General features: G+C 43.4%; 4 protein-coding genes, 2 long non-coding RNA genes, 1 other non-coding gene and 1 pseudogene across 8 annotated transcripts; 3 read left to right on the forward strand and 5 right to left on the reverse strand.

The window, feature by feature from the left end:
* Window positions 1–3,844: 3,844 nt before the first annotated feature.
* Window positions 3,845–8,971, reverse strand: DHH (desert hedgehog signaling molecule). The gene is made up of 3 exons (XM_012761273.2): window positions 8,406–8,971; window positions 5,426–5,687; window positions 3,845–5,159 (listed from the first exon to the last, which is right to left on the reverse strand). Exons 1-3 carry the CDS (start codon window positions 8,706–8,708, stop codon window positions 4,534–4,536), a joined length of 1,191 nt encoding a protein of 396 aa, XP_012616727.1. The 5' UTR covers window positions 8,709–8,971; the 3' UTR covers window positions 3,845–4,533.
* A 2,387-nt stretch (window positions 8,972–11,358) lies between these two features.
* LMBR1L (limb development membrane protein 1 like) lies at window positions 11,359–24,315 on the reverse strand. Its single transcript, XM_012761287.3, has 17 exons — window positions 23,933–24,315; window positions 21,289–21,373; window positions 20,250–20,283; window positions 19,070–19,209; window positions 18,783–18,886; window positions 17,861–17,987; window positions 17,264–17,332; window positions 17,059–17,123; window positions 16,677–16,749; window positions 16,498–16,581; window positions 16,325–16,401; window positions 15,720–15,797; window positions 15,497–15,570; window positions 14,823–14,913; window positions 14,655–14,721; window positions 12,123–12,284; window positions 11,359–11,920 (listed from the first exon to the last, which is right to left on the reverse strand). Exons 1-17 carry the CDS (start codon window positions 24,002–24,004, stop codon window positions 11,853–11,855), a joined length of 1,470 nt encoding a protein of 489 aa, XP_012616741.1. The 5' UTR covers window positions 24,005–24,315; the 3' UTR covers window positions 11,359–11,852.
* A 16-nt stretch (window positions 24,316–24,331) lies between these two features.
* LOC142873366 (uncharacterized) lies at window positions 24,332–33,190 on the forward strand. Its single transcript, XR_012921439.1, has 4 exons — window positions 24,332–24,659; window positions 29,928–30,024; window positions 32,329–32,552; window positions 33,129–33,190. It is a non-coding gene; the product is annotated as an uncharacterized LOC142873366 (long non-coding RNA).
* Window positions 33,191–37,654: 4,464 nt separating this feature from the next.
* On the reverse strand, window positions 37,655–41,320 carry LOC105869479 (tubulin alpha-1B chain). Of its 2 annotated transcripts, none has more exons than XM_012761302.3 (4): window positions 41,181–41,320; window positions 39,378–39,600; window positions 39,058–39,206; window positions 37,655–38,763 (listed from the first exon to the last, which is right to left on the reverse strand). In XM_012761302.3, the coding sequence occupies exons 1-4, from the start codon at window positions 41,181–41,183 to the stop codon at window positions 37,783–37,785; spliced, it is 1,356 nt and encodes a 451-aa protein (XP_012616756.3). In that variant the 5' UTR covers window positions 41,184–41,320; the 3' UTR covers window positions 37,655–37,782. The 2 variants fall into 2 exon arrangements, with proteins under 2 accessions (XP_012616756.3, XP_012616767.3); XM_012761313.3 differs by lacking the exon at window positions 41,181–41,320 and adding an exon at window positions 40,631–40,743.
* A 154-nt stretch (window positions 41,321–41,474) lies between these two features.
* Window positions 41,475–50,233, forward strand: LOC105869484 (uncharacterized). The gene is made up of 2 exons (XR_012921438.1): window positions 41,475–41,716; window positions 50,066–50,233. It is a non-coding gene; the product is annotated as an uncharacterized LOC105869484 (long non-coding RNA).
* Window positions 50,234–58,230: 7,997 nt separating this feature from the next.
* LOC105869488 (transmembrane protein 126A pseudogene) lies at window positions 58,231–60,916 on the forward strand (annotated as a pseudogene).
* A 9,760-nt stretch (window positions 60,917–70,676) lies between these two features.
* On the reverse strand, window positions 70,677–74,872 carry TUBA1A (tubulin alpha 1a). Its single transcript, XM_012761345.3, has 4 exons — window positions 74,728–74,872; window positions 72,479–72,701; window positions 72,161–72,309; window positions 70,677–71,866 (listed from the first exon to the last, which is right to left on the reverse strand). Exons 1-4 carry the CDS (start codon window positions 74,728–74,730, stop codon window positions 70,886–70,888), a joined length of 1,356 nt encoding a protein of 451 aa, XP_012616799.2. The 5' UTR covers window positions 74,731–74,872; the 3' UTR covers window positions 70,677–70,885.
* Window positions 74,873–99,877: 25,005 nt separating this feature from the next.
* Window positions 99,878–99,981, reverse strand: LOC142873556 (U6 spliceosomal RNA). The gene has a single exon (XR_012921568.1). It is a non-coding gene; the product is annotated as a U6 spliceosomal RNA (small nuclear RNA).
* Window positions 99,982–143,273: the final 43,292 nt, after the last annotated feature.

The following is a 143,273-nucleotide window of genomic DNA, read 5'->3' on the forward strand; positions in this document are numbered from 1 at the left end:
AAGCCCTGTCCAATTGTCAATTCCTTTTTTAAAATCCAAGTTTGATTATTCCTCTCGGTAGGATTATTCCTCTGTTTCAAATCCTACAATTGCTTTTCATCTTTAGGACAAAATTCAAAATCCCTAAAGCAGGTCACATCTTTCTCTGGCTACATTGAACTTGTTGATGCTCCTCAGATGCATCTTACTCTTGCTCCCCAAGCCCAGGCCTTCGCTTGTGCTTTTTCGTCTGTTTGGACAACTCATACCCATCTTCCAGGTCTCAGCACAAGTGTCCTTCTCATCTCTTTGACCATACTCCACAACCTTCTAATCCAGGCATGCTCAAACTACGGCCCATGGGCCACATGCGGGCCCCCTAGCACATTTATCTGGCCCTCCGGGTGTTTTTGCCGCAGCTGCCTGTCCTGCTTAGCACCGACTCATTCTGGGCCCACAGTGCACACTCTCCAACGGTCTGAGGGACAGTGAACTGGCCCCCTGTTTAAAAAGTTTGAGGACCCCTGTATCACTTTTGCTTGTCTTGCCAGATGAATTGTAAGGTGCCATGAAGGGAAGGAATTGTGTCCATGCCAGCCTTTATTGTCCTGTCTCCACCACACAGCACAATGCTTGATATACAGTAGGCACTCAGTAAACCTTACTGAATGGAAGATAACCCCCTGTCAAAGAGATAGTCATTTGTATAAATCAAACAAGTCACCTACAGAGACAACAGGGAGCAGGGTTGAATATGCTAATTGGCCACAAAATCCCTCATAGGGAAATAGACCTCAACTAACTTTCTTTCCCATGGCAGCTGTCTCAATCTCCCAGCCAGAGAAGAAAGCTTCCTCCAATGTAGCACAGACCACAAAAGCACAATCAAAAATAAACATGTCAAGTTTCTAGGTCAGAAATGCTCATTTTTCAAGAAGAGCTGATAATTTTCACTAAGGTCTTAGCATTCGCCTCTTCCTACTTCAAACATTTCTGGAAGTTTGTATCAGTCTGCTAGGGCTGCCATAACAAAATACCACAGATTGGGTGGTTTCAACAATAGAAATTAATTTTCTCACAGTTCCAGAGGCTAAAAGTCCAAGATCAAGGTTCCAGCTGATTTGGCTTCTGGTGAAAGTTCTCTTTCTGTCTTAGAGACAGCCCGTATGTTCTCATATAGCCTTTCCTCAGTGCATGTCCAGGGGTGGGGAGTAGAGCATGAGCACTCTGGTGTCTCTTCTTATAAGGGCACTAATCCTATAGGATCAGGGCCTTACCCTTAATGACCTCATTTAACCTAAATTACTTCCTTAGAGGTTCCATCTTCAAATACAGCCACCCTGGAGGTTAGGCTTCAATATATGAACGGGGGAGGAGGAACACAAACATTTGGTCTATAACAAAGCTCCATTTCCCCTCTCCTTCTCTAGTGCAAAAAGAGCTAAGTTTAACATGCACCCAGAAAGCTAAAGAAAAAAAAAAAAAAAAGCTAAGTATCTTCTTATGTTTTCTGCATTGGTGTACTAGCCTGCCATGGCTTCCTGCCAGAAACCTGTACCAATATATGTATTTCCTTAACCCGATGGCTAGACAGCTTCAGTTAGGAAGGCCAGCTGTCCAGTTAGAAGGAAGAAGAGCCAATGAAAATGGGAGAGAAATAACTGTCAGAAAGCTAGGAGGACTTTGTAGTGACTCAATGAAAGGACTGAGTAAAATCAAAAAACAGCTTAAGACCCCACATGATGCGGCCCCCATCCATCAAAACAGTCTTATTTCTCATGACTCTGGCTCCATTTCCTTACTTACCAGCTGTGATACCTTGGGCAAGTGACTTAAGCCTCTCGTTCCCTCAGTCTCCCCATCTATAATACCATCTCAGAGGGTTATTGTGAGGATTAAATGAATGCCTCCAACGTGCCAGAACTGGGCCTGGCATATATTAATATTAACTTCTCACTAACCATTAGCTATGTATTGTTACACTCCCCAGTCTCCTCCTCTAAATAGGCTGCACATCTTCATCCCAGATTCCAAGTTCTTGCTCATGATGTTCCTTCTGCCTGGAATGCCCTTTCCAGCCTCCTCTGCCTACACATGCTTCAACATCCTAGTCAGGCCCTCCTTCCTCCACAAGGCCTTCTCTGTACTAATATGGCATTTACTGCCAGTTCAACTCATCCCAATTGAGTAACAATGTTGCTTTGGCTGTTACCTATTTTATGCATTTATATCTACTTCTCCAGGAAAGAAGCTGTTTCTTAACCTTTTGTGTTTTTCAGTGCCTAATACAGAGCTACACTGTAGATGTTCAGTAAATACTGCTGGAAGAAAGGAAGGAATAAAAGAAAGACCAGATTCTGGGCAATAAAAAGGTCACCTGCTCACGCCTGTAATCCTAGCACTCTGGGAGGGCGAGGCGGGCGGATTGCTCGAGGTCAGGAGTTTGAAACCAGCCTGAGCGAGACCGTGTCTCTACTATAAATAGAAAAGAAATTGATTGGCCAACTAATATAGAGAGAAAAAATTAGCAGGGCATGGTGGCACATGCCTGTAGTCCCAGCTACTCGGGAGGCTGAGGCAGCAGGATTGCTTAAGCACAGGAGTTTGAGGTTGCTGTGAACTAGGCTGACGCCATAGCACTCACTCTAGCCTGGGCAACAAAGTGAGACTCTGTCTCAAAAAAAAAAAAAGGTCACCTGCCCAGCGCTGGCAGGTTAACACGGCCCACCACCTCTTCCCTGCCAGGAGAGGCTCGTTTGCGCAGGTCCAGTACACTCATCCATGTAGTATGATTCTGCGGTCCCCAAACCCCAGGCCACAGCCTGGTACCAGTCCGTGGCCTCTTAGGAAACGGGGCCCCGCATCACCTTCTGAGCTCCGCCCCGGCCCTCTCCTTCTGTGGAAAAATTGTCTTCCATGAAACTTAAGAACCCAGCCACACAGCAGGTGAGCCGCGGGCGAGCGAGCTGTATTTACAGCCGCTCCCCATAGCTCGCATCTCCGACCGAGTCCTCCCCCGGCCCCACATGAGTGGAAAAATTGTCTTCCATGAATTGTCTTCCCTGGTGCCAATCTGTTTGGGGATCGCTGGTAACCACTTTCCTTGCATCTAGGTGAGAACCGTAGGCGTACGCCTAAATTCTCGTGGAGGCCACCAGAGGGCGGCATGTAGCAGGGAGCTCACAGCTGCCGCCGGCAAAGGCGGGCTCCCCGCGGTGCTAGCTACTGCGACCGTCCGTCCCTCCCGCCCCCCATCGCCTTAGACACTCCCCTTCCCAAGCAACCCAACTTCCTCCGAGCTTCCATTTCTAACTCAGGGGCACCTGTCTGGATTCCAAGTATCTACTGTGTTGGAACCCAAAGGTTCCCGAAACACGCAGGCCAGGGAAGCCAAGCCGGTGATAATGGCAGAGGGAGGAGGAGGGGTGGGGGCAGGGGAAGCCAGTAGAATCAACAGGGCAATCAGGAGGGGAGCTCGGGTTGCAATACTTACAGGCTCCCTTGCTAGGGAGCCTATTTCCCCCACATACACCCAGGCTGAACCCTTCTCTGTGCGCAACCCTTCGGTAAGGAAGGGTTCAGCACCACTCCACTTCCTTTCCTTAGGCCACGAGTGTGTGGGAACTGTAAATTATTAGCCAGAATTCCTACGGGTCATCAGTAGGCCCAGTGACATTCCAGAAACAAATTTCTCCAGACGCTGGGACCAGGGTAGGATGTGGGCCCAGCTGGTCCATGGCCTGGAGGTTGGGGCCAGGACTGCTGGCTAACAATAGGGGACTGAGATGATTTAAGTACAGTAGCCATAGGGGGCTGAGCCCCCGTGGAGCCCTTACAAACAGAAGGGATGTGCACTGGCTTTCCCCTCCCAGACAACTCTGGACCTCCCAGTCTGTATGCAAGCTCAGGATGGAATGTTGGTCCTCTCTGGGTGGGAGATGGAACCACTCCCAACCCAAGGGCATGACTCCTCTGGTCTCTGTTGCTGATGGATTGGGATGTCCGTTTTGAAGGGAGGAAAAGGGTCCAGAAGACTCTTGTAAGGAAGGAGGGGGGAGCCAAAAGTAAGGTGTTGGCTCAGGTTGGTCCTCTTTCTCACCCTGTCTGGATAGAGGTGTTTTCCAATAAGCTCCTGGAAGCCTTCCCTTTATTAGCCCACCAGGAAAATGTCAGACATCAGATTGGCTGGCTGTGTCAGACAGTGTTAACGCCATGCCCCAGCCCCTCATCTTGGCAGGCTGGGCAAGCAGATCATTATATTACAATTTATAAATAGAAAATAAAATTATTGGGTGGGGTTGAGGCACTGGGGAAGAGGCTATATAGTCCTTGTCAAGGAGTGCCCACCATCATCCCCACCTACCTAGGACCGGGAACATCTCCTCTCAGTTCGAAGTTGCCCCTAAACCAGACAGTTCCCATAGAGCCCCATTTTTCTCCCTATCCCTCCCTCCCTCCCTCTCCCAATCAGTATCATCTGCTGCCCGCAACCCCAGATCTCAGCCAGCATGCCCGGTTTCGTTGGGCGCCTTAAGGTTTCTATGCCTGGGGCGCTCAGCCGAGCAGCTCCTCCGCCAAACGATAGAGGAGCCGAGAGTACCAATGCATGCCAGTCGGCTGGACAGCCCCGCCAGGGAGAAAAGCCCCCAGTGCATGCAGCAGGCGCAAAGGAGCAAAGGCGCGGTGTGCCCACTGGTGACTCTCTAGAACCGCGTAGCATGAGGCCAGAACATCGTTGACCAGCAGCGTCCCGTGCGCGGTGAGCGGCGCGAACACGCCTACGGCTTCCTCCCGCGCTACGCGGGCCACGCGCGCCGGCCGAAGTGCATCCCCGCCAGGCGCCAGCACCGAATCCCCAGCGCGTAGCCGGCGCGCGAACACCGGTGCAAAGTCGCCTGGCGCAGGCGCCGGCCCTCGAGCGGCAAACACCAGGTGCCAGGGAGTGAGCAACAGTTTGCGAGGGGGCCACTCGGTCTCTACAGCCACAAACGAGGCCCGGCGCTGCAAGTCCCGGTCCAGAAAGAGCAACACCGGCGTGGGCACCACCCGGCCTGCCGCATCCGCCGCCAGCACCCAGTCTCCGCGGTGCAGTTCCCGCAGCCCCTTCCGCTCGCCGCTCCGCAGGCGCACAGTGGCATTTCCCGGAAAGCAGCCGCCCGCCCGCACTGCCAGTGAGTTATCTGTAGGGAACAACCATAGGGAAGATTGAATCGAAATCAGCGGTTCCAGAATGTTGGTATAGATTCTCAAAGACGTGAGTCAAGCCCAGGCAGACCTCACCAGTTCTGGACAACGCAATTTCCCAACCTGGGTAGGAATGGAAGAGTGGTTTACAACAGTTAACACCCGCTTGGTCTCCCCTAGGGTGGCAACAGGGCTACTGCAGACTCGGTTTCCCGGAGGGAGCCCCTTTTGGGCAGACCTTACCACCCGCCCCCTACTGTACCAGCTTTGACCGACACGTGGACGTGGTTGCGGGACTCGTAGTAGACCCAGTCGAAGCCGGCTTCCACTGCTAGGCGCGCTAGCAACCCATACTTATTGCGGTCGCGGTCGGACGTGGTGATGTCTAAGGCACGGCCTTCGTAGTGGAGTGAGTCCTGAGCATGGTGGCCGTCCTCGTCCCAGCCCTCGGTCACCCGCAGGCGCACTCCGGGCCACATGTTCATCACTGCAATAGCCAGCGCGTTCACCCGCTCCTTACAACGCTGGCGGGGAATAAAGGAGTCAGTCTCCCCATCACGACTACCAACGCCATCAGGGCAAAAGGGACCTTCATAGGAGGGTTGATTCTTCTTTGTCAACCAAGCCCCACTCCTCTCCCTCCCAGCATTTGAGTGCCCTGGGGAAGTGAGAATCGGAATAGGTGTAGTCGCCAATCTGCACTGTCTTCCCACCGTGTCGTTGGAGAACTGTGGGGTCACCTCTGAGGCTGAGAGGGGCACCCATACCAAGCTAGCTCTTTCCCCATTTTTAATGACCGCCCCTCATTCCTAATGGTTCTGGGACCTCAACGTATCCTGGGAGAGGGCCAGAGTTGAGCCAGCGGTTGGAAGCATGGTTGTTGGGGGTGGGGGTCGCTTCTGGAGAGCAGCCCCAGTTCGAGCCCGGCCCCCGCCCCAGGCCCCGGCTGCCCTCCCTCCGCCTGATTCATCTTTTGTTTCGTTGCCTTCCCTGGCACTGGGCATCGCTTCCTTCCTTCCTTCCTCCTCCTCCTTTCGGCCCCTAGCATTAACCCCTTCGTGATCTGGGTACCCCCCACAGAGGTGCCCAAGAGGAGCTGTGCGAAATCAAGGCTACTGGAAAAAGGGTAGGGGTGGCGGGGGCTGCGCGAAGTACAATGGCTATTCTCCGGAATGACTTAACCGAGCGAGAATCCCGGGCCGAGGCCGGGGACGGGCCGGGAGAAGCGGACTCAGCAGCTCCAGCCACAAAGGCGCTTTTCAGCCGCCCCGGCTCAGGGAGAGGAAAGGGCAGAAAGCCGCGCCCCACATCCCTGCTCCCGCCCGCTAGGTCCCCTCCCCCAGCGCGGCCAGTCCTCCCAGTTCCAGCTAAGGCTCTCTCCATCTCTGTTCCAGATGCAGCCAGAAAGGCGTGGGAGTAGCACCTGAGGATAACGGGAGCTGACCATGCGCGGATCTGGGGGGCCCCCTGCAGGGTGGGAGTGGAGACAAGGAAAAGAAGCAGCGGCTGAAGCCTGCACCCGGGGGAGTGAGACCACAGTTATCTTGGCCGCTCCAGTCTGGGAGCTGGAGACCTTGGCTCGCACCATAGCACGAACACCGCGGGAGGAGGCACCAAGAGGACAGCTTCCTTTTCTTCTTCCCCCTCACACCTCTTACTCCGGACTTGATTTTCCCCTAACTGCCAGAGGGACACTTTCCCCTTGCCCTTCTTCTCTAGTCCTCTCAACCTCCGCAGGATTGGGGGGGGGGGAGGAGGCAGAACAGGAAAAGTGGTAGCTCCTTCCAACTTCTTGTCGTTTTGTCCCCTAAGGAGGCCCTGAGGCCCTGACCTGCGGGGGCAGCGGCCCAGTGCAGAGCCAACTCAATGGAGGCCTTTTGCAGCCAGGGTGTGGGAGATAAGCAGTGCTGAGGGGGTTCCCAGGCCTGTCAGAGCCCCTCCTGAGCCTGTCCCTTGTTCCGCCCCCTCTGCTGCAGGTGGCAGCCAGAGGGAAGAACCACTATGTTCCATGACCACGGAGGAAGGAAGGAATGTCCCCTTCCCAAACTCTGGTAGGAGTAAGGCTTCAGAGCAGGAGCAAAAAGAAATTCTTTCTCCCCTAGACAGGTTTTCCTTACAAAATAACCTGGAAAACTATGACGATTAATCAGAGGAAATCCGTACCCCTCCCTCTCTCCCCACCTCCCCACTCCATACACAATTAGGTGGTGTAATGGAAAGTATATTGGGCTTTGAATCAGGAGTCCTGAATTTTAGTCCCAGCCATGCCACTAATTAGTTGCGAGACTTTGATTAAATTGCTTTTCCTCCTGGGAAAAGCCCAGCTCTCAGATGTAAAATGGGGTGGAGTTGGGTGGAAGAATGTGACCTCCAAGTTTTCTTTCAATTTTAACATTCAAGATCACTGGACAGAGGTGGTCCTTCTCTTTCAAGGCATTGCTAACCTCACCTTAAATTGTTTCATTTCCAGACTACAGCAGATGCTCAATTGTGGTTGTTGAATTTATTGAATTCTTTAATACCAAGGAAAGCTCCTCAGCTGAGCTGAGTTTGGGGGACCTGGGAGTCCTCTGATTCTCAGGTGGGCCCATCTGTTCTCACTGAGGACTGCTTTTTACCCCAGGACTGTCCTTTAGACCCTAGAATAGCCCTGCCCTAGTTCTAGGACACCTTTCCTGTACCAAAGACAATTCCTGCCCAGCCCTTCCTTGGGTAGATGGTCTGGTGACCTGACCCATGGCCACCCCTTTCCCAGCCCCCTTCAGTCTCTTCTCTCTTTGGCCCACCACAGAGATTTTCCACAATCAGGTCAGGAGCCAGGCTAAAGGTAGACCCTTCTGTCTGCTGCCTAGCTAGTTCCTGGCCCCCAGCTCACCCCAGCCCTTCCTGCCTGGCTGGGTGGCTGACCCCCGGTCCACGCCTCAGCCATTTCCCGTCTCGCCTGCCGCCATCCTCCCCTCCTTTCCCCGCCCTGGCTGCCTCTCCCAGCTTCACTCTCGCTAGTCAGCCCCTCCTCCCCCTCTCCATCCCAGCTTCTCCCAGTTGGGATCCTTCCTAACCACTCTGTCCCACCAGCAGGTCCAACCCACCCCTTTTTTTGGAGGGAGGTGACAGGGCAGGGGCGGGGAGGTCTTTAAGACTAAGGTGTCTGTGGACGGAGCCCGTCTCGCTCTCCTGGGCTGCCGCAGGAAAACGGAGGAGTTGGCGGTGCCCTGGCGCAGGTGGAGAGAAGCCCTCCTTACCTCGGTCATCAGGCGGTCGGCGCCACTGTTCTCCTCATCCTTGAAGATGATGTCTGGGTTGTAGTTGGGCACAAGGTCCCGGAAGCGCTCGGAGCCCCTTGCTACCCTCCCCTCGGCCGGCCCACTGGCGCCCAGGGTCCGCTCGGGCACACTGGGGACAAATTGCTTGTAGAGCAGCGGCACGAGCTGCTTGCGCACATAGCGGCGCCGGCCAACCGGCCCTCGGCCTGGCCCGCAGCTCTGGGCCGGCAGCGCCAGAAGTGCCAAGCAGCACAGGGGCAGCAGACTGGCCGGCAGCGCCATGGGTACAACGGATTGGGGCCAAAAGGGACCGTTGTTCTCACTAACTCGCCTGTCAGTTGGGCATCTCCACAGGCACCAGAAAGGCGCAGCAGGCAGAGCTGCCCCCAGAGTGCCCTAGAGCTCTCGTGGCTCTGCGCACCTGGCTGCTGCTAGCTCTGCCTACATGTCCCCAGGGGGGTCTGGAACCTGCTACTGACGGACCATCATAGCAGGAAAGGGGGGTCGTGTGTGAGTGCCAGCCCAGCCCTTCTCTGCTGCCCTGCTCTGGTGCTGTCAGAACGCCCGAACTCCGCCTTAAGTGGCCCCTGGCCCCGCCCCCCGCCCATCTCCCAGGACCGTCCCGCCCCCTCCCACCCGGGCGGGGGATCTAGCAGGTCACCGCTGGTCCTTTTCGCGACTAAAGTATGTCCCATCCTGGAAACGAGGCAGGCAACTGCCTAGGAAACCCTTGTAGCTTTACAGTCCTTGGCTGCCTGGATAAGCATCCTTCTACCTCCAAGCCTAAACTTGGAACCAAACCACTCTCCTGTTTCTTGAATTGGGTCTTTGCTCTCCCAAAGTCTACCCTGGCAGGCCATGCCCTCTGCTGTCATCCAGAAAGTGTGGGTTCCAATTTCTGCCCAAGGCCAGCCAAGCCTTTTGAAAATACAACTAGAGCCTCCCCTTATCTGTGGTTCTCCCCAAACTTCCCCCACTCTCATCTCTCCTCACACTCAGTAGCAACCAGGACTGGGAGGTGTGGATAGCAGGGGTCCATTTTCCCTGGTAACTTTACAGCCCTCCACTAGGAACTTCCTCAGACCAAGGGACAAGATTGGTACTTATAGTGCGGATTAGGACGTCCAATTTTTGTCCCTTTTTTTCTTTGCCAGGCATCCAACAGCTGCTTCTTTTCAAATGAATAACTTGTCAATAGGAAGCTGCTAAAGGGCAGTGGGCACTTAGTCTGTAAAAGGTTAAGGGTCACCTCCCTTAGCGTTCATTTAGGCACATATCTATCCTCCCTTTCTGGACTCCCAAGGGCTCTACACTCAGCCACTCAGATCTCACCTCAGGCACTTCACCTACCAATTTGTCATTTAGAAATCACTTCTAAGGCCGGCGCAGTGGCTCACGCCTGTAATCCTAGCACTCTGGGAGGCCGAGGAAGGCGGATTGCTCGAGGTCAGGAGTTCAAAACCAGCCTGAGCAAGAGTGAGACCCCCCATCTCTACTATAAATAGAAATTAATTGGCCAACTAATATATATATAGAAAAAATCAGCTGGGCATGGTGGCGCATGCCTGTAGTCCCAGCTACTCGGGAGGCTGAGGCAGGAGGATTGCTTGAGCCCAGGAGTTTGAGGTTGCTATGAGCTAGGCAGAGGCCATGGCACTCACTCTAGCCTGGGCAACAAAGCGAGACTCTGTCTCAAAAAAAAAAAAAAGAAATCACTTCTAAGAAGCCTTCTCTGATGTCCCAATACCACCAACCTGTGTTCCCTTGAAAAGTAGTGATTAACTGCTGGTGATGGTACAATATTAGAATTATCTGGCACCCCTACTAGACAAAGCTTTTTTTTTTTTTTTTTTTTTTTATTTTCACCTGCCTTCAACCAGCTGAGACAAAGCAATTCTTAAGTACAATCTTGTTTATCATGTATTACCAAGGCTAAATGCCTAGTCAACAGTAGGGTGCTCTGCAAGTATTTGTGGATTCTACACATTTTTGTATTCCATACTTACGCTCCCCTCACCCTACTCTCACAGCAACTTTGTGTAAAATAGAAAAAAAGCATCCCTTCAAGACATCTGCCATTTATGACAAAATTGTCATAGTAACTATCCATATGATGACTCTGAGGCAAATGGTGCCTATAGAAGTTGTGCAATGCACAATCTGTACAACCCTAAGTATAAATTTTGCCCTATTCCAACATAGCAAGGGGGCTATTCAAGGAACTGATAGCTCCTGGAAAGATGATATAGGAATCAAAACCCTTGTCAGACAGCCACTTTTACTCTTTATCCAAGTCAGGAGGGACAAGGCTGAAGGCACGAGTGTACAGGGGAGGTTATCCTATTCCTATGCCCATGTCCTATGCACAATACTCAAGGTACAGAAACAAGGCCATAGGCTGGGCACAGTGGCTCACACCTGTAATCCCAGCACTTTGGGAAGCTGAGGTGGGAGGGTTGTTTGAGGTCATGCGGTCCAGACCAGTATGAGCAAGAATGAAACTTTGTCTTTACCAAAAACAGAAAAAATTAGCCCGGTGTGGTGGTGAGTGCCTGTAGGCCCAGCTATTCAGGAGGCTGAGGCAGAAGAATGGCTTGAGCCTAGGAGTTTAAGGTTGCAGTGAGCTATAATGACACCATTGCACTTTAGCTGGGGACAGAGCAAGACCCTGTCTCAAAAAAAAAAAAAAAAAAAGACAGAAAAAGAAACAAGGACAAGGCCATTGGTATAAGGAAGAGATCAGTGCACCAGCTGCTTTAAGTAAGCAAGGCTAAGGAAGGAGGAGTTTCCTACTGCTCAATTATATGGCCTAACACCAGATCCAAGTCCCTAAAGGATACTAAGAAAGCAGAGAAAGGGAAAGAAAAGGATGGTGGGAGCAAGGCTGTTCAAATAGACACAGAGACAGGCTTTTTAAAAAAACAAAGCAAACTCTGAGATCAACTTTATTGCTGATGCGTGTAGCCTCCTTTTCCCTATGCCCTTACTCTTTCCGGTGGTCCAAAGCCCCTCCAGGATAGCACAGTGCTTCGGCTCTGCTGGGCCAGAGGCAAGGGAGACAACCTGCCTCCTGGCCTGCCCTGGCCCAGTCCCTCCCCTCCCCTACCCTATTGCACATCAAATCATGTAAACATGGCTACGGGCATGGCCCGGAACAGCAGTGAGGCAGATTGATGTGTAAACGGATTTGGGACCAGGAGCTAGACCCACTCACCCAGCCCTGCCCCATGCTGAGTCTTGAAAAGCTGGGGGGCCTGGTCCCAAACTCTGGCTCAGATTATGCAACAGTGCAGATGGCTCAGCTCCCCTCTGCCATCCACCCTCTCAGACTCCTGGTCCTGAGGCCCAACTACTTTCAGGCTCCTCTCCAGGCCTAGGCAGCAGATGGCAGTGTCCAGTTTTCTCCCTCCCATCCCCAGCTGGAGGTCACTGGTGCTGGGTCTTCCTAGATGCCCGGGGGAAACCAGAGACAGGCAGCGGCAGTCTGTCCAACCCTACAGAAGAGGGGGAAGTGGACAGTCAAAAGCAGGGCATAGGTCCAGTCCCCCAGGCATACGACAGCCAAGCCACAGAATGGGTGGGTGAGGTATGTTACACATAAAGCAGGAAGCACACCCTCTCCGCTGCTGGAATGACCAGTGATCCAGAGCACCCCATCTTACAAGCATCCCACTAGCCTGCACCCTCACTTCTCACCAAAGGCTCGGATCAGCTCTGCCCGCACAGCTGCGGTGAAGGTCTTCACCAGACACAGCGTGGTGAGGCCTGCAAAGGCTGCGTTGTAGAGGAACACGATGTAGAAATTGCCCAGCCAGTTGAAGCGTCCAAAGTCACCCAGCAGGTCAAAGCGAGTGAGCCCTTAAGTACAAAGGTCAGGATGAGAGGTGGGCTCCCCAGCCCCTCTCCTGCTACCAGCCCAACTTTCTGCTGCCTCCTGGTGGCCACATCTCAACACTGCAACTGATAGGTAGCCTCTCCTATAGGTCAAATTCTCCTACCTCCTAAGCTCTGTCTCAAGGGCAATTTAGAGCTGTAGAAGGAAGTGTCAACAGCTAGGCTTGCTCCAACTTCCCTTCCAGAGTCTGGCATCTTCTCCTCCAATGGGAACCCCCTCTGACTCCCGGTGTCCCTATGAGCTCCCCAGGCCTGCTACTTGTTCCTGAGCCAGGAACCTACAAGCTGGTCACCAGGTTTCTTTCAGCAGACAGAGCAGTGTGGCAGCTAAGAGCTCAGATTCTGATCAGGGTGCTTTGGTTCGTATCCCAGCTCCACACCTAACTAGCTCTGTGATCTGGGGCAAGTTCCTTAAACTCTCTGTGCCTCAGTTTCCTCAATTATAAAACAGAGAAAAGAATGGGACTGTAAGAATTAAATGAGACAACACATATGGAGCATACTATATGTGCCAGGCACTATTCTAACATTTACTGGGCCCTTAATAATACTGTCATAAATCAAAACTCTGCCCACCCCCTAAATATTCCTACCTGCATCCAATCTAAAGGAACTAACTGGTGGACCCACAAGTCTACTTTCTTACTAAATTCCCATGGCATAAGTACAAATAATACAGTGGAAAGAATATAAACTTAAGAACTAAATAGAGGGTCGGGTGCGGTGGCTCACGCCTGTAATCCTAGCACTCTGGGAGGCCGAGGTGGGTGCAAGATCTGGAGTTCGAAACCAGCCTGAGCAATAGTGAGACCCCCGTCTCTACTATAAATAGAAAGAAATTAATTGGCCAACTAATATATATAGAAAAAAATTAGCCAGGCATGGTGGTGCATGCCTGTAGTCCCAACTACTCGGGAGGCTGAGGCAAGAGGATTGCTTGAGCCCAGGAGTTTGAGGTTGCTATGAGCTAGGATGACACCACAGCACTCTAGCCGGGGCAAGAGTGAGAGTCTGTCTCAAAAAAAAAAAATAAAATAAAAGAACTAGAGATTCTTTAAATATGAAAACATTTATAAAATACAGAGGATGAAGTGGTGGTAGGGTTGTTGCCTCTGTATCTCCCATACTGCCTTGGGGTGAATTAGTTTCATTTTTAAACTTTTTTGTCAGGTAATTCTAGATCATAGCATTAAAGGCAGGAGAAAGACTGGGTGTATTACCTGATACCCAGTGTGTGCAGAAAGCACTGGACTAGGGTTCAGGAGACAAGGGTTCTAGATTGACTTGGTCTTATCTAAAGCTAGCTATATAATTCTGGGTCTATCAATGAGCTTCTTTGTGTTTCTCTCCTTTTTATTTTTTTAGAGACAGGGTCTCACTCTGTTGCGTAGGATAGAGTACAGTGGCATGATCATGTCTCACTGCATGCAGCCTTTAAGTATTGGGCTGAAGTGATCCTCCTGACTCAGCCTCCTGAGTAGCTGGAACTAGCTTGTACACCACCATACACAGCTGATTTTTAAATTTTTTGTAGAGACGGGGTGTTGCTATGTTTCCCAGGCTGATCTCAAACTCCTAGCCTCAAGCAATCTTCCTGCTTCAGCCTCCCAAGTAGCTGGGATTACAGGTGTGTGCCACTGTGCTTGGTAGTTTCTCATCTTTCAAATGACAACATTTATTAGATGATCCACCCAGAAGGAAGATTTGGGGAAAAGTAGTCATCCTCCACCAAATAGTAGAAGTTTGTGGCAAAGGCACTGGGATGTAGCAAATGTAAAAAGTATAAGCTTTGGGCCGGGCGCTGTGGCTCACGCCTGTAATCCTAGCTCTTGGGAGGCCGAGGCGGGCGGATTGCTCAAGGTCAGGAGTTCAAAACCAGCCTGAGCAAGAGCAAGACCCCGTCTCTACTATAAATAGAAAGAAACTAATTGGCCAACTGATATATATATAAAAAAAAAAAAAATTAGCCGGGCATGGTGGCACATGCCTGTAGTCCCAGCTTCTCGGGAGGCTGAGGCAGGAGGATCGCTTGAGCCCAGGAGTTTGAGGTTGCTGTGAGCTAGGCTGACGCCACGGCACTCACTCTAGCCTGGACAACAAAGTGAGACTCTGTCTCAAAAAAAAAAAAAAAAAAAAAAAAAAAAAAAAAAAAAGTATAAGCTTTGAAACAACACTACTCCAGCACTCAGTGTAGGCACTTTATAGAGCCTCAGTTTCCCATCTGTATAATGGGGATAATATTAATACCTATTCAAATTTTCTTGTGGGAATTAGAGAGAGCATGTGGGTACTCACAAAAAGCCAATTCCCTTACCTCATCCTTTTGCTACTTACCCAGGGTTCGAGAGAACACGGGAAGTGCTGAGCTTAGGACCAGGAGACAGACACAGTTCCCAATTATCTAGATGGAAGTAGGGAAAGGAGAGGAAAAGGTAGCAGAGCTGCCAGCACTTAGTACCCATCCATGCACCCAGGAGGCTTCCCCTACTCCCTCCCAGCTACCTGTGTCATGGCTGTGTCGTGCCATCTGGGCCGCAGGCTCCGAAAGAGTGGAGAGCTATAGAAGCCCACAACTGAGGACACCATCAGGTAACTGCCACTGGGTTAGGGAAGAACTGGCCAACTCCCAAGATTAATACTTCACCTTAAAGGGAATAGACCTCTCTCCCAGCCCTCCTTTCAAAATCACCTTCTCGGCCGGGCACGGTGGCTCACGCCTGTAATCCTAGCTCTCTGGGAGGCCGAGGCGGGCGGATTGCTCGAGGTCAGGAGTTCGAAACCAGCCTGAGCAAGAGCGAGACCCCATCTCTACTATAAATAGAAAGAAATTAATTGGCCAACTAATATATACAAAAAATTAGCCGGGCATGGTGGCGAATGCCTGTAGTCCCAGCTACTTGGGAGGCTGAGGCAGGAGGATTGCTTGAGCCAGGAGTTTGAGGTTGCTGTGAGCTAGGCTGACGCCACGGCACTCACTCTAGCCTGGGCAACAAAGCGAGACTCTGTCTCAAAAAAAAAAAATCACCTTCTCCTTTTTGAACTTAAGTTCAAACTTGCCCCCTTTCCCATCACTCCCTTCCAGAGTCCCAGAGGAGACAAAGTCCAAGAGGAGCTCTGTCCAGAGTCCCAGGAGACAGGTTTGGAGAAGAGGCAATGGTGAGTTTCCAGAAGGATACAAGATGAGTACAACCTGAATGACGGCACCAAAGGAGCCCAGCTTGGAGAAGGAGACCTGGCCCAGGGAGGCACCCTGAGGAGTGGAGCAGTGTCACTGTGGAGCACTCCCCACCATCAGCACCACCCAGCACCCAGCCCACCCTCTGTCCTCAGCTTCTGCCCCTCCTCCCCAGCCTTGCCTAGGCCTTCCCCAAAGGATATGGTGAGAGGGCAGCCCAGTACCTGCATGCCTCGGGGCATGGCAGCCTCATCAATGAGTAGCTCCAGGATGTGGATGGCCACAATGAGCACAGACAGGCCCTGTGGGAGGCAAGGCCACAGACTCCCATCCCTCCCCTAGCCCACAGCTGCACCCAGTGCTGAATGTTAAGAGCAGAGACTCTGGTCCAACATTTTCAGTTTCCAAGCATAGTTCTGCTTCCAGTTAGTTGCGTCAGGCCTCCTCCGGGCCATTATTAGCAACAAAGTGCCTTTGAGGATATTATATGATACACCTCTTCCAGATGGAAGGATTGCAAATCCTCCAACTAACAAGACTGGAGAGGAATGGACTGGATTTCAATGCTTATTCTCATCACAGAGCAAACCTGCATAACTACTCAATGGTTCTGTGTGACTTTGGGCAAGTTACTTAACTTCTGTTTCATCATTTATAAAATTGGGATTGATGGTCTCAGCATAGGGCAGGACACAAAATAGGTACTCAGTGAGAGGCAACTACTATTATTAATGATAACCAGGTCCCCTGCATCTCCTTCCTCCTCCCCGGGAAGGCCTAAAGCACTCAAGGGCCCACTCCCCACCCCCACCGAGGGCGGTATACCCACCGTCAGCACCAGCAAGCACAGCATGGCCAGTGGGTAGCCTAGGTTCCGCTGCCAGGCTGAAGCCTTCCGTCGCTTCTCTGTGCAGGGATGGGAGGCTGTTAGTAAGCACTGAGAACAAGGGGCTACTCTCCTTGGAGAAATACAGCTATCCCAAGCCCTACTAGCCCACATACCCAGCAGGACCCTCTGTGTCTGCAGGGCCAGGACCTGTCTGTGCAGCAGCTCCATGTCCAAAGGCAGCCAGCAGGAGGTGGGATCTGAGGGCAGAGAAGACAGTGCTTGCTGCCCCCTAGTCCTGCAGTCTCTGCCCAGGTCAACCCCACCATCCCAGCTGGGGAGATGTGTAACTCACTACAGATCCTGCGGGTCAGAGCTGCCTCCTCAAAGGCTGAGCAGTACAGCTGCTCCTCCAGGTCTTCCAGCAGCTAGGGGGAGGGGAAAGGGAGAGACTAACTGTTAGAGGCTCCTTGATCATCCCAGGGCTCCATAGTCCCCCAACCCTCACTCGTCACTGTGGCCAGCAGCTTTGTCCAGTTCTTCCCAACTGCCTTGTGTTCTGCCTTATATGTCTGATGACCAGCTCCAGATGACAAGGGTACAGAATACAGGAGTCAACAAAGGCTGTAGCCCTCTGCAAGTTATGTACTATACAACTATAGGGTTGTTTCATTGTTTGGCTCCAGCTTTGCAGAAAGCTCACCCTGCAGGATCAAAGGGCAAGGAAAACTACATACCCGGGGCTTGACCAGCAGCTTCCCAGTGACCGAGAACATGCGGGCAAGACCTAGCGGAGTACACACTGTGGGAACAAGAGCCAGTCACCTGCCAGGCCCTTCTCTCCACTCTTCCCCTTACCCATCCCTCCATTCCCTCTCCCTCCAGCCTGGTTACTCTGGCCCAAGGACCCTGCCCATTCTCTCCCAGACCCTGCACACTCACCCAGGAGCAGCAAGACCCCGAGGAAGGAGATGCATGAGTAGAGGTAGGGGAGGTAGTACTCCCAGAAGTCTAAGGGTAAAAAAGAAGCATGTCAGTTCATCTCTCTCCTCTTGCTTACTGGGGGCTGACAGGCCTCAGAGTCTAGACAGGGCACAGTACATAAGCCTACAGAGGTTAAGCAAGTAGTGCAAATGAGAAAGCTGGCCAGCATTATGAGAAAAGTGAGTGGCAGGGACAATGGTAAACTAGAGATCCTAAGCCCTAACTAAAAGGCACAACTGCTATTTGGCCCCAGTTACCAGGGACTAGTATAGCCAGATTCTCTCCCTTGTCAATCAAAGCCAGATATCTGGATATTAGTGTGAAACCTCCCAATTCATTGAATCATATGTATTTTTTAACCATTGCATAGGCCCAATGGAACATTTCTACAGGTTGGATTTGGCCAGAAGTCTGTCAGTTTGAATCTTCAGTCTAAGGGAGAGGGTGCCAACCTTCTCTCTACTTCAGAGGGATACAGTTGTTCCAGGCAGGGGGACATGGGCCAACTGAAGTGTCACTCAGCCTGGAGGCAGGGAAAAAAGCTGGGCTTCTCACCATAGAGTGACTCCCTGCTGGCTTTGTTGTTGTCCACAATGGCTGACGCCACCCACACCATGCCCAGCACCAGCAGAGTAAGGAGCATCAGCATCACCACCGTCTCATAGACCCGGCCCAGGACACCCTACAGAGGGAGGCAATAGGTAAAGGGGAGAAGGGGGTCAACATCAGGACAGTGTGGGTGAGGAAAGACATCAGTGATAGTGGCTAGGCTGGGGGAACAAGAGATGTCTGGATTCAGGAGGTAGGAGAGGGTGTTTCCTTCTTATTCTGCCAAGTTGCTCTGTCCTCCCATTCCCCAATCTGTGGTCATCTCATACCCTTCATTTGCAACCCCTTCTCCAGATGCATTCCTCATCATTGTCTGCCCTGAGAGGCTGACCTCTGAGGTCTGTATCACCCAAGCTCTTTGCCCCCCAGCTTTCTATTCAGCTTGCCTAATGGGAAGGACCAGCAGGAGAGTGGGAGGTCGGAAGTTTCCTACCTGTGTTTCCTCCCACCTTTGGCACCATGGTGTTGGCAGTGGCTATGACACTAAGACAGCAGCTCCTCTGCTGGGCGGCCACACATCCCCAGCTTCAGCTATCAGTGGCTTCTAGTTGTTTCCTCCATTTGCCCCCACAGGCCATGGAGTGGTGATGACTTCCTACTGTCACTAGAGCCTCAAACTCCTTGTTCATTCCCTAACTCTGACTAAACCTGTGCAAATAGTCTCTTTATTAAAATCTCCTCAGTTTTGGATGGTAAGATGTAATAGTAGAATGAAAATAAGAATGAAATGAAAATAATATTATCAAAAATAATTTATAAGTAATAAAAATTTAAATAAAAAAATAATAAATAAATAAAATAAAATCTCCTCAGTGGAACCATTTGAGTGGAATACTGTTTCCTGCCTGGATATATATCCCCTACTCACCTTTCTGGAGCCAGCAAAGCCCTCAGACTCGGTGAAGAAGTACGCAAAGGGCATGAGGAAGATGAGGGATAGGTTGGAGAAGAGAAAAACGAGGTTCCAGAGGCCTGGAGCAAAAAAGGGAAAGCAGAGGTGGTCAGTAAAGGGGGGCAACCCACAGGGGACTAGCCATGTGGTTGGGGAGAGGGTGAGGGAGGGCGACAGATGACTGATTAGCCCAAGGCTGCCCAAGCCTGCCCCATTCTACGTGCTCCCCATCCCCACCCAAGCTGCAACCTGGAGCCACACACCGTGGATGAGGGAGCCGTTGAGCCACTGGATGTAATAGTTCCGAGGCAGTGACAGCAACACCTCATTGCTGATGATGGAGAAAGGCAGGAGCAGGACAGCACCCAGGGCGACCGCCAGGGTAAAGGTGCACAGCTCAAGCCTGGGCAGAGAAGGGGGAGAGTACCCCTGCTTAGTTCAGCACTCACTGCCCTGTGCCCAAGAAGCCCTTTGTCCCTGAGGGCACATGTGGCTTCTAGAAGCTGCTGTAGCAGTGACTGACCTAGGGAAGGAGCTGTGCAGCTGGGGCTCTACCCACTGCTGCCACACCCTAGGCCTTTACCTCCAGGGAGGCCTTGGCATGTAGGATGGGCACATCAGACATTCATGGTAACCTGGTCACCTGCCATGTCACTTCCCCAGGCTGATCCCAGGAATGTGATCTTCCTGAACATGCCTATAGGGTGTGCCAGGCATGATGCCAAAGCTATGGGAACTGATCTTCTCCGCTCAGGGATATGGATTCCTAAGTTTTCAGCCTGGATGAGAGCAGGGTCACCCCATATGGCTATCCCCTGCATGAAGGCAGGAGTACAAAGGAGGACAAGGGGGGACCGAAACCCAGCTTTATAACCAAGGCCTGTGCCCTGGACTGCAACGGCTGAAAAGAAGGGATACTTTTATCTAGTTGGTCCATCAAGGGTGGAGGGCTGCCTTCTAGTCTACTGACCCAGAGGGGTCATCTCTCTCTTTCTGTCTCTCTGGATGTGTCAGTGAATAACAGCACCTGGAATAGGGCCTTCCTCTCAGAACCAAGCATGCCACCCTCAGGAGTTTCCACCTTCCCCACACCTGGCTCTGTTTCCATCAGTCTACATCCCCACCTCACTCCCTCCCCACTGGCCCCTGGGAGGTGAAGCCAAGCTAAAGCCATTTCCGGTGACTCAGGCCCCAGCTGACAGTTCCTGGACACGAGGCTCCCAGAAGCTCCTCGCCTAACCAGGGAGACAGGAACAACAGCTTTTCTGAGCGTCCTCAGGGTGAGGTGAGGCCAGAAGAAGCCAGAAATGAGATGGAATGGGATGGAAGCAGAAACTTTCTTCACTGTATGAGACCCCCCTTCTCCTCCCAGCTCCAGAGGCCTCCCCTAGCTCCCACCTCCTAATGACTACTGATGTCAGGTGCTGAGGCAGCGACACTTACGCAATTTTGTTGACTGTGGCATCTTCATCATCCACTACAAGAGACAGAGGCACAGGGAAAGAGGCAGGACATCAGTGGGCAGCTCTGGAAGCCATCAGTTACACTGTGGCCCCCTGCCCCTTCCCCAGCCCCTGAGAGGAGGCGGAGCTGTGTAGGAGGCTCTGGGAGACCTCACGCTATGAACCGCACAAACTGTTCTCCAGCCAAGGTAGTAGCTTAAAGATCAGCAGTCCCAGATGGAGAGAATATAGGCCAGAAACTCCCCTACTTCTTCCCTTCCTCCCCACATCTCTCCCAGCACATGTTCCTCTTTGTAAGCTCAAAATACACACAACTGGTCTGTGAGGTTGGTTATACCAGTGGTTGGGTGCAGGGAAGGGATATTCACAGAGAAAGTCCCCAAGGAAATTACACTAGGATAGCTGCCTTGTTAGATGGGGGCTTTTGAAGCCATCCTGAGAGGAAGGAAGGTTAAAGCCAGGACAGGATGATTTGGGCAGTCTGGGGCTAGGAAACAGGGCAAGCGTGTCCCCCTTCAATCACACAGTGTCTGTGGGAAGGAAAGCTCCACTCTGAGCACACTTAGGCTCCCTATAAAAAGAAAGGCCACCATCATCAGGTCCTGGTACCCAGAGGTCTCTGGTCCTGGCTAAGGGAGCACTAGGAGAGGAGAAGACACAGAGCCTGTGCCTCTAATGACATTCGCCCTGCAGTTGCCCACTCCAGGTTCACAAAGGGCTTTCACATTAACTGTTTCATCTGGTCCACACAGTAGACTGGGTAGACATGATAACACCCATTTCATAGGATGAAACTGAGGATTGGGAAGGTTACATGACTAGCCTAGCAGACACTTCCATTTAGATTTTCCAATATACCACCCTGCCCCCACCTGTGAGGAGGGGAGGCTGAAGAGGCAAAGGCTCAGAACAGCCCAGCAAAGCCACCTCTCCTTCCCAGCAGGCACCTTAGATCCATTCCCCTGAGGCTGGCCCCATGGCAACAGGAACTCTGGCAGAAGTGAGGGAAGTCACAGTACCTGTGGTGAACTCAGCAGGCTTCTTGAAGCGGGTCAGGAAGATGTGGCAGAGGATGTAGAGTGCCGCAAACAGAAGGGTTGAGATCTGTGGCAGAATTTGAGCTGGGATGAGAAGCTCTAATCCCCAGCACATTCCACAGCCCCAAGGGCCTCTCTATTAATTCTGTTGGGTCACTGCCCCAAAACAAGGCTCCCTATTTCCAAGGGTTCCTTCTTCTTCCCCAGCAATTCCTTCTAGTCAGGCCCTTAGGAGCCTCTAAGGGCCAGAAAGGGGCTGCCCCCATGCACCTAGGGAAACAGTACCATACCTCGTCCTATAAGCACTTTACTGGGAGAAAATAGCTTCAGCCCAACCCTGGCTGGTAAATGGGCAGAAAAACTTCCTAGAGATGCACATGCACACACACCGAAAATAGTCCATGAACCAGAAGGAATTTACTCTGAGCACTTTATTGGAAAGGAAAGCAGGTTTAGGGGGAGGAAGAGGCCTGCATTTTCCTGGCACTCCACCCCTACCTCACCCCTACTGCTGCCTTGACCCAAGCTCTAGGAGAGAATAAGTAGGAATCATGTTTCTAAACCAAGTCAGATTTCTACTCTATGTTTATTCAGGGGCCATGAAAGATCAGGTCTGCTCTGGGCCAAACCAAAGCCTCATTTAATCCTCTGCCCCTAAGAGCGACCTTAGTTGGGGCCAACGACAAAGTTTCTAGAGCCAGCATCTGCTACTTTAAAAGCAGTCCATCCTTGGACTACCTCAAGTGACTTCCAACTCTAGAGGCAGGCCTCTCAGGGTCTATTCCATGTCCTTGAATAGCTGGACCACCAATTGATCGTTATGGCAGAATTCGGCCAGATTAATCTGCACATAGATCCCTACCCTACCAAAAGTAAGCTGCTATAGCAGAAGAGGGGCTATGGTCAGCTCTATACTCAAAACCAGAGAGTCTCAAGGAGAGATGTTACGGTGTCTGAGGTAGGCCATGACAGGATCAGTTTCATGGGTCTTCCAATACCCAAGAAGAGCTGACCGGACAGGTAATCTGCATACAGCTATATATATAAGGATGGAAGAAGCCACAGAGACCCAGGAGAGCCATGGGTCTCAGACAAAGTTATAGCTTTTGATATATGAAAGCAGAATAAAAGGAGCCACTGATATTGCAGCTGCAGGATTTTTACAGCCTAGTGTTCTGCCCTGGGCTTGAGTAATAGTTAGGAATGGGGGAGGGCTCAAAAGGTCAGGACAGAGTTCCACGCAGCTCCTAGCTGGTGGTTAGGTTGTTCCCTAGCCTCTAGATGGGAGCCAGGTGGGGGAGGCACCAGAAGCCTTCAGTCTGCCCTTGGCCAGCACTGATATCCTCAGCTAATGGGATTAAGGATGGGGGAGACATCCAGAGGCTGCATCTGTCCAAGGTCTTATCCCTCCCTGTTCTCTACTGTCTCAAGCTCTGGGTGTGCCTCCACATGCTCAACCCATGTGGGACTGTCCACCCAGGAACATGCAAAGGAGGCTTCCTGAAAGCAGAATTCTACTGGAGTTCCACACATAGCCTACTATACTTTCCAGTCTTTATCCATAAGGGCAGACCTCATTATGTCCTGACACACTTTACCCCTTCTCCAATCTGAGCCTGCTCAGGGCCAGCTAGAGCCCAACCTGAGAAAAATAAAGGACTACCCATCAGTGGGTTTCTCCACTCATTAACACTTCTAATTCTTCCAAACTGTTCCCTTTCTATTTAGTATTTGGGGATGACAGTTATCCTGGGTAGCCCTGGGGAAGGAAACAGGGGGATGGGAAGGAAAAAGAGGGATGGGAATTCCAAGCAGGCCTGATGAAGATATGACTCCACAGGGCGCCCCTACCCCAGAAGTGTCCAGTGAGGTGGGGCAGGTTCAGCCATTGCTCTATGTAGCAGAGAGGGAGTAAGTAACAACGGCCAGGTGCCCTCTGAAGCACTAGGGGGACTACTCACAGGGGATATCTCTGAATGGCTGGCAAGTCTTTCAGAGTTTCAAACAAACACCAAGGAGAAAGAAAGAGGGGGAAACCTTGGCTGTTCCTCGCCTTTACACATTAGAATCCACCCCAGCAAGAGTTCTTGTTGCCAAGGTGGAAGACGACCCACCAAGTCCTTCGGTTCCTCCCGCCTGCCATCCCTACACTTCCCAAGCCTTTCCTAGAATCTAGCTCAGTGTGACGACGTCTCCCCTCAACATCATATGGGTTTGCCCTCAACCCAGTTTGAGGGGGAAACCCGAATCAACCCGCCCGAAGCAAGCCCATCCTTCTCCAACTACCAGGCAGGTTCACCAGCCCCTCAGACGCACGAAGGCCCACGCGGAACAGCCGCGGGGTCGCGCACAGGAGGAGGGGCGGGGGAGGGGCGAGCAGGGCAGGAACGGAAACCGCCGGGCTTTGTTTATCGCTCCGGGACCCAGCTGATGCGATCTAGGGGTTCGCCAGCCGGGCACCCGCCCTTCTGTCCGGACGGAGGCCTTCGTCGCCCGCCCCTGGTCCAAGCAGGGTCTGACCGCGCTGAGCCCAGGCGGGCTCCCACCTGAACTTCCACCGCTCCCCGGACAGCCGGGCTTCTCCCCGCCGCGGTCCTACCGCTTCCTGCCCAGGTCCCCCACTCACAATGCACTCGCGGACCCTCTCGTGGAATAGCTGCTCTCGCACGGATAGCACTTCGTAGTCAGCTGCTTCCATACTCTGTTCAGCATGACTGGAGAGGGGGTGTCTCCGGGCCCGGGGAGGACGAGCGGGGATGAAGCCGCCGCCGCCAAACACCCGGACCCAGCCAAGGAGCCTTTCCTCGCAGCCTCCGACGGAAACTCAGAGTAATCCGGAGCTCGGATTCAGTCGTCGGCAAGCCCCGCCCTTAAAGGGGCAGGCACCAGCCCGCCTAGTTTTAAGGGACTTTGGCCCCCCCTTTGCTCCCTCCCCTTTAAGGTCAGGCCACGGTCACGTTTCAACGCAAACAGCAAGCCACCCGACTAGCTACGAGGAAGCGGCGGTCTGGTTCCACCTTTTTAAGCTACCGAGTGACGACACAAGGGATGGGCGGGTTACTTCCAGGGAGCGGAACTCATTGGTTCCTAGGGAGCTGCCGCTCATCGCTGAGGGAACGCTGATAGGCTCGCCCCACGGAAGGAGGCGTGATCTTTTGGGCCTGCGGATGCTCATTCTAAAAGTAAGCAACTGTCTCATCCCCTGCTGTTGAGAAGTGGCGGTTCCTGGACTTTCATAGCGGCTGAGACTTTAGTTTGACCTTGGTTAAATGAACCACTTGAATCAAGCCAGCCAGGCAGGATGTGAGCGCACCACAGCGGTCCTGAAAGGTACCGCTGTCCAGTAACCCAAGGTCCGTAGCAGCATTTTCTGTGTGTTTGTGTTGGGGTGCTCCCCACCCTCTCTGCCTCCTCGCCGCCAGGAGTTTTCACTCAGTCATTTTTGTGGAAGGCCTCGTGTGTGCTAGAACAAATACTATAGAAAACTGGATAGAGAACTACAGAAATGTTTCGACACTTTGTGAAGAAATGCTCACAGGGGATCATTGGTGAATCGGGCTGAGTCTAACATTAGCTAACCACCTACTATGTGCCATTCACTTTATAGTCTTTTTTTTTTTTTTGAGACAGAGTCTCGGTCTGTCTCCTAGGTTAGCGTCATTATAGTTCACTGCAATCTCAAACTCCTGGGCTCAAGTATCTGGGACTGCAGGCACATATCACCACCCCCAGCTAATTTTTTTTTTTTTTTTTTCTGTAGATACAAGGTCTCGCTCTTGCCCAGACTGGTCTGGAACTCCTGGCCTCAAGTGATCCTTCTGCCTTAGCCTTCCAAAGTGCTAGGATTACTGGTGTGAGCTACTACTGTGCCCGACCAGGCTGGAGTGCAATGGCTATGCACAGGCTCCATCATAGCGCGCTACAGCCTCTAACTCCTGGGCTCAAGGGATCCACCTGCCTTAGCCTTCTGAGTTGCTGGGACTACAGGTGTACACCCCCCCCCCAAGCTTTGTGATTAGAATTTTAGAGATTATAAAATAATGAAAGGTGATCACATACCCAAGTTCACACAATGAAGGGATGTAAATTACCTTCTTGTGACCTGGCTACCTGTACTGTTTAGGATGTTCTACCTTCATGGAATTGAACCCGTTCTCTTAGTTGGAGGGAGCAATACACACACACACACACACACACACACACAGAGTATATACTTGTCTTTGGTGATAGCAAAATAATGAGAGGACCTAAAGAGCTGATTTTCCTCTTAGCAACCAAGTTTGGAGTGAAAACTCCAATGGGGAGAGTGAATAGAGACAAAGAGGAGAAGATAGCTGGCGTGGTCCTTGGTGTGCTGCAAGGAAAGAAAGGAAAGCCACAGGGAGATGGCTTGAGTCTACAGAGTGTGTTTTAGGAACAAACCTGAATGGATCAGGCCCTGCCCTGGAGGAGGTTGCAGCTTGTCAGAAAGGAGGGCCCTGGTGCTAAACCTTTCTTCTCAGGTATTTATCTCAAATATGAGAAGCAATGTGCTTTAGTGGTATTAATAAAACACAAATCCCTACTCAAAGCCCCTCAAAGGCAATCCAATTGCATTTAAAATTCACCTCACTTAAGCCTACAGGGCCCTCAGAAGTTGCAAAATGTTAGCCCTTGGGCTCTGTTAGACAGGCTGTTTGGTTTGGCTCACAGTGTTTTTAACAAATTTGAACCAACATTTAAAAATGAGAAGGCTGGTCCAAGTTCAGTGGTGTTTACAAATAATTGATCACAACCAGTTACAGATTCCTTTGTTCCTTTTCCACTCCCGCTACATCCGTTCACTGGCCTTAAAAAAAACACAAATAAATACAAATTTAAAAAAATAAATAAATAAAAAGAAAAATCAGGATATGAAACTTTAAAAAAATTCAGATTCCTGTCTCTTAAACAGAAGGTCTGGCAGAACTGGACAATAGGGACCTATGCCTCTATTGATAGGGCAGGATGTACTCCAGTCTTCCACACCCTTCATTGCTCAGTTTTACACCTCACCAGTTTTTCTGTTTACATCGTCAGCCCAGCTGTACATTTGAGTTTGTGACCCATGACCTACCCCCTCTTTACTGCAACTTGGCATCACCCTCACCCTGGCTAGTCAGTCCCTAGTAGGCACTGCCAGGTTCTTTCCTACCTCTGGACTCTGGACTTGCTGTTTCCTCTGCCCAGAAGAGCTCTCCCCTTTCCCTCTTCCTTCCAAATTTGCTTTTGGGTGGCTCCAGTCTGCTTCAGAGTTGACTTTAAATGTTACCTGTTCAGAGGAGTCTTCCCCCATTACCTTATCTAAAGCCGCTTATTTTTGTCATATTATGTATCAAAGTTGCCATAATTGTTTTTAATTTGTTTACATTTGTTCATCAGCCTTCCCCCATAGAGACTCCTCAAGACAAAGAATCAGCCAGGCATGGTGGCGCATGCCTGTAGTCCCAGCTACTTGGGAGGCTGAGACAGAAGGATCGCTTGAGCCCAGGAGTCTGAGGTTGCTGTGAGCTAGGCTGACGCCACGGCACTCACTCTAGCCTAGGCAACAAAGTGAGACTCTGTCTCAAAAAAAAAAAAAAAAAAAAAAAGACAAAGAATCATGTCTTTCTTAAACAGGGTTATTTCCTTAGAAATAATACCTAATACTCGTAGGCACCTAAACATTTGTAAATGTAGTAAGAAAATATGGCAGGCATTGCTAATAATCAGAAGAGCTAGGTTCTAACAGCCTGTCTGTCATCTTGGGCTATACTTCACCCTCATCTCATCATCTCATCTCATCTTTAGATTGCTTCCAAAAATCTATGAATCTAATCTTCACAGTACTTTATAGTTTACAAAAAGTGCTGTAACATCACCTGAGTCACAGACTATTATACTTACAACAACTAGTTAGCATGGATTCTGTTTTGAGACTTATCATATAGAATGCATAGATATATACCACTAAAATGAGTTTTAGAAGCAAAGTATCAGTAAATGCATTAGTTCAGAACTGTATATAAGACAAGCTAAAGCTCAGAACACAGAGAAGGAATCTAGAAGACTTCCTAAGAAAGTAGTTTTGAGCCTAGCAGCAATCTGATTTAGTTGCTCTCAGTCCTTGAGCCCTTGTTTACAAATCCATTGGAAGCATAATAACTTTCTTTCTTTTTCTTTTTTTTTTTTTTTTTTGAGACAGAGTCTCACTTTGTTGCCCAGGCTAGAGTGAGTGCCATGATTTCAGCCTAGCTCAGAGCAACCTCAATCTCCTGGCCTCAAGCAATCCTGCTGTCTCAGCCTCCCGAGTAGCTGGGACTACAGGCACGCACCACCATGCCTGGCTAATTTTTTCTATATATATTAGTTGGCCAATTAATTTCTTTTTATTTATAGTAGAGACGGGTCTCGCTCTTGCTCAGGCTGGTTTTGAACTCCTAACCTTGAGCAATCCGCCCGCCCCAGCCTCCCAGAGTGCTAGGATTACAGGCGTGAGCCACCGCGCCCAACCCCATAATAACTTTCTTTTTAGTGCCTATGATTAGAATTGGTGAAGTGTTCTCTGTTTACTGAATTACCATTCAGAACTCTACACAATATTTCTTTAAAATTTACCAAACCCCTTTTTTTACTAATCCATTAGATTGAAGCTATCATCAAATCTTCCTTTGTCCAAATGCTTTTTTTGTTTGTTTTTTTCCCCAATACCCGTGTTACCACTGGTTATGTCCAAATCCTCTCTACTTCTAAGACTCAACCAAAATAACATCCTTTCTCTAATCCTTTCTTTCTTTTGGGGGGGAGGGTTTGTTGTGAGAACATCTTACTCTGTTGCCCAGGCTAGAGTGCAATCATGTCATCACAGCTCACTGCAACCTCAAACTCCTGGGCTTAAGCAATCCTCCTGCCTCAACTTCCTGAGTAGCTGAGACTACTGGCGTGCACCACCACACCTGGCTAATTTTTAATGTTTTTAGTAGAGATTAGATCTCAGTCTTGCTCAGGCTGGTCTCAAACTCCTGAGCTCAAGCAATCCTTCCACCTTGGCCTCCCAGAGTGCTAGGATTACAGGTGTGAACCACCACATCTAGCTTCTCCAATCCTTTCTTAAAAGATTTTCCACAGGCTGGGTGCGGTGGCTTACACCTGTCATCCTAGCACTCTGGGAGGCTGAGGTGGGCGGATCACTCGATGTCAGGAGTTTGAAACCAGCCTGAGGAAGACCCTGTCTCTACTAAAAATAGAAATAAATTAATTGACCAACTAAAAATATATATATAAAAAATTAGCTGGGCCTGGTGGTGCATGCCTGTAGTCCCAGCTACTTGGGAGGCTGAAGCAGCAGGATTGCTTGAGCCCAGGAGTTTGAGGTTGCTGTGAGCTAGGCTGATGCCACGGCACTAACTCTAACCTGGGCAACAAAGTGAGACTCTGTCTAAAAAAAAAAGCTTTTCCACCTCCTCTAAATTTTTAAAGCAACATCTAGCTGTTCAGTGGGCAATTAACAATTGGCCGTGTATGCACTGTCTCATAATAGTCGTTATCTTGAGCTGTTATTTAAATCTTTTGTATTGTTTAATTTTACCTTCATTTATGTCTTTTCTCCTTTCCTCTCCTCTTCCAGAGTTAGAAACAGGTAATTGGCTTCTAATTTACCTCCCTCATTCTATCCCCAATTCTTAAACCAGCATAGTTCTCATAACAAACACTTAAACTATGTTTGTGGATTTGATCTGCCCAGGAGATTAGTTATGGATTTTTGGTAGGGAAAGGGCCACCTTGACTATGTAGATTAAATTTCAGGGTCTTCAAACAACAAAAGTGAGGGAACTCATCCAGATTGAGCCTCCACTAAGTGTTAAACATTAACAGATACTTTGCACAGATTAGTTTATTCATTGCCACAAGGTTACTACAAAATAGACTTTGTTTTTTCTTTTTATTCAAATGAGGAATCAGTTCAAAGAGATTAAATAACTTGTGCAAGGGCCTACAATGGTAGTGGTGGAGCTGGGATTTGAACCTGACCTGTCTGACTCCAAAGCCTCTTGTTTTCCCAGTATTCTGCTGTTACCAATTAGTGAATTACATCCCTCCATTCCCATATTCCCTTCATTACTACACATCTTAGATGCTCAGTGTAGTAAAAAGCTAAAACTTGAACTTCAGAACTCTTGAGACCATGGCACCCTCCCCCTCTGTATCTTAAAGGGATCACTGTTATGCTTCTTTCTGTGGGGCTACCTTTGAGCTTATGAATGATGAAGACTTATTACTAAACAGCATCTTGAGTGTACCAGACAGAATACCCAGAAATACCTATTCCCAGAGGTGACTGGGACAGGACAGGTGCAGAGGAATTAGGATGTCAGGTCACCCTTTTCTTTAAATGAAGATTTCAGAACTCTACCTTCAGATTATGGGTTCTTTTTATTTTCTCTTTGCTTACCTGTATGCCTTGATTTTCCTATAGAAAACACAGTAAGTATAAAAAACTTCCTGCTCACTCTAATACTACTTTCTGAGTGGTTTTGCTCCTAGGAATTCCCAGGTCTTTGGGAAAAGCTCATGTAGTTCTGAGGTGAAAATACTATAGGCTTTAACCTTTTTCTTCTCTCTAGTGGAAATAGGACCAGTTCCTCGAAATGAGCCAGCAATTTTGGAATTGCCCTCCTGTCTAGGCTGGCAGGAAAGCCAGAAAACCATGGATTCCCTTAGGTAGGCCTCCCTGGATATGAGAATTTTTTGTTGTTGGGGTAGGGAGGAGAAAAGTTTAAGAAACATGCTTTGAGAGATTCTATTTCTTTGTCCCTACCTATCTCTGACCTCTGCAGAAATATTTGAGAAAATAGTCACAATGAAAGATTGGTTTGAGAAAACAGGAAAAATTGTGAAATCTAGGACTCTGGGAATGGAGAGGGATCTTAGAAGTCATCAGGTCTACCTGTTTGTACTTTATGACATGAATGGCATAGTGGTCCATTGTTGGTCCTAGCTAAGTTTTAGAAAGTGAGCTGCCATGTTCTTTCCCATCTTTTCTTGTACTCTCTGGGGTTTTGAGTGAGTCCACTGCCATTTCTAGACATTATACCTTCCATGGATTTCTCTTTTCTTTTTTTTTTTTTTCTTTTTTTTTTTGTTTTTTATTTAAATTTTATGGATTTCTCTTTTCTATGCTAAACATCCTCAGTTCTCTAAATTTCTCTGTCTAGTACCCCTTACCACTTCACTCACCCCTTGGAGAAAACTCTTGTCTATGTCCCTCTTGAAACAAGATACCCAGAACTCGATAACAGATTGTACAGTAGGATGACCAGTGAAGAGGATAGTGGGAATACTTACCTGCTTACTTTGGAGCATTGTTGTATAGAAGGAGTGTCTAAGGTGACATTAGCCTGTTCTGGCTGCTGGGTCATATCTTGGCTTATGGCACCCAATGATTCAGTCATTGTGAGCCAGCAGAAGTTCCTACATGCCAGTATTATAAGACACTAGAGCTGGGCCAGAGAGAAGCTGAGGGATCTTCTTTTTGAAGAATCTTTAGAACAGAGAAGAAATCTTCCTATCTACCTCCATTTGATGTCACTATCCACCCTCTACTCTCTAGAGGCTCCTTAGAGCTTTGGGCCTAGGCTAAGTCTGAAAAGAGGGAGGAAGTGGGGGAGGTAGTCATCTCTAGCTTTCAGAGTTAAAAGTTTGAGTCTCTGCTTTTGCCTGAAATTAATTCTTAGAATACTTATTGAATACCAACCATGCACTAAGCATTGAGCTAGGTAATTTGTGATACAATGATAAACACAATAGAGAAGGACTTGTAAAATCTGGTGGAGGAGAAATATATTAATTAAATAATCATACAAATGTTTTTTTCTGCTTCCGGGAAAAGCTGCCAAGGTGGGGCTGGAATGGCCCCGCTCAGTCAGAGAGTCTGCGTGTGGGGGTGGGGCTGTCTGAGACCCGCAGTCTGGAGCGGGCCTTGCTTCTTTCCACCCTTCCCAACTCCAAGGCCACTCCTGGGTGTCTGCCAGCAGGCCAGACCTCACACCACCCGGCCTCCCCTGGCTGTGATGCTGGCTGGGAGGTTCCCTGTGCAGGAACATCACCTGGGCTGGGCGCTCAGCTTCCTTTTGGGAGGAGGGTTGCCCTCTAGGACGCTGATCTGCCTCTGAAGGCACACACACCTCAGTAGGCTGTTCGTATATATCCCTTCTGTGTCTCGGGCAATGTGAGACCTGGGTGCATGGAATCTGGTCTGCAGGTCTGACCTCTCGGTCCCAGAGTTCAAACTATATCCCCACCAGGGAGAGGAGTGCCGGTCCCAATTTACCCAAGGGGAGCCCAGTCTGGGTCTGTGTCTCTCAGCCTCAGGGTCTGCCCTGTTCTCCTGGGATCACCCGGCCAGCAGCTCCTGGGAGGGCTGGCGGGTGGGGAGCTCACCATCTGAGTTCCCCTCAGTCAGCTGTAGGGCCCCAAAAGGGAAGGTCCCAATAAAAAAAACAAAAACAAAAACTAATAATCATACAAATATATAATTACAAAATATAATAAATGCTATGAGAGAAAAGTAGAAGGTTTTGTGTAAATATGTAGTAGGGCCTCTGACCTAGTCTCCACCAAGTCCTTGAAGAGATAACATTTGGCTTTCCTTCATTGAAGGAAAGAGTATAAGTTAACTAGACAAAGGTTTAGGGGGCACTTATGGGTATAGAAGGTATTGTAGACAGAAGAGTATGTTTGAGGGCCCCAGGCAGGAATGAGGTCATGAGTTTGATTCCATCACAGTTGGATACAGTAACATACAGCAGGCCTCACAGTTGGACACAGTAACATATAACAGGCCAATTGGAGATGAGTTGTTTGGTTGATCAGTTGGGAGGGGGTGGGGTAGGGCATATATTTTGGTTTATGGACCAAATAGTGGAGAGGAGGAAGCTGGTCTTAGCGATACAATGACATCGCTATCTATGTGATGATGCCCATAATAGCAGATGCTTGTTGCATTTGTATCAACATTGACTTTAGATTGATGTGGCACTATGCTCTTCTGTTACTACGTGTTGACTGCAAGGCCATGTTTTTATACCCATCCCATCTGGGAGGAAGCATCCTTGAAGCAGGGGCTGGGGTCAAGAAACTCCTTGGGTGTGGTGTTTCCTGTGACCTCCTGATTAACAGCACAAGGCCCAGCAATCTCCAGTAAGGGACAGAACACAAAGTGACAAGTGTGTGAATGATACGGATGCCAGGTCAGTCACTTCCTGCTTGTTGTTCATCTTTTAGCTTCAGCTCCAAGGTGACAAGGTTAAAGTTCACAAATCTGAGCTCAAGCTCTGGGACAGAGAACTCCTTGTCAGTGGTGCCATCTGCAGGGCATTAAGGAATTTGCCAGGAGCTTGATGGGACTGGGAGGGGAAAATGGCATGTCCGCATCAAAAGCTCTTCCCTTTTCCCTCACTCAAGCCTCATAGTCTGAGCATGTCCCTAAATCATGCTGAAAGACTCATGTCCCACCTACATTCTTGTAAGACTCCTGTTCCTACAAGGCGGGATGCAGGGCTACAGTATCATTTCCCTTCTTCCCTACCAACTAAATTTGTCTTCTGTAAAATGAGGTGCTGGATTCCATACTGTCCCTCATCTTCCAAGCATGGACACACATCTCTAAGCTTACTGGCCCTTCTCAACTTCATTGCCTTATTTGCTACCCCCTCTGAGAAAAGCAGCATGGACATCTGTAGTGCAAAAGGAAAAATAAGCCCAGAGGTTAAGGGGGCCTAACTAGTGACAGAACAAGAGGCTAAATGTCTCTCTTTATTCCCTAGGCCTCTCCCCTGAGATTCAGCTTCTCAGGAGGTGCTTAAAGAAGTCTAGGCCTGGAAAGAGAGTGAGTAAATCAGTTTTACAAAACCTTAGAGTTTAAAGTTTACATTGAGTAGAACAATAAAGAATCTGGCTTAAGATAGAAATACACAGTGGCTCATGCCTATAATCCCAGCGACTCTAGGGGCTGAGGTGGGAGGATCCCTTGAGACTAGGAGTTCAAGACTAGCCTGGGCAATATAGTGAGACCCTGTCTCTAAAATAAAAAATAAAAAAATTAGCCAGGCATACTGATGTGTGCCTATAGTGTGCTTGTAGTCCCAGCTATTCGGGAGGCTGAGGCAAAAGGATTGCTTGAGGCCAGGAGTTAGAGGATAAAATGAGCTATGATTGTACCACTGCACTCTAACCTGGGTGACAGAGACCCTGTCTCTAAAAAAATAAAAAAGAGGGAAATAATTATTATTTATTTTTGGTTCCCTAGGAGCATTCTGTGGGCCATAGCATTACCAGGCACTGTGGTTGTTGCTGGGGCAGAGATATTTAATACAACTCCAGTGTCCCCGGAAAGGAGCGCTTGATGGCATATTCTGGCTGCCTCAGCATTTCCTTATAGCCACCTCTCCCCCATGACCCACACTTGGTATCTGTCTCATGTCACCCAAGGCCTTGACTTACAACTATCAGTGGTCATCTTGACATGTAAGACAATTGGGAATGGAGGGAAATGCTGAACATGAGCAACAAGTTGAGTCAATAACCAATTAGGGTAGAAAGAGTATATAGTTCAGGAGAGGTGCAGATGGAGAGGTTTGTTCTAAAGGATAGCTTAAAAAGCAACCAAGCTGGGCACCGTGGCACCACATGTAGTCCCAGCTACTTGGGAGGCTGAGGCAGGAGGGTCCCTGCCCAGGCGTTCAAGGCTGTAGTACACTATTAAGAAGCCTGTGACTAGCCATTGCCCTCCAACCTGGGCAACACAGCAAGACCCTGTCTCCAAAAAATAAAAAGGCAGCCCAAAATATTGAAATTTGGGCTTTGGCTATAGAAAATGGAAAACCTTTTCTCTCTAAACTATAGATTTTCCTCCCTTTTTAAAATGAAATATTTCAAGCATACAGAAAAAAAGAATAATGTAAGTGTGGTATTGCTCTTCTTTATATAAACATTAAACTTTAGGGTTTTATATATAACTCCCAATGATTCTCACCTCCTGTCATTGTGCAGTTTCCTCTCACATTAAGTCTGACTGACATAAAGAATAGGATATTATAGAAATAATATGACTTTTGAGGCTAAATCATAAGATATTAAGGCTTCCAGCTTGCTTTCTCTTGGATCACTCACTATGGGGGAAGCCTGCTGGCATGTCTGAGGACAGTCACACAGCCCTATGGAGAGGTTCATGTGGTGAAGAACTAAGGTCACCTATCAACAACTAGCACTAACTTGCCAGGCATATGAGTAAGCCATCTTGGAAGTGAGTCCTCAAGCTCCAGCAAAGCATTCAGATGACTACAGCCTCAGTCAACATTTGACAGCAACCTTATGAGAAGAACTATCTAGCTAAGCTACTCTTGCATTTCTTACTCACAGAAACTGCATGAAGTAAAACTACATTTATTTACTTTTATTTTTATTTTTTGAGATGGCATCTCGCTTTGTCACTTGGGCTAGAGTGCCGTGGCATCAGCCTGGCTCACAGCAACCTCAAAGTCCTGGGCTCAAGCGATTCTCTTGCCTCAACCTCCTGAGTAGCTGGGATTACAGGCCCATGCTACTACGCCCAGCTAATTTTTATATTTTTAGTAGACAGGGGTCTCACTCTTGCTCAGGCTGGGCTGGAACTCTAAAGCTCAAGCCATCCTCTCACCTCAGCCTCCCAGAGTACTAGGATTACAGTCATAAGCCAGCCCCACATTTATTGTTTTAATCCACAAAGTTTGGGTTTAAAACAATAATTTGTTATGCAGCAATAAATAACTTAGTCGGGCATGGCTCACACCTGTAATCCCAGCTACTCAGGAGGCTGAGGCAGGAGGATCACATGAGCCCAGGAATTTGAGGCTGTAGTGAGCTATAATGATGCCACTGCACTCCAGCCTGGGTGAGAGTGAGACCCCATCTCTAAAAAAAAGTAAAAAATTAAAAAAAAGATAACTTAATAAAATAGCAAACACCAATGCACCTACCACCCAAGCTTGTCATCTTTTAAAAATTTTCTATTAAATTTTTTTAATCTTCTCTGTATCATTCCAAATTTAGTATATGTGCTGCTGAAGCGAGCACAAACTTGTCATATTAACATTTTCTCTATTTACTACAGATTTTGTCTTAAAAATACTAACCCCCTTGCCCCCGCCAAAATAAAAATAAAATAAAATAAACAAACCAAAACATTATATACAGCTGAGAACCCTGGCTTCTTCTGAGTTCTGCTCCTGCCCTGTGCCTCAGAACTCTGAAAAGGCACCATGGCACTCTCTGGACTGACAGTGTGCATCCCTGATTTTAGACCGCCTAGAAAGCAAGCTCTCCTCCTATCAGTTTGTTGCTGCTTCTCAGGCTGTGGTCTAGCTCTTTCCTGCTTGCATTGCAGAAATAAAGAGAACAAGATGTTTCTTTCAGAGGGTCTACAGTCCTCCCTCAAGATGGTCTTCCTTAGTGAATTCAGCACTAATGCAAAACCTTTAATCCCCATTTGGTCACTAAATCAGGTACAGTACCATAAGTGGTTTAACTCTGGTGTCCTTCCCCTGGGACCTGCAGGCCACCCACCAGAAATTTTCATCTGAAATGTTTCTCTCAGGAGCTGAGGACAACTTCAAGTCCTTAGGTATCCTTGGGGGATTGGTTCCAGGACCCCTTGAGGATATCAAAATCTGTGGATGCTCAAATCCCTTATATAAAGTGATATAGTATCTGCATATAACCTATGCACATTCTCCCATATACTTTCTTATTTTTTTTGAGACAGTCTCACTCTGTTGCCCTAGCTAGGGTGCTGTGGCGTCAGCCTAGCTCACAGCAACCTCAAACTCCTGGGTCAAGCAATCCTTCTGTCTCAGCCCCCTGAGTAGCAAGTAGCTGGGACTACAAGCATGCACCACCACGCCCACCTAATTATATATATATATATAATTTATTTATTTAATTTTTTTTTAGTTGTCCAGCTAATTTCTATTTTTTTTAGTAGAGACAGGGTCTTGCTCTTGCTCAGGCTGGTTTCAAACTCCTGACTTCAAGTGATCCTCCCGCCTTGGCCTCCCAGCTAGGATTATAGGCGTGAGCCACCAGGCCCAGCCCTCCCATACACTTTAAATCATCTCCAGATTGCTTATAATACCTAACACAACATAAATGCCATATAAAGTTATTATACTGAACTGTTTAGGGAATAACGCCAGGGAGTCTGTACATGTTCAGTACACATGCAGCCATCCATTTTCCCCCCAGTATTTTCAGTCCACTCTTGGTTTAATCCATGGATGTCTGAACCTAGAGGACATGCATAAGAAAAAAAAAATCCATGCATGTAGAACCCACAGATAGGGAGAGCTGACTTTATTTTGTAAATTTATAGGCTTTATGGGCTAAGAAAAAAATTTGGGAAAATCGGTTTTCGTTTCTCTTAAACCAAGACATTATCAATGTCCTTGGCAACCTTAATAATTGTCCCTGTGCTTTCTGAATTTGAAATCTATTTTCTCCTAGGTTAAATCTTCCATTTGCACCATCTTTGCCTATCTTCTTTACATGCCAAGTGCTACAAATTGTCAACTCCATTCTAACCTTTACAAATGTTCCTACCTCATCCTCACATAATACAGTCCTTTGCCAATGCACATGGCTTATTTTTCAATGTTTGTTTTTTCCCCCTAGCAGAATGACTTGTTGACTACCATGAATTCTGGTCCTGTAACTTTTTCCTATCATCATACGGCTGGAAAACACAGCTTTTACCTCATCACCCATTAACACTCTTCTAGCCAGCTATTTCCCAATTCAAGGATAATTCTGGGATTTTATAAAAAGAAATTTAAAATTACATGGACAGGTTAGCAGGTCACTTTAAAAAGCAGTGATTTTCAGGATACTCAAAACTACTTATTTTTCTTTTTTCTTTGTAGCAAAAAGAGTCTCCATTTTTCTCCCTATGTTGCTCAGGCTGGTCTCAAACCCCTGGCCTAAAGTGATCCTCCCACCTCTGTCTCCCTAAGTGCTACTATTCACTTCTTATACCTAACCCATTAGCAACTACCCAGTCATATTCCCAAGTGCTAAATAAACTCTGGATTAACAGAATAACTTCCATCATCCTCCTCAGCCCCCATGAAAAAATTTAGGTGACAAAAGATGAGTGTGATAATATAGTATCATCAACATATGTTGCAAGGACTCTGTACTACAGGTATAGATGAACTGCAAAAATCAAGGCAGATTTAGAAAAAAAACACAGGAGAAAAAACTTTTTCTTAATGCCTTTACTTTAAAACATGATGGAAAAAATCTTACAGGTACACATGGAAAAGTTAAGACATGATCACCACTGAGTGAAAACAATCTAACCAGAAAGCTTTAATGTCTGTCAGCTAATGTTGAAGCTGAAATTCTGGGAGTATGACATGCTGCAGGGGGGTTAAAAGGAATGGATAATTAGTATTCCTCTCCTTCTTCCTCACCTTCCCCTTCAACAGAATCCACACCAACCTCCTCATAATCCTTCTCAAGGGCAGCCATGTCCTCACGGGCCTCAGAAAACTCTCCTTCCTCCATCCCCTCACCCACGTACCAGTGAACAAAGGCACGCTTGGCATACATCAGGTCAAACTTGTGGTCCAGGCGAGCCCAGGCCTCAGCAATGGCTGTGGTGTTGCTCAGCATGCACACAGCTCTCTGTACCTTGGCCAGGTCACCACCAGGTACCACAGTGGGAGGCTGGTAATTGATGCCAACCTTGAAGCCAGTGGGACACCAATCCACAAACTGGATGCTGCGCTTGGTCTTGATGGTGGCAATGGCAGCATTGACATCTTTGGGAACCACATCACCACGGTACAACAGGCAGCAAGCCATGTATTTACCGTGGCGGGGGTCACATTTCACCATCTGGTTGGCTGGCTCAAAGCAAGCGTTGGTGATCTCTGCCACAGAAAGCTGCTCATGGTAGGCTTTCTCAGCAGAGATCACAGGGGCATATGTGGCCAGAGGGAAGTGGATGCGGGGATAGGGCACCAGGTTGGTCTGGAATTCTGTCAGATCGACATTCAGGGCTCCATCAAATCTGAGGGAAGCGGTGATGGAGGACACAATCTGGCTAATAAGGCGGTTCAGGTTAGTGTAGGTTGGGCGCTCAATATCAAGGTTTCTACGACAGATGTCATAGATGGCCTCATTGTCTACCATGAAGGCACAATCAGAGTGCTCCAGGGTGGTGTGGGTGGTGAGGATGGAGTTGTAGGGCTCAACTACAGCTGTGGAAACCTGGGGGGCTGGGTAAATGGAGAATTCCAGCTTGGACTTCTTGCCGTAATCGACAGAGAGGCGCTCCATCAGCAGAGAGGTGAACCCAGAACCCGTTCCGCCACCAAAGCTGTGGAAAACCAAGAAGCCCTGAAGACCTGTGCACTGGTCGGCCTGTAGAGGAAGAAGAAAATAGAAAAGGTAGTATTTTAATGCCAGGACACATTTTCTTAGTTATGAAGCATGTCAGCCTGATGTTAAGCATGATGAACTAGCAAAATAGACACATCAGCAAGTTGTCCCATAACCCAGGACTGTCTGGTTTAAAAGTCTAATTAATACAGTAAGCAGCCTATTCTGCATTTTGGCAGGCACCAAACAATGAATGGTGTCGTTCCGCCACACCATCGTACTTGCACTGGAAACCTCTCACCCCATTTAAAAAACCTATTTTTACATGGTGTTTACCAGCTTGCGAATTCGGTCCAAGACGAGGTCAATGATCTCCTTGCCGATGGTGTAGTGCCCACGGGCATAGTTATTGGCAGCATCTTCCTTGCCTGTGATGAGCTGCTCAGGGTGGAAGAGCTGGCGGTAGGTACCAGTGCGAACTTCGTCTGGAAAAGGGAAACAAACCAGCTACCCATCACTGAGTTACCTGCACTGGCCTGCTCAGCCCTGGCAGGGGATGGTGGAGACACTGTGTGTGTATAATCAATGGAGCCCCCAGGACAGACTTCTTATTGCAGCACACTAGGATCTCACTTGAGTTACTGAGGTCAACTCACCAATGACTGTGGGTTCCAGGTCTACAAACACTGCCCTAGGCACATGCTTGCCAGCGCCCGTCTCACTGAAGAAGGTGTTGAAGGAGTCATCTCCTCCCCCAATGGTCTTGTCACTTGGCATCTGGCCATCGGGCTGGATGCCGTGTTCCAGGCAGTAGAGCTCCCAGCAGGCATTGCCAATCTGGACACCAGCCTGGCCAACGTGGATGGAGATGCACTCACGCTGTGGGAAGGGAGAAAAACAACACAAAACATCACAATTTAAAATAATCTATTGGTGACTGCCAAGTGGAATAAAATATCCATGTAATCATTATCCTACAAATTTCCTTATTAAAAAAAATTTCTTTTTGAGACAAGAGTCTCACTCTGACAACTAGGATAGAGTGCAGTGGCATCATCATAGTTCACTGCAACTTCAAATTTCTGGGTTCAAGTGATCCTCCTGTATGCCACCACATCCAGCTGCTTTTTCTATATTTTTTATAGAAATGGGGTCTCTAACCCCTGGCCTCAAGCAACCCTCCCACTTTGTGCTCCCAAAGTGCTGGCATTATATGGGTGAGCCACCGTAGGCAGCCACAAATTTCCTCTTTCAAAACGACATCCTCCCACTGCTAAATCAAGGCCTCTTTAGTCTAGACCAAGAAAAAAGCTTAGTCACAACTTCCTCCACTGGAGGATCACGATATGGAGGCGGCCATTCTTCCTGCACTCAGACCCCAAAAATCCCACCTGAGACTAGGTGGCCACATTTCCGGGCATCCCTTAGCACAGGAAACACGTGGCCAGAAAAAATGCAGAAGAAATGTCGGGCACAGGGACAAGGGCGGGGCTCTGCGGCACAGGATGAATGAGCAATTCGGGGTGCGCTCATCCGCGCCCCCCTGCGGCCGGTGGGGACGTGCAGCTGCAGAGGCACGCAATGGCCACGTCTGCGGAGGCCACGCCTTGGCCACCATCCTCCCTTGCCCACAAGCATTGGGCACAGCCTAACACTTCCACATCTGTCCTCCCCGCAGTAGGGGATTATCGGCGGCCCAGATCCAGGCCAAGATCCGATTTCCATTCCCTCAAAGTCCCTCCCCGCCACCACCTGCTCCCTTACGAATTCCTAAGGCAGCAGGGAGGAACAGATGGCCTCTACGGGCTGTTGGGAGCGAATTGTTCTAATACACTGGTGTAGTGCGGCACACCGTCCAGGAGACCTTCCTCACATTTCTTACAGCTTTCATTAAAAAAATAAAACTCACGGTAACAGGAGACACACCCTACAGCAAGTCCTGCCACGACCGGGCGCGCCTGCGCAGACTGCAGTGGCACTTTCCCGCCGCTCTTCGGCGGGAAGGTAACGGTTGCGCGTGCGCTTTCGTCTCCCGCTCCTTCCCACCTCCGCTTTCCGCGCAGAGGAAGTGAGGGCGGGGAGAGTCCGCGCGCGCCCGCCAAAGGCGGGGGAAGGATGGGGGAAGGGCACACGCAGGAAAGGATCGCGGGGCCTTAAGGCGCCGCTTCCACGAAGGAGTTAGGTGCTAAAAGAGCTCCCAATGTGGCGGAGGGGAGCCGGCGCCCCGCCATCCCTCCCAGCATCCGAGAAGAAACCCCGGCGTCCCCCCTCTTGCTGGGCCCTCGCCATTCTCCACAAACCGAGGTCTCATCTATTCCCGCCCTCGCCTCTGGTCTCGCTTTCTGCCCTACAAATGGACGGCATCGATTGCAGCCCTCTCTAGAAGCTCTCCGCGCTTCTCCGGCTCGCTTTTCCCGGTTTCTCCGAACGAGGCCGGACGCCGCGCTCGGCCCACTCACCATGGTGGCTACGGGTTAAGAGGCGAAGGCGACAGGAGCAGACACCGGGTCCCGGTTACCGTCCCCGACAAGCTAAGAGTCGAGGTAAGTAACGCACTGAGGCGGGGGCGGCGCCGGAGCCTCTTAAGTAGCGGCTGGGGAGGGGCCGGCGGGCACAGGCGGTGCGGCGGCCGCGGCCACTCCCCCGGCCCGGCGCGCCCACTCGGCGCCCGGCCTGGCCGCCGCAGAGGCGGGCTCGGCGCCCGGAGCCCCCTCCCCTCGCGCGGCCTGCCGGGCGGGGTCCTCCGCGCCTGCGGGCCGCGCGCGCCAGTGCTGCAGTCTGCGGCGCATGGCTGCAAGGGCCTGGCTGGGGGCGGGCGCCGAGTCAGAAAGAAACCAACATGGGACTGGCATAGGAATGGGAGAGGAGGCTTGCCTTAATTTGGAGGAACCCCTAAGACTTGCGAAATCCATACAATTTTACAGAAGCACTATTAAATGCAGAATTCTTATCCGGATAGCTCAGCTGATTATTTTCATGTTGCCACAGTTAATCAGTGAGTCTTGCCTCTTTATTTTCTTAGTCCTTTAAAGGCAGTGCATTCTCCACTTAGATGATAATGTGGAGGATGCGGGCTTTAGAAAACGGAATAGATTTATTTGGTTTACTGTAAAGACTTGTTCTCGAAACTAAAGTACCAAATGGTGGAAGAAAATAATATTTCATTCATTCGAAGAGTAGTATCTAAGCATTGAGCATTGAAACTGTTAAAAGGGCAGAATAGGCCCCATTTTTAGACCTAAGCCATCAATTTTATGGAACAGCCCTAGGGGCTGTTAAAAAAGGAGATTTAAAAACACATTTCAAACGTGGTAGCTGAATTGAAGAAGTTAGGAAAAACTTGGGTAGGGAGGAAATAAATTCACACTGATGGCTATGGGGAAGTAAGGATTTCTTTTACTATTTAGAGTTTTGTAAATAAGACTGCTTGGCATTATGTCAAGATAGATCAATTGGTTAGTGATACCTAATGCTTGGAGGCCCAGATTATAGTGACTAGACTAGTTCGTCATCCCCCCTCCTCAGAAAATCTATTTCAAGACCATAAACTACATTGCTATCCTTGGAAATACATAAAGTGGTTATAGTTAAAATGTGGTTTTAAAATGGTCCTAGCAGAAACCTATTGCTGTTATTAAACTTGAAAATATCTTCCCAGTGATAGTGTATAAGTAACCAAAAAGTAAACATAAGACAGTAAAAATTCATAGTTCATATTCAGTTATTACCTTATTCAGATTAAAAAGCCTTCATCCTTCATTTCAGACAATTAACAAATTCACCGTATCTGTGTTTTTTGTAAGGATTATATATATATATATATCCACCTATGTGGACCTGGCCTGCAAACTGAGAGGTTCTTATTTATTTCTGATAAATATTTTTTGTAGTCCTATTAAAAGGCATTTCATTCAAAATCCAAATTTGCACACATTTTCCAAACTGGGTTAGAAAGGGGCAGGAATATACTTGAATATTTTTCTCATTTATTCTTTTTCTCCCCTTATTCTTAAAAAGAGACTAGAAATAACTAACTTGCTTTAACTAGAAGAATGAGTGTTAGGGAACCACCCTGCAGAACTCCATTTTGCTGTGGGCTCTAGATGAAAGCCATTTGAAACCAGGCACCTCCCTTCCAGCTCTCTGCAGAATATGAGAGCTCTCACTGAGGGATTTGCTCCTGTGGACCTATATGTCTCCCCAGATACCTTCCTAAAACCATTAGCTTTGCTAGCCCTGTTGTCTGTGTATTCCCCTGTTGTGAAGGAGGAAGTATTTTGAGTGTCCCTAATAATACCTCAGGCTTCATAGAGTAATAGGACTAAAAGAGACCTTTAAGTCTAATCTAGTCTGGTATCTTTATGCCTTTATTTCGCCTCTTCTTTAGTACCTGAAAGACTTTTTTCCTTTTGCCCATATTGAACCTACATGGATCCATTTGTTTATATTACATATGTGTGTATATACTTTGTCTATATTTAACAGCTAAACAGTGGTTATTTATGTCTGGAACATAAACACAGTGTTATTTACTGTCTTAACATTTTAATTAATTGTATAGGTCTTTTGTTAGACTCTTTCAGGCCTGTAACTATTTGCTTTGAGTTGTTGGTGTAGAGGAAAAACCCTATGTTGCAGTTTGAGCCACTCTCATCTTTGCTACATAGTATCACGGCCATTTGCTACTATTCTAAGCAATCAGTAACTGTTTTTGATAGTTTCTATATTATGGGTGAGATACAGAAATTCACAAAATATTTTGTTCATTTTATCAGCTGTACAAGGAAAGAAAAAAATAACAAATGGCAACAAATTACCAAGCATCAACTATTTTAAATATTTGGCCTTTGTTCTTGTTTATTTTATTGTTACAAATTTATATATGCTATTTTGTGTTCTGATTTTTCCATAGATAGATGTTAGCAGAAAAAAATTGGCTTAGATGTCACATAGGATTAGATTCAATTCTAACTTTGTCAATTAGTAGTAGCATGACTTTAGGCACCTAATTACATTTCTTGAGCTTCATTTATGAATGAGAATCATCTTTTTCTCATACGTTCAATTCCATTAGGAAACTTTGTTGGTTTATCTCTAAAATATGCCCACCACTTTTTATCCCATTACCGTATTACTTCACAGCTCTTACAGAATCTGAAATTATCTTATTTGTACATTTATTTACTTGTTTACAGTTTTTCCTTTTATGTAAATTCCATGTCTGTTTTTGTGGAAGTCAATCTTGGTTGTCCTTCCAAAAACCACCTTCTTCCATTCTTCTCTCCAAGAGAACCTTGTCACCCCCACACTCCAGTTTTTAAAGTAACAAATCAATGCAACCTTGTTTCCCTTTGCCAGATATTGGCTTTCTCAGTCTCTTTCACAATTGGACCTAGTTCTGACCAATGGGGACATAAAGGAAAGTCAGCTGGGGAATTTCTGGGAATGGTTTTCCTCTCAGATGAAAAAAGATTGCTCCCTTGAGGAAAGCTCTTCTGTTTTACTCCTCTCCCTTGCTTTCTGCTTTTGGAAATGTCCTTTGAAGATATGATACCTGAAGCCAATTTAAGATCTTGAGGGTCTAGTGCAAAGAGAATCATAGGAATGCCAACTCAGTGGTCTGATATTGTGAAGCTGCTGACCCAGTCTTAAAACACCTATCTCGGCCAGCATGGTGTCTCATGCCTGTAATCCTAGCTCTCTGGGAGGATGGCTCAAAGTCAGGAGTTCAAGACCAGCCTGAGCAAGAGTGAGACCCTCTCTCTACTAAAAAAATAGGAATAAATTAGCTTGACAATTAAAAATATATAGAAAAAATTAGCCGGGCATGGTGGTGCATGCCTGTAGTCCCAGCTACTTGGGAGGCTAAGGCAGGAAGATTACTTGAGCCCAGGAGTTTGAGGTTGCTGTGAGCTAGGCTAATGCCACAGCACTCTAGCCCAGGCAACAGAGTGAGACTTTCTCAAAAAATAAAATAAATAAAAAATAAATAAATAAAACCAAGAGAGGAGAAAGTGGTTTTCTCAGAGAAGGTTCTTATGATACAAGATCAAAGTTAAACCACTAAATACAGTTATAGGAGATTCTTGACTTTCATAATGCAGGGAGGCAGGGAAACTCTGGGTTTATTTTATTCTGTCTTAACAAACCTTACAGACTTACTTGATACTTTAAACTACATTCATGTAGGCCAGGCGCGGTAGCACGTGCCTGTAATCCTGGGAGGCCGAGGTGGGCGGATTGCTCGAGGTCAGGAGTTCGAAACCAGCCTGAGCAAGAGTGAGACCCCATCTCTACTATAAAAATAGAAAGAAATTAATTGGCCAACAAATATATATAGAAAAAATTAGCTGGACATGGTGGCTCATGTCTATCCTCCCAGCTACTTGGGAGGCTGAGGCAGAAGGATTGCTTGAGCCCAGGAATTTGAGGTTGCTGTGAGCTAGGCTGACACCATGGCACTCTAGCCCAGGCAATGCAGTGAGGCTGTCTCAAAAAAAAAAAAAAAAACCAAAAAAAAACAAAAAAACACCACCTATCTCAAGATTTATCATTAAGGAAACAGTATATGTCCTTATAATTTAAGCCAATGTAAGCAGGCTTTATCCCCAGTGCCTAAAACAATGCCTGGCACATAGATGCTTAATATGTAATTTGTTGTTGAATATTGAACTTGGAGATTGATTGGACATGCATGTGAGGTAAAGTAAGGAATGGAGGTTGGTTTGCAGGTATGTGGTTTAAATAACTGGGTGAATGGTGGTGTTTTTCACTGGGATCAGAATACTGAAGGAACAAGTGAGTGGGAAATGGAGAAGAGACATGAGAGAATGTAATAGTTTACCTTTTGACACATTTTGAGGTTTAAGTGTCTGTGGTATATACCTGGAGATGTCTGTTACACAGACATATATGCAGATAGAGAGAAAGGAGAGAGATACAGACTTTGGAATCTTAAGTATAAAGAATGGATGAGATCACTTAGGGTGAATATATAGAGCTAGGAGAGGGGTGGCCTTAGTAGAAAACCCTAAAGTAGAGATCCTGGCCTTAGTAGGGAATCCAAAGAATGATCATACTTAAAGTAGAGAAAAGAACCTTATAAAAGGAATCTGAGCCGGGCGTGGTGGCTCACGCCTGTAATCCTAGCACTTTGGGAGGCCGAGGCGGGCGGATTGCTCAAGGTCAGGAGTTCGAAACCAGCCTGAGCGAGACCCCGTCTCTACCAAAAATAGAAATAAATTAATTGACCAACTAAAAATATATATACAAAAAATTAGCCGGGCATGGTGGCACATGCCTGTAGTCCCAGCTACTCGGGAGGCTGAGGCAGTAGGATCGCTGAGCCCCGGAGATTGAGGTTGCTGTGAGCCAGGCTGACGCCATGGCACTCACTCTAGCTTGGGCAACAAAGTGAGACTCTGTCTCAAAAAAAAAAAAAAAAAGGAATCTGAGAAAGAATGATCAAAGAGGGAGAACTGGGAGGTCTCACTATCTAAGTAGAGTTTCAAGAAGGAGCACAGTGTCAGATGCTACAGAGAGGTTAAGTAGGGTAAAGACTGTAAAGTGTCCATTGTATATATTAATAGAAAACAATATGGCTTCTATTTTTATTTATTTATTGGTCAAATATTTATTGAGAACTACCATGCCAGGTACTCTTTTTAAGTGTTGGGTAGATATAACAGTGAATAAAAACTCCCTCATGGAGCTTATAATCTAGTGAAGGAGAAAGAAAATGAACATATAGCAGAGAGATATGAAATATAATCTCAGGTACTAATAGATGCTATGAAGCAAAATTAAGTTTGGAATAGAGATGAGAGTTACAGAGTAGTGCCATTTTAGATAGCATGATCTGGGAAGGCCTCTTTGAGGAGGTAATTATTTGAACAAAGACCTGAATTAAATGATAGAGTGGGGGCCCAGGCATGGTGGCTCATGCCTGTAATCTTAGCACTTTAGGAGGCCAAGGTGTGAGGATTCCTTGAGTTTGAGACTGTGCAATATAGCAAGACCCTGTCTCTACAAAAAAATTTAAAAATTCACTCCTGTAATCCTAGCACTCTGGGAGGCTGAGGCAGGAGGACCACTTGAGGCCAGGAGTTCAACACCAACCTGAGCAACAGTGAGACCCCATCTCTATCAAAAATAGAAAAAATTAGCTGGGAGTGGTAGTGCATACCTATAGTCCTGGCTACTTGGGAGGCTGAGGTAGAAGGATTTCTTGAGCCCAGGAGTTTAAGGTTGAGGTTGTAGGGAGCTATAATGATGCCACTGTGCTCTGTCCCCTGGGGGGACAGAGCAAGACTCTATCTCAAAAAACAACAACAAAAAAATTATCTTGACATGGTGGCACCCTAAACCTAAATCTAACCCTAACCCTTGTTAGTAGTCCTAGCTAGGACTAGTAGTTCTAGCTACTAGGGAGTCTAGGGTGTTGGGATGGATTGAGCCCACAATTATTATTATTATTATTTTTTGAGACAGGTCTCCCTTTGTTGCCCTGGCTAGAGTGAGTGCCATGGCGTCAGCCTAGCTCACAGCAACCTTAAACTCCTGGGCTCAAGAGATCCTACTGCCTCAGCCTCCTGAGTAGCTGGGACTACAGGCATGCGCCACAATGCTCGGCTGATTTTTTCTATATATATTAGTTGGCCAATTAATTTCTTTCTATTTATAGTAGAGACGGGGTCTCGCTCTTGCTCAGGCTGGTTTTGAACTCTTGACCTTGAGCAATCCGCCTGCCTCGGCCTCCCAGAGTGCTAGGATTACAGGCGTGAGCCAACGCACCTGGCCTGAGCCCACAATTACAAGGTTGCAGTGAGCTATGATTGTGTCATGTCAGTGTACTCCAGCCTTTGCAATAGAGCAAGACCCTGACTCTTAAAAAAAAAAAAAAAAATTAGGGAAGGATCCAGTAGTGTAAAATGCAAAGGAACAGCTATTGGTGTTGGAAGAAAATAATGATGAGTGTGGCATTCTGGAAACCAAATGAAGAAAATGTTTCAAGCAGGAGCAGGTGATAACTATGCCTTTTGGTTGGGTAAGATGAAGTCTGTAACCCGATATTAGATTTGGCAGTGTGGAGGTCACTGGTGACCTGGGCAAGAATGGCTTCAGTGGAGCAGTAGGGATGACTGAAGGCCTGATTGAGGTAGGTTCAAGAGAGAATGTAAGACAAGGGAAGTGGATAAAGTAGAATTTAAATCTTCCTTTGAGGAATTTTGCTTTAAAGGATCAGAGAAAAGGGTAATAATTGGGATAACTGGATAGGGATGTTCAATAAAAGGAAGGTTTTTGGTTTCATCTTCTTTTTTCCTTGTATCATCCATTTATTACATTCATTTCATTTATACATAAGTATACAGAAGCATATATATACTATATATAAGCATATATAAATACATTGTTGCCATTATTATTGGAAAAAATAATGATTCTTATATTAGATCAATTAGGATTAAGAAAAATAATTTTTAAAAATTTTACCTTCACTTACTCCTCCTATGATGTTTTTCTTTTTTTTTTTTTTCAAACTTTTTAAAAATCTCAAAATGTAACAGGGCTACAAATATTTTTGTTACATGAGTACCTAATATAATGCTTAAGTTGGAGTTTTTAGTATGCCCATCACTGGAACAGTGTTCATTGTACCCCTAGCAGGTAAGTTTTTACCCCTCACCCCCTCCCACCCTCCCCTCTTCTATTTTTGTTTTGTTTTGTTTTGTTTTAAGATGGGAAATCTTGTAGCATGTTTGTTTGCTAATCAGAACAAACAAAAGGGAGAAATTGATGTTGTAGGAAAAAGAGGAGATAGTCCAGGGGGCAAAGTTTTAGAGTAGTGAAATGGGAAGGGATCCAGTGCGGGTTAGCCTTGCAAAGGACCACAATGTTTATTCACTAACACACAAGAGGAAGCCAGAGTATGAGTATGGATTCAAGGTGGCAGTTAGATTTGGTGGTAGAATGTGGAATTTCTCTTCTCTCTCTTTTTTTCTTTTTTTTTTGAGACAGAGTCTCCCTTTGTTGCCCAGGCTAGAGTGAGTGCCATGGCTTCAGCCTAGCTCACAGCAACCTCAAACTCCTGGGCTCAAGCAATCCTACTACCTCAGCCTCCCAAGTAGCTGGGACTACCGGCATGCACCACCATGCCCGGCTCATTTTTTCTATATATATTAGTTGGCCAATTAATTTCTTTCTATTTATAGGCCGGGCAAGGTGGCTCACGCCTGTAATCCTAGCTCTCTGGGAGGCCGAGGCGGGCAGATTGCTCAAGGTCAGGAGTTCGAAACCAGCCTGAGCAAGAGCGAGACCCCCGTCTCTACTATAAATAGAAAGAAATTAATTGGCCAACTAATATATATATATAAAAAAAAATTAGCTGGGCATGGTGGCGCATGCCTCCCGAGTCCCAGCTACTCGGGAGGCTGAGGCAGTAGGATCTCTTGAGCCCAGGAGTTTGAGGTTGCTGTGAGCTAGGCTGATGCCATGGCACTCACTCTAGCCCAGCCAACAAAGCGAGACTCTGTCTCAAAAAAAAAAAAAAAAAAAATTTCTATTTATAGTAGAGATGGGGTCTTGTTCTTGCTCAGGCTGGTTTGGAACTCCCGACCTTGAGCTATCCACTCGCCTCAGCCTCCCAGAGTGCTAGCATTACAGGTGTGAGCCACCATGCCCAGCTGGAATTTTTCTTCTCATTGCTTCTTTTTTCTTTCCCACTCCAGTGAAATGGAGAATAGATCATTTCTCCTCATTCTCCCTCTCTTCTTCTTTTTTTTTTTTTTTTTTGGTTGCACTTATATTCTGAGTTTAATATTAAAATATGATGTTTTAAGAACTTTATTTGCAGTATCACATAGAAGGCTGATCAGGGTCAGTAAGAACACATCAGACCAATTATAATAAACAGCAAACAATGAGAACACTAGGAGCAAAGGCATTTTGTTTACAAAGACTACTTTTATGAGAGGAGAGCAATAATGGTATCTGAGAAAGAAACCAATATTTATTGAGCACTTTCTGTGCACTGGTCACTATTTTCTTTTCTTTTTTGCCAATGGGAAATCTGTGGCTTTGAGAAGTAACTTGCTCACAGTTAATATAACCAAAGAAGTACCCAGATCTGACTGTTTCCAAAATCTCCCTCTCTTCCTTAACAACAGAACCCTGATTTGTTGGGAGTAGGGTGCCCGCCTTCTGTTCCCATTATACCAGAGGTGTCTATGTGACTAGGTTCTGCTGAGTTGTTAGTAGAAGTTTGCTGGGGCTTCTGAGAAAGTTTCTAAAACAGGATTGCCTGAGTTGGCATATGTCTTTAGCCCTTTCTTTTTTTCTTGCCTAGAATGTGAAAGCACCATCTCATGACAATAAAGCAACCTTAAGACATATGCTAAGGATGAAGGAAGATAGAATCTAGGTCCCTGATGACATTGTGGAGCTGCTGCACAAGCCATGGATTGTGGACCTCTGGACTTCTCATTATGGAAAAATAAAGCAATTTGTTAAGCCACACTGGTCTTTATTCTTTTTTTTTTCTTCTCCTTCTTCTTCTTTTTTTTCTCTTTTTTCTTCTCCTTCTTTTTTTCTCCTTCTTCCCTCCCTCCCTCCCTCCCTCCCTCCCTCCCTCCCTCCCTCCCTCCCTCCCTCCTTCCTTCCTTCCTTCCTTCCTTCCTTCCTTCCTTCCTTCCTTCCTTCCTTCCTTCCTTCCTTCCTTCCTTCCATCTCCCCTTTTTCATTTGCAGGTGATTATAATTTATAATTAACGTGGTGGTGGGACCTTGTGGATTATTCCTTCTGATTTTTTTTCTTTCCTTTTTCAGTGAAACAGGGAGGGAGTCATTCACTAAATGTAAGGACTGGAGAAGGAATATGGGAAGTTTTTGAAGAGAAAATGTGAAATCATCCTCCCCTCCCTTCCCCTCCCCTCCCTTTCTCTCTCTTCTTTACTCTCTTCCAGACAGAGTCTCACTCTGTTGTACAGGCTAGAGTGCCATGGCTTCAGCCTAGCTCACAGCAACCTCAAACTCCTGGGCTCAAGCTCTCTTCCTGCCTCAGCTTCCCTAATAACTGGGACTAGCCACCATGCCTGGCTAATTTTTTCTACATATTTTTAGTTGGCCAATTAATTTCTTTCTATTTTTAGTAGAGACGAAGTCTCGCTCTTGCTCAGGCTGGTTTCAAACTCCTGGCCTCCCAGAGTGCTAAGATTACAGGCGTGTGAGCCACTGTGCCCGGCAGAAGACATACTTTTTGAATAGGTAAAAATTGCCATGGATCCAGTGTTGAAGAGATAAAAATATATACAGCCATACTTCACTTTATTGCACTTTATAGATACTGGTTTTTTTTTCACAAATTGAAATATTGTGGCAACCCTGTAGCAAGCAAGTCTCTTGGCACCATTTTTCCAACAGCATTTGCTCACTTTGTGTCTCTGTGTCACGTTTTGGTAATGCTTGCATTATTTCAAAGTGTTTCACTATTAGGCCAGGCATGGTGGCTCATGCCTGTCTGTAATCCTAGCACTCTGGGAGGCTGAGGAGGGCGGATTGCTTGAGGTCAGGAGTTTGAAACCAGCCTGAGCAAGAGCGAGACCCCATCTCTACTATAAATAGAAAGACATTAATTGGCTAACTAATATATGTAGAAAAAATTAGCCGGGCATGGTGGCACATGCCTGTAGTCCCAGCTACTCGAGAGGCTGAGGCAGAAGGATTGCTTGAACCCAGGAGTTTGAGGTTGCTGTGAGCTAGGCTGACGCCATGGCACTCACTCTAGCCTGGGCAACAAAGCGAGACTCTGTCTCAAAAAAAAAAAAAAAGAAAGAAAGAAAAACACTTTACTCTTATGGACTATTTTTCAACTTTTCATAATACTTTTTACATTACTAATTTTCAAGTTGTTATACTCTTTTATTGAAAAAAACCACAGAAAACAATAAAAATAACGAATTTTTCATTAAATTAGAAAGGATCATTTTGATTTCTAAGTTTTTATTTTATTTTCATAATAAAACACTGTAGGCCCAGGGAAAAAAATTTTTATTTCTAGCATGGCAATTAATGTGTTAAACTAAACTCATGGCTTTAGGACTTTTGAAATACTCAAGTTGTGCGAGTTAAGGTTGCAAATCCCTATAAGAGCCCATTGTTTTTTGTTTTTGTTTGTTTTTGAGAAAAAAGTCTTGCTGTGTTGCCTGGGCTAGAGTGCCATGTCATCAGCCTAGCTCACAGCAACCTCAAACTCCTGGGCTCCAGAGATCTTCCTGCCTCAGCCTCCTGAGTAGCTGGGACTACAGGCACATGCCACCACACCTAGATAATTTTGCTTATTTCTTTTAATTTTTATTTTTGTAGAGATGAAGTCTTGCTGGTCTCAAACTCCTGGGCTTCAAAAGATCTTCCCATCTTGGTCTCTCAAAGTGCTGGGATTATAGGTGTGAGCCACTGAGCCTAGCCACAACTTCTAACAATAAGGGGAATTGCTTTACAGAAGCCTCCCCCAATTTTAAAGGATGGATAACAAATTACTTTTTAGATTTTTAGAGTTTAGATTTACTTTTCAGATTTTTCTTTCCAAATGTCCTTGGGCCACTTTTACTGCCTGGCTATAATAATAAGCATTTTAGTCCCACAGAAAATATTATAAAGTGATTTCATCTTGTGAAAGGGAATTGCTTGTCATTTTAACACAGTCCAGTTTCAAGAACTAATTCTCATATACTGTCAAAAAACACTCATCTCTACATGATAGAGAAAACAAATAAGGAATTATTTTAAAACAACCAGTAAAAATATCAATCAAATTATCTAACATAGTTGTACATATATACTAACCATAGTAACTTAGAAAGAATAGCAGTTATGTTGAATCAGTATAAAAAATGCTGATTATGGCCAGGTGTGGTGGCTCACGCCTGTAATCCTAGCACTCTGGGAGGCAGAGGCGGGTGGATTGCTCGAGGTCAGGAGTTCAAAACCAGCCTGAGTAAGAGCGAGACCCCATCTCTACTAAAAATAGAAAGAAATTAATTGACCAACTAAAAATATATATACAGAAAATTAGCCGGGCATGGTGGCGCATGCCTGTAGTCCCAGCTACTCGGGAGGCTGAGGCAGTAGGATTGCTTGAACCCAGGAGTTTGAGGTTGCTGTGAGCTAGGCTGATGCCACGGCACTCACTCTAGCCTGGGCAACAAAGTGAGACTCTGTCTCAAAAAAAAAAAAAAAATGCTGATTTTACCTCTGCTGTTTTTATTTTATTTTATTAGCTTTTGAGACAGGGTCTTACTCTGTTGCCAGGCTAGAGTGCAGTGGCATCGCCATAGCTCACTGCAACCTCAAACTACTAGGCTCCAGCGCTCAGCTGCCTCAGCCTCCTGAGTAGGTACTAAAGGCACATGCCACCCAGCGTGGCTAAGTTTTTTTATTTTTTGTAGAGACAGGGTCTTGCTATGTTACTCATGTTGGTCTCAAACTCCTGGCCTCAAGTGATTCTCCTACCTCAGCCTCCCAAAGTGCTAGGATTGTAGGTATGAGCCACTGCACCCAACTACCTCTCTTGTTTTTGTTTTTTGTTTTGTTTTTTTGAGACAGAGTCTCACTTTGTTGCCCAAGCTAGAGTGAGTGCCGTGGCATCAGCCTAGCTCACAGCAACCTCAAACTCCTGGGCTCAAGCAATCCTCCTGTCTCAGCCTCCCAAGTAGCTGGGACTACAGGCATGCGCCAACATGCCCGGCTAATTTTTTCTATATCTATTAGTTGGCCAATTAATTTCTTTCTATTTATAGTAGAGACCGGGTCTCGTTCTTGCTCAGGCTGGTTTCGAACTCCTGACCTCAAGCAATCTCCCCGCCTCGGCCTCCCAGAGTGCTAGGATTACAGGCATGAGCCACTGCGCCAAGCCCCTCTCCTGTTTTTGAAGGGAGGACGAACTGTTAAAAATGGTTGAGAAGCTCATATTTTGAAGTACTTATTCAAGTTAAATTGCCATTAATAAAATACTTTAAACAATTTTATAGATGAAGGAAGAGAATCAATGTTTACCTCTGTGTAGTTTTTTGGGGGGGGAAATTATCTAAGAAAGGTCTTTCTTTAAAATTAATCAAATCTAAACCTCCTTGACTGTACTATATTCAGTACTCCTAAGCAGTATAAATTAGGAGATGTAAAAATATGTACAGCTGAAACTATATGGCTGTGTTATTAAAAAGTTGACATAATTTCAACCAATCAACATATGATTCTGTAGGGAAGCAAGCAGATATTCTGCTTGTACATACATCCAACAATAGGAAGAAAATTATCCTGCATTTAAATTTCCCATCTGGCAGAAGTTCAGATTTAGAACATTGAATAAAGATATTTTAAAACTTAACTCTCTCCGTTGTAAATAAATTATAAACATACCTTATCCATTTAACATATTCTACAGAAGATATCTTAATGCTATCTTCTATTGCAGCTGTAAAATAAGATGTTCTAGTTACTAATAAGCCCCAGGGGAAAAAATCCTTGCATCCCATCACAGATGTAAAAAGTAATTCCAGTGGAACAAGCATACTGGATCCCTGATGAATATAGAGAATATGTTGTGCAGTGAAATAGTGTTTCTTTAGGGAAATTAAGATCAAGCATAAATAAGAAACCTAGTCTACCATGATGAAATAGAGATTCGATAGTCCTGAAAAGACAAAATATGGGAATAGGGAAGAGAATTTAAGTTAAGGACCCTTTGAGAATTAAAAAGTCTTTGGCTGGGCCTGGTGGCTCACGCCTGTAATCCTAGCACTCTGGGAGGCTGAGGTGGGTGGATGGATTGAGCTCAGGAGTTCGAGACCAGCCTGAGCAAGAATGAGACCCTGTCTCTACTAAAAAAAATAGAAAGAGATTAGCTGGAGAGCCAGGCATAGTGGCACATGCCTATAGTCCCAGCTACTCGCGAGGCTGAGGCAGGAGGATTGCTTTAGCCCAGGAGTTTGAGGTTGCTGTGGGCTAGGCTGACGCCATGGCATACTTGCCCGGGCAACAGAGTGAGACTCTGTCTCAAAAAAAAAAAAAAAAAAAAAATTAAAAAGTCTTCTAGTTCTATTATGACAAATAAATATCTCTTCAAAATCTTGAGAAAGAATGGAGAGTCTTGATTTGTAATTACTACATTTTCTCAAACATTAGATAATATTTCAGTTAAAGTAATGGAATAACTACAAAACACTGTTGAAAGAAATTTTAAACAACCTAAATAATGGAAAGACATTTCACGTTTAAGGATTGGAAGACTTAATATTGCTAAGATGGCAATACTTCCCAAATTGATATATAGATGCAATGTAATTCCTATCAAAATTCTAAGCTGGCTTCATTGCTAAAATTAACAAGCTGATCCTAAAATTCATATGAAAATTCAAGGAACCTAGAATGGCTAAAACAATCTTAAAAAAGAAAGAGGATTCACCATGCTTCCTGATTTCAAAACTTTCTGTTATACAAAGCTGCAGTAATCAAGACTGTGTGGTATTGGCATAAGAATAGATATAATAGATCAATGGAATAGAATTGGGAGTCCGGAAGTAAACTTTCACATTTACCGTCAATTAATTTTTTACAAAGTGCCAAGACAAAACAATGATAAAAGAATAGTCTTTTCAATAAATAGTGTTGGGACAACTGGATATCCATGATAAAAGAATGAAGTTGGATTCTGTGATGGTAAATTTTAGGTGTCAACTTGACTGGGATAAGGGATACCCAGATAGCTAGTAAAGCATGATTTCTGGGTATGTCTGTGAGGGCATTTCCAGAAGAGACTGGCATTTGAATTAGTGGACTCAGTAAGGAAGACCTCACTCAGTGTGGGTGGGCACCATCTAATCACCTGAGTGCCCAGATTGAACAAAAACACAGAAAAATGGTGAACTCTGTCTTTCCTGAAGCTGAGATGGCCTTCTTCTCCTGCCCTTGGACATTAGAATTTCAAGTTCTCTAGCCTTTGGACTCTAGGATTTGCACCAGCAGGTTCTCAGGCATTTGGCCTTGGACTGAGAATTACACCATCAGCATCCCTGGTTTTCAGGCCTTCAGACTTGGACTGTGCCACACTATGACACAGTGGACTGTGCTTTCTCTCTTTTTCCAGTTGCAGATAGCCTATGAAGGGACTGGTCAGCCTCCATAATTGTGTAAACCTATTCCCCTAATAAATGCCCTTGCATATTTCTTTCTTTCTCTGGTTCTTTTCCTTTTTCTTCCTTCCTGCCTTCCTTTCTATCAATCAAGCATATTGATTCTCTCTCGCTGGAGAATCCTAATATGGATCTTTTCTTCACACATACACAAAAATTAACTCAAAATGGATCATAGACCTAATGTAATACCTAAAACTATAAACTTTTAGAAGATATTAAATTAAAATCTTAATGAGCTTGAGTTAGGCAAAGCTGCTTTAGATATGACACAAAAAGCATAAGCAACAGAAGAAAAAACAGATTTTTGTGTGGCAGTTTTAAGTTATTAGTTTTTAAAATCAGTACTTTTTAATGGAAACAACTTGACCAAAAATCTGTCACAGAATTTTGAGACCCATTAAAACAAAGTTTAATGAGAAACAAAAAACCATTCGACTTCATCAAAATTTAAAACTTCTGTGCTTCAGCTGGGCGTGGTGGCTTACTCCCCTAATCCCACCACTTTGGGAAGCCGGGGTAGGAGGATTGCTTAAGGATGAGGCACAAGAATTATTTGAGGCCAGGAGTTCAAGATGAGTCTACACAACATAGCGAGACCTATTTCTTGAGGGGAAAAGAGAAGCGAATGTCAGGTTTACCTCTTTACACTTCTTTTTTGTCTGATTTTTAGCTCCTCAGGCTCTTGCTGCCTTGGTAGCTCTCTGATACCATTAATCAAAATGATTTTTTTCGTTTTTTTTTTTTTCAGATTTTTTCTTTTAAATCTTGTTCATATTTTCTAGTTGCTATTTGCTTCAGAGTTGATCTGCAACATGATACTCCATAATTACTGAGAGCAGAACTCTCTACAGAATAACTCTAAAATAAGACAACAATTTGAGCCTGTAATCCTAGCTCTTGGGAGGCCGAGGCGGGCGGATTGCTCAAGGCCAGGAGTTCAAAACCAGCCTGAGCAAGAGCGAGACCCCGTCTCTACTATAAATAGAAATAAATTAATTGGCCAACTGATATATATATAAAAAATTAGCCGGGCATGGTGGCGCATGCCTGTAGTCCCAGCTACCCGGGAGGCTGAGGCAGAAGGATCACTCGAGCCCAGGAGTCTGAGGTTGCTGTGAGCTAGGCTGATGCCACGGCACTCACTCTAGCCTGGGCAACAAAGTGAGACTCTGTCTCAAAAAAAAAAAAAAAAAAAAGACAACAATTTGAAAAAGCAGAGGTAATTAGAGCCAGCCTTAGGTGATTTGTGTAAATATTGTGTCAATGTCAGCCAAGGCAATTTTCTATCTACCTTTGAGATGCCTTGAGTTTCAGAGCCATCAAGTAACTTTTTTATTTAAAATTTCTTCTCTTGGCTAGGCACGGTGGCTCATGCCTATAATCCTAGAACTTTGGGAGGCCGAGGATGGAGGATCCCTTGATGCCAGGAGTTTGAGAGTAGCCTGAACAACATAGCCAGACCCTGTGTCTACAAAAAAAGAAAGAAAAATTAACTGGGCATGGTGGTGCACACCTGTGGTCTAGCTACTTGGGAGGCTGAGTCAGAAGAATCACTTGAGCCCAGGAGTTTGAGGGTGCAGTGAGCTATGATGATGTTACTGCACTTTAGCCTGGACAACAGAACAAGACACTCTCTTTAAAAATAAATAATAATAATAATAATTTATTCTTTAGGTGGTCTTATTTCTACTACATCCACCATATTCTTTATCCTCTTCTCCACCACCCCTTCATAATTCTGAGAGTCTTCTAATTTGTTTTAGTAAATCCAGGCAAGATGCATGTGAATTATCCCATTAAGTTGTATCTGCATGTGATAAAATGATGGCTTATTCCCTCTCTTTAGCTCTAGAGGCTAAGGCAGTCATCAATAGGACCAAGGGAAAACGTACTTTAGATTGATTTCACAATACTAAATCTCAGGTTAATCTTTTTTTTTTTTTTTTTTTTTTAGACAGTGTCTCGCTTTGTTGCCCAGGCTAGACTGAGTGCCGTGGCGTCAGCCTAGCTCACAGCAACCTCAAACTCCTGGGCTCAAACAATCCTTCTGCCTCAGCCTCCCAAGTAGCTGGGACTACAGGCATGTGCCACCTTGCCCGGCTAATTTTTTCTATATATATTAGTTGGCCAATTAATTTCTTTCTATTTTTATAGTAGAGACGGGGTCTCGCTCTTGCTCAGGCTGGTTTTGAACTCCTGACCTTGAGCAATCCGCCCGCCTCGGCCTCCCAGAGAGCTAGGATTACAGGCGTGAGCCACCGCGCCCGGCCTCAGGTTAATCTTTTTATTTTTTATAGTTTTAATAGCTTTATAATATATCTTTGTAATAGATACATTTTCATGTGACTGCTAAGCCTACAACATTTTCCTATTCCCTAGAAATGCCCGTGTGCATTAATAATATAATGTATTACATGATCTTGTTCCTTCTAGCTAAGCCTTACTGACCCACAGGCAGAGCCCTAACACAAACTTGACCAATCAGATCCTCACTCCCAAGAATATGACATTTGTACAATTAAATACAGGGTTAGAGTTTTGAGAGCTGGGTACATAGCTTCTAAAATGATCCCCATTGACCCTTGCCTTCTAGTATTCATGTCCTTATGTAATCCTCTCCCCTAACTGTAGGCTGGACCTTCACTTCTAATTACCTACAGCTAAAGTGGGCCTCAACCCCGCACCCACCCAGGCGGAGTCACATGTCAGCCAAAGTTGGCTGTGCACAGGTGAATTGAACGTAGGTTGCAGGTGAGCCCCTGTGTGGCTGAGGAAGACAGGGGGAGGTAGCAGCTGCTGGCAGAAGGAAAGCATAAAGCTCAAGATGGAAAATCCTAAACCAGAGGATACTATCAAAGAAAACTCAACATTTTTCAATATTATAACACTAAAATTAACCAGCTTCCAGAATCAGAAAGGAATTTACTTGAACATGTATCAACATATATTGGACTTAATGCTACTCTCTGTGGCCTAATAGCAAAACAGTTTTTTCAATGTGTCTTCAATGTGACATAGGCTCCTATTGCTGCGGGCTTACCAATGGCAATGATCCCATTTTGACAGCACATGTAGCTTACAAAAGTTTTGTAAGTTTACCTTTGAATACAAGTGATTTGAATTGTGAAACCTGTACCATAACATGAGGTACTGGTTGGTCTTGTTTTTGGTGGTCTGTACCCTGTCTTCTTGGCTATACCTGTGAATGGTGGCCTAACAGCCAGGTATGAATCAACTCTGCTACCAGAGAAAGGAACCAATTTACTGGATTAGAATTTCTAAGCCTGTCTTTAGAAAGATATCATTTCCCATTTTGCTCCAAACTGTTTGCAGCATACCTTGGATCTAGACAATATAAACTACTTATAAAGGCCCTTCAGTTACTTGAACCTGGCCTAGAAATTCCCTGATTTTAAGTAAATATGTACACAAAAGTAAAATGGTAAAAATAAAAATTAAATATTAAATATTAAATAAAACTACAGCAAGAGTGATGAGATGTTACTTCTGAGATTTGGTTACAAAAGACTGTGACTTCCATCTTAGGGGCTCTGTCTTGCTCTCTTGCTTGTCTGCCCTGAGGGAAACCAGTTGCCATGTTGTGTGCTGCCCTTTGGAGAGGGCTGTGTGGCAGGGAACTGTGGGAGGTTTTCAGCCAATAGGCAATAAGATCTTGAGTATCTTGGCTTTCAATATCCTGGACACCTAAAGGAGCACTGAGCTATCGCTTCCCTAAATAATCCCTAATGGGAGTCAATCAGTCTGCCTAACAGGTCTCTGCCTAGGTCCCTGATGTATTCCCTTTGAACTTTTCCTTGGATACTTGGCCTGATCTTGTCAAGCTTCTTTCTCCAGGGTTAGCTCTTCTTTGCCATATTATCTGGGCCCTTCTTATTCATTACTCCTGATACTGGCTTGGAACTGGTGGTCCACAGTACTGTCATTCTTTTTCCACCTGTATTCCCTACCTCACTCCATTCACCAGATGGAAACCTGCCCTATATCTCAGTCATTTTTAAATCTAGACTCTACCAGTTAGGTTCTAACTCATTCTCAAATCATACTAACTTCCCACCATGGCTGCACTGTTTATGATGATAATTTAATCCATACAGCTTGACCACATTTTTTGGTGTAGAACTTTGGATCTGCTTTTGTTAGCTTCTCTGTATATAATTTTTCTCCCCCTTAAATAGTTGGTTTTTGGTAGTGAGCTGGAAAGAGTGGTGGAATTAGCATACATAGACAACACCATGTACCATTATAATGCAGTCTCTGTATATATAGTAATTTTTGTGTGTATATTTTCACATGTTCATGTGTATATTTTTTTGTGAAGAGTTTTGGTCTAGTCCTCAAATACTACCTAAACTTGCTTCAGAGCAGAGGAGAGATGGTCCAATAAATTATCTCATTCTTATTCCCATTAGATTGCTAAAGTATATGATCTTGCATTTAATTGACAAATTCAATAGCTCAATAGCTACACTCTGCTTACAAAGGGCAAAAGAATATAATCTTAAAATATACTGCTGATAGTATCTATCAAAAACACACTGAAAAATAAAATTTATGAAGGATTTCTTAAAGAATTTTCAGTATTTCATTTCTCTAGATTAGTGGTTATAATTGTCTTGGAGAATGTGGTGAAAACAGTATACAGTATTCTCTCCAGATGAGTATGTATGTTTCAGTTATCTGTTGCTGTGTAACCAACCATCCCAAAACTTATTGACTTAAAACAACAATTTATTATTTTTTGGGATTCCATGTGGTATCATCCAGCTTCACTCATGCAGCTGCAATCAGCTTGAAGCTCATCTGGAGCTGGAATGTCTCGGATGCTCTCACTCACATGTCTGGGGCCTTTGCGCTGGCTGTTGGGTAGGTTGCTTTGGTTCTTTCCCATATGATCTCTTTTACCACATGATCTCTTATCCATCATTAATATAACTCAAGCTATTTTTACATAGTGACTTACTTTTTTTTTTGAGACAGAGTCTCGCTTTGTTGCCCAGGCTAGAGTGAGTGCCGTGACATCAACCTAGCTCACAGCAACCTCAATCTTCTGGGCTCAAGCAATCCTGCTGCCTCAGCCTCCCGAGTAGCTGGGACTACAGGCATGCGCCACCATGCCCGGCTAATTTTTTCTATATATATTAGTTGACCAATTAATTTCTTTCTATTTATAGTAGAGATGGGGGTCTCATCTTGCTCAGGCTGGTTTTGAACTCCTGACCTCGAGCAATCCACCCGCCTCGGTCTCCCAGAGTGCTGGGATTACAGGCGTGAGCCACTGCGTCTGGCCGGTGACTTACTTTTAAAAGAATGAAAACATTGTACCCAATAGGTAGGAAAAAAGAAAAAAAAATTTTAAAAAAGAAAAAAAATATATATATTTTTGAGACAGACTCTCACTCTGTTGCCTGGGCTAGAGTGTTGTGACATGAGCCTAGCTCACAGCAACCTCAAACTCCTGGGCTCAAGCAATTCTATTGCCTCAGCCTCCTGAGTAATTGGGATTACAGGCATGTGCCACCATGCCCAGCTAAGTTTTTCTATATATTTTTAATTGGAAAATTAATTTCTTTCTATTTATAGTAGAGACAGAGTCTTGCTCTTGCTCAGGCTGGTTTCGAACTCCTGACCTGGAGCAATCCTCCTGCCTCGGCCTCCCAGGGTGCTAGGATTATAGGTGTGAGCCACCGTGCCTGGCCCAAAAATATTTTTAATAATATATATATATATATATATATATATATATATATATATATATATATGAAGTAAGAAGAATGAAAACAGTCCAGGTTCAGTGGCTCATGCCTGTAATCCCAGCACTTTGAGAGGCCAAGGCTAGAGGTTTGTTTGAGCCCAGGAGTTTAAGACCAGCCTGAGCAATATGGCAAGACCCTGTCACCACAAAAAATACAAAACTTAGCTGGGTGTGGTAGCACATGCCTGTAATCGCAGGTACTCTGGAGGCTGAGGCAGGAGGATGATTTGAGCCCAGGAGTTTGAGGCTGCTATGAATCCTGCCACTGCACTCTAGCCTGGGTGACAGAGTAAGACCCTGTCTCTAGAAAAAAAGAATAAAAACAAAGCTGTCAGGCTTCTTAAGTCCTTGGCCTGGATCTGGCATAGCTTTACTTCTACACATTCTATTTCTCAAAGGCCAACCAGTACTCCATCTTTCTTTCAGAGAAGTAGCATCCCTACAGGAATGGGAGAAATGGTTAGCGGCTGTCTTTGGAGAAAATACATCATGAGTCTATTTATACAGAATTTTGCATACCACTTTAGGGAGTTCACTGACCTATGAGAATTGTCAATGAAGTATTCTATGCTTTCCTGAGCCCTGGGTTAAGAACGCCTGCTTTAAAATATAAACCAAGTGTGGTTTATGTCAAGAATGCAAGGTTTGTTTCGTATTTAAAAGACAATGAATCCAATTCACCATATTAATAGAATATAGGAGAAAACCCATATGATCATCTTAATAGATGCATACAGAAAAAGAATGACAAAATTCAACATCCATTTGCCAAAAACCAACAAAGCTGTCATCAAACCAGGAAACGAGGGAACTTCCTCAATCTAATAGAATGTCTATGAAAAACCAACAGCTAACATGATATACTTAATGGTAAAGGATATCTGCTCTCACCACCTCTAGTCATCAAGAATAAACCTCTGCTTTGGATACTCTAAATTCTATCTCTGAATTAAATCAGATAATCAAAGACCTACTTTCCTGGACTGTACTATATAGGCTTCTATATCATGAATCATGTTTTTCCCCTTGGAATGTATTCTAGTATATTCCAGTCTATATTGAAGAGTAATATAAGATGCCACAATGTGAAGCCACAGCCTATACTGAAGAATAATATACAACTCAGACCTATGCACTGTTGGTGGGAGTTGAAACTTCACATCATCAAATAGAATATGGCAGCATATTAGAAGAATAACCACCATGACCAAGTTTTTTATACTAGACATGCAATGATGATTCAACATTAGGAAATCTTTTTTTTTTTTTTTTTTTTTTTTTTTTTGAGACAGAGTCTCACTTTGTTGCCCAGGCTAGAGTGAGTGCCGTGGCATCAGCCTGGCTCACAGCAACCTCAATCTCCTGGGCTCAGCGATCCTACTGCCTCAGCCTCCCGAGTAGCTGGGACTACAGGCATGCGCCACCATGCCCGGCTAATGTTTTGTATATATATATATATTTTAGTTGGTCAATTAATTTCTTTCTATTTTTGGTAGAGACGGGGTCTCGCTCAGGCTGGTTTCGAACTCCTGACCTTGAGCGATCCGCCCGCCTCAGCCTCCCAAAGTGCTAGGATTACAGGCGTGAGCCACCGCGCCCGGCTGGAAATCTTTTAAAATAATTCATCATAATACATCAAAGGGGAAGATCATATGTTAATCTGCAAATATTGCTGAAAAGACATTTAATAGAATTCAACATACATTCTGATAAAAATTTTGTATTTTGTACATAAAAATTCAGCATATAATATGCTGAAATAAAAAAAATGTAAAGTTAATGTATCCTTAACAGGTGAAATTAAATACAAAGAAAAGAAGATTGTGTTAGGTAGGTGTGAACTTTTGATGGCCACAAACTATTGTAATAATATCTAAGATTTACTCACCCCTCAAGGATCAATTTTTGCTCCCTTGGGGCAATCTTGCCCCCACTGGGAATGCAGAGTACTATGGTCTGAATTGTCCCCTCAAATTCATGTGGAAACTTAATGTCCAATGCAATTGTATTGAGAGGGGTGGCCTTTTGGAGGTGATGAGGCATGGAGGACTCCTCCCTCACGAATGGGATTAAGGCCCTTATGAAGAAGTTTCATACCAGATTCAGCCCTTCACCTTCTTCATGTGAGGACAAAGCAAGAAGAACCTCACCAGACACTGAATCTACTGGTGTCTTGATCTTGACTTCCCAGACTCCAAAACTGTGAGAAATAAATCTTTTCTTTATAAATTAAAAATAAAAATATAAATATATATTACATTTATATAAAATATATTTATATCATATTGTATATAAAATATATTTATTTTTATATTTTATATTTTATTTTAATATTTATATTAAAATATAAATATGAAAATATATAGAATAATATAGATATTCTTATACTGAAAAATATACTTTCCATATATTGAGAAAATGTTTATAAAACATATATCTCGGCCGGGTGTGGTGGCTCACGCCTGTAATCCTAGCACTTTGGGAAGCCCAGATGGGCGGATTGCTCAAGGTCAGGAGTTCGAAACCAGCCTGAGCGAGACCCCGTCTCTACCAAAAATAGAAATAAATTAATTGACCAACTAAAAATATATATACAAAAAATTAGCCGGCATGGTGGCGCATGCCTGTAGTCCCAGCTACTTCGGGAGGCTGAGGCAGTAGGATTGCTGAGCCCCGGAGATTGAGGTTGCTGTGAGCCAGGCTGACGCCACGGCACTCCCTCTAGCCTGGGCAACAAAGCGAGACTCTGTCTCAAAAAAAAAACAAAAACATATATCTCAAGGCCAAAAGCCACATTCCAATTAAAAATAGGAAAAAGGTTAAGATAAACACAAAGCTACTATTATTATTATATTGTTTTTTGATATAAAGGAAATAATACATATAGGACAATTATAAAACTTGTGGTCTCAGCATAAAATTTTTTTGCTGCCTTTTTCTACATTTTAATGTTCCCAAGATTCTTATAATCTTATAAATTAAATAATGGGATAAGTGTGTTTTAACATTAACAATCCAATTAAAAAATAAAGAACTTGAATAGACTTTTCTCCAAAGAAGCTATACAAATGGGCAATAAGCACATGAAAAGCTGCTCAACTTTGGCCGGGCGCTGTGGCTCACACCTGTAATCCTAGCTCTTGGGAGGCCGAGGCGGGCGGATTGCTCAAGGTCAGGAGTTCAAAACCAGCCTGAGCAAGAGCGAGACCCCGTCTCTACTATAAATAGAAAGAAATTAATTGGCCAACTGATATATATATAAAAAATTAGCCGGGCATGGTGGCGCATGCCTGTAGTCCCAGCTACTCGGGAGGCTGAGGCAGGAGGATCGCTTGAGCCCAGGAGTTTGAGGTTGCTGTGAGCTAGGCTGACGCCACGGCACTCACTCTAGCCTGGACAACAAAGTGAGACTCTGTCTCAAAAAAAAAAAAAAAAAAAAAAAGCTGCTCAACTTCATTAATCATTAATCATTAGGGAAATACAAATCAAAAACTACAATGAGCTATCACCTCATACCCATTAGAATGTCTTCTATCAAAAGAACAGAAAATAACAAGTGTTGGCAAGTATGTGGTGAAATTGGAAAGTTTTATAAACTATTGATACAAAATGACACAGCCTTTATGGAAAACAGTATTGTCATTACTCAAAAAATTAAAAATAGAACTACCATATGATCCAGCAATTCCACTTCTGTGTATATACACAAAAGAATTGAAAGCAGAGTCTGGAAGAGACATTTGTACATCCATGTTCATAGCAGCATTATTTACAATAGCCAAAAGGTGGAAGCAACTCATATGTCCATGGGTAAATGGGTAAATAAAATGTGGTATAAAACATATAGTGGAATATTATGCAACCTTAAAAAGGCAGTAAATTCTGACATGCTACAACATGGATGAACTTCGAGGACATTATGTTAAGTGAAATAAGCCAATCACAAAAAAGATAAATATTATATGATTCTACTTACATGAGGTCTGAATAGTCAAATTCATAGAATCAGAAAGTAGAATGTTAGTTGCCTGCGGTTATGAGGGAGGAATGGGAATTGTTTACTGGGTGTAGAGTTTTAGTTTTGCAAGATGAAAAGAGTTCTGGAGATTGGTTGCAAAACGATGTGAACATACTTAACACTACTGAACCGTCCACTTATAAAGTAATTAAGATGGTAAATTTTGATATATATTTTACCACAATTAGAAATAAAACAAAATAAGGCCGGTTGGCCGGGCATGGTGGCTCACGCCTGTAATCCTAGCACTCTGGGAGGCCGAGGCGGGCGGATTGCTCGAGGTCAGGAGTTCAAAACCAGCCTGAGCAAAAGTGAGACCCCGTCTCTACTATAAATAGAAAGAAATTAATTGGCCAACTAATATATATATATAGAAAAAATTAGCCGGGCGTGGTGGCGCATGCCTGTAGTCCCAGCTACTCGGGAGGCTGAGGCAGTAGGATCGCTTGAGCCCAGGAGTTTGAGGTTGCTGTGAGCTAGGCTGACGCCACGGCACTCACTCTAGCCTGGGCAATAAAGCGAGACTCTGTCTCAAAAAAAATAAAAAGAAATAAAACAAAATAAATATATAAATAAAAATAAACAAAACTAAGTGTTTTAACATTATGTAAATTCTAATCATAAAAATGCCTCTTGGCTGGGTGCAGTGTAATCCTCACACCTGTAATCCTAGCACTCTTGGAGGCCAAGGCAGGAGGATCACTTGAGGTCAGGAGTTTAAGCTTGCTGTGAGCTAGACTGACACCACAGCACTCTAGCTCAGGCAATAGAGGGAGACTCTGTCTCAAAAAAATAAAACATAAAAACGCTGCATCATCTTCAAACTGCTTCTGTTTATGTTCTATTTAGTATTGATATATATATATATCTCATATACATAGTGTCCATATGATGTCCATTTTTTGATTTATGTTTCATTTTGGATAATTTCTAATGTTAGGTCTTCAATTTATTAATCTTTTTTTCTTATATATCTAATCTACTATTAGTCCCATCCAGTGTATTTTTTTATCTCAGGCATGTTTTTCATCTCTAGAATTCTGATTTGGATCTTTCCTCCCTCATTGCTACTTAAAATTCATCTACCTTGTTGAACATCTGTAATATAGTTGTATTAATAATCACTTTTAAAGTTCTTATATATTAGTAACACTAGTTAATTATTTATATAGAATAAATCATTCTAATACATAATAGTTTCAAAATAACAATATCACTATTATTAGCAATATGATTATACTGAAAACAGTGTACATTTTAAGGGAGCTTCTTTTATCTTTAAAATATCTCACTATGGATGTATAATCAAGCTATGTTAAGTTTCAAGTAATTTTTCATTTGAAATAATTCCCCTCTCTATAGTTAAGAACCAACCTGAAACATGGTTAGATTCATTTGCTTCATTTTAGTTTTGATTTTTAGGGATTTTTTTTCTGTCTTAATTTAATTCTTTGTTATAATTATGTAATATGATTACATGTTTCTGTAGTCAAATGATACAACACATATATCCAAAGAAGTCTAGTTAGACCATGTTTTCTCTTCCTATAGGCAACCAATTTTTAAATTGTTGATTTATTCTTTCATTGTTTGTTTTTCCCCCTAAAATTGTGGTAAAATATATATAACATAAAATTTACCATTTTAACAAATTTTTTTTTATTTCAGCATATTATGGGGGTACAGCTTTTAAGGTTTCAATAAATGCCCATTTCCCCCCCTCCCCCCACAAGTCTGAGTCTCCAGCATGACCATCCCCCAGATGGTGCACATCTCACTCATTATATATGTATATACCCGCCCCCCTCCCCCCTGCCCAATACCCTATTACTGCAGTACTTATGTGACCACTTAGGTGCTGTTCAGTTAATACCAATTTGCTGGTGAGTATATGTGGTGCTTGTTTTTCCATTCTTGGGAAACTTCACTTAATAGTACGGGTTCCAGCTCTAACCAGGAAAATATAAGATGTGCTATATCACCATTATTTCTTAGAGCTGAATAGTACTCCATGGTATACATATACCACATTTTATTAATCCATTCTTGGATTGATGGGCACTTGGGCTGTTTCCACAGCCTTGCAATTATGAATTGTGCTGCTATAAACATTCGAGTGCAGGTGTCTTTTTTGTAGAGTGTCATTGGATCATTTGGGTAGATGCCCAGCAATGGGATTGCTGGATCAAATGGTAGATTCACTTGTATCGCTTTAAGGTATCTCCATATTGCTTTCTAACAAATTTTTTTAATAGACAGGGTCTCACTATGTTACCCAGGCTGTAATGGAGTGGCTATTCACAGGTGTGATCATAGCACACTACAGCCTCAAATTCCTGGCCTTAAGCAGGCCTCCTTTCTGCCTGCTGGAGGCAGGCTGACCTTTCTGCCTCAGCCTCTTGAGTAGCTGGGATTAAAGGTGTACACCATCATGCCTGGCACCACTTAATAATTTTTAAGTGTACAATTCGGTAGCATTAAGTACATTTGCACTGTTGAACAACCATCACTATTATCTATCTGCAGAATGTTTTCATCATCCCAAACTGAAACTTTGTAACCATTAGACAATAACTCCCCATTATCTCCTTCCCCCTAGGCCCTGGTAATCACTATTTTTTTTCTCTATTAATTTTAGTCCATGTACCTCCTATAAGTGGACTAATACAATATTTATCCTTTTGTGTCTGGCTTATTTCACTTAGTATAATGTTTTCCTGGTTCATCTGTGCTGTAGCATTTGTCAGAATTTAATTCTTTTTTAAGGCTGAATAATATTCTGTTGTACACATACACCACATTTTGTTTATCCATTCATCCATTAGTAGGGTAGGCTTCTACTTTTTTATTTTTTTTGAGTCAGAGTCTTGCTTTTTTCCCCAGGTTAGAGTGAGTGCCTTGGCGTCAGCCTAGATCACAGCAACCTCAAACTCCTGGGCTCAAGCAATCCTCCTGCCTCAGCCTCCTGAGTGGCTGGGACTACAGGCATGCGCCACCATGCCCAGCTAATTTTTTCTATATATATTAGTTGGCCAATTAATTTGTTTCTATTTATAGTAGAGACGGGGTCTCGTTCCTGCTCAGGCTGGTTTCAAACTCCTGACGTCAAGCAATCCACCCGCCTCGGCCTCCCAGAGTGCTAGGATTATAGGCATGAGCCAGCGCGCCCTGCCAGCTTCTACGTTTTGACTGTTGTGAATAATGTTGCTATGAACATGGATATACAAATATCTATATGAGTCTGTTTTCAATTCTTTTGGGTACATACCTGCAAGTGGAATTGCTGGATCATATGGTAATTCTGTGTTTCATTCTTTGAGGAACTGCCACACTGTTTTTCTTTTCTTTCTTTTTTTTTTTTTAAAAAGGGTCTTGCTCTGTTGCCCAGGCTAGAGTGCAGTGGTGTCATCATAGCTCACTATAGCCTCAAACTCCTGGATTCAAGCCATCCTCCTGCCTCAGCCTCCTGAGTAGCTGGGACAATCAGCGTGTGCCACCACACCCAGCTTATTTATTTATTTATTTAGTTTGTAGGAATCTCTATGTTGCCCAGACTGGTCTACAATTCCTGGCCTCAAGCAATCCTCCCACTTCAACCTCCCAAAGTGCTGGGATTACAGGTGTGAACCACCATATCCAGCCCTGATCTTTACTTTTTGTGTTGGCTTCTAGTTAAAACTGCTGAGCAGCATTGGATTGGCTTTGAAGTTAGTTGATCTTGACTGATTTATTATATTACATTATTTCCATTAAACACAGATTCCAGTAACTACAAGACTATTATACCCCATAGTTACCAATGTCAAGGGAAAAATAGATGAAATAGGTGATTAATATCAAAGAAACATCTCATTCCACTCAGTATTATCCCAGAACAAAAAAATGCAACAGTGGGAAGACAATTTGCTGTCGTTGTGAAGAAACACCCTTTGGTCAGTTGAACTGCCAGCAGAGTTCTATTGTTGGAGAAACCCTTGGTCCAAAACTTCTCCTCAGTGTTGGTAGGTTTCCTTTGAAGTTATTGGTCCGTATTAACTTGGAGAGTTAAGATTCAGATGTGTAATGAACAAATTAGAGTAAATAAATTTATCAGACTTTTCCAATGTCACATTCAGCTAAAAAAGAGTTTTGGAAAGAAGGTAAAGAACTAGATCTAGCATAGGTGACACCTGCTTGGAGAGAGCTTCTTTTGGGAACCCTGAACAGAGAGAGCATAATGGCACTAGCCACATGCCAAGGAGTTAAGGGTGCATGAAAAAGACCTTAGAAGACCTGGTGATGCATTTGGAATATTCACCATTTTATCTGTTAGTTATATGAGATTCAGCAGCCAACCAGAAGATGTTGGCTGTGCATTAGCAATTTTCAATCTAAAAAGTACTGACAGTTTAAATAACTTTATTATAATAAGGTCAAAAATTAAGAATAGTAGGTAGCCGGGCATGGTGGCTCACATCTGTAATCCTAGCACTCCGGGAGGCCGAGGCGGGAGGATTGCTCAAGTTCAGGAGTTTGAAACCAGCCTGAGCGAGACCCCATCTCTACTAACAATAGTAGTAGAGAGAAAGAAATTAATTGACCAACTAAAAATATATACACAAAAAATTAGCTGGGCATGGTGGCGCATGCCTGTAGTCCCAGCTACTCGGGAGGCTGAGGCAGAAGGATTGCTTGAGCCCAGGAGTGTGAGGTTGCTGTGATCTAGGCTGATGCCATGGGCACTCACTCTAGCCTGGGCAACAAAGCAAGACTCTGTCTCAAAAAAGGAAAAAGAATAGTAGGGGATGCTATGTAATGGTAACTTTAGATATACATTTTATACTTTATAAATAAAAGTTTTAAAATGATAATTTAAAACAAAATAAAAGTAAGTTACTTCATGTAGATGTATAACCATGTAGCTTTTGTTCTTTATTTTGAATGTACTGTATACATGAACATGTTCAGACACCCAAATAGAAAACACAGGACTGAACTCATTTAAGACAGGGAATACTTTATTCAAAACCCACAGAGAAATGACAGATTGGGTCTGTAACAAAGCATTCATGTTTTAAAGCATAGGTCAGTAATTATATATGAGAGCATACACTGCTACATACAAATTAACTGATCAGACCACAACTTTTCAATGTTTAAAACAGAATAAGCTTCCCTGTAAAAGCAGCACCTTTGTGACATTTTAACTTTAGTATTCCTCTCCTTCTTCCTCACCTTCCCCTTCAACAGAATCCACACCAACCTCCTCATAATCCTTCTCAAGGGCAGCCATGTCCTCACGGGCCTCAGAAAACTCTCCTTCCTCCATCCCCTCACCCACGTACCAGTGAACAAAGGCACGCTTGGCATACATCAGGTCAAACTTGTGGTCCAGGCGAGCCCAGGCCTCAGCAATGGCTGTGGTGTTGCTCAGCATGCACACAGCTCTCTGTACCTTGGCCAGGTCACCACCAGGTACCACAGTGGGAGGCTGGTAATTGATGCCAACCTTGAAGCCAGTGGGACACCAATCCACAAACTGGATGGTACGCTTGGTCTTGATGGTGGCAATGGCAGCATTGACATCTTTGGGAACCACATCACCACGGTACAACAGGCAGCAAGCCATGTATTTACCGTGGCGGGGGTCACATTTCACCATCTGGTTGGCTGGCTCAAAGCAAGCGTTGGTGATCTCTGCCACAGAAAGCTGCTCATGGTAGGCTTTCTCAGCAGAGATCACAGGGGCATATGTGGCCAGAGGGAAGTGGATGCGGGGATAGGGCACCAGGTTGGTCTGGAATTCTGTCAGATCGACATTCAGGGCTCCATCAAATCTGAGGGAAGCGGTGATGGAGGACACAATCTGACCTATCAACCTATTCAGGTTAGTGTAGGTTGGGCGTTCAATATCAAGGTTTCTACGACAGATGTCATAGATGGCCTCATTGTCTACCATGAAGGCACAATCAGAGTGCTCCAGGGTGGTGTGGGTGGTGAGGATGGAGTTGTAGGGCTCAACTACAGCTGTGGAAACCTGGGGGGCTGGGTAAATGGAGAATTCCAGCTTGGACTTCTTGCCGTAATCGACAGAGAGGCGCTCCATCAGCAGAGAGGTGAACCCAGAACCCGTTCCGCCACCAAAGCTGTGGAAAACCAAGAAGCCCTGAAGACCTGTGCACTGGTCGGCCTGTAGAGGAAGAAGAAAATAGAAAAGGTAGTATTTTAATGCCAGGACACATTTTCTTAGTTATGAAGCATGTCAGCCTGATGTTAAGCATGATGAACTAGCAAAATAGACACATCAGCAAGTTGTCCCATAACCCAGGACTGTCTGGTTTAAAAGTCTAATTAATACAGTAAGCAGCCTATTCTGCATTTTGGCAGGCACCAAACAATGAATGGTGTCGTTCCGCCACACCATCGTACTTGCACTGGTAACCTCTCACCCCATTTAAAAAACCTATTTTTACATGGTGTTTACCAGCTTGCGAATTCGGTCCAAGACGAGGTCAATGATCTCCTTGCCGATGGTGTAGTGCCCACGGGCATAGTTATTGGCAGCATCTTCCTTGCCTGTGATGAGCTGCTCAGGGTGGAAGAGCTGGCGGTAGGTACCAGTGCGAACTTCGTCTGGAAAAGGGAAACAAACCAGCTACCCATCACTGAGTTACCTGCACTGGCCTGCTCAGCCCTGGCAGGGGATGGTGGAGATGGTGTGTGTATAATCAATGGAGCCCCCAGGACAGACTTCTTATTACAGCACACTGGGATCTCATTTGGGTTACTGAGGTCAACTCACCAATGACTGTGGGTTCCAGGTCTACAAACACTGCCCTAGGCACATGCTTGCCAGCGCCCGTCTCACTGAAGAAGGTGTTGAAGGAGTCATCTCCTCCCCCAATGGTCTTGTCACTTGGCATCTGGCCATCGGGCTGGATGCCGTGTTCCAGGCAGTAGAGCTCCCAGCAGGCATTGCCAATCTGGACACCAGCCTGGCCAACGTGGATGGAGATGCACTCACGCTGTGGGAAGAGAAAGTGAAAAAAATTATAAAATTAAGCTCTATTAGCATTTTGAATTTTCAGTAAATTTCTAAAAATATTTCTAGTAATATACAGTATTCTTCACATTTATCTGAGGTCGTGTATCTAACATGATAGAAATGATTAAGGAAAAGCACCTGCTACAAATGCTGTATATGGGTGTGGTCTGAATAATAATGTCACCTCAATGCTGTTTAGCACATGGTGCATACCTATTGTTCTCACAATCTCAAATAGAAGATTTTCCATATTTAAAAAGTATTCAAAGCAGATTTTTTGAAACGAAGTAAATTAAATTTGATCATTAATTAATATAAATTAATTTTACTGCTTCATTCTCCTTTAAATAAAGATGAAGGTTTTTTTCTGACTAGGACTTGGTATTACAATGTAGACATCTGTACTGCAGCTGAGGATAGAAGCCACACCCTTTTGCAGTCTCTCTGCAGAATCCTTCAATACTAGGGGGTTTAGAAGCTAGACAAGATCTGCCTCCTGCATTGCTGCATTGCTGTTGCTGTGCCTGGTTCTAGCCTGTACTGTCTGCTACATTATTTAACAGAGCAAGCTCTATTTCCAGCAACTGCCTACATGATCTCATTGTGCTGTTTTGCCGGTTTTCCTCCTCTGACCCAGCCTGGGACCATGTGCCTGAATTGAAATGAATTAATGAAGATGCACTAGAACAAAAGACAACGGGATGCAGAGTATAATTCTTCTTTGTCTGTAGCAATTTCACTGCTTTTTTTTAAGAAAACATTTTTCCAGAATCTCCTCCACTGTAAAAAACTGAAAATTATTAGTATCTTAAAAGAAAAGTTCCTGTTAGAAACAAATATCACATGAGAAGCTACCAAACAAACAATAAAAGCCAAGTTTAAAGGATACTGAAATATTTATTTAAAACAACAAAATAGTATTTTCATTCTGAGATTGTCTACCCACCACATAATATTCATTCTCTGCATCCAATAGAGATTTTCTTCTCTAAGGTCTTTAGGACGACAACTTTCATTGTCTATGCACTGACCAATGGGAGGGGGGCGGGGAAGGGCGTTTCCCTGGGTCCTGACCATTTTGGGTACCCTAATGGCTCACAAAGTGGGCTTTCTCCCTTGCTAAACAGGCGGCCAAGACAGACACAGAAAGTCTCTCTCTCCCTCCAGTTGGTCAGGGCAGGCGTCCCCAGAGCAGATACAAAAGAGCTTATCAAGTAATTGTGATTTTGCTCAAGAAAAAAAAAAATCTTTTCTCTAAGTTATAACAGTGAATGAAAAACATCCTGAAAGCTACAGTTCCGCAATGACGAAAGGCTTTTATTAAAAGTCTTCTGACAAGGGGGGTTTAGGGAGGGCGAACCCCGCCCAGCGGCTCTAACGCCAGAGAAACCAGAAACAAACAACTCCGCCCCTGCGCCGCCCTGACACTGGCTGCCAAGGGCTCCAGCGGAAACTAACCATTTCTTCCCATTAATATATGGGTATCTTTCTTAAAATGCCAACGAAGCCGGGAGGGATTTTCTGAAACTAACCCAAGGCTCCGCTTTGTCCGTGTCTTCTCCGCCTCTGTCCCCCAGCTACGCCCCCCGCCCTCGGTCTTTCCGGACGCCGCCGCCTCTCCGGGTCCGGGGGCGCACGAAGGCGGTGCGCACAGACACGAGGGCCGGGCGTGCGACGCCGCCGTCGTCCGTCCCTGCCCCAGCCCCTTCCATCACGACGGACCGGCTGCCTGCGGTCCCCAAGGGTCTCGGGTGACGCGAGCTCCCTCGCACCGCCTTTGTTGTCCGCGTCGCCCGGCCGCGTCCCGGCCCGGCGCCTGCTCCCCGCACTGCGGCGGCGCCGAGGCGTGAGGGCGCAGGGCAGACAAAGCCAGACCTCGCAACAAAGCACCAGACTGCCCTTACCCGGCGAGGCTGCAAAAGAAAAGAGCTTAAGGTCTTCCCAGGAGACCTGGGGGACCGACTCCACCCAACGGCCACGGAGAGCCGGAGACGACAGAGTCTTACCATGGTTGCTGCGTCGCGGCCGCAGAGCAGATGGCGGAGACGAGGAGGGGAGGTTGTTGCTTCTTACAGCGCGACTCTTAGGCGGTCGATGTAAGAGAACCTGCGGCACATGGGCGGATGCGGCTCCCTATATACAACTCGGTCACCATGGGGATGGGCCGGGGCCTTTTCCTGTTGGTCCAGACCCCTCGATCTGCCCAGAGAAGCCATGACAGGAGAGTGGTGATTGGTGCAAGCGACATGGGATGAGGTAATCTCTCCTCCACCCCTTTTTCCCCAGCATCCATAGACTGTTTGCATCCTTCAGACAAAGAGGCTGTGCAGAAGCAGTCGGCAGGCCGAGCATCCATTATGGGGTGGGGTTGGGGAGGGGCGGAAAGGGAAGAAAGAGAACTGGGGTTGGGTGATTTTACATTGCTTAAACCTCAAACTGCAGATAAAACCACCTATGGAAGCTTTTTTTTCCCAACACTTAATCGCAGAATTTATGTTGAGATGAAATGTTTAATGGAAAATTACTCCCAGCCCCTCCTTCATAGTTGATTAAACTCGACTGCATTCGGTTAGGGTTCAACATTTCTAATTTTAAAAATAAAGTAGGAGAGAAGACAGGAATAATGCTCAAAATGGCTTGGGTAAATGTGATTTTTTTTTTAATTTTAAAAAAGATTTGGTAATAGAGTCATTCAAAATGGTTTCTCAGGTTCAAATAATTTACTTTCAAACTTTCTTTTGCACACACCCCAAATAGCTCAACAATAATGGAAGATGGGAAGAATAACCATACTAAATAAAGAAGCACACAAATAGTTCTAACATGGCAGTAATTAAAAGATAATGAATATACGGTACTTGAATAGTTTACTAGAGCTATTCCTTTATGAGAAGTCTATGTAATATATTTTGTGTGGTGCATTGTCCCTAGGAATGAATCATCTTTCCTGATACAGAATTGGGAAAATAGAAGGAGAAAGAATTGAGTTCAGAAGCTAGCACTACCTGCATGTGCAGTTATATTTCTGCATTGTTCTTTTTTCTGGAAAGTAACAAGCAAAAATAATAATGATGATGATAAGCAAGACGCAAATTAAAAAGGAGAGTTGTATAAAGAGAAGACCATTTTGTAATGTTGCCTCTGTCCACAGACAACTGTGCAATGTCACCTCAATAACTGCATTTCATTTTTATGTAGTTTGTATGTGAATTTGGTAAATATCCTCCTCTGGGGTTGGGCTTCTAGCTGTGGGAATTGTAGGCAGCCTCACACCGTTCCTATTCAACTAGAGACTCTGATGGTTGCTCAGTTGCCCCTTCGGACAAAAAGGCTTTGCTTTCACCCATAGGAAATGAATTGCAGTAACATTCTTTTGCTATTTAGAAAGGCTCCATTATCAGCAATGATGGGCTATGCAGAATAAGTCTCTGGACTTGGTATCACTTGATGTTTCTGATGAAATTTCACAGGTAAAGGAGGTTTGTTGGCTACCAAAGTTGAAAATTTGTATTTTGGTAGGTAATTTTTCCTTTTGGTTTTTAAGCGACAGATTTTCAAGGTCTGCAGCGCTATTTACAGTGCACTGCAGAGCCCATTCATTCCTGCTGGGCTGGCAGGCAGAGCAGGGTGTGGGAGGGAGGGACTTGAGAAGACAGCTGCTGCAGGTTGTGGTGTGACAAAGGCAGCCATGGATTTTTCTAGCCTGTTATCCACAGCTCTGCTTTACTTGTTCAAATTTGCTGCAGTAGTCCTCTCTAGAAAAAATAAAACCCAACACATAAACCATTTTATCTACTTATTGCATATTTTGTAGGAAAAATAATTCTCAACATCATCTTATCTCCATCCCTTTAACAAATAAAAATATATTTCAGTAAAGAGACGGGAGGATTAAGGATGAGTTAAATGCTTCTTTCTGAACCCAGAATTCCACTTAAAAATAAGAATTAAATGGCATGGAAGAGCATAAGGATTAATAAGTAGCCCATTCAAGATACTTTCACAATTTTAATAATAAAATAAATTCAGACTGCTGGACAATGTTAAAGTGTAAAATTCTTCTTTTTGGAAAGAGAGGCAGAATTTTGAATTTTATTTTCTTCACACATAAAAAGATTAATTAAGAAATATGTCTTTTCTCCAATAGTTTCAGTTCATTATGCAATTTACAGAGAATTAAATAAAAAAGAGAAGGGTTCATGCAATTGATTCTTTGTAATTCTTTCTCAGAGCCATTTTGTTCCTTATGTAAATGAGAATTTTTTCCTCCCCTTGGGCATAAGTAACAACAAGATCTAGGTCAGAAATAGACTACTAGAGCACTGATAATCTTAAATATATAAATAGGAGATCAAGGGAAATAGCCAATCTATTCTTCTTGCTTCTCATTATCTGATGTAATAGCATTCAAACTGTGGAAAGTAAAAAAAATATTTTTTTTCTTTTTGATAGATATGGGGTCTCACTCTTGCTTAAGCTGGTCTCAAACTCCGTAGCTCAAGCAATCCTCCTGCCTTGGCGTCTCAAAGTGCTGGGATTACAGGGGTGAGCCACCGCACCTAGCCAAAAAAAATTTTTTTTTTTTTTTTTATTCTATGTGCTAGTCCTTATAAAAAAAATTTTTTAATAGTTCACCTGTGAGCCGGGCACAATGGCTCACACCTGTAATTCTATCAATTTGGGAGGCTGAGGTGGGAGGTTTGCTTGAGGCCAGGAGTTTAAGACCAGCCTGAGCAAGAGCAAGACCCCATCTCTACATAAAACAGAAAATCCTGGGGGTGGTGGCACACACTTGTAGTCCCAGCTACTCAGGAGGCTGAGGCAGGAGGATCACTTGAGCCCAGGAGCTTGAGGTTGCAGTAAGCTATGATGACACCACTGCACTCTAGCTGGGGCAACAGAGGAAGATCCTATCTCAAAAAAAAAAAAAGTTAATTTCTTCTTTTTGAGACAAGGTCTTGATCTTTAACCCATGCTGGAGCTCAATGGCAATATTATAGCTCACTGCAGCCTCAAACTCCAAGGGCTCAAGCAATCCTCCTGCCTCAGTCTCACCAGTAGCTGGAACTACAGACATGTGCCACCACACCTGGCTAATTTAAAAAAATTTTTTTGTATAGATAGAGTATTGCTATTTTGCCCAGGCTGGTCTGGAACTCCTGGTCTCAAGCAATCCTCCCACCTATCCCTCCAGAATGCTGGGATTACACAGGTTTCGGCCATTGAGCCCAAGCTTCACTTCTCATTTTTATTGCCAATTTCTTTAACTTACATCCATATACATGCATAAATATTCTGTTAATGGTTTCATTTTTGTACATAATAATATTAGCATAAAACATTTTTTCATAATATTTGTGGAATTTTAATTATTTATTTGCATTTCTATGCATCTCCTCCATCAAAATGTGAGTCCTAGTTTCTGTCAAAGTACCTAACATATACTAGACATTACATACATGTTTGTTGAAGTAAATGAGCAGCTCTCTGTGCATATTTTCATTAACTGTTATCATGGTTAATAGTATAAAAGTATTTAATAAAGTATTTTACCATTTATATTCAACAAGCATTTACAGAGTATCTATAATGAGCCCCAGACCATCCTAGGTGGTGAGGAATTCAAAGGTAGTAGCATGGGCTTTTTTCTATAGACTCTTCCAATTTAATTAAAGAATTAAGACTTATACATTTATATAGGTTTGAGAATGACATGTTTGTGTGTGTATGGAAAGGGACCTTGTTGAATTCATTGCATGATCCCCTGTATTATAATTTATGTAGGAAACAACCATGGTCTAACACTTTTTTTCTACTTCTTTTATCTCCTATTTATCCCTAAATCCATTCCAATCTGGATTCTGCTCCTTTAAACTAAAGTCCCTCCATGTTTGTTGCTAGTCCACTGGACACTTTTTAGTTCTTGTTAATTTGTGATAGGTTTTGTCACAGTTGACAATTATCTCTTGCTTGAGATACTTTCTTCCTTTGGCCTCAAAAACTCTACATTTTCTGGGTTTCCCTCCTACATTTTTGTTTCTAGTCAGTCTCTGCTGGTTCCTCCTCCTTTCCCTAATATTCAAATGTTGGAATTCCTCAAAGTTCACTCCTATACCTTTTCCTGATATTTTATGTGATCTCATCCATTCTTAGTGGATAGTAAGTGCATTCATTCCCAAGACTTCAAATCTTTTTTATATGCTAATGAGTTAATGATAGCTCTTCTTAGCTTCTGATCATATAGTAAACTTCCAATATCTGGCTTGTTTTCTCACAGGTATCTCAAATTGAACTAGTGTTAATCATGCAAGGCTTCATTAGAAATGGTGGCTCTTCCAGGCATTGTGGCACATGTCTGTAGTCCTGGTTATTTGGGAAGCTGAAGCAGAAGGATTGCTTAAGCCCATGAGTTTGAGATTGCTGTAAGCAGGGCTGATCATGGCACTGTAGCCTGGGCCACAGAGCTAGACTTTGTCTCCAAAAAAAAGGTGGCTTTTAAACTTAAATGGGATGGGAGTGGAATGATTACATTATGGATAGAGAAAATAACATCAGCAAAGGCAGTATAGTGATGATCTGCTGCCTGTATAAGAGTAGACAAAGAAATTGGCTTAGAGCATGCAACAGAATTGTGAGTGTTGTGTTATATGGGAAGGATAGAGCTAGTTAACAAAATCTTTTGAACTTCAGTCTGAAGGATTTTGGGCTTGAGTCCATATACAGAGGGAAGCTTTTATCTTCTTATAGGAAAGAGTGACAGATTTATGAAAAGAACATCATTTTTGTAAAGTTAATCTGACAGGTGTGTGGAGTAGAGAAAGAGACTGGAGACAAAGAGACCAAGAAGGAGGTTATTGCAATAATCTAAGCAGAAGGTCTCAGCCCATCATAATTACAGTGAGAATGGATAGAAATGGATAATAGAAGAGACCATTCAAAGGAAGAATCCTGGTGGTGATTGGTTGGACATGGTAAAAAGGAAGGAGTCAAAATTAAACCTTGAAGTTTTTAGCCTTAAAGACTAAGGGAATGAAATGGTAGCAGTGCTATTTACAGAAATAGGGAATTTGAGAAGGGATACATGTCTAAGCAAGAAATACATTTGTGTGTGTGAGGGGGAAGGTGTTGAGGGCAGAAAAGTTCAATTGACGTGATCTAGCTGTTGAATGTTGAATGTTAGACCATTTAAGGCAATAGAGAGATTGAGGGCAGAAGTCTTTTTTTTTATATTTTTTTTGAGACAGAGTCTCATTTTGTTGCCCAGGCTAGAGTGCCATGGCATCAGCCTAGCTCACAGCAACCTCAAACTTCTGGGCTCAAGTGATCTTCCTGCCTCAGCCTCCCGAGTACCTGGGACTACAGGCATGCGCCACCATGCCCGGCTAATTTTTTCTATAGATTGTTAGTTGTCCAATTAATTTCTTTCTATTTTTAGTAGAGACAGGGTCTTGCTCTTGCTCTGGCTGGTTTTGAACTCATGACCGTGAGTGATCCTCCCGCTTTGGCCTGCCAGAGTGCTAGGATTACAGGTGTGAGCCACCGTGCCTGGTTGAGGGCAGAAGTCTTAGAGGCTACTGGGAATATGAGTTGGCACTGCTCAAAGAAAGGTCAAGACTAGAGGGGTGAAGATGTATATTTGGAGTCTAATGACAGCAACATGGTTATAATGCTGGTGGTATGATACGGGAATAGAATTGTCCAAGAATAACCTGGAATTTCAAGTAATGTCACAGAATGGGAAAAAGATAGATTTGGGGGATATTTATGAGGTCGAGTTACCAGATTTTGGGACAGATTTAAGAAATTCAAAACAGTAAAAGACTGCAAGAGAAGAAAGCGTCAGAAAATGAAACAAAGAAAGAGTGACCAAAGAAGGAGGAAGTAAGGGAGAACACATTGATGTTACAGAAAGAAAGGAAGGAGAGGATGTCAGGAAAGGGTGCTAAATATTATCAAATACTGCCAAGGAGTTGTTAAATAAGGACGGAAGAGTGCTCATTGGATTTACTGAGAAGGAAATCAGTATACAGCAAGGGCTTGGCATAAAAGACATAAAAAGTATTTCCTGCCCCAGAGGAGTTCCAAGTCCAAGGATGGAAACTGTTATTACAATATACTGTGATGAGTGCTGTGACGTAGAGGTCAGTGTAGGAGCTGCCGGACACAAAGATGATGAAGCTCATTGTCTGGTTTTTGAGGTGCCGACAGTTCACCGTGGTGTCCACTTCACGCCATATCACTGCCTCTGTATCCTTTGTGAAATGACCACGCCTGTCCATGTCACACTACCTTTTTGGTGCATGTATGAGTGTAAAAGGGTAAATTTAAGCAACTAGGTTTCCCTTAAATTCTCTAGCAAAACACACTTCAAACTCTAAATAAGGGAATGAACATGATTATGATGATACACTGAATTTACGTTTATCTTCATTTTAGGGTTCAGTGCCTATCGAACTATATTGAATGAATTGGCTTTTATTATGTGTGGCCATTAAAGATTATCCACTGAATTCACCTTGGTCAAATTCCAACACTAATAATTTAGGTAAGAATGTGACCCCATATCTAGACTTCAGAATTGTATTTAAAGCTTAACATTCTATTTCTCAAACTCTGGTTAACACAATGTAATATTACTAAATAATGTTTTTTTCTGGATAACTATAGTAAAAAATATCATTCTGGTCATTCTGATACCTGAGCTTTATCTATTCTGGGAAGGATTTTTATGTGTATAGCAGAGATAAATATTAGTGGATTTCTATTCCAGAAGTAAGACTTATAAGACAATAAATACTTGTTCTCTGTAATATTAAAAATGTTTCTCTTTTGGTAGGAAGAACCAGGTTAAAAATATATATTTGTATATACGGCATTGGAATACAATGCTTTGAAGTCACTCATTGATGTTCATTCATTTACTGAATCGCTTTTTTTAACAAAATATTTGTGTCTTGAGATACACATTCTAATTTGTAGTTTTGCTCTGGTAAATTGAAGTGGTGGTTTACCTAAGCCTACTGATGAAATGTGACATTTGAAAAAAGGGGACAAAACTTGAAGAAGCTCAAAGGCATCCTGAGAAGAGAAGAAAGAGAAGGAAATGGAGATGACTATAGATAATCTCAGTTTTCATGAAGCACAATTTATAATTTGGTTGCATTTTACACACACTCACAAGAATGCACATTGAACCACCTTTGTCCAGCACCCTTCCTTCTCCAAAGCAGATGGAAATAGGTGGCAGGCTAGGAAGGTTGCCATGGTGCACTGGCTACAGGGATTTAATAATAATCAAATAAAAGCTCCAGAGTCACCTCCCCCAACCTTCCAAATGTGGGTTTCTCTCTTTCCTCTCAAATCCTTATCTTAATTAATTACACATTGTAGATAAACCAGGGTGAGAGAGATGTACTAGTGATCAAAATACCATTTAGTGCCTCCAAACGTTTATAGATGCATTGATCTTTTTAGATATAAAATACTGAGGAATTACAATTGCTTCATTTTTATGTATAGCTAGCCACACAAAAAGTCAGAATTCATTTTTTAAATGTCTTATATAACACACCTTCATCTTTGAGACTTATAGTTCTTACTGATTTTATCTTCATATACTGCATTTCAAATGTAGTATATGTAAATGGAATTAGTTCTTCTTCTCCATTATTCTCCTTAGGATTTTTTTTATTTTTAATTACTTAAAATTTTTTTCTTTTTTTTTTTTATAATTTTCTTTCCCATGGCTTCATGTAGCGTCTCTTCAGTATTTTATATTCTCCATATTCTCAGTTATTCTATATTCTCAATATCAGTTCATTGTCACCATCTTTCTGATCTACCAAGCTAGATTAAAATATTAATAATAAGAAGGGCGGGTAGATACATACATAATGAGTGAGATGTGCACCATCTGGGGGATGATCATGCTGGAAACTCAGACTTGTGGTGGGAGGGGGGAAAGGGCATTTATTGAAACCTTAAAATCTGTATCCCCATAATATGCCGAAATAAAAATTTTTTTTTAAATATTAATAATAATAACCTCATATAACACTATGTTCCAGGCACTATTCTAAGTACTTTATGTTAATTCATTTAAGCTAAATGATCACTAAATTCTGTCAACTATATTTCAAAATTATCTTAATAAATATTTGCAGAATGAATAAATGACTAATATTCAAAGCTTGACCAATTTTATTAGCCAAAGTGCCAGTTGTACATGGTGGCTTGTGCCTGTAATCCCAGCACTTTGAGAGGCCGAGACAGGAGGACCAGGGATTCTGGGCAACATAGTGAGACCTTGTCTCTACCAAAAAATGAAAAAATTAGCCGAGGCAGGAAGATCACTCGAGCCCAGAAGTTGAGGCTTCAGTGAGCTATGATCATGCCACTGCACTCTAGCCCGGGGGACAGTAAGACTCTGTCTCTTAAAAAAAAAGAAAAAAAAACCCCACAATGGTCCTAGTTCAAGGGGAGGATGTCGCAGAATATTTAGGACTGACTTGGTCTTTGAAGTTACCTCTTCTACCGTTACAGGCATAAATTTAAGACTAAAATATTAATAGAAGCTGTCTCTTTGTAAGGCATTGGAATGATCCTGTACACCAATGTTTCCTAAATGTGCTGAAGCAACTGGGGTACTATTTAAAAATATAGTTTCCCAGTTCCTTCACCAGAGAGTCTGATTCAATATGTCTAATTCAGTAAATACCATCTCTTAGAATTAATAATGTATCATTTGGAACTAAACAATTTTAGTGTGTTTGGTGTGGTTCAGTTATTTCTAAATTCTAATAACCCCTGGATAAGCTGACTAAGAGTTACTCTCTTTATGGTTGTAACCCTAAAGACACAACTCCAAGTGAAGCCCAACCTTAAAGGGCATTTTAAGAAACATTTCTCCATCTTCCTTTAAAAATCGATTATGCATGTGCAGAAGAGAAGGAGTTAGAGAAGACTGCATTTTTCTTCATCTGCCCAGCCTAAAAGATCATTTAGGAACCATTTCTTCATCCTTCTTTAGACTTAAACATTGGTTATCCATGTATAGAAGAGAAAGGGCTAGAAAAGGCTGTGGGTTTTTTCTTCATTTGCTTATATGAACAACAATCTGTTATTCTAGCATTGTACATAGACTATAAAAGATGTGGAGGTTTTCTGAAGATAGCACAGCCTGAAATAAGTCTCCTATGTGGTAAGATTGTCTGTGGATTTAGTATATTTTAATAAATAAGCCCACTATTAATCTTTTTAAAATTATTTCAGTATTTTTAGATATGTAAGAGTGACTTTCGCCTTCCACGTTACTAAGCAACCCATTATACAGTTGCTAGGAGACAGACTAGCAAGGTTGGGGGTATTTCAGATTTCCTTGTCACCTTGTGTGTCACGTGATTATACCCTAGAGCATTTTACAGCCTTACAAAAAAGAGAAAAAAGTTGATAGTATATAGAAAAGATGGAAAGAGAGACATGGGTTGGGGAATAAAGGGATAGAATAAGGAAAATAGCAAGGTATTTGAGAATAGTGTGTGAACTTGGCAGGGAAAGGCCATTATGCAATTTCCTAGAATGAGTCATGGAAAAACCTTAAACTGCCAGTGCTGTATTTCATAGTCTGTATGCTTCTACCTTTCCTAAAAACAAATAAACTTGGAGAAGAAGATCTTTCAGATACTATTCCTGAATATTTTCAGAAGGGTGAAAATCAACTGTGACTCTTATAGAATACAGGCAATTACATACAAGTTAAACAAGTCACACATTATTTAAAATTCTCAAGTCAGATAAACAGCATCATTTCCTTTCATTTCTCCCTCAAAATAGTAAAAAATGATGGTACTGAGGCAGAGGTTAGAATATTAGTGTTCTTGGACAAATTTAGAAGCACGATGGTTGTATGGGCTTCTGGGTAGTGTGTGTTTCTGTACAAAAATTTTAAAATCTAATATAAAGGGGAGAAAGAAGAAGCTGTTGTACTCTACCCGGAGGACTCTGTTGTATCTGAAATAAGAAACCAGGCTCCGGGTTTCATTGTGTGCCTGCGAAAGGTTGAGTCTTTGTGTCTGTGTCTCAGCGGTATTTACTGTTGCTAGCAACCAGGAAGCTCCCCAGCGATTGTTGCTAGGTCCTTCGTGCCTCTGTTTGCCTGAAACCTTAGCCAGTGCCAGAAACACCGGAGATAAAAATCGTCGCAAAATATCCAGCACCCGTTATCCCCAGTGGTTTCACAGCAAACAGTCCATCTTGTGTTCCGTGAAAATCAGTGTAAAACGGAGGCTTCTCACAGTTCATCCTCAGCTTCCTATTCACGAATGCCCGTTCCCTCAGTGCAGAGCACTGACAGGACACTGGGGAAAGGTTTAATTAAAATAAGATTTGTATTCTGTTGTCACCAGCTTTAACTAAATGCATAATAAAAATCTGGGACAAGAAAACAGACAAGAAAGATTTCACCACATTTAGGTGACTTCCGATTCTGAGACAGGATAGTCCCATCAGCATTTGCCGACAGCTTCATATCACCTTTATGTCCATAGACACCATGGTACAAATAGTGGTACCATTTGCCTGTAGGAATTCAGAATATTCTGATTAACGATCCATGCCAGCATTGTTCCCAGAAATGACTGACATCGTCTCTCAAAATCAAATTTCTCAGCTCTTCAATGAACCCCAGAAATCAGTACAATCCACTTATTTAAGCTATCCTGTGCAAATGCAGACTGGTCACAGCTATGAACTTGGAAACAACTGCAAATCTGGACTGAGATTTAGAAAACATTAATGTTGAGATGACATAAATATCTGTTTAGGTCAGGCACCTAGACTCCAAAAAAGGGTCTAAAGAGATTTATTGTTGTGATTATAACACCCTTCCTTCCTTCCTTCCTTCCTTCCTTCCTTCCTTCCTTCCTTCCTTCCTTCCTTCCTTCCTTCCTTCCTTCCTTCCTTCCTTCCTTCCTTCCTCTCATCCAGTAGGAATGCAGTTTCTTCCTTTTCTTATCTAATAAAAATAGGAAAACAACTGTGTGTCGTCTAAATTCTAATTTAGAAAAAAATGCTTTTAAAAGGACAGTCTGGCCGGGCGCGGTAGGCTCATGCCTGTAATCCTAGCTCTCTGGGAGGCCAAGGCGGGCGGATCCCTTGAGGTCAGGAGTTCGAAACCAGCCTGAGCAAGAGCAAGACCCTGTCTCTACTATAAATAGAAAGAAATTAATTGGCCAACTAATACATATAGAAAAAATTAGCCGGGCATGGTGGCACATGCCTGTAGTCCCAGCTACTTGGGAGGCTGAGGCAGCAGGATTGCTTGAGCCCAGGTGTTTGAGGTTGCTGTGAGCTAGGCTGACGCCACGGCACTCACTCTAGCCTGGGCGACAAAGTGAGACTCTGTCTCAAAAAAATAAAAAAAAAAATAAATAAAAGGACAGTCTGGAGGACTGTAGCCTTTTACATTATCCAGAGCTTGGTTCAGTGCTTTGGAGCCACAGTGTTTCAAAATTTTCATTTCAGAATAAAATCTTTAGGCCGGGCGAGGTGGCTCATGCCTGTAATCCTAGCACGCTGGGAGGCCAAGGCGGGTGGATCGTTTGAACTCAGGGGTTGGAGACCAGCCTAAGCAAGAGCAAGACCCTGTCTCTACTAAAACTAGAGAGAAATTACTTGGACAGGTAAAAATATATAGAAAAAATTAGCCGGGTATGGTGGTGCATGCCAGTAGTTCTAGCTACTCGGGAGGCTGAGGCAGAAGGATTGCTTGAGCCCAGGAGTTTGAGGTTGCTGTGAGCTAGGCTGACGCCACCACACTCTAGCCAGGGCAACAAAGTGAGACTCTGTCTCAAAACAAACAAACAAACAAACAAAATAAAATCTTTGCTTTCTCTTTGCATAATCAAAAAGTCCACTGAATTGGTATTCCTAGGACAAAGAAACATTTGAGATATATATACATATATATTTAATTTTAAAAAGCTTCCCTTCTTACATATACACTGGACATAAAATATGAAATCGTTACAACACACACCGGTGTTGTGCTGGTGGCTGCTTGTAAGGGCTCTTGCAAACCAATTGTGTACACTATTCCCAACTCTGTGCTCAGTGACATCACATTGGTAGCTTCAAATTGGCCATGATGGGAATATTTATATAACTGAAATTGACAAATATACAAATTAAGCCTTTTTTTCCCCTGTCTCTCAGTGCTAGTTAAAAATTTATCAGAAAACCACTAGGAGAGGAGTTCTTAAAGAGCAATGTGCCAGCACTCTAACTTCTGTGAAACAGAGTTCATCCTTGACATCCTGGCATCATATTGCTGGACTGCAGTGATGTGTACCAATAAAAGTTTTATTAGGCCGGGCGCGGTGGCTCACGCCTGTAATCCTAGCACTCTGGGAGGCCGAGGCGGGCAGATTGCTCAAGGTCAGGAGTTCAAAACCAGCCTGAGCAAGAGCGAGACCCCCGTCTCTACTATAAATAGAAATAAATTAATTGGCCAACTAATATATATAGAAAAAATTAGCCGGGCATGGTGGCACATGCCTGTAGTCCCAGCTAACTCAGGAGGCTGAGGCAGTAGGAATCGCTTGAGCCCAGTAGTTTGAGGTTGCTGTGAGCTAGGCTGATGCCACGGCACTCACTCTAGCCTGGGCAACAAAGTGATACTCTGTCTCAAAAAAAACAAAACAAAAAAAAAGAAGAAGAAGAAGAAAACAATGAGAGTATATAGCATGTGCCCTCAAGCAAAAGACTTGGTAGAATTTGTGTTTACCATATCTATCTATCTCTCTATATATATTTTAGCAAAAAAACCAATCTGGGATGTGTTCACCATTTAACTTAGGACAGGCTGTAGTATGATCCGAGTCTTCTCAGAGGGTTGAATATATGTGGGAGTGTCTATGAGTGAAGATACAAAGCAGGTTGCAGGGAGAGCATAGTTTTCTCATTATAGTCTGTGGGTAGCTTTTGGATTCTGATATGAGCATCCAAAGAATCTTTATTGAAATGTATAGTTCATTGACTTACTTACTGCATGTGAGAAGCTTTATGATCTGACTTTAAATAGTAGTTATTAGAAAAGTGAAATGTAAAAGTCCTTCCTATTGCTAAATGATTTGAGAGTATCTATAAAAATATCTAACATTTCTTAAGTTATTACTATGTACTAGGCTCTGTTCTAGGCATTATACTTACATTGACTCATTCATTCTTCACTACAGTTGTCAGAGAAAGATACTATTATCCCCATATAATTATCCCCATTTTATAGATGACAAAAATTGAGGTATAAAAAGTTTAAGTTGCCAAAAGTTACCAAATACATAACAGAGCCAGAGTTCAAAACCAAGCAGTCTTTCTAACCCTTTATGAGCCTTCTGGTATAATTTTTCATGCTAAATGTAGATCAAAACTTACATTTAGGTTTATACAGCAATTTTTTTTTTTCTCAGAGACAGGATCTGGCTCTGTCACCCAGGCTAGTGTGTAGTGGTATGCTCATAGCTCACTACAGCCTCCAACTCCTGGGCTCAAGTAACCCTCCTGCCTCAGCCTGCTGAGTTGCTGCGATAACAGTGTAAGCCACTGGGCCCCACCACATTTTGTTTTTATATTATATATCCAAAACAAAATAATACTCTTAGTATACATAATACCCTTGATATTGTTTATCCTACTCTATTTCTTTTCTTTTCTTTTGAGGCAGAGTCTTGCTCTGTTGCCCTGGGTAGAGTGCAGTGGCATCACCATAGCTCACTGTAACCTCAAACTCCTGGGCTCACGTGATCCTCTTGCCCCAGTCTCCCAAGTAGCTGGAACTGCAGGCGCCCACCACAATGCCCAGCTAATTTTTATATATTTAGTAGCGACAGGGTCTTGCTCTTGCTCCAAGCTGGTTTTGAACTTCTAACCTCAAACAATCCTCCTATCTTGGCTTCCCAGAGAGCCTGGATTATAGGCGTCAGCCACCTCACCCAGTGCTATTTTATTTTTTAAATGCTGCTCACAGGCCAGGCGCAGTGGCTCACGCCTATAATCCTAGCACTCTGGGAAGCCAAGGCGGGCAGGGCAGATCGTTGGAGCTCAGGAGTTTGAGACTAGCCTGAGCAAGAGCAAAGACCCTCTCTCTATTAAAAAAATAGAAAGAAATTAATTGGCCAACTAAAAATATATAGAAAAAATTGGCCAGGCATGGTGGCGCATCCCCGTAGTCCCAGCTACTCAGAAGGCCAAGGCAGAAGGATCACGTGAGCCTAGTAGTTTTTTGAGGTTGCTCTGAGCTAGGCTGCTGCCACGACACTCTAGCCCGGGCAACAGAGCAAGACTCCGTCTCGAAAAAAAAAAATGCTGGTCATAACTCTCTAAATTGATTTCTTGACCCATTAATGAATGGTAACCTACTGTTTGAAATTCACTGTGCTAACTTTTTGTATATACCAAGGTTCAGTTTACTACTGGTGTCCTATTTTAAAACAGAATTCACAATATCCTATTTCCTTTCCAATTATGCTATGATCTAGTGGTAAAGTCACTTGAAGATGAACATATGATTTGAAAAGATGCAAGAGACAATGGAAGTCTGAGCTAGGCTAGTGGCAGTGCAAATGGAAACAAAACATCCAATGTAAGAGATTTCACAGGCAGATTTTCAGGATTTAGTAACTAACAGAACATGAGTGTCTAGCATCCTTTCCCAGATGCTGCAGTTAGTTCTGTCCTATGTCAAGGCTGGGCAGAGAAGTGAGATTTAAGGTGTGATATATAGCCAGATGCAATGGCCCACCAAGTTTCCAAGCTAGTACCGTGTTTCCCCAAAAATAAGACAGGGTCTTATTTTCTTATTTTATTTCTCCAGCTACTCAGGAGGCTGATTAAGTTTCCTAACATAAGATGTGTAGGGAAAAGAGCAGAGATACAAGAAAATTCTATGATTAAAAACAAACGTCTAGGCCGGGCGTGGTGGCTCACGCCTGTAATCCTAGCACTCTGGGAGGCTGAGGCGGGCGGACTGCTTTTGGTCAGGAGTTCGAAACCAGCCTGAGCAAGAAGGAGACCCCGTCTCTACTATAAATAGAAAGAAATTAATTGGCTAACTAATATATATAGAAAAAATTATCTGGGCATGGTGGCGCATGCCTGTAGTCCCAGCTACTTGGGAGGCTGAGTGAGGCAGCAGGATTGCTTGAGCCCAGGAGTTTGAGGTTGCTGTGAGCTAGGCTGACGCCATGGCACTCACACTAGCCTGGGTAACAAAGCGAGACTCTGTCTCAAAAAAAAACAAAACAAAAAACAAATGTCTATAAAACCTACAATGAACACTATTCAGGTGATGGGCACACTAATGGCCCAACTTAAGCATTATAAAAGACATCCATGTAACAAAAACATTTGTATCCCATTAATATTTTGAAATTAAGGCCGGGCGCGGTGGCTCACGCCTGTAATCCTAGCTCTCTGGGAGGCCGAGGCGGGCGGATCCTTTGAGTTCAGGAGTTCGAAACCAACCTGAGCAAGAGCGAGACCCCGTCTCTACTATAAATAGAAACAAATTAATTGGCCAACTAATATATATACAAAAAAAATTAGCCGGGCGTGGTGGTGCATGCCTGTAGTCCCAGCTACTCGGGAGGCTGAGGCAGAAGGATCGCTTGAGCCCAGGAGTTTGAGGTTGCTGTGAGCTAGGCTGACGCCACGGCACTCACTCTAGCCTGGGCAACAAAGTGAGACTCTGTCTCAAAAAAAAAAAAAAAAAAAAAAAAATTTTGAAATTAAAAAAATTATCTGATATCACTTCACATTCACTAGAAGGGCTATAATAAAAAACACAGATAGGCCGGGCGCGGTGGCTCACGCTTGTAATCCTAGCACTCTGGGAGGCCGAGGTGGGAGGATTGCTCAAGGTCAGGAGTTCAAAACCAGCCTGAGCGAGACCCCGTCTCTACTATAAAAATAGAAAGAAATTAATTCGCCAACTAATACATATATATATATATAAAATTAGCCGGGCATGGTGGCTCGTGCCTGTAGTCCCAGCGACTCGGGAGGCTGAGGCAGTAGGATTGCTTAAGCCCAGGAGTTTGAGGTTGCTGTGAGCTAGGCTGACGCCACGGCACTCACTCTAGCCTAGGCAAGAAAGCAAGACTCTGTCTCAAAAAAAAGAAAAAAAAAAAAAAACACACAGATAATAACAAGCGTTGTTAAGAATGTGGAGAAATTGAAATTCTCATACATTGCTGGTAGGAACGTAAAATGGCAAAGCCACTTTGAAAACAGTTTGGCAGTTTCTCAAAATGTTAACCACTGAGTTACCATATGACCCAGAAATTCTTCTCTGAGAAACTGTCATAGCCAAAAGAAGTGTAAGGAGACGTGATGACTAACTGTAATGTGGTATTGTGGATGGGATCTTGGAACAGAAAAATACATTAGGTAAAAACTAAGGAACTTTGAATAAAGTCTGGACTTCATTTAGTAAGAATGGTTCATTAATTGGGGAAAATGGACCATACTAATGTACGATATTAATAATAGGAGAAACTGGATGTAGGGTACATGGAATTTCTCTGTACTACCTTTGCAATTTTTCTGTAAATCTAAAATTTTTCTACAACAAAAACATTTTTTAAACTATATTCTACTAAAAAAAAATCAGGGCTTCTTGGAGAAATGGTTAATTCCTGGTATGAAGTATAAAATGTGCAAGATGTGCCTGTTAGTAATATATTGTGTTATTCCAGAAAGCAAAGAAGTTATCCAAAAAGTTAGTGGGATTGTCAAAAGGGCACAGGAGCCAACATGAAGTTACTGTGGAGACAAAAAGGGACACTCTAAGCATTCAAAAGAACAATTACTGCAATTGAAAGAAACACACTAGTCATATTTTTTAAATCACAAATTCATAATGAGATTTTTAAAGAGAGAAAACAAAAAACATTTGTCACTATATTTTGAAAATTGGCAATTTAAAGGGAAAGAATTAAACTTTATCCTCTCTTTTCTATAAGAACTGTTTTAGGCAAACAAATAGCACTTCTTTACAAAATCATTTTAGCTAATAAATGTAGAAAAAAGTTTGAGGTTGACTGGGACTAGTTAAAAAATAATAATAAATAAAAAGTTTTTGACCTGGCACTGTGGCTCATGCCTGTAATCCTAGCACTCTGGGAGGCCGAGGCAGGAGGATCGCTTGAGCTCAGGAGTTAGAGACCAGCCTGAGCAAGAGCGAGACCCCATCTCTACTAAATAAATAAATAATACAAAGAAATTAGCTGGACAATTAAAGTATATAGAAAAAATTATCTGGGCATGGTGGCGCATGCCTGTAGTCCCAGCTACTCAGGAGGCTGAGGCAGGAGGATTGCTTGAGCCCAGGAGTTTGAGGTTACAGTGAGCTATGATGATGCCACTGCACTCTAGCTGGGGTGACAGAGTGAGACACTATCTCAAAAAAAAAGTAAAATAAGTTTTTTAGGGTAATCAGGGAAATTTGAACATGGACCAAGGAATTGTTGTTAATTTGTTACGTATAATAATGACATTAAGGTTATGTAAGAAAATGTCTATATTTATTAGAGATAAATACTGAAGTATGTAGGGGTGAAATGACATGAAGTCTGATTTAAAATAATAATTAATAAAAGAGAAACAGATGAAGCAAGTGTTGCAAAATCTTGATCATTGATAAATCTGGATGATAGGTATATAGGGGTTAATTATATTATTCTCTCAACTTTTTTTTTTTTTTTTTTTTTTTTTTTTGAGACAGAGTCTCGCTTTGTTGCCCAGGCTAGAGTGAGTGCCGTGGCGTCCTAGCTCACAGCAACCTCAAACTCCTGGGCTCGAGTGATCCTTCTGCCTCAGCCTCCCGGGTAGCTGGGACTACAGGCATGTGCCACCATGCCCGGCTAATTTTTTCTATATATATCAGTTGGCCAATTAATTTCTTTCTATTTATAGTAGAGACGGGGTCTCGCTCTTGCTCAGGCTGGTTTTGAACTCCTGACCTTGAGCAATCCGCCCGCCTCGGCCTCCCAAGGGCTAGGATTACAGGCGTGAGCCACAGCGCCCGGCCTGTTCTCTCAACTTTTGAATGTGTTTGAAAATACTCATAAGATTTTTTTGAAAACCAAATTGCAGAAGACGTATAGCATGACTCCATTTTTTTTACATGGGGTGTTGCTGTGTCAGCCAGGCTGGGGTTACTTTATTTTGGTTATTTTCAGCAAAACCATCTTAACTGATATAATATTTTGTTTATTTTTGTTGTGGTTGTTGTTTCTTTTTGAGACATCATCTCACTCTGTCACCCAGACTGGAGTGCAGTGGTGTGATCATAGCTCACTGAAGCCTTGAACTGGGGTCAAGTGGTCCTCCTGCCTCAGCCTCCTGAGTAGCTGGAACTACAGGTGCGGACCACCATGCCTGGCTAATTTTTTTTATTTTTTTTGTGGAGATAGAATCTCGCTATGATGCCCAATCTGGTCTCAAACTTCTGAGCGCAAGTGATCCTCCAGCCTCAGCCTCTCAAAGTGCTAGGACTACAGACATGAGCGACCATGCCTGGCTCCCATTTTTATAGAACTCAAAGCCAGCATTGTGGACACTGTGGTGTACTGCTCAGATTCCCCTTTACTGAGGGACTTGTTGCCCCTGCTGCTGGAGTGCTGTTGCCAGATGCCTTCAGCCGTCAGACCTCTCCGAGACTGCCTCAGCTGCAGAGAGCTGTCTCACTCAAGGTCATAACCTTCTTTTTTTTTTTTTTTTACTTTCATTTGTTTTTTCTTTTCTATAATTTCTTTTCTTTTTTTTTATTACACATTCCTCACATTTGTACATAACCTTCTTGATGTAGCCAAGTCCGATGACTAACTGATGTGGTAGTATAAAGATGCCTGTCCATCTTAGCACAGCTTGGCACAAGTCTGAAGGGCCATCGTTGCTTCAGAGACCCCTTTAGGGTCAGCCAAGACAGTTGTTGGGCCTGCATTACAACTTGACTTTCCCTCTGCCTTATCCTGCTTCCTTTCCCTCCTTTCCCTAGATGTTGATCCCAAGGACAAGACTTGATAACCATCATGCATGCTAAACTCCATTTCAGAGTTTGTTTTCTTGAGAAACTATTTGTGACAATGTAAGGAACTGTGTCCGCCAAAATTTGTATGTTGAAGTCCTAACCTCCAGTAGCTCAGAATGTGACCTTACTTGGAGACAGGGTCTTTACAGAAGTAATTAAGTTACAATGAAGTCATTAGGGTAGACCCCAATCCATTATGACTGGTGTCCTTATGAAAAGGGGAAAGTTGGACAGAGGTACAATCATGCATAGAAAGAAGACAGACGCGGAGAAGATGGCCATGTACGAGTTAAGGAGAAAAGCCTGGAACAGATCCTTCCCTCGCAGCCCTCAGAAGGAACCAACACCTTGATTTTATTTATTTATTTATTTATTTTTTATCTTTTTTTTATTTTACTTTCTTTTTCTGAGGATATTGAAGTCTTAATCACCTTGATTTTAGACTTCTAGCCTCCAGAACTGTGAGACAATAAATGTCTATTGTTTAAGACACCCAGTTTGTAGTACTTCATTACAGCCACCCTGACAAACTAATACAGACAACAAACAAAACTAAATACATTTGTCCAAGGATACATATATATATGTAGCAAAACTATCAAGAAAAGCAAGAGAATAACAAATACATTCTTCTGTGGGGGAGTGGTGGGATGCTGTGTAGGAAGGATCACAGGAGCTCCATCAGTTTGTAACATTCTAGTTCTTGAGAGGATGGTAAGTTCATGGATATTGGTTTTATAATTATGCTTTAGATTTTTTTTATATTGCTTATAATCCTATGTTTATATAAAATATTTCATAATTTTTTAAAAATGTGAACAACTTGTCTGAATTGTGGGAATATGTGCAAAGTTCTCTTGCAGAGGTTGGTATTACAAGAGAGGGGAAGTATGGACAAACACAGGAATCTATTTTCTTTTAAAGGGACCAAAGTTCAGATAGGAGACTTTTTCTGATACTATTCACATCTGGTCTTTCCAATCCTCTTTCATGGCCAGCGGAATGTGAGAGGGAAACATTTCTTCTTCAATTTTTAATGCCCCAGGAAACATGTTGCTCATATGAACTCAATGATGAGTCATCTGAAATGACTCATTTATGGAGTTTTGAGACTAGATTCAGCAGATTTAATTCCAGCATTGACTGCAATAGAAAATAATGTGCTTGACCTTATTCTATAGCTTGCTAGAAAATAGGATTAATGTTTACCTCAGAACAGTAATATGAGGCCTGATGTTTCAGAGGTATTTTTTTGATGAGAAATGTCGGAAGAAATCCAATCTGTTCGGACTGCAACTGAGGTTAACTGTTTTCTTATGCGGCTAAATAAGAACTCTATTTTACTCTTCCTTTAATACTGGTCTGGTGGCTGGTACTTCCCCAGAGACCATATAATCCTGGCCCTCTCACCTTTTGGGGACAGTTACTAGAGTTCCTAAAGCCATAGCCAGGCAGGACACCATCCCTGCCCCTTGTGTGGTGGTGTCCCAGCAGAGGGTTTGCCTTCCCTGCTGCTCAGAGGATGAGCCATTCCTTCCTTAACTAACATTTTAATACACAAGAGGATTACTTAGGGATGGGCAGCTTCAAAAAGGCAATTAGCACAAAGTGGGAAAGCAGTCCAGTCTCAGAACCTGGTAGCTAAAGGGGCTGTAACTCAAATTACACATCTGAATACTGGGAGTAGGGAACAGTGAAAAGGAACAATTGCTTAGTGGACATTTAAAAACTATTTCTCTAAAGTAGCAATAGTGTCTCTTTTTTGAACCTAAGATAAAGGGCATGGTTGCAGCTCTTCTCAGAAAACAGGTGGGACAGAGGAGATTTATTTGTGCCTTACTGGAAGCACAAAGAGAAGCTTTTATTGTCGATAGGCTGGGTGGATGCCAGGAGACACATCCCAGAGGAACTGTGCTGCCAAGCACTGACACACAAAGAGAGCTGACCTAGTCCTTTTTTATGCTGACTGCTTGCTTAGAAATTATGTCAGAGGACTGCATTGAAAGACCCCTCGTGGTTTAGAACAGTTACGGAGACTGTAAGGAAGCATTAGAAGGGAAATAGAGAGGCAGTATATTCGTCAGTGTTGTGTGGAACTACTGTTCGGCCCACTAGAGAAACTGCCTTGAGACAGCTCCACATGGCCACGCATTCAGTATCATCCTCCCCCCTGATCCTTTGAAACTACAAATTTAAATTCAAGCTTTCAGCAAATGCCTACCAGACACCTCCAGGGGAAAAAATGTAAGGAGCACATTTTTGTAACCAATATATTTAGGCTTAGGAACATTTCTGAAATTCTGAACTGAAAGAGGGACAGAGCATGCATGCTGGAAGGGAAAGAAAGAAGGGCAAGAGAAAGATTGATTTTTAAGGGAAACAGTAATCTAAAACCCAGAATAATGCATAGATTTGTTAGACTCAATGGAATCATAAAATGCCGGTGCTGGAAGAGTTTTAGAGGTGATTTCCCTGTCCCTCACTGGTCATCTTACTGATAAGGAATCTTAGACCAGAAAAGCAGAGTGGCTTGTCCAATGAGGCAGAGCCAGGTGTTGGCGGAACCAGGCTGGAAGCTGGGTGTGCTTGTTCTTCTTATGGCACCCCTGGCCTCCCACCACATCAGACCCCACCTTGCCTGATGACTACGGCCCTTCGTCCCTCACTTGAAGAGGTTTTGGACAAAGACAACCATAAAGCAGGTGGGATTGTGACTCAGTGCTATTGCCTTCTAGCCTCCATGGCTTGTATCTTTTTTTTTTTTTTTTTTTTTGAGACAGAGTCTCACTTTGTTGCCCAGGCTAGAGTGAGTGCCGTGGTATCAGCCTAGCTCACAGCAACCTCAAACTCCTGGGCTCAAGCAATCCTGCTACCTCAGCCTCCCGAGTAGCTGGGACTATAGGCATGCGCCATCATGCCCGGCTAATTTTTTCTATATATGTTAATTGGCCAATTAATTTCTTTCTATTTATAGTAGAGACGGGGTCTTGCTCTTGCTCAGGCTGGTTTCGAACTCCTGACCTCAAGGGATCCGCCCGCCTTGGCCTCCCAGAGAGCTAGGATTATAGGCATGAGCCACTGCGCCTGGCCTGATGGCTTGTATCTTTACTTCCTAATATAATAATTCCATTACACTTTTCAACCAGCTCTTGGTCTTATTTTTTAATCTTTCATTTGGAAAATATGATATTTAAATATAATAGAAGAAGAATAATCCTATAGAATTTATTTTCAAAGCAATTCACATTCTACTATCTTTTTTTTTTTTTTTTTTTTGAGACAGAGTCTCACTTTGTTGCCCCGGCTACAGTGAGTGCCGTGACGTCAGCCTAGCTCACAGCAACCTCAAACTCCTGGGCTCAAGCAATCCTCCTGCCTCAGCCTCCTGAGTAGCTGGGACTACAGGCATGCACCACCATGCCTGGCTAATTTTTTCTATATATATATTAGTTGGCCAATTAATTTCCTTCTATTTATAGTAGAGACGGGTCTCGCTCTTGCTCAGGCTGGTTTCGAACTCCTGACCTTGAGCAATCTGCCCGCCTTGGCCTCCCAGAGTGCTAGGATTACAGTCGTGAGCCGCCCGCGCCCGGCCAGCATTTTACTATCTTTTATGATGACATGGATCCTATGCACGTCCAAAGGCCATCAAGGTATTATGGGCTCTGACAGTCTCATTCCTCACCAGCAACAATAATTGGTTTTCTCCATAGTAACCTGAGTAACAAGGGTTTTACCAGGATGCAGTCCAGGGACCCCATAGGACTCAAAGCTTTGGCTCTTCCAGATAATCTGGTTGATACCATTTAGTTTGTAGAGTACTTAGGGGGAAGGGCAAGCATGGTAATTGGTATAATATAAAATATAATAACGTGTCTATCTAGAGCTCAGCCTTAGGTCTTTCATTATCTTATTCTCACCTTTATTATTGCCTTGTACTCTATGAGACATACTGTTTCCTCAACTATCAACAGCCAGCACAGTAATTTATGTTTGTTTCTTTGAGGTACATGCATTCAAAAACAGAAAACTACACAAATAGGGATTCTTTTGTATGAATTCTTAGCAGATTGCTAGTACTTAGCACCCAGAATACCCTAGGCATCTCGGTTCCATTTTGCAGTCTAATGCTCATCTCTGGTCCATATGAAGTGAGAGAAATAATCCTTCCAATTCCTCGTCTGAGCTCCAGGAGCCAGGTGAAGACATGGGGGCAATGGTGACATGCTCCTCAGCATCTGGGCAGAAAACTATCCATATGAACATTTAAAAATAATTATCATCTGTACAAATACACCCCTTTTGCCTCAACCCCAGAGTTTCTGACTCTTAGACATCTAAAAGAGATATACACAGCCCACTAAATCAGCAAAAATTAATTTTTAGGCATCTATTCACCGTTTGATGACATGCTAAGCAATGTGGCGGGGGATAATAATAATAGCCACTATTTACTGAGTTATTACAATGTGCCGAGCGTCTGCTGAGCAGTATATGTGAATTGCCTCATTTAGTCCTGTAGCCACCACTATGAGATAGGTACTTTTATTATCTCCACTTTAAATTTTAGAGACTAAAGCATAGAGAGGTTAAGCCATTTGCCCAATGCCACATAACTAACAAGAAGAGGAGCCAGGCCTTAAGCATAGTCTGATTCCAGAATTTATGATCTTAAGTATAAATTATGGTTCCTGCGCTTAATAAATTTATAAGCTAGTTGGAGTTAACATGACTAACACACATTAAAACAACAAAAAACTATGTAAGATGAGCATATATAATTAAGTGCTAAATTGGATGCTGTCAACTCTGAATGTTTCAGAAGTTCAAAAGGCACAGGGAGGCATGGACTAGCCAGGCAGGATTTCATGGAGTAATGACCTTGAAGCTGAGCCTTGAATGGTCCTGAGATGTGCATAGGGTAAGTACTGCTGCAGGTGAGGAGGTGGCAAAAGTGCTAGAAGCAGGAATGAGCAAGACCTTGTTCTGGATGATGAAGCAACCAGCCTGACACAGCAGGGGTGGAGCTGATGGGAAGGGCTAGGCCAGCTGTGAAAGCCTTTAAAGCAAGGCAGAGTTTAGGCTTGGTGCATTAGCAAAGAGGGAGTCATTAAAGGCCCTGAATCAATAAAGCAGTATTATAAAAGGGATGTTTAAGGAAAATGTGTTTGGCAGGATTCAGAGACTCCATCTGATTAAAATAGCCGGTGACATCAAGCTTGAAAAAAACATATGAAATTACTCTAAATTGTTATCAATTCATATTCTCAAATTCACTGCTTATTTTGCTTGATCTTTAGGATTTATTTATTTTTATATCTATTTCACATTAGCCAGTTCTACCAAATCAGTCTCCTTAATATTTTTCAAATTTGTTTATTTCTCTACATTTCCCTTGCTATTATGTTAGTTCAGCCAGGATCCTAAGAGTAAGGAGAAGTGTCAAGAAGCCTTCCTGGGAGAGATGGCATTTTTCCAGAGTCCTGAATATTCAGCAAGAGTTAACCAGGTATGAAGGGAAGGGATGGTAGTGGGTGGAAGTGAGGAGACAGGAAAAAGAGGAGAGGAAGGATAGCACAGTGGGCAGAAGAAAGCAAAAAACAAACAAAATAACAGATAGGGACTTTGATGCTACCATAAGGAAAATTGTGGCATTAACTTGGTGAAAGGGGTCACTAGTGAGTGGTGAGGGCCCACAGATTCCAGGATAGAAGACTAATGACCCTTGCAATGTGGCATCAAAACATGGTCAAAATGTCACCTCTTATATTCTGGAAGGCAGACCACTGCCAGTGAGGTGGAAAGGAAAGGTCCTTGGAGAGGTACGTATGATCTGGACCCTGAACACACAAATAAATTGGCCTTCTCAGTGGAGGGAACCATGCTGGCAAAGGCAGAGTCTGCTGGTGCAAGGGAGGAGGATCCTAAATGCCAGCCGAGCTCTGGGGAGCTCTGGGAAGATAATCTGCTGATGTGGGTGCAGGGAGCAGGGAAGTAGACCTAAAAAGGGAGAACTAAGTTTAGGCAGAAGACCCAGCCGAAGACTGCCTGCTTTTTTTAAAAATTCTTTTTTTAATATGGAACACTTCACAAACTTGCATGTCATCCTTGCATGGGGGCCATGGTAATCTCTGAATTGTTCCAATTTTAGTCTATGTGCTGCCAAAAAGAGCACCTGCCTACTTATTTTAGAGAAATGTTGAAGAATGAAGTGAAAACTATAAGTTATCTTTCAAAATCCAGTGAGAAGTGCTAGTTTTTTTTAACAGCTGTATTGAGATAAAATGTATGTACCATATAACTCACCTTTTAAAAGCATACAATTCAATGGTTTTTAGTACATTCACAAAGTTATGCAATCATCACCACAATCAATGTTAGAACATTTTCATCACCTCAAAAAGAAACCGTGTCCATTTCCATCCCCTCCCCTTGGCTCCTGGCAATTATTAATCTGTTTCTATTACTATGGAGCTGCCTGTTCTGGACTTTTCATACAAATGAAATTATATAATATGTGGTCTTTTGTGACTGGCTTCTTTCATAACAGCTAACATTTTCCAACTCCACGATTTTGTTATTAAATAATGAATGGTTAAACTATAGATTTTCAAATATATCAGGAATAAATAATAGTAAATATTTTGATAACAGTCAGTGGGGCAAGATGCTAGTGCAAGAATAAGGATTCTGAGGCCAGGCATGGTGGCTCACACCTGTAATCTCAGCAGTTTGAGAGGCTGTGGTGGGATTGCCTGAGCCCAAGACTTCAAGGTTATAGTGACCTATGATCGTGCCACTGCAGTCCAGCCTGGGCAACAGAGCAAGACCCTGTCTCTAATTTAAAAGAAAAAAGATATTAAAAAGAAAAAAAAATTCTGTATTCCTGCTTATATTAAAAAGAAAAAAAATAAATAAAAGAAAAAAGAAAAAAGACTCTGATCCAGGAATAAAGAGGTTTGAATTCTGGTCTTGATTCTGCTTTTATCTAAGTGCGTGGTCTTGGGCAAGCCAGCAATCTCTCTGGGCCACAGGCTACCGTCTGAAAAATACAGAGAGTGGGATTAGAAGCCAGGCAAGGTGGCTCATGCCTGTAATCCTAGCATTTTGGGAGGCTGAGGTGGAGGATTCCTTGAGGTCAGGAGTTCGAGACCAGCCTGGGCAACATAGCAAGATCTCATCTCTACAGATTAGAATAGTGATTCACAGTCTTTTCATTGCCCGGGCTGGTTTTGAACTCCTTGGCTCAAGCCATCCTCCCACCTCAGCTTCCCAAGTGATTCTCAATCTTTAATGTATAGCAGAATCTCCTGTGAAGCTTTCTGAAAAATATATCACCCTGGATCCCCACCCCATAGATATTTTAAGAGCTCCTAAGGTGAGTTTGTTATTTATCAAAGGTTAGGAATTTCAAGGCTTAGATGGTTTTTAGGTTTCCTTCTAGATCTGACATCCTATGAGGTAATTTATTTACCAGTGTATTTTGCCTAGAGCCACAGCTGTGCTTTTCGATCAAGTCCCTCTGTCTGTGGTCAGTAACTACTTCAAATGGGAGGACTTTATGGTGATGTTCTGGATACAGCAGTTGCTGGTGGCAGCAGGCCTGGGCTCACCTTGAACTTACTGTGAATCACAGAAATAACTAAGAACAATTTGCCTTCCTTAATGCTCCCCATTTATGGAGGACAATAATAACTGAAAATAAGAAACAAGCTATGTGAGTAAATAGTATATATATGGTATATTGCTAAGTGCTAACATCTGAGTGTGTGTGTATGAGAGAGAGAGAAGAGACTGCTTGACATTTTTTAGCCTACTTCCCATGGACAGCTGGTCAAATTCCTAACTTGTGAGACAGCTTTGATAGAACTGGTTGAATTTCACGTAACAGAATAATGCTTACTGAAAGCTTTGAACAAGATGGGAAGAGATCCAGAACATCCTTTAAGAGAGTCTTGAGTTCTCTATGTTCTGTTTACATGAAAAATGTAGACATTTTGATCCTTCTCTTTGAGTGCTAACAATCCATTGTTCCTATACCTTTTTATCTCTCTTTGGTTGCTAAACTGCTTAAAACTGGAAGGAGGAATTGAAAATTACAAGCCCAGCCTTCACTTAAGAAAAAATAGAGAAATAAACCTCACAGGAGTAAGTCAATTAACACTCACTGTTACCAAATATATAGTGTCCAAATTAGTAGGGAGAGATGCTTGCTTCTTTTAGTTACAGAATTAATCTTCGATGCATGTTCTTGTGGCTGTGTTGGCTGTCTTTCACTAACTCCTTTTCGCTAAGTGTAAAATAATTTTGTTCTATGAGCTACAATATGCTTCTCTTGAGTTTATCTGATAATCTGATGATGTCCTATCCAGCATCCCACTCTTCCTCAAGCACAAATTTCTGCCCCTAAACACATTGTATTTGATTGATTCTAACATACATTTTTTTCAGATTTCAACATCTCTGAAATCAGGAAGCATCTTACAACTAATGGTATCTGAAATTCAATGAAATCTTGAAGTTCTTCCTGAGTGAACAGTTTACCTCCTACCAGTTACTGAATGATGTTCTTGCTTCCAACTCATTGGCTCCATTTCGTAGTCCTTATAAGTCTTGCCTTAGTTTTGTAAAATCATCTGATATTATTATAATCCCAATATTTCTAGCACTCTGATACATGTGTTCATAACAAGTAGCATATAAATCTACTTTATCATTTTAAGGACTACATAATATTCCATTATTTGAATATATCATAATTTTATTAGCCAATCCATATCGATATTATAATAATGCTCAGATAAATATACTTCATATGCTTATCTAATTTTTTTTGAGACAAGGTCTTGCTCTGTTGCCTTGGAGAGTGCTGCAGCATCATCATAGCTCACTGCAACCTCAAACTCCCTCTGCCTTAGCTAAAACCTGCTCTCTGGAACCCTTGGTTCACTGTGAACTTTCCTATATTCGTCATCTCTGTAACAGAGTGCACCTTTCTCCTCCTTGCCTTAGCTAAAACTTGTTTTGTCTCTCAGTAATCCACTTCTTGTGCAGAGGTTACTGATCATCCTATTCGACCTAAAGCTTGCCCATTTGCAAACCATTTCTGGCAGCCTCCTTGTCAACTCCTTCCTCCTATGAGGACCATGCAGCCCGGCTCTCCCCCATCTTCACTTACTCATCTCTCATTCTCTCTTCAGCACATTCACTCTCTTGAAACTTCTTTGTCAGTTGTCACTTAGATGCTAAATTCAATAGACTTAACATTTTTAACTCTGGGGTAATTGGCCCATTGTTTCTTCATGACAGATTCTCCAGAAATTACTTTTTCTTTTTTTATTTTATTTTATTTTATTTATTTATTTATTTTTGAGACAGAGTCTCGCTTTGTTGTCCAGGCTAGAGTGAGTGCCGTGGCATCAGCCTAGCTCACAGCTACCTCAAACTCCTGGGCTCGAGCAATCCTTCTGCCTCAGCTTCCCGAGTAGCTGGGACTACAGGCATGCGCCACCATGCCCGGCTAATTTTTTATATATATATATCAGTTGGCCAATTAATTTCTTTCTATTTATAGTAGAGACGGGTCTCGCTCTTGCTCAGGCTGGTTTTGAACTCCTGACCTTGAGCAATCCGCCCGCCTCGGCCTCCCAGAGAGCTAGGATTGCAGCCACCGCGCCCGGCCCCAGAAATTACTTTTTCTTGTTCTCCTTCTACCCCTCTGGCCATTCTTCTCAGTCTCTTTCCCTTCCTCTCTCCACTTCCTTTTCTTTCTTTCTTTCTTTCTTTCTTTCTTTCTTTCTTTCTTTCTTTCTTTCTTTCTTTCTTTCTTTAAAGGGTCTCACTTTGTCACTCAGGCTGGAGTACAGTGGTGTGATCATAGCTCATTATAACCTCAAACTCCTGGGCTCAAGCAATCCTCCCACCTCAGCCTCCCAAACTGCTAGGATTACAGGCATGAGCCACAGCACCCAGATATCTATTTTTTCTAAAATGTTTTAGAGCAAATCCAGACATCATGACATCCTACCCATCAACGCTTCAGTATGCTGTTTTATTATACTATCATAATAGCATTATCACTCTGAGAAAAATTAACAATAATTCCTTAGTATCATCTAATATGCTCTCTCCCAATTTCCTCTTTACAGTTGGTCTGTTTGAATTAGGATCCAAAGAAGGTCCACAACATTGCATTGCATGTATTAATAGTTACATGTCTCTTTGCATGTAGTTGAAGTCTCTTAGAAACTAAAATAGTCCCCTCCCTTTTGTCCTTATCCTTGTTGAAGAGACTGGATCGGCTGTCTTGTCTTACCTAACTTCTTGTAGTGGTCTCCTAAAGTCTCTTTGCCTTGAATCTTGCTCCTTCCCACCCATCCTCCAAACCACTTTCCACACTTCCATCAGAACCGTCTTTCTCAAATGCAGTTTGGATCAACCGATTCCCTGCTTAAAACTCGTCAATGGTTCCCACGAACCACAAAAAGAAAGTCCAAACTTGTCCCTTGTTTTATAATGTTTTCATTGATCTCTACCTAAATTTCTAATCTCATCTTTAGTGGTTATTTCTTTATGCTATACAAGTCCAAAACTTTTTTCCCCCCAAACACCAAGCTTACTCTCTATCTGAATGCCATGTCCTTACATCCCTCCCCCCACCCAAAATATAACATTTATTTCTCAAAGCTCAGCTCAAGTATCACCTCCTCTATGACATTTTTCTGATTCCTTGAACCTCATCCAAGGAAAATCAACCATTTCCTCCTTCCCTCACAGCCCCTGCAGTGCTCCACTACATATAATAGTGTTGACACTGCTGGCTCCTGGAGGCTGGGCCCCACTCATTGAAGTAGTCTTATCAGCCCACAGGGGCTTAGCAAATAATGAACTTTCAATAAAAGCTTTTGAGTAGGTGAATGAATGATGAATGAATGGGTTTACATGACAGCCTGGTAAACACTAAGTTTCTTCCAAGAAGAACTTTCTAAGGGTCACTCCTGCTCACAGCTCTTGAGGCTATGGGCACAGCCAGAGCTGGGTCAGGGACAGGGCTACTCCTATTTGGGAGCAGGGCCCAGCCCTCCAGCCTACTGAGTTACATCCTGTGCCCCTATGACAGTTGAGTGGCATTCGGTGACTCAGGTTCTATTACAAGGCCATTGAGTTCTGAACAAAGGGAGACATTTCTGCAAATGTAGTCCTTGGGTTAGAGAATTTCTTTCTCGGAGAAAGAAAGTTGCTTTCCTGGCCAACAGAGTTTATTACCAAGCATAGGACAACTGGAGAGAGGCAAGTTAGGGACAAAACTGATAAGCAGGCTATTGTTCACTGGTAGGTGTTGACTACATGATCTCTAATATCACTTCCAGTTCTATCATCTTATTATTTATCTAATCCTTACATCATACCAGTATAGCATATATTTGATACGGTAAAGGTTCAAGAATTATTATTGATGACATTTTACAGATGTGGAAACTGAGGGCAGTGGGGCAAGGGATTTGCTTCAGACACTCGGGTTCTTCCCAAGCTGTGTGTTATTCAGCAATCAATACGTCCTGACTCCTGGGTGAGACTGCAGTTATCTTTCCCTTTAGAGAAACTGGTCTGTTTTTCTCCTCAGGACTGCAGAAAAAAACAAGGGTCACAGTATTATAATTAGAGCACTACTTATTCCACTCCCACAGCCTACCTAGGCTTTCAATCTTGCAGTATTGAGAGTAAGAAACCTCAGTGGTGCTAAGACTGCCAGGGAGCATATAGGAAAGAGGGTGGAGGACAAGGGGAACAGATTTGAAGCTGCTAAGGATGCATTTCAGTGATCTGTGGACAAAGATGGGGTCACTGATCCCAAGGGTGCTATGACAAGGTCAGCCTCATCTTTTCTCTGTTCTTGGCAACAGCCAGTCTAGCCAGAAAGAGCAATCTGTCAAATCTAATTAGAGTAGAAGAAAGTGAACAATGGGCGCCCAGCTCTAAAATGACAACCCAGTTTAATGGGGTGGAGGAGCTCGGGAGAGAGGTGTGCTTTGTGTGCTTGGAATTAGTTCCTTCAAATGGCTCCTTTCTGAACTCAAACCGTAAAACATCTCCAACTGGATTCTTATTTACTTCACCAGAACTCTCCAGTTCCCTGTGCTTTTAAATAAATGTACATCCAGCAAAAGCAGAGAACTTGGCTCTGTTTCAAAGGTAAGTCTGTAATAGAAAACAGTTACATCATGCATGGCTTGGACATGGTTCTGTGTGCATGCAACTGATGTTAATGAATTTGTTCATATTTCTTTTTTTTTTTTTTAGCTTTTTCTTTTTGTTTTTATTTCAGCTTATGGGGGTACAAATGTTTAGGTTACATGTGTTGCCTTTCCCCTCTTTCCTTTCGGAGTCAGAGCTTCAAGTGTGTCCATCCCCTATATTTCTTTTTTTTTGTGTTTAATCAAATTGGTGACGTTAGTGTTTCTCTAATTATTTTTGCAATCCTTTCTTTTTATAAGGCTTATAACTAGATTCTTGAAATTTCAGAACAGCATGAAATTTTATTAGGACCACAAATAAACACATTTTAAGATGCAAAAAAAATTAATTACATTTTTGGCTTATACTTTAAATGGCTTCTCTGATTAAGATATTTTGGTTCTTGCATCAAAAGTGGTTTTCACAGGAAAGAGGTATGTTTTATACATTGAATCAAATAAGTATATTCCATAAAATAAATGAATACAGGTTATTAAAGCTTAAAAATCATGCATCTGCATTATCTAAAGTCCCAAATAACAGAGGCCTGTCTGTTATCAGCAGATACTATACTGAAGACTAATGGCTTATTAGTTGTACTCTGCCTCAATGTGGGACATTTAAACATCTTAGAAGTATGAGAAAAAAATACTTCTGTGAGGTAAGAGGGAGAGAATGGGAAGAGAATAAGTTTAACACAATTTGTAGTTTACATGTCTTAGTCTGCCTGGTTTAGATGTTCTTTCCTCTGCACTGTCTCATCTAATTCTCACGGCACCATGTAAAGTATGTTACTATTCTCTCCACTCTGTAGATAAGAGAACCCTGAGAAATTAGCTGAAGGTTACAGAAAAATGTAGTCAGGCCTTGAACCCAGGTCATCTGGTTCCGCGTCTAGTGAACTAAGGACTGTATTTCTGGTAGAGACAGGAGACATTAAATTTAAGAAATCAGTAAATTACTAATAATGTTAACATGAGGACTCTTCTATCAATCTTTTATGGACATGAATGAGGCAGTAGATTTTAGCTTGGTGTATTCATATCACCTATCTTACATTACCTCACATTGCTAAGCTTTTATTTTCTGACAGCATCACTTGTTTGTTTCTTTTCTGTCCTTTATTCCATTTTTCTCCTTGACATATCCATTATATGAATAAATGATACTGAAAAAAGACAAAGGAAAAGTCTGCCAATACTACCCACCTCACCACGAACCTAGTCATCTCCCCAGAAAAATGCTATTAACAATCTGGGGTATAATTGTTTTCTACCTGTGTTTGCATAGATGTGTGTGTATATGTATCAGTATGTATCATATTGTTTTGTGTGGCTTTTTATTAATAAAACATAAACGATGCCATGCTGTACTTTTTGTTCCCAACCTGGTTTTTTTTGTTGTTTTTTTTTTAACTTTCTATGCCTGGTGGAGATCTTTTTATGGCAGTATGTTTAAATCTAATTCAGTCTTTTTAACTGTTACATACAATTCCATGCACCATCACTTTTACTGTTTTCTGTTTACCTTCCTTGTGTGTGCATTTGAAATGGCTTAATGGCATAGCAAGGCAACATTTAACCATATTTGTATTTATGGGGCAAGTAGAGACAGGCACAAGCTTCATGGCTCATTGGAGTGTCACTAACAACACATAAGAAAGGAAGGAAAGGTAGGAAGGGCACACGACAGCACTGTGAGCCCAGATGAGAGGCCTAACACAGGCACAGTGGCATCAGTACATTTGTTACTTCTCTGCCCCTGAATATTTCAGCATTTACTGTTTTTGAACCCACATGTTCTACAGACTTTTATTCCTTACATATGAGATAACAGTAATATACTTCACAGGTGCTATGAGGATTAAACAAGATAATGTGTAGGAACAACCATCAAACCCAGGCATACTGAGACACGTTAAGTTATGAATTGTGCTGCGTAGACCCTGTTCCCTCCCCCTCCCACTTCAGATATTATGTTGTAATAATATCTCGGAGAAGGGTGGTTAATAAATGGAGCTATTTATGTACTCGTTAGATATTCTGGTCCAAGATTGTGCCTAAAAACATTGGAGACTGACTGATAGCTGGATTCAAGTCCTGATGTGGCTATTTACTAGTTGTGTGATTCTTACGATGTTTTGTCATATGTAAAATAAGGGTAATAATAATAATTACTTAGTCTGTGGAGTGTGGAAAGGTTTAAATGAGATACTGTGTATAAAGTACTTAGTATAGTTTAGTACTTAGTATAGTACTTGATATAAGACTATCAGCTGTTATCATCATTACTCAGAGAAGCTGCAATATCCCCACTTCCGTTTTCTGTCTATAAAGTATCACTACTCAGTTTCCTCAGAAGTGACAATAAAGACAGGCCTTGCCGGGCGCGGTGGCTCACGCCTGTAATCCTAGCACTCTGGGAGGCCGAGGCGGGCGGATTGCTCAAGGTCAGGAGTTCAAAACCAGCCTGAGCGAGACCCCGTCTCTACCATAAAAATAGAAAGAAATTAATTGGCCAACTATATATATATATATATATATATATATATATATATATATATATATATATATATATAAATCAGCCGGGCATGGTGGCTTGTGCCTGTAGTCCCAGCTACTCGGGAGGCTGAGGCAGGAGGATCGCTTGAGCCCAGGAGTTTGAGGTTGCTGTGAGCTAGGCTGACGCCACGGCACTCACTCTAGCCTAGGCAAGAAAGAGAGACTCTGTCTCAAAAAAAAAAAAAAAAAAAAAGGCCTTATCTCAGAATTAGAGCACAACCATTCATTGTTCCTTTAGCCTATAACTTTTTGCTGAGCAAGTATTCCCTGAGTGCCCACTCCATGTCTAATACCCTGCTGGGTACTGTGTGAAATATAAAAGAAGTGTCAAAAAGGGCTCTTGCCCCCAAAGCGCTTACAATTTTTAAATCGAAGTTCCTTAATATATGAGCTAACACTGGAGAGAATTTTGAACCTGTCAGATGAAAGGCTTTCTGCAATACATTCTCTGGATAACAGATAACAACATAAACACAGGGTAGTATTGTGAATATACATGCCATGGCTATGCCATAAAAGTTTTTTGTTAGTTTCAAAGGTATATATAATATAATCCTTGAACACCTGCTTAGATATTCTGTATCTAGCTTCAGAATTATTTCAGCAGCTTGCCTGGGCTTCACCTATAGAACTTGATCATGTCTCCCACAAACGCTAGTGCATGCAGGGCTGGTTTCCCGACTGGGGTTGCTTTCACTTCCTCCTTAGAGAGCCAGAAAGAAGGGAGGCCAGGCACAGGCCATAGCAGCTTGGGAGGAGCTGCACTGCACACGGCCTAAGGCTTGCTTTCACAGTAATGCAGACATTACTTGCTCTGGACACAATAAGAGTGGGTATTTAGGGGCAGATGAAATCCAGAGAGCAGGAACTGTCTTAAAGGGCCTGAGGACACTGTGGGAAGGGACTGAAACTACCTTATTTTGGGGGCAAATTCCCAGGAAATAAGCCTATAGTATTTCCAAAATGTCCACCTAGTCCTTCTAGGTGGACATTTACAGTCCCAGTAAGCTTTCTTACAGTCCCAGTAAGCTTTCTCTGACCCACAGAACCCATTTTCTGTTTGTGTGTAAAGTCATTCCAGCTGGCCCAACATGAAATTCCAACTGGACATAAAAGGCCACTTCAGCTGTTGAGCCACGTGTGGATTTTGCTTTAAGAATCATTCCAGGCAGCAGATGGTCTAGTGCCTGGGGTATGGCACGCCTATTCCCCATGCCAAGCACCCTGTGTCTTGATTCCACGCTTAAATCAGGGATAAGAATTCTGAATGGCTTTTTAAAGGGGCTGTGTGAAATAATTCTTGTGAGAAAAATACCACTTATAATGTAAAAAGATGAGGTTTCTCAGCCCTCTCTTTTACTGCTGAAGGGATTTCTTTGTAGACAAAGAAATCTGCTCATACCCCTGTAAAGAAGAGATTCTAAGTGCAAGGTGCATGACATGTAATTATTGAGTTTAGTATAATCCAAAACACTTTCTCCACAACCTCTTTATGGAGGTGCTTATTTTATATTTTATTTTATTTTGATAAAGAAGAGCAAAAATTCTGAAATTTTTGCCTGGAAACTCAGAATAAAAACTTATAGCACATTAAAATTCTAAAAATAATTTGACCCTGCATTTCATAGTCAGAGGTCAGGGCTCCAAAAACATGCTGTCCAAATCATTATTGCTGATTGTTTTGCCCTCCCGCAAGAGGTGAAGGCAGCTGGTGTATGAGACTTGAGACAGGGCTCATTTTTCCAGGAAGAACAAAGAGAAAGTTGCCACCCCTCCCCCCTTGGAGCAGCCACTTTGCTTTGTCTGAGCAGACTCCCTCTGGGGACTGCAGCAGCGGAGGCTCAAAGCTGCGTCCCTGAGATTAGCCTGGTACACTTGGTCAGCAGCGGCCATGTGGGGGGATGTGTGCCTGCACAGCATGAATGTTATCAGCTGCCCTGCTCGTATCCTCTGCCTGAAGGACATCAGAACTAAAATAAAATCTTAAACTCCCTCCGGTGACTGAATGGAACCCCTCTTGGCCAAGGGGACCCCAGAAATACCCTAAAGCTGAGTCTCTGGCCATAAGAAAGGAGGTCAGACAGGCCTCATCATGCCCCCCTCCCTTCTTGGAGAAATCCTTTGTAACTCATTAATAGGCTTAAGGCTATGCAAGACAAAGCTTAAACCACACCTGCAGGTCATCAATTTATGTAACAGATCACTTGAATCTGGGTATATGTCTGGTTCATTGGCTTGTCTCAGATGAACAGACTTCCTTAATTTAAAACATTGCAAGCCTGTAGCTAAAGTTTCATTTCTTTAACCAATCACAAATCCAACAATCTTTAAGCTCACCTATAACCTGTAATCCCCCTGCTTCAGATGTCCTGCCTTTTCGGCCAAACCACTGTACACTTTCCATGCATTGATTTATGACTTTATATGTAATTCCTATTTCTCTGAAATGTGTAAAAATCAAACTGTAACCCAACCACAGGGAGACTTAAGACTTCTTGGGCGTGGCTCTCTGGGCCAGGGTTGCACATATTCAGCTCAGAATAAACCTGTTTAAACTATTTTACAGATTTTGGGTTCTTTTCCATTGATACCTTTATAACACAGTAACACTTAGGGAAACATTCCCCTCCTTTATTTTGGTTTCTCTGCTGATAAACAAATGTCAGGCATCTTCCTGGACCTGGTCCCTGACTCACTGCGTCACTACATAGCCATTACTCTTTTTTGTCTTCCAAACACTGAGCTCTCTCAGTGCTCATCTGGTTGGATCCAGGCTGTAAGGGTTACAGCCCAAGTGGTCACTTACAGGACTGGAGGGGGATGTCCAACTGGGGGTGTGTCCTTTCAGGGCCTCAAAAAACCTTCTGTGGTTGGGCAAGGTGGCTCAGGCCTGTAATCCTAGCACTCTGGGAGGCCGAGGCGGGCGGATCACTCAAGGTCAGGAGTTCAAAACCAGCCTGAGCAAGAGCAAGACCCCATCTCTACTAAAAATAGAAAGAAATAAATTGGCCAACTTAAAATATATAGACAGGCCGGGCGCGGTGGCTCACACCTGTAATCCTAGCACTCTGGGAGGCCGAGGAGGGCGGATTGCTCAAGGTCAGGAGTTCGAAACGACCCTGAGCAAGAGCGAGACCCCGTCTCTACTATAAATAGAAACAAATTAATTGGCCAACTAATATATATAGAAAAAATTAGCCGGGCATGGTGGCGCATGCCTGTAGTCCCAGCTACTCGGGAGGCTGAGGCAGGAGGATTGCTTGAGCCCAGGAGTTTGAGGTTGCTGTGAGCTAGGCTGACGCCATGGCACTCACTCTAGCCTGGGCAACAAAGCGAGACTCTGTCTAATAAAAAAAAAAAAAAAATATATATATATATATATATATATATATACAAAATTAGCCGGGCATGGTGGCACATGCCTGTAGTCCCAGCTACTCAGGAGGCTGAGGCAGGAGGATCCCTTGAGCCCAGGAGTTTGAGGTTGCTGTGAGCTAGGCTGACACCACGGCACTCTAGCCTGGGCAACAGGGTGAGACTCTGTCTCAATAAATAAATAAATAAATAAAATTAAAATATATAGAAAAAATTAGCCAAGCATTGTGGCGCATGCCTGTTGTCCCAGCTATTTGGGAGGCTGAGGCAGAAGAATTGCTTGAGCCCAGGAGTTTGAGGTTGCTGTGAGCGAGGCTGACACCACAGCACTCTAGCCTGGGCAACAGAGTGAGACTCTGTCTCAAAAAAAGAAACCAAAAAAACAAAAAAAACCTTCTGTTCCAGTTGGGTTCCTAATTATGGAGTAGATGGTGCTACTGGACAAAAGAGAGGGTTCAGTTTGGGACCAGAGCCCATAATTCATGCCTATAGCTGTGCTCTGATGGGAGATAGGAATCTTCACATCCAACAACAGGGACGTGGTAAACAGGATGATTTCTAGACCAAGTGAATGGTCCATCTATGGGCCTTCAATCCCCTACTAGAAGAAAAATGGAGATGTACAATTCTTACACCTAAAGCAATGCATCTCTTCCCCAAGTGGAAGGGACCAGAAGGTTATTACGGAATCATGTGGACAACGTGAAGGACAGGGCTCTGTAGGAGAAAACGTCTGCTTAATGAAGGGCAACACAAAGCTCTGTGCAATGTAAAAGGAGGGAAGCTGCATTTTGGCATCATCTTGCAGGTTAGAGTTCTTGGCAACGGGGCTGGCTCAAGAGCCGAAGCGCAACCCATCATCTTCTGTGGGTTTCAGCCATAGGGGGAGAAAGGTGGTACCACAGTTCTCTCCCAGTGGAAGACGGTGACGTGTTCTAAGCAGATGGTTGCAGAGGCTCCTGTCAAATGAGTGAAGAGAAAAAGGGAGTGGGGAGAGGAGGAGGGGCTCTAGAAATGGCAGTGCAGTAATCCTGGAATAAAAATGAGGGGCCATAATCAGGAATGATAAGTACATCTGCCTTGAAACTCAACCCCTTGCCCATTTTTCCTATTTGCCTCTGATAACGTCTCTTGATATTTTGCAAACCCCATTAAATAGCAGGATAGAATAAATGAAAGCGGCCCCCTGTCAGGTTCTATTTTTCATTCTCCGTTACGATTGTTTTAGATAACAGCAATACCCTAAAAATCAAATCCACCGTTTTTTAGCCTTGGGAAGCATTAAAAACCGTTAAGCCCTTTGAAAGATCGCCTACCAAAACTATAACAGTCCTCCAGGTTTCTCTTCCCGACAGAAAGGCGGCTCTGGTGGCGCCCCCCACTCGCCGTTTCCTCTAGGGTGCAGACTGCAGCCCGAGCGCGAGGGCCCTTCGCTGCGCGCGGGTCTAACCTCTCAAGCGAGGGCGCCGCCGCCTCCGAGCTCCGGGCGGTTTCGTCCCTTCTGACCGGCAGGCGGCGCTGTGTCGGGGCGCCGCGGCCACCGCCCGGCCGCCACCGAGGCCATTTCCGCCGCGGCCCCGCGAGCGTGTCCCGGCCACGCCTTGCTGTGTGGAAGCCGCGGTGCTTCAGCCAGCGCCGCCTGCTGAAGTTTCTGAGCCCTGTGCGGCGAAATATTGCTGCTGTTTGAAAACTTACTTCTTGCGTCTTTTGAAATAGTGGAAAACCTGAAAAAACAAAACAAAACGAAAAAACCCACACGTATTTGGGGATTGCGTAATCGATGATTTTTTTAAACATCTCAAATGTATTTCAACTTATTCGAATAAGAGGGGCCAGGGCCTTCTGACACAACAAATAAGGCACGATGTGTTGAAAATTAAAATGCTTAAAAAAAAAAAATTCTCCTTCCTGTTTATTCCAGACTCTTCTACGGGCGTAGAGGACAGCTCGCGAAAATTCAGCTGCGGCGCCATCTGCTGGCCGGTCCGCGCCGCTGCAAGGCCCGGGAAGGTGGCGTTGCAGGCGAAGGCCCTGCTTTGTGCCCTGGAAAGGCTCTAGCACCAAGGTAGCATTCATCTAAAAACAGACTAAACTAACCCTCTGTGAGAAAATGGTCAGTGTTGAGACACCCTCGGACCTAAGTGAACCGGCATTTACTAGATTAGCGTTTACTAGATTGGTCTCTTAGGAAAACCCCGGGGCTTCAGTAGAGAGACATAACTCATATCATTTACATGGGCCCATCTCTCAGGCAGGGGCCTGGAAACTAAACTGTTTTCTATCATTGCACACGGGGGAGTATCAGGGACGGAAGTCACAGTGTACTTGTTTCCCCAAATGGAACTGATTTTGGTGAATGAAAGGAATTTCAAAGGTGAAGAGGTTGACAGAAACAAAATTAATCTGGGAGTAGGGAGGCGTTAAAATGTGGCCTTGGGCATGGTTTGATGTAAGATTGCTAAGCCCTGCTACCATTTTCCAACCTCATAAAGTCAGTTCTGATTCACTTGAAGGTTTTTCTATTTAGGTGACTTCAGGCCCTTTCCACACAAGGCTCAAATCCCATTTGCAAACACATTTATATACATACTTCCACAAAAGCCTGTGTTCACCATTGTTGTAAATTTTGTTAAAGCCCATAATCAGAAAATGCTTTGGAACTGGCAGAAAGCAGAATTTTAGAGCAGATTACAGTTGGCCCACCCATCTGGAAAAATATGGTATCACTGATAGGAGGCATTTGTAATGGAAACATGTTATCAAACATAGTTTTCACCCTTCAAAGCTTATAGCTACTTTCTAACAAAACTGCAATTTTGTATTCTGAGTAAGCTTACAATGGTTTTCCTGAAAGAGATAAAGTAACTTCATAAACAATATAGGCTATCCAAACCTTGCTGATTATGTAGCCCTTGGGGTCTATATCATGTAACTTCCATATACAGTCATATAGGGGTGATTTGTCATTGTGTAAACATCATAGAGTGCACTTACACAAACTTAAATAGCATAGCCTACTATACGTGTATGCCATATGGTATAGCCTGTTGCTCCTAGGCTATAAACCTATACACCATGTTACTGTAGTGAATACTGTGGGCAACTGTAACACATGGTAAGTATTGGTGTATCTAAACATAACATAGAAAAGGCACAGTAAAAATATGGCATTATAATATTATGGAACCACGGAAGTAAATGAGGTCCTCGTTGACTGAAACATCATTATGTGGTACATGACTGTACAGTTGATGTTTTATAAGGACATCCTTTGGTACTTTAATAACTAAGCCCTAGGGATGAGACCTATCTGATCCTACCAACACAGTGATCATAGAGAAAATGTTAACCTTCTGTGTGGGTGCTTGACGAACTGTATCAGAGAACTAGAAGACTGAGTATATTTTCTATTTTGAATGAACAAAGAGTATTGAGTACCAAATTGTAACCAGTATGGGAAATATTTGATGACTGATGTGACATCTGTTATATCTTAGACTTCTGCTAATGTGAGAATATATAAGAAAAATTGCGTAGGGCCCAGTGGCTCACTCTTGTAATCCTAGTACTTTGGGAGGCTGATATGGGAGGACTGCTTGAGGTCAGAAGTTCAAGACCAGCCTAAGCAAGAACAAGACCCCAGTCTCTACAAAATAAATAAATAAATAAATAAGGAAAAATTAGCCAGGCATGGTGCCATGTGCCTGTAGGGAGGCTGAGGCAGGAGGATCACTTGAGCCCAGGAGTTTCAGGTTGCAGTGAGCTATGATGACTTCACTGCACTCTAGCCCAGGCAACAAAGCAAAACCCTGTCTCAAAAGAAAAACAAAAATCAGTTCCTATACTCTCACTGAACAATCAACACAGAACACTTTTAATCCAATGACCTCTGGTCACCAAAATGTAGGTGGAGACTTCTCCCACCAGCAATCAATCAGTTCTTGTCCACAATGGACACCAGCTGAGTGTCCTCTAATTCAATTTTATTCTAACACTGTCTACCTGGAGCTAGCATCAGATCCGACAGATTGAAGATTCAGTCCCACAAGACTGAGCCCCCACTTCTGATGCCGATCTCAAGCCCAGGTTGTTTTTACCCGTGTGCTGACTGATCTGCTATAAATGAGGGTCCCTACGACCCCTTCCTTGGGTTTGATTAATTTGCTAGAGTGACTCTCAGAACTTAGGGAAACACTTATGGTTACCAGTTTATTACAAAGTATACTTTAAATGATACAAATAAACAGCCAGATAAAGAGACACATAAGGTGAAGTATGGGGGGATGGGTGGGAGCTCCTGTGCCCTCCCCAAGTACGCCTCTCTCCAGAAATTTCCACGTGTTCAGCCATCCAGAGCTCTCTGCACCCAGTTCTTTTGGGTTTTTATGGAAGCTTCATTACATAGGCATGATTGATTAAGCCATTGGGCACTGGTGATCCAGAGGTTGGGGGATGGGACTGAAAGGTCCAACCTTCTGAGGTGTGGCTGGTTCCCCTGGCAGCCAGTGCTCCATCCTGTAGCCATCCTGACTTTCCCAAAATCACCTCATTAGCATAAGCACAGGTGTAGTTGAAAACAGTTTGTTATAAGTAACAGAAGACTTTCATTTATTACTCTTAAGCTGTTTGGGAGCTGTTTCAGAACCCAGGACAAAAGCCCAGATGCTTTAACAAAAGATATCCTGTTACTCTAGTCACTTAGGAAATAGTAAAGCTTTTAGGAGCTGAGAGCCAGGAATCATAGATGAAAACCAAAACATATATGTCACGATATCACATAATGTATTTGTAAAGGAGAGTCTTCCAAAGAAATAAGTAGCTTGAAGCCGGGCACGGGCATGGTGGTGCCCACACCCACTCGGAGGCTGAATGAGAGAATGCCTTGAGGCCAGGAGTTCGAATCCAGCCTGGGGAACCTAGTGAGGGCCATCTCTGAAATAAATCAATAAATCGCTTGATAACAAATCAGCACGGAATGTTAGCTTTAAATATAGAATTGAGGCCAGGCGCGGTGGCTCCCGCCTGTAATCCTAGCACTCTGGGAGGCAGAGGCAGGCAGATCGTTTGAGCTCAGGAGTTCGAGACCAGCCTGAGCAAGAGCGACACCCCGTCTCTACTAAAAATAGAAAGAAATTAATTGGCCAACTAAAAATATATAGAAAAAATTAACCGGGAGTGGTGGCGTGTGCCTGTAGTCCCAGCTACTCAGGAGGCTGAGGCAGTAGGATCACTTGAGCCCAGGAGTTTGAGGTTGCTGTGAGCTAGGCTGATGCCATGGCACTCTAGCCAGGGCAACAGAGTGAGACTCTGTCTCAAAAAAAAAAAAAAAAAAAAATATATATATATATATATATATATATATATAATTGAGCCTCTCTCTCAGTGAAGGTGCATTCAGGGCCTCTCTTTGGACAGTGCTGGGAACAGAGGTGGAGCAGGGGGGGCTGGATACTTTGAGCCCACACAAGCCCTTCCTCTTCTGTAGCACACAGCAGTCCCTTGAAACAGAGCCACATACTCAAACTACCTGTCCCTTTCCTCACAGCTATGCCAAGAGTGTTCACTGAGCACTATTATTGGTGAAGCCAATGTGAAAAGGCCACCCATTCCCCCAGCAATTGAGCTCAGGGTTCAAATATTTGTGTTTGGCAAAAAAGCAAGAGGAAAATTTTTCAAGAGATGACCTTTCCCTTGACTTTCAGCTTGTTCTAAATTGGGCTTTTGAGAGTATGTGACCATTCTGTGAAAAAAACACGAAACAGATTGAATTTGATAATTTCTGTCTGGACCCTAGAGTTAAGTAAGTTTGTCTCTCATGGTTGAAATCCTGACTCCACAGAGGAATAACCTTAAAACTTCAATTCCATGCATTTTTAAAAGCAATTCAACGTATTTTTGTTCTCTCGGCATAGATCAGTCTTCTTGTCCCCTTTCCCTGCAAAACGTCAGGCTTGTTAGAGGTTCTTGGCTTTCTGGCCTCTTCCTCTAGTGAGACTTCCTTAACCCCCAGGTGCAGGGAGGGTGCCTCTGCAGTGCGTTGGCAGCGCCTCATGGCTCCACATTATAATACCCTATATAATACTGCTTATCTGTCTGTCTCCCACAGACTAGACTCTTACATTCTGTGAGAATGGGGCCAAGGCTATTATGTTCATTTTGCATCCCCAATGTGTAATTAGTGCTTCAGACTAGGCAGATGTTAGGTAGGTATTTCCAGTGGAGGAAGTGGCATGACCACATAGAAAGATACAGACCCGACAGAGTACCAAGGATTGTGGGTGTGGCTTGGCTGGAGCCTGAGGGGACAGACAGGAGATAGGTGGGGTGGTTATAATGTCTTGAATGTGATCAGCAGAACTTGAAATAGTTGCAAAGGATAAACTTTCTCATATATTATATATTGGAGAAGTGCTTTACATATATTTTCATCAAAAGCTTGGAGCCATGGATCTAGCTCATTTGTAGAAAATATCACTTTATCAGCAAAACCAGTCCCCATGGCCAAAGCAATTAGCCAATTAGATTTCTTTTTTTCTTTCTTTCTTTTTTTTAATTAGCTGAGGCTTCAGAGAGACTGCAAACTAGATTTATTATCTATCAGAAAAAGTTTAGCCTCACTTTTTCAACTAAAAAAACTCTGTGTCACAACAGAGCCTTTCACCATCTCACTTGTGACTTCTAGTTCAAAGACAGCTGTCTGCTCAAGGCACAGAGGCTTCCACAGATTTGTCAAGTGGATGGAATAAGGCTCTATCCTGTCAGTATTTCTTATTTGGCTTTCAAGAGATTCTCCCTCAGGCATGAGGCACTGTCTGATTAACCCTTTGTTTGGGGACATAGTATGTAGTACAGTTTAGGATGGCTGAGGGATACCTTTCTGTTGTGAAGGCTAAGAGCGATTGGGAAGGGGAGGCCGGAAAGGAGAAATCAGCTAATTGCAAGCCATTTTCAGGCAGATCCCTTTCAGCAGAGGGGACGTTTGATAGTTCAGGGTCTGGAAATTGGGCCCCTTAATACTATCGTGTTAAAGAAAAACTTTAGACCAATTAAATTTAACAGAGTTTAATTGAGCAAAGAACAAATCAAGAATAGGTTCAGAGCGACTCCGGTGCTGCTGCATGGTTGGGTAGCATTTATAGACAAAAAAGGAAAGTGATGTAGAGAAAACGGAAGGAAGTGAGGTACAGAAGCAGCTGAATTGGTTACAGCTCTGTGTTTGCCTTATTTGAACACATCTTAAATAGTTGGCTGCCTGTGATTGGCTGAGATTGGGCTACTTGCTATAGTCTGTTTACATATCCAGTTAGGCTACAGTTCATTATGTTTAGAGAAACCGTTAAACCAAACTTAAAATATGTAAGCAGGCAACTTTAGGCTAAACTTAACATGGCGTATACCCTCGAGGGATGTAGACCCCAGTTTGAAGACCGTGGCTTTAAAAAACCTGAATTTCATCTCATAAACCAATGTTCTCCAGCATGTGGTGTACAAGCAGTGCAGAGAAAAAATATTACATGGTTTGCAAAAACTGGCTAGCTAAAAATTAAAATTGTAAAAATTACAGATTTTATTTATACTTTTAAAATATACTCAAACTTTCTATTTTAGTAGATGTTTATAATTTATATGAAACAAGTATAATACATAAACAAATTTAAATTATACATATGTACATATATACATATGTGTGTGTGTATATCACATGTTGCCTAGGGGTTCCTAGGCAACCCCTAGGAAGCCAGATGTAAAAATAAAAACAAAAGAAAAGAAACTGAGAGAGAGAGACAGGATGTGCAAACATTAGTATACTGGTAATCACATGCAAACAAAATCTGGGATCACTTGCTTTTAGGCACAGTGTAGGATCATTAAAGGTTTTTGAGTAAGGGAGTGAAGACATGATTGTTGACTGGCATAGCAAGGAACAGTGCTAAGCATTGAGAAGAATACACAGAGGTACCAGGACTGCCTTTAAAGAGCTGTCGAACTGAGTGACAAATGGAAAAACAAATAACAATAGTGAATGATAAAAAGTGCATGGCCAAGGCCGGGCGCGGTGGCTCACACCTGTAATCCTAGCACTCTGGGAGGCCGAGTCAAGAGAATTGCTGGAGGTCAGGAGTTCGAAACCAGCCTGAGCAAGAGCAAGACCCCATCTCTACTATAAATAGAAAGAAATTAATTGGCCAACCAATATATATAGAAAAAATTAGCCGGGCATGGTGGCGCATGCCTGTAGTCCCAGCTACTCGGGAGGCTGAGGCAGCAGGATTGCTTGAGCCCAGGAGTTTGAGGTTGGTGTGAGTTAGGCTGACACCATGGCACTCACTCTAGCCTGGGCAACAAAGAGAGACTCTGTCTCAAAAAAAAAAAAAAAAAAAGTGCATGGCCAATTAGAAGGAGGACAATGAGGAAGAAGTTTAGGAGAACACAAAAAGAGCAATTTTTAAAATTCACATATTGCCTGCAGAAAGAGCTGAATTTCAGCAAGGCCCTAAATGAGGCCCTAAGTGGCCTCACCACACTATTTTCATTTCAAATTCCACACATTCTCTTTGGTCATATTTTTTCTTCTCTATCTTTAACCACCAAATTGATGTTTAGCTTCTGATTTAGGGGACCGTGTCCTTCTGGTCTTAGAAGAAACATCTGAAAATGGGAAAGTTTCTAATTAACAAGGATTTACACCTGTAGTACTGGTCTTCCAGACTATATCTACATTATAATGGTTAAAATGTCCAGGGAAAAAGGAAGTTGGCACAGTAATTTGAGTAGTTTCCCTATTTTTAGAAATTCTAGTATGACCAAAATTTCCCAGAGAGAGGGATTTTTAAAAGTTCCCAAAGAATACCATAATAAGTTACAATATAGCACACCAGGATGCATTAAAAAAAAAAAAAGTTACAATAATACTTTATAGTTGTGTATAATGGATACAATCTCAAGGAGTTTTCATGATCTTGTCCCTGCATTCCCACCAGTTACATCTCCACTGTGTGTAAGGGGATAAAAGAGTTCGAGAAGCATCCCAACTCACAGTGTGAACAGGAGCTCAGGCCTCCTGACAAATACTATGTTGGAAAAGATCTCTGAAGCAGCCACCCGGTTGCTTTCTTAGACCGCACCTTACTTACAATAAAACCATAGGTATTATTTTAGCCATTTAACAGAAGAAAAAAACAAGACTTGGAGAAGATAAGTGCACCTTCCAGGTGCACAATTACTAAGTGACAGAGCTGTAATTCAACCCAGGTCTGTCTTACTCAGAGCCCGTTTTAGTGCCTGGGAAGTAACTGATGATTTTTTTTTTTTTTTGAGACAGTCTCGCTTTGTTGCCCAGGCTAGAGTGAGTGCCATGGCGTCAGCCTAGCTCACAGCAACCTCAAACTCCTGGGCTCAAGCAATCCTTCTGCCTCAGCCTCCCAAGTAGCTGGGACTACAGGCATGCGCCACCATGCCCGGCTAATTTTTTCTATATATATTAGTTGGCCAATTACTTTCTTTCTATTTATAGTAGAGACAGGGTCTCGCTCTTGCTCAGGCTGGTTTCAAACTCCTGACCTTGAGCAATCCGCCTGCCTTGGCCTCCCAGAGTGCTAGGATTACAGGCGTGAGCCACCGCGCCCGGCGTAACTGATGATTTTTGATAAGACAGTTTCAGTACAGTAGGGACAGGAGACAGAGTACAAGGGGCATATTCACTTCATCAAAAATTTATTGAGGAGGGTCAAACTTCCAGCTTATGGCAGAGTGAGGAGGTAAACAAATCATCTCCCTGAAAAAACAACTACAGAGCTGGAAAAAGTTGACAAAACAATCATTTTTAGCACTCTGGAAATTGACCAAAAGCATAAAATATTATAATCTGAGAAGCGTTTACACTTGAATAACTGTAGAACTTCAGTAGTAACAGTGACATCCTTGCCTGGGCATGCTTCCATTCCCAGCCCTCCCCTCAGCTCAGTCAGCCTGAAGATTTTGCCTATGTTGGGAAAGCTGTGAGGACCAGCTTTGCGGCCACAGTCAAGGGGGGCTTACTGGATTTGGAGCAGGAGAAGGCCGAGGGTTCCACTAACCTGAGGTTACAGCTGTGGCTGGGACAAGCGTATTGTGAACTGAGGTTGTGCACATTTACAGCAGACAGGGCCTAAGATAGTCACATATTCCTGGCCAACTCTGGGGCTGCCTGCACAGGGGAGAAGTGATGAAAGGGCCCAGCAGAGAATAAAAGTAAAAACTCAAACAGAATTGAAAATGGCCTGAACTTTGAATTGGGTGCTCGCTCACCTACACAGAAATTCAGTATCAGAGGATGGAAGAAGCCCTATTGGCTTGAAGTGTTTCAGCACAATTTCTATTCCATCATTGGTTGACCATTAGGCTACTCAGTCAAATGGGGCAACTCCTAGGAAGCCAGACTTTAAAAATAAGAGAAAAGAAACTGAGCAGAGATATCAGCAGCTGCACACCTCAGAGGAGACAGAATTTATATATTTTACCCAGGCAAATTACTAGACAAAGAAACCCACAAACAAATCAAGAACAGGCTTTTTTTTTTTTTTTTTTTTTTTTTGAGACAGAGTCTCAAAAAGCAAAGACAGAGTCTTGCTTTGTTGCCCAGGCTAGAGTGAGCGCGTCAGCCTAGCTCACAGCAACCTCAAACTCCTGGGCTCAAACAATCCTTCTGCCTCAGCCTCCCGAGTAGCTGAGACTACAGGCATGCACCACCATGCCCGGCTAATTTTTTCTATATATATTAGGTGGCCAATTAATTTCTTTCTATTTATAGTAGAGACGGGGGTCTCACTCTTGCTCAGGCTGGTTTCGCACTCCTAACGTCGAGCAATCTGCCCGCCTTGGCCTCCCAGAGTGCTAGGATTACAGGCGTGAGCCACCTCGCCCGGCCCCAAAAACAGGGTTGAGGGAGAAATATCAGAATCCAAAGTTGCTACAATATATTACTTAAAATATCCAGTTTTCAATAAAATATGCAAAGAGATAGGAAAGAATGACCCATTCTGAGGAAAAGCAACAGTTAGTTGAAGCTGTGTGTGTCCCTAGAAGTTGGAATTGGCAAGCAAAGATGTCAAAGCAGCAATCACAATTATGTTCAAAGAACTAAAAGGAATCATGTTTAAAGAATCAAGGAAAATAGAACGATAATGAATCAACAAATAAAGACTCTAAATAAGGAAATAAATTATTTTTTAAAAAGGTAAATGTAATTTCTGGAGGTGAAAATACACAATAACAGAAATGAAATATTTGCTACAGGGGATCAAAATCAGACTCAGGGCAGAAAAGAATTAGTGAACTTGAAAAAAGATCAACAGAAATGATCCACTGAAGAATAGAAAGAATAAACATTGAAGAAAAATGAGCCCCAGAGGCTTGTGGGACGTCATCAAACATGCCAACATATGTGTAATAGGAAAGGAGAGAAAGAGGCAGAAAAAATATTTGAAGAAATAATGGTCAAAAACTTGCCAGATTTGATTAAAAACGTTAATGTAGGCCAGGCACAGTGAGTCACACCTGTAATCCCAATACTTTGGGAGGCCAAGGCAGGAGGATCACTGAAGCTCAGAATATCAAAACCAGCCTGGGAAACATAGCAAGACCCTGTCTCTATGAGAAAAAAAAAAAAGCCAGGCATAGTGGCACATGCCTGTAGTCTCAGCGACTCAGGAGGCTGAAGCCGGAGGATCACTTGCGTCCAGGAATACAAGGCTGCAGTAAACTATGATTGCTCTCCACCACTGCACTCCAGCCTGGGCAACAGAGCAAGACCTCATCTCTTAAAAAATAAAAAAGATATGAAGTTATATAAAGCAATAATTATAACACAATATTCATCTATTCATAGGTTTATAACATACACGTGTGATATAGGTGATAATAATATATTTGTAATATAAATATAGTAAATTATGAGGTTTCCTGGTGATCTGTATAAATGAGGGCTACAGGATAGGTGTGAGTAAGGAATCTGGCTTGTTTATTCATATTTCTCTGGCAGGGACTGGGCTTGACTCCACCCTCAGGTATCTGCTGATGTTGAGCTTCTTGTTTTTGCTGAACATTCTTGCATTTTGCTTTCTTAGGTTTGCTCTGTAGTTCTTTTTTTTTTTTTTGAGACAGTGTCGCTTTGTTGCCCAGGCTAGAGTGAGTGCCATGGCGTCAGCCTAGCTCACAGCAACCTCAAACTCCTGGGCTCAAGCAATCCTGCTGCCTCAGCCTCCCAAGTAGCTGGGACTACAGGCATGGGCCACCATTCCCGGCTAATTTTTTCTATATATATCAGTTGGCCAATTAATTTCTTTCTATTTATAGTAGAGATGGGGTCTCACTCTTGTTCAGGCTGGTTTCAAACTCCTGACTTAGAGCAATCCGCCCGCCTCGGCCTCCTAGAGTGCTAGGATTACAGGTGTGAGTCACTGCCCCGAGCCTGCTCTGTAGTTCTTGAACCAAACCTGCAATACTGTTGGATATATGTCAATTTTTGAGGCTGTCTCTTTCTGAAGGCTGGGATTTGGGTATGAGTTCTTATGGAACAAGATGCTTAAAGCTTCTAGTTGCTTCTCAGTGAACATGGTTCGTTTTCTGTGTGATTGCATCTGGTGCTTGCCTTTAGGAAGTTCCTCGGAACCTGATATCTTCTGATCCAGATGTGCTCCTTTGATCGGATCCAGTGATAATAACTCAATAATGACATTAATTATGAATGATTTAAACACTTCAATCAAAAAACAGAAAATGTGGCCGGGCGAGGTGGCTCACGCCTGTAATCCTAGCACTCTGGGAGGCTGAGGTGGACGGATTGCCCGAGGTCAGGAGTTCGAAACCAGCCTGAGCAAGAGCAAGACCCCGTCTCTACTATAAATAGAAAGAAATTAATTGGCCAACTAATATATATATATATATATATATATAATCAGCTGGGCATGGTGGCGAATGCCTGTAGTCCTAGCTACTTGGGAGGCTGAGGCAGGAGGATTGCTTGAGCCCAGGAGTTTGAGGTTGCTGTGAGCTAGGCTGACGCCACGGCACTCACTCTAGCCTGGGCAACAAAGTGAGACTCTGTCTCAAAACAAAAACAAACAAACAAACAAAAAAACAAAAAAAAACCAGAAAATGCCACATTGGATTTAAAAAACAAGATCCAACTATAAAGTGTCTACAAGAGACATTTTATCTTGTTTTTTTTTGTTGTTGTTGTTCTTTTTGCTTTTTAATTTCAGTATATTATGGGGGTACAAATGTTAAGGTTACGTATATTGCCCATGCCCCCCCTCCCACCCACTCACCTATATGTCCACTTAAGTGTTGATCTGATAATACCAATTTGCTGGTGAGTACATGTGGTGCTTGTTTTTCCATTCTTGAGATACATCACTTAGTAGAATGGGTTCCAGCTCTTTCCAGGAATATACAAGAGGTGCTATATCACCATTGTTTCTTAAAGCTGAATAGTACTCCATGGTATACATATACCACATTTTATTAATCCACTCATGTATCGATGGGCACCTGGGTACAAGACATTTTAGATTCAATACCACAAATAGATTAACAGTAAAAAATGGAAAAATCCTAGCTCTCTGGGAGGCCGAGGCGGGCGGATTGCTCGAGGTCAGGAGTTCGAAACCAGCCTGAGCAAGAGCGAGACCCCGTCTCTACTATAAATAGAAAGAAATTAATTGGCCAACTAAAAATATATATACAAAAAATTAGCCGGGCATGGTGGCGAATGCCTGTAGTCCCAGCTACTTGGGAGGCTGAGGCAGCAGGATTGCTTGAGCCCAGGAGTTTGAGGTTGCTGTGAGCTAGGCTGACGCCATGGCACTCACTCTAGCCTGGGCAACAAAGCGAGACTCTGTCTCAAAAAAAAAAAAAAAAATGGAAAAAGATATACCATGGAAATAGTAACCATCAGAGAGCTATAGTGGCTATATTAGTATCAGACAAAATAGAATTAAGACGACTTTGCTGTCCTGGGGGAGGGGGAGCAAGGGCAATATACGTAACCTTAACATTTATACCCCCATAATATGCTGGGAAAAAAAAGACTTTGCTGCCCCTAAAAAAAGTGTTACTGGAGACAAAGAGGGACATTTAATAATGAAAAAGGGATCAATTCATCAGGAAGATATAACAATATAAACATGTAGGCACCTAACAATAGAACTCCAAAATACATGAAACAAAAACTGACAGAATTGAAGGGAGAAATACACAAACAACTCAACAATACTAGTTGGAACTTCAATAGCCCATTTTCAGTAATGGATAGAACTACTAAACAGAAAATCAGTAAGGATATAGAAGACATCAACCAACCTGACCTAATTGACATATATAGAACCCTTTGACCAATGACTGCAGAATTCATTCTTTATAAGTGCACATGAAATATTTTCCAGGATGGACTATTACAGCCTTACCAGGTTCACTGCCCACTGCTCAAGAGGTAGCCAGTACACGAGACAGGAGGGGTTACAGCAGAGAAGAAGTTTAATATCGCAGGTGCCGCGCAAGGCGACGGGAAGAAGTTCTCAAATCTGGGTCCCCAAGAATATGGAAGAAAAGGTTTTTAAAGATAGTTTGGTGGGCAAAGTGCTAGGTAATTAATTGGGTCTGCTGATTGGCTGGGGATGAACTCATAGGATCAGGAAGCAGAAATTGCCGCCTTCTGCTGAGTCACTTCCTGAATGGGGGTTGCAAGACCAGTTGAATCAGTTCCTTGGTTTAGGCCACTGGTCTGGGTGGATCAGCCATTCCACTGGAATGCAGGGCCTGAAGATATCTCAAAAACTAGGCTTAGGCCAGGAGCGGTGGCTCACGCCTGTAATCCTAGCTCTCTGGGAGGCCAAGGTGGGTGGATTGCTTGAGGTCAGGAGTTCAAAACCAATCTGAGTAAGAGCAAGACCCCATCTCTACTATAAATAGAAATAAATTAATTGGCCAACTAATATATGTAGAAAAAATTAGCTGGGCATGGTGGCACATGCCTGTAGTCCCAGCTACTCGAAGGGCTGAGGCAGGAGGATTGCTTGAGCCCAGGAGTTTGAGGTTGCTGTGAGCTAGGCTGACGCCATGGCACTCACTCTAGCCTGGGCAACAAAGCGAGACTCTGTCTCAAACAAACAAACAAACAAACAAAAAACTAGGCTTAGTTTTCACCAGGGCAATGTTATCTATGGGAGCAGTGAAGAAAGCTAAGAACCTTTATAACCATTGTGAACTAAAATAAAATTATAAGGCTCATGGGCTGCTGAATGGACCCCCTTCTGGTCAAAGGAATATCCTAAAACTAAATTGTCTCCCAGGAGGAGGAAGGTGAGACATTCCTCATCATGCACCCCCCCCTTTCTTAGAGACATCCTGTGTAACCCATTAACAGGCCTAAAGGTATGCAAGATAAACCTGTAGGTCCTCGATTTACACAAGGAATCTATCTGGTGGCTTATCTCTGATAACAGCTCCTTACATTGAAACATTCCAACCCTTTAGACAACGTGTCATGTCTTTAACCAATTACAAGCCAAAGAATCTTCAAACCCACCTATAACCTGTAAGCACACCCCTCCATCCTGCTTCGAGATGGCCCACCTTTTCAGGCCAAACCAATGTATGCATCCCACGTATTGATTTATGACTTTACCTGTAACCCCTGTCTCCCTGAAATGTATAAAACCAAACTGTAACCCAGCCACACCGAGTCCAAGGTTTCTTGGGTGTGGCTCCAGGTCATGGTCCTCAAATTTGGCTCTGAGTAAATCTCTCTCTTTTTTTTTTTTTTTTCAGACAGAGTCTTGCTTTGTTGCCCAGGCTAGAGTGAGTGCTGTGGCATCAGCCTAGCTCACAGCAACCTCACACTCCTGGGCTCAAGCAATCCTCCTGCCTCAGCCTCCCGAGTAGCTGGGACTACAGGCATGCGCCACCATGCCCGGCTAATTTTTTGTATATATACTAGTTGGCCAATTAATTTCTTTCTATTTATAGTAGAGACGAGGTCTCGCTCTTGCTCAGGCTGGTTTCGAACTCCTGACCTCAAGCAAGTAAATCTCTTTAAAATTGTTTTACAGAGTTTGGCTTTTCTTTTCCATTGACACCATCACCTAGGGAACAATGGCTGGTTTTAAATATATATTTCCCCTACCACTGTTCCCACCTTGTGGCCCTTTATTAACCTTGTAAAAGGTGATTTCAACACCATATATTAAGACATAAAACAAGTGTTCAGTAAATTTAAAAGAATTAAAATCAGCAAACTCTGACCACATGGAATGAAGTCAGAAATCAACAATAGGAATAAATCTGGAAAATCCCTAAATATTTGGTAATTAACCAGACTTCAAAAAAATACATGGGTCAAAGGATATATCACAAGGGAAATTTTAAAACATTTTGAACTCAATCAAAATGAAAACACAACATGTCAAAATTTATGGGAAACATCTAGAAGTACTTACAAGGAAACACCTATGTCAGAAAAGAAAAAAGGTCTCAAATCTATAACTTAAGCTTATACTTTAAGGAAATAAAAAGAATGACTCAAGGTTGATGAAGAGAAAAAATAAATAGTAAAGGAATGTCATAAAAAAGTAAATAAAATACAAAAAAAATTTAAAAAGAAAGAAAATCAAACTAAATCTAAGGCAAGCAGAAAAGAAGAAATAAATATTAAAGTAGAAATCAATAGAATAGAAAACAGAAAACAATATAGAAAATCAATGAACCAAAAGTTGTTTCTTTGAAAAGATCAACAAACTTTAAAAGACTTTTATCTATATTAATAAAAGAAAAAAGAGAAGACAAATTACCTTTAACACGATAGACGCAATGCATTGTGTGGCTAGTTTTCTGGAAAAGTTGATCTTTTAGGAATTGTTTTTCAGATCTTCAATAATTTTTTTCTTTAAATTTCAAAAAAAAAAAAAAAAAGAAGACAAATTACCAGTATCTGGTTGAAAGAGGGGACATGAATATCCACCTTACAAAAATTAAAATGAAGGCCTGGCATGGTGGCTCACGCCTGTAATCCTAGTACTCTGGGAGGCTGAGGCGGGTGGATTGCTGGAGGTCAGGAGTTCAAAAACAGCCTGAGCAAGAGCGAGACCCTGTCTCTACCAAAAATAGAAAGAAATTAATTGACCAGCTAAAAATATATATACAAAAAATTAGCCGGGCATGGTGGTGCATGCCTGTAGTCTGAGGCAGTAGGATGGCTGAACCCAGGCGATTGAGGTTGCTGTGAGCCAGGATGATGCCACGGCACTCACTCTAGCCTGGGCAACAAAGTGAGACTCTGTCTCAAAAAAAAAAAAAAAAAAGGTCTTCCTACAAGGAAGAGCCCAGTCCCAGATGGCTTCTCTGGTGCATTATATTAAGTATTTAAAGAAGCAATAATACTAATACTTGATACATTTTTTCAAAAAATAGAGGAGGAGGGAACACTCCCTATTCTATAAGGTCAGTATTACCCTGATACTAAAACCAAGCAAAGACACCACAAGAAAAGAAAATTACAGATCAATATTCCTTATAAATATTAATGCAAAAATCCTCCACAAAATACTGGCAAACTGAATTCAGCAACATATAAAAAGGATAATAAATTGGATTTATCCCAGGAATGTTGGTTTAACATCCTAAAATCAATTAAATGTAATACACTATGTTAATAGAATAAAGGACAAAACCCACATGATCATCTCGATAGCTGCAGAGAAAGCATGTGACAAAATCAACCCCTCCATGATAAAAACTCAATAAACTAGGAATAGAAGGGAATTTCCTCAACCAGATGAAGGGCATCTAAGAAAAACCCACAGCTAACATTGTGTGCCCATGAACCGGTGAATGGATAAACAAAATATGATATTATCCATACAATAAAATACTATTTAGCAGCAAGAAGGAATAAAATGCTGATACATGCTACCACATGGATTAACCTAAAAAACATTATGCTAAGTGACAGTAACCAGATATGCAGGTCATGATTTTTTTTTTTTTTTTTTTTTTTTTTGAGACAGAGTCTCACTCTGTTGCCCTGGCTAGGATGCCATGGCGTCAGCCTAGCTCACAGCAACCTCAAACTCCTGCACTCAAGCAATCCTCCTGTCTCAGTCCCCTGAGTAGCTGGGACTACAGGCATGTCCCACCATGCCCGGCTAATTTTTTCTATATATTTTTAGTTGGCCAATTAATTTCTTTCTATTTTTAGTAGAGACGGGTTCTAGCTCTTGCTCAGGTTGGTCTCAAACTCCTGACCTTGAGCAATCCTCCTGCCTCGGCCTCCCAGAGTGCTAGGATTACAGGTGTGAGCAACTGCACCCGGCCCAGGTCATGATTTTTTTTTACCTTGTAAGGCATTAACCAGTTTTGTAGCTAACCTCGAAATTTTATTCTAATATTTTTAAGTGCCTTTCCTGATGAAATATGTAAACTCCTATTCTTCAAATGTTCTTTGCAGCAGCTTTACCATTTTACTGTTTCCCTTAGATAGTTAATAAATCTAAGTTAATAAATCTTGGACATGTGTTTATTCTATATTTATATGAGTTATGATTTTAACTTCTTGAAAACTATGGGGTTTTTTTGTGTGTTTTTTTGTTTTTTTGTTTTTGAGACAGAGTCTCACTTTGTTGCCCAGGCTAGAGTGAGTGCCATGGCATCAGCCTAGCTCACAGCAAACCCAAACTCCTGGGCTCAAGCAATCCTTCTGCCTCAGCCTCCCAAGTAGCTGGGATTACAGGCATGCGCCACCATGCCCGGCTAATTTTTTCTATATATATTAGTTGGCCAATTACTTTCTTTCTATTTATAGTAGAGACGGGGTCTTGCTCTTGCTCAGGCTGGTTACGAACTCCTGACCTCGAGCAATCCGCCCGCCTCGGCCTCCCAGAGTGCAAGGATTACAGGCGTAAGCCACCAAGCCCAACCTTGAAAACTATGTTTTTAACAAAGAAGACAGTAGTGGGGGCCTCTGGACATTCATTTCTGCTTCTCTTTTCTTAGTGAATAAGGACACAAAGTCATGAACTGAGTGAGAATAGGGAGAAGGTTTTAGGGGACTTGAAAATAATGAAGAAAATATTTAAAAAGACTTTTAAGACAGTGGGATATTGAAGAGATTAAAGGAAATACATACAGTATGAGTGCTGAGCAATGTAAGGTCCACTGGAGGTCAATAGTCATGAAATATTTTTTTTGAGACCAAGTCTTGCTGTGTTGCCCATTCTAGAGTGCAGTGTCATCATGATAGCTCACTGCAACCTCAAACTCCTGTGTTTAAGGGATCCTCCTGCCTCAGCCTCCCAGTAGCTGGGACTACAGGCTAACTTTTTCTATTTTTTTAGAAGGAGGGGAACTAAGGTGGGGATACTTACTAGAGCTAAGGAGGGAATGGAAGGGTGGAAAGAAACCACAAGTGTAAATAAAAGGAAAGATATATAATAGGATAGAATTATCAAAAGACAAAATTACAGGCCGGGCGCGGTGGCTCAGGCCTGTAATCCTAGCACTCTGAGAGGCCAAGGCGGGCAGATTGCTCGAGGTCAGGAGTTTGAAACCAGCCTGAGCAAGAGCGAGACCCCATCTCTACTGTAAATAGAAAGAAATTAATTGGCCAACTGATATATATAGAAAAAATGAGCCGCACAGGGTGGCGCATGCCTGTAGTCCCAGCTACTTGGGAGGCTGAGGCAGCAGGATTGCTTTAGCCCAGGAGTTTGAGGTTGCTGTGAGCTAGACTGACGCCATGGCACTCACTCTAGCCTGGGCAACAAAGCGAGACTCTATCTTAAAAAAACAAACAAAAAAAGAGATTTAAATTTGTTGTAATTCTGTCTTTTGATATTTCTATCCTATTATATATATATATATCTTTCCTTTTATTTACACTTATGATTTCTTTCCATCCTTCCATTCGCTTCTTAGCTCTAATAAGTATCCCCATCTCAACCCCCCTCCTTCTAAAGAGATAAAGGGGAAAGGTAAAATCAGGAACAGGAGACAGAGAGGACAGGATCAAAGCTATTAGAGCGCAGAGCTAGATCCCTTAATCCTATCACCAAATTAGGAATCTAGGTTATCTGCTAGATAGGTATAGGAAGAATAGGTAGGGGTGGATTAGGAGCTTGAAGGTTATAGAAAAAACTGGAAGCAGCTGCTACACCTTGGGTAATAAGGAGTAAAAGAGATAGGTAAAAGAATATCTTGCAGTGTGGAGAGGAATGTGAGAAGTTGACGTCTTTGGGGAAGGAGAGAGATTATCTTAACTGCCTGTATCTCTAAATATAGGAAACACAATGAGCTCCTTATATGAGTTAATTTATAAAATTTACATAGATTACAAGATTGAGCACATAGAAATTTTACTAGTTTTCCATAATAATAAGCACTACAGGCTGGGCGCGGTGGCTCACGCCTGTAATCCTAGCATTCTAGGAGGCCGAGGCAGGTGGATTGCTCGAGGTCAGGAGTTCGAAACCAGCCTGAGCAAGAGCGAGACCCTGTCTCTACTATAAATAGAAAGAAATTAATTGGCCAACTAGTATATATACAAAAAATTAGCCGGGCATGGTGGTACATGCCTGTAGTCCCAGCTACTCGGGAGGCTGAGGCAGGAGGATCGCTTGAGCCCAGGAGTTTGAGGTTGCTGTGAGCTAGGCTGATGCCATGGCACTCACTCTAGCCTGGGCAACAAAGCGAGACTCTGTCTCAAATAAATAAATAAATAAATAACAAGCACTACAAAAAGGGGGGCTTTCAGCTCCTCTTGAGTTCCTGATCCCCTGCTTTTTAGACCTCTCTGCTTGTGAGTTCTGAAAGCATCAAAGCTCTGCTGTAAGACTAAAAGCAATCTCACTTCAGCCTCAAATCAAAATAAATAAACAGAAGTAAACCCCCCTGTTCCTCTGATATTTCCTAACATGATTACCAGCTCAGGCTCCCAAGGTAGAAAATTCAGAACTTTTTCATGTCCCTCATTCTCCTTATCCTATTAGGCACCAATTTCTACTGATTTCTACACTTGTGAATACCTATCAAGGTTTATCCCTCCTCCTCTCTGTTGGGATTGCCCACAAACTGTCCAAAATCTTAGAGATGCCAAATTGGGGCAAGGGCATGAGGCAGGTTGGTCAGGTTCCAACGCCAAGCATAGAGAGAATAAAGGAAAACAGTTTTTCTACTCACAACATTTCTGACACCAAATGTGTGGGCCTTCCTCCCAACTCCCCAGCCAATTCTCCAATTCTCTGCGAATGCCAAGTGGGTGTCCTATAATTTAATTCAATTCTGATGCTAACTACGTGGAGTTAACACAGACCCCACAGTTTAAGGACTCAGTCCCATAAGACTGTCCCCCACTTCAGATGCCAGTCATAAGTGTTGAGCACCCAAAGTTGCTATGCTTCTGTCTGACTTGGTTACAGATCAGGAGTTCCAACGACCCCTGCCTCAGGTTCAATAATTAGCTAATAGCCAGGCAAGGTGGCTCACACCTGTAATTCTAGCACTTTGGGAGGCTGAGGCAGGAAGATTGCTTGAGACCAGGAGTTGGAGATCAGCCTAGGCAACATAATCAGATCTTGTCTCTATAAAAAATAGAAAAATTAGCCAGGCACGGTGGTGTATGCCTGTAGTCCCAGCTACTCAGGAGGCTGAGCCAGGAGGATTGCTTGAGCCCCAGGAGTTTGAGGTTGCTGTAAACTATGATCTTGCCACTGTTCTCAAGCCTAGGCAACAGAGTGAGACCCTATCTCAAAAAAAGAAAATAATAATAATAATTTGCTATTATATAATGGCTCACAGAACTTAGAGAAAAACTTAATTTTCATTTACTGGTTTATTATAAAAGATATTTAAAGGGTACAAATGAATAGCCAAATGAAGAGGTAGACAGGGTGAGATCCAGAAAGCTCCTAAGTACAGGAACTTCTGTCCCTGTAGAGCTGGGGTGTGCCACCCTCCCAGCATGTGGTTGTGTTCTTGTTTGCAAACCTGGAACTCTTGGAACTCTAGTTGAGGAATTTTTATGGAGGCTTCATCACACAGGCATGATCAATTATTAACTCAATCTCTAGCCCCTCTTCCCACCCCAGAGGATGGGGATGAGGCTAAAAATATCCAAGCTTCTAATCAAGACTTGGTATTTCTGGTGACCAGCCCCTATCCTTAAGCTATCCATGTGCTCACCTAGAGATACCCCATTAGAACAAAAGATGCCCCTATCACCCAGGAAATTGCAAAGGATTAGGAATTCTGTGTCTGGAACTTGGGGCAGAAACCAAATATTTATTTATTTAATTTATTTTTTTTTTTTGAGACCGAGTCTCACTTTGTTGCCCAGGCTAGAGTGAGTGCCATGGCATCAGCCTAGCTCACAGCAACCTCAATCTCCTGGGCACAAGCGATCCTACTGCCTCACCCTCCTGAGTAGCTGGGACTACAGGTATGCACCACCATGCCCAGCTAATTTTATATATATATATATATTTTTTTTTAGTTGGTCAATTAATTTCTTTCTATTTTTGGTAGAGACGGGGTCTTGCTCAGGCTGGTTTTGAACTCCTGACCTTGAGTGATCCACCCGCCTAGGCCTCCCAGAGTGCTAGGATTACAAACGTGAGCCACCTCGCCCGGCCAATATTTATTTATTATCTCACTGAAAACTAGATCTCCCAGGTCAAATTGGCACACATACTTAGATGACTAGGCTCTGATGGGGGGCTTCCAGTACCCACTTACAGGATGTGTAAAATTACAATCTGTTGTTCCACACCTATACTTGGGTATGTGTCTTAAACTCTTAAACTGCATTGCTAACCTACACTTCGCCTTTTTTTTTTTTTTTTTTTTTTTTTTTTTTGAGACAAGAGTCTCACTCTGTTGCCCGGGCTAGAGTGCCGTGGTGTCAACCTAGCCCAGAGCAACCTCAAACTCCTGGGCTCAAGCAATCCTTCTGCCTGAGCCTCCCGAGTAGCTGGGACTACAGGCATGAGCCACCATGCCCGGCTAATTTTTTCTATATATTTTTAGTTGGCCAATTAATTTCTTTCTATTTTTAGTAGAGACGGGGTCTCACTCTTGCTCAAGCTGGTTTCAAACTCCTGACGTTGAGCAATCTTCCTGCCTCGGCCTCCCAGAGTGCTAGGATTACAGGTGTGAGCCATCACTCTCAGCCTTTTTTTTTTTTTCTTTTTGAGACAGAGTCTCACTCTGTTGTCCTTGGTAGAGGGTAGAGTGCTGTGGTGTCATCATAGCTCAAACTACTGGGCTCGTTCGAAACCAGCCTGAGCAAGAGCAAGACCCCGTCTCTACTATAAATAGAAAGAAATTAATTGGCCAACTAATATATATAGAAAAAATTAGCTGGGCATGGTGGCGCATGCCTGTAGTCCCAGCTACTCGGGAGGCTGAGGCAGTAGGATCGCTTGAGTCCAGGAGTTTGAGGTTGCTGTGAGCTAGGCTGATGCCATGACACTCACTCTAGCCTGGGCAACAAAGTGAGACCCTGTCTCAAAAAAAAAAAAAAACAAAAAAACTACTGGGCTCAAGCAATCCTCTTGCTTCCGCCTCCCGAGTAGCTGGGAGTACAGGCATGTGCCACAACACCTGATTACTTTTTCTATTTTTAGTAGAAACGGGATCTTGCTCTTGCTCAAGCTAGTCTCAAACTCCGAGCTCGATTGATCCTCCCCCCTTGGCCTCTGGGAGTGTTAGGATTACAGGTGTGAGCCATGGTGCCCAGCCCAAATTCTCCTCTTCTTGAGGTGATTTTATTTTGGGTCTGTGTCCTTTTCTGCCACTGGGCTATTGTCAAGCACTCCCAGTCTGCCCTGGCTGGATTCCCTAATACAGAAATTTAAGGTTCTGGGTTGGAAGTTCTGGTCCTTTTCCACCTGGGATCCTCATGCATATTGATTTACTTCCTACTTCACATCTCTGCTTGAAAATCTAAGAGGCATCTCAGTCTTAACATATCCACAGCAAGCTCTGATCTTTCTGCTCCTCACCTGCTCTTCCCCACATGTTCCTCATCTCAGTAAATATCAGCTCCATTTTTTCAGTTGCTCAGGCCCAAACCATTCTTGACTGTTCTTTTTCTCATAATCCACATCATATCCAATCCATAAGAAACTCTTGTCCATCTTCCCTGAGGTGGCAGGAAAAAATAAATAAGAAACTCCTGTCCAGAATCCAGCCACTTGTCACCATCACCATTGCTACCACTCTGGGCATCTGCCCAGATTATTGCAGTTGCCACTTAACTGGTGGCCTCCTTCTGTTCTTCCCTCCCTACAGTTTATTCTAATCGCAGAGGCCAGAGTGACTCTGTTAAAACAAAAGTCCAATCTTGTCTTGAGTTTTCTTAGAACCCTCCAATCCAATGACTTACAATCTCAGTCAGAGAAAATGCCAAATCCCTCACAGTGGCCTATGAGGACCTACACAGTCTGAACCCCACTCTCTCTCTATGACCTTCTCCTCTATTAGTTCTTCTCTCTGCCTGGAATGTTCTTGCCCCCTGATACTACATGGTGCGGTTCTTCTTTCAAATCAGAGAGGCTGCCTGTGCCACATTTGGTGAAATAGCACTCCCCATTATTCTCTGTCCCTCTTACTCAGCTTTATTTTTCTTCATATATAGTGTCTCTTCCCCAAATACAATATGAGCTCCTTGATGACTTTGTCTTTTCCTCAGCTCATGCTACAGTGCCTGGTATACTCTAGTGGTCAAACAATATTCATTAACTAAAGGAAAAATAATATAATTTTCGCATTTTTAGAAAATCTTTACATTTTTCAGGGTACTGTACAGAATGACTCAATTATATAAGGAAACTTAGAGTTTATATTTTATTTTACAAATGATGAAACTAAGATTCAGTGAGTTGTGCTATAGCTAGAATCCAGATCCCTTTAATTCCAATCCAGTGACCCAGGCTATTTCAGAGTAAGGATTACCCTCACACTGCATGCAGATGTGAAAACGCATCCAAAATACAGCTAGAGACCTTGCCAAACGTCACTCTGTTTAATCACACTAGAAGCCAGAATTCTTAGTAGTCATAATGGCTCTGAGAGTTTACACTCTTGTCACTAGGGAGTCAATAAAATCCTTATTTCAATATTTTGTTATTTTAATCTTTACTTTCCTTGCCCTACAGTGTTTTTCCCTTTGTGTTTATTCTGTCCTTGTCTTTAGGGGTCAGAATGATTCTATTGCTTGCTAAAAAGTAACTACTGCTTCCCCAACAGCTGGACTTATCTTTTTAGACTTCCATAAAACTGTGCTTGGGGTTAGGTCACCTAGGCCTTGACCAGAAGCCATGAGACCCCCTCATGCAACTGAGCAAACCAGCAGGAAGGAAACAGGTTTCGCAGCTTGTTAGGTCACCTATATTCCAGGCTAAGTTTTTTTTCTCTGAAACAACTTTGGTTTACCACCAGTCATTTCAAGCAGAGTAAAGAGAAAGAACGGCCTGAATTTAAAATTTGTTTCTTTGCTTTGAACACAAATTATTCCTTCCTTCTTTTTCTTCTCTACAGTGTGTGAGCTGGGCTCTGTCCCTTGGGTTCCATATAAATAAACAGCTGCTGAGGAAACAGGGTAAGCAAGCTGATTTTTGTAGTTACAGGCTGTTCCACATCGCCCATTTACGAGGTCAGTGGGGACCACAGCTTAACAAAACACAGAACTATGTAATTTAAAAAGAGGAAATCTTGATCTACCAGAAACTGCAAAGACATTTCAGGGTTTCTAAATGGCTTGTATTCCTGACTCCATTGAACAAAACATGCTAGAGGTTAAGGAAAAAAGCACACGGCTAGAGGATCAAAATAGCAAAGCGCTGTAAAAACAGAGGCCTGTGAGTCCAGGCCTCCATCTGTCAGAGCTCGGTACCAGCCTCCTCCCTTCACCGTGTCTCCTGAGGGGCCGGGGGACCCTTTCAGATTTGGATAATTCGGAGAAATAAACATGTAATTGAAGTTGTAGATATAAAAGTGGTTCTATGTTAATGTTTTTGGAGAGAAGACAGTGGTTTAGAGACCAGGGCCTTAGAGCCAGCCTCCTGAGGGAAGGGGAGGGGGTGCCAGAGAGGAGCCTGGATTGAAGGCAGCACGGCCCATGTGTGTGACCTTAGATCAGTTGCTAAACCCTGTGGGCCTCAGTTTCCTCCTCTGAAATGGAGGTAACAATAGTTTCTACCTCATAGGGTTACCATGAAGAATAAACAAGTCACAGCACATAAGCTCCTCAGTCCGGGGATGAACACCCAGCACGGAGATACTGATACTGGCACTGGCAGTGGAAGTGCCGGGATGGGGGCAGTGAAGGAGCCGGGGTTAGAACCCAGGGGATAAAATGGCTGGAAAGAACATAAATGACTTGATTGGCATTGGAGAGGCTGGAAGAGAATCCTTTCACAGCCCTGAAAAGCTAAACTAGGAAGAGCCAGGCTGGGTTTGGGGCTTTAGTTTAGTTGGCTGTGACGAGAGGGTTCAGCCTAAAGCCAGGGAATGACCTGAGCTCTGAGATTTAAAAAAAAAAAAAAAGGGCCAGGCAAGGCTCACGCCTATAATCCTAGCACTCTGGGAGGCCAAGATAGGAAGATCACTTGAGGTCAGAAGTTCGAGACCAGCCTGAGCAAGTGTGAGCCCCCCCCCCCATCTCTATTATTTGAAAAACAGCAACAACCAAAAAAAAAAACTTTCTGATGCAAGGACCAAAAGAACTAAGAGAAATGGCTTGATTTGGACTAGTGTGAAGTAGGGACTGTGTGCTGGTAGATGTCTATCAACCAACTGGGGGTGGGGGCTGGGAGCCTGGTTTGTAGCATTCACCAGTTTCCATTGTGTAAAAGCATCCACCATGGCTGATTTCAAGCCGCCAGTGTGATGTCCAGCTGGCTCACAAAATTTCTGAAAATCTAACAGTTGGTTCCAGCAGGCTGCAGCACACCAAATGAGTATGGTGGCAGGGGTATTAGCACAGAAGAATCAGATTAGGGAGAAGCCCACTGACTTGAATTGGGGAGAAACAGGCACTCAAGAGGCTGAATGCTTTCAGCCAAATTAAACTAACTACAGTCATGCACCACATGATGATTTTTCAGTTGGTGAACAGCAGTGAACAACAGTGGTCCCACAAGATTATAATGGAGCTGAAGAATTCCTATCACTTAGTGATTTCATAGCCATGGTAATGCACAACGCATCACTCACATGTTTGTGGTGAAGCTGGTGGGAACAAACCTACTGCTCTGCCAATCGTATAAAAGTATAGCACATACAATTATGTACAGTACATAATACTTGGTAATGACAATAAACAACTTTGTTACTGCTTCATGTATTTACTATACTATACTTTTGTTACTTTAGTGTGTACTCCTTCTACTTATAAAAAAAAAAAGTTAGTTGTAAAACAGTCTCAGGCAGGTCCTTCAGGAGGTGTTCCAGAAGAAGGCATTGTTATCATATGTGACAGTTCCAAGTGTATTATTGCTCCTGAAGATTTTCCAGTGGGACAAGTTGTGGTGGTGGAAGGCAGTGATAGTGATGATCCTGTGTAGGCCTAGGCTAATGTGTATGTTTGTGTCTTAGTTTTTTTTTTTGTTTTGTTTTGTTTTTTTTGAGACAGAGTCTCGCTTGTTGCCCAGGCTACAGTGAGTGCCGTGGTGTCAGCCTAGCTCACAGCAACCTCAAACTCCTGGGCTCAAGCAATCCTGCTGCCTCAGCCTCCTGAGTAGCTGGGACTACAGACATGTGCCACCATGCCCGGCTAATTTTATATATATATTAGTTGGCCAATTAATTTCTTTCTATTTATAGTAGAGAGGTCTCGATCTTGCTCAGGCTGGTTTCGAACTCCTGACCTCGAGCAATCCGCCCGCCTCAGCCTCCCAGAGTGCTAGGATTACAGGCGTGAGCCACTGCGCCCAGCTTGTGTCTTAGTTTTTAACAAAAGAGTTTACAAAGTAAATTTTAAAAATATTGATTTTTTTTTTTTTTTTTTTTTAGACAGAGTCTCACTTTGTTGCACAGGCTAGAGTGCCGTGGCGTCAGCCTAGCTCACTACAACCTCAAACTTCTGGGCTCAAGGGATCCTCCTGCCTCAGCCTCCTGAGTAGCTGGGACTACAGGTGAGAACCATGACACTCAGCTAATTTTTTTCTATTTTTACAGGGACGAGGTCTGGCTCTTGCTCAGACTGGTCTCGAACTCCTGAGCTCAAGCTATTCTCCTGCCTCGGCCTACCAGAGTGCTAGGATTACAGGTGTGAGCCACCATGCCCGTCCTGAAAATTCTTATAGAATAAATAAATAAATAAAATATTTTATAAAGAAAGAATATAAAGAAAATATTTTTGTACAGCTGTACAATGTGTTTGTATTTTACACTAAGTGCTATTACAGAAGAGTCAAAAAGGTTTTTAAAAATTAAAAGTTTAGAAAGTAAAAAAGTTATGGTAAGCTAAGGTTAATTTACTATTGAAGAAAGAACAATATTTTTTTTTTTTCTTTTCTATCTTTTTTTTTTTTTTTTTTTTGAGACAGAGTCTCACTTTGTTGCCCAGGCTAGAGTAAGTGCCGTGGCGTCAGCCTGGCTCACAGCAACCTCAATCTCCGGGGCTCAGCGATCCTCCTGCCTCAGCCTCCCGAGTAGCTGGGACTACAGGCATGCGCCACCATGCCCAGCTAATTTTTTCTATATATATTAGTTGGCCAATTAATTTCTTTGTATTTATAGTAGAGACGGGGTCTCGCTCTTGCTCAGGCTGGTTTTGAACTCCTGACCTCGAGCAATCCGCCTGCCTCGGCCTCCCAGAGAGCTAGGATTACAGGCGTGAGCCACCGCGCCCGGCCGAAAGAACAATATTTTAAAAATGAATTGAGGGTAGCTTAAGTGTACAGTGTTTAGAAAGTCTACAGTAGTGTACAGTAATGTCCTAGGCCTGCCTTTTCACTCACCACTCACTCACCCAGAGCAACTTCCAGTCCTGCAAGCTCCATTCATGGTAAGTACCCAATATAGGTATACTATTTTTTATCTTTTATACCATATTTTTATTGTACTTTCCCTACATTTAGATATAAACGTTTACCATTATATTACAGTTGCCTACAATATTAAGTACAGTGACATGCTATACAGGTTTGTATCTTAAGAACGATAGGCTACCCGGGCGCGGTGGCTCACGCCTGTAATCCTAGCACTCTGGGAGGCCGAGGCGGGCGGATTGCTCGAGGTCAGGAGTTCGAAACCAGCCTGAGCAAGAGTGAGACCCCCGTCTCTACTATAAATAGAAAGAAATTAATTGGCCAACTAATATATATAGAAAAAATTAGCCGGGCATGGTGGCACATGCCTGTAGTCCCAGCTACTAGGGAGGCTGAGGCAGGAGGATCGCTTGAGCCCAGAAGTTTGAGGTTGCTATGAGCCAGGCTAACGCCACTGCACTCACTCTAGCCTGGACAACAAAGTGAGACTCTGTCTCAAAAAAAAAAAAAAAAAAAACAATAGGCTGTACCATATAGCCTAGGCGTGCAGTATACCATGTAGGTTTGTATAAGTGCACCCTATGATGTTCATATGATGACAAAATAGCCTAAGGACACATCTCTCAGACCCCATTGTTAAGGGACACATAACTGTACCTAAGTAAAAGGAGACTGCTTCACCTGTGTCCTCACTGTATAATTTATGCACTGATATTCCCTTGTATTGAGGTTCTATTGTCTTAATTATGTGGGAAAAACCAAAAATTTAGTGTACTTGATAATGGCTGGCTTGGTGTCCTGGGAGCAGGAAAAGGAGGGAGCAAGTAGAGAGATACTCAGAAAAGTGAAAGGAAAAAGATTGTCTTGAGATTCACAGTCCCTAAGAAAATTTCCCATTGTCTTGGCTGGTGGCAAGAAGTTGTAGTTATAAGGAAAGAGAATCTTTAGGACCCTTCCACTCTGGGCTGCTTGTTTCTTTTTTTTTTTTTTTTTTGAGACAGAGTCTCACTCTGTTGCCCTGGCTAGAGTGCCGTGGCATCAGCCTAGCTCACAGCAACCTCAAACTCCTGGGCTCAGGCAATGCTCAGGGCTCAGCCTCCCAAGTAGCTGGGACTACAGGCATGCGCCACCATGCCCAGCTAATTTTTTTTTCTATATATTTTTAGTTGACCAATTAATTTCTTTCTATTTTTAGTAGAGATGGGGTCTTGCTCTTGCTCAGGCTGGTTTCAAACTCCTGACTTTGAGCTATCTGCCCGCCTGGGCCTCCCAGAGTGCTAGGATTACAGGCGTGAGCCACCACGCCAGGCCTGCCTAAGTGCTTTTTATGTACATGAAGAAATGTATTAAGTAAACATTACTATAAGTAGAAAAGATATGGTCTACTTACTAGAATAATAATGTAGATAATTCAAGAATGTGAGTAGTTCCTTTTAATTTTCTACAAGAGAATATTACTTGTATTGCCTAAAGGGATGGGGGAGGGGAGGCCAAGGGAATGGTGGTTAATTACAGGGAGGATTAGAAAGAATTTGTGTAAGAAGGCTTGGCTGTTAGGGATACAGAGTGGAAATACAGGGCAAAGGCAACCTACTCAGCTGTTTCAGCTGGTCACTGTGAGGAAATGATTCCAAAGCATAGTATCTGCAGGGGACAGAAAGCAGATCAGAACAAGCCAGACGACATCTCAATGGGAAGGAAATGTAAAATTGCAGAGATGAAAGCCAGTCTTCTGTGGTAATCTCCCAGAATGGAGCTAGCATTTCACTCCTGATGAAAGGGAAGTAGTCCAAAACACTGCTCTGATCAGGGAGGAAGAGATCTTTGAAAGAATTGGTAAAAAAGTTATAAAGGCTGCAAACATTTGTGGGATAAAAGAGCAGAAAGTGAAAATTAAAGGATCTTTTTTCCCATAAAAGAAAATAACATATTACCTTAGAAGATAATGTCCTGCTATTCTGTATTTACAAGGAGTACTAAGAAGAAAAAACAAACTGCCCAGAAATGCATACATTTTTTAAAAATGATTATTGTAAAGAAGGTTGTTGAACTGCAAACTGTAACGCTGGTGGCAGGCACCCCTCCTCTCCCTAGATCAAAAAAGAAAAGGCTCAAGAGACCAGGCCCGCTAAGGACAAAACTGCCAGGCCCCGCTGAGAGGAACCACACCCAGATGTCCACCCGGATAAGAAAGTTTTGGCTCCTGGATTCCACCAATTCTGCCAGCCCCTCCTATTTCTCAATGACCACCAAAGGTCGCCCCAGTTCTTCCCGCC

The sequence above is a fragment of the Microcebus murinus genome, chromosome 10, assembly GCF_040939455.1.
Source record: "Microcebus murinus isolate Inina chromosome 10, M.murinus_Inina_mat1.0, whole genome shotgun sequence".
Classification (NCBI taxonomy): domain Eukaryota; kingdom Metazoa; phylum Chordata; class Mammalia; order Primates; family Cheirogaleidae; genus Microcebus; species Microcebus murinus.

Bases quoted from the DNA above. Each gene is read 5' to 3' on its own strand.
- DHH (XM_012761273.2), bottom strand. From the start codon at position 8,708: ATGGCGCTGCCGGCCAGTCTGCTGCCCCTGTGCTGCTTGGCACTTCTG. The intron at 5,688-8,405 runs GTAAGGAGGGCT...ATTCCCCGCCAG, and splicing joins CCGACCGCCTGATGACCGAG to CGTTGTAAGGAGCGGGTGAA. The intron at 5,160-5,425 runs GTACAGTAGGGG...TGTTCCCTACAG, and splicing joins CCACGTGTCGGTCAAAGCTG to ATAACTCACTGGCAGTGCGG.
- LMBR1L (XM_012761287.3), bottom strand. From the start codon at position 24,004: ATGGAAGCAGCTGACTACGAAGTGCTATCCGTGCGAGAGCAGCTATTC. The intron at 20,284-21,288 runs GTACTGTGACTT...TGTCTCTTGTAG, and splicing joins GCCTGCTGAGTTCACCACAG to TGGATGATGAAGATGCCACA. The intron at 17,988-18,782 runs GTGAGTAGGGGA...CTCCCTCTGTAG, and splicing joins GCTTTGCTGGCTCCAGAAAG to GGTGTCCTGGGCCGGGTCTA.
- TUBA1A (XM_012761345.3), bottom strand. The intron at 72,310-72,478 runs GTGAGTTGACCT...TCCCTTTTCCAG, and splicing joins CCTGGAACCCACAGTCATTG to ACGAAGTTCGCACTGGTACC. The intron at 71,867-72,160 runs GTAAACACCATG...CTTCCTCTACAG, and splicing joins TGGACCGAATTCGCAAGCTG to GCCGACCAGTGCACAGGTCT.
- LOC105869479 (XM_012761302.3), bottom strand. The intron at 39,207-39,377 runs GTGAGTTGACCT...TCCCTTTTCCAG, and splicing joins CCTGGAACCCACAGTCATTG to ACGAAGTTCGCACTGGTACC. The intron at 38,764-39,057 runs GTAAACACCATG...CTTCCTCTACAG, and splicing joins TGGACCGAATTCGCAAGCTG to GCCGACCAGTGCACAGGTCT.